Source organism: Rhodamnia argentea, chromosome 5 (genome assembly GCF_020921035.1).
Source record: "Rhodamnia argentea isolate NSW1041297 chromosome 5, ASM2092103v1, whole genome shotgun sequence".
Taxonomy (NCBI): Eukaryota; Viridiplantae; Streptophyta; class Magnoliopsida; order Myrtales; family Myrtaceae; genus Rhodamnia; species Rhodamnia argentea.
The window spans coordinates 9,719,443-9,863,621 of NC_063154.1; the positions used below are offsets into that span (position 1 = coordinate 9,719,443).

Below are 144,179 nucleotides of genomic sequence, written 5' to 3' on the forward strand. Positions count from 1 at the left end.
TCATTTTAGTGCCAATATTTTGTTATCACTTAATGGCTAATTTTTTTAAAAAACGGTTATTTCAACGCCAACTCGGTGAGCATTGATGAAAAGCATACGTGGCATCTATGTGACTCGCTGGAGCATCCTAATTAGCAAAAAAAATTAAAAATCAATAAAAAAAATCCACGTAATATTAAAAAAAGTAAAACTAAACTAAAAATAAGCAAAAAAAAATTTAAAAAAAAAGTTGAAGTTGCAGCGGCGAGGGCTCACACAGCCATTGCCACTGCCGCCCACAATCACCGGCCGACATCAACTGGGGGAGTGCTTGGGGCAAGGTGTTTTGGAGAGGGGGGGGTTGTAGTGCCCCCGACGACCCCTGCCGAGGCCAACCTCGCCCCGATCTGGGCAATTGGTACTCAAGAATGAACCTTGACCATCTCATCCATAGCATTGTTTTTTTGTGAGAATTTCGTCCCGTCCTAGGGACATTATCTTCTTTGATTTATTTATTCATTTTCTATGTGCAAAAAGAAGACCACAGGTTAAACCACCGTGTCTCTTGCCGCGGCTGATTATACCATTGAATTCAAAGGTGAAAAACCATAAATTCCAAATTCTTGAATATGGTTATTAAGGGAAAGTATCATTGGTTTACACCTTGAAAGTGACTTCAACCACACTTTGAAAGCTTCCCTCTGTCATATATGGAGAACAAGAAGCATAAGCTGTGGCAATTGGTACTCAAGAATGAATCCTGGCCATCTCATCTACAGCAATTATTTTGTGAGAATTTCATCCTGTTCTAGTTTCATTATCTTTTTTGACTTGTTTATTGATTTTGTACGTGCAGAAAGAAGATTAAAGGGTAAACTACCGTGTGTCCTACCGCGGCTGATTCTAGCATTGAATTCGAAGGTGAAGTGATTAAACTTGCTCTAACAGAAACTACAAATTTCAATTTATTGTATATAGTTCTCGAGAGGAAGAACCATTGATTTACACTTTGAAAGTAACTTCAACCACACTTTAAAGCTTCTCTCTGTCATTTACGAAGAACACGAAGCTTAAGGTGTGCCAATTGGTACTCAAGAACAAACCATGACCATCCCGTCTACAACATTTTTATTTGTGAGAATTTTGTCCTGTCCTAGTTACATCATTTTCTTTGACTTATTTATTCGTTTTCTACATGTAAAAAGAAGACTATAGGGTAAACCACTGTGTCTCCTGCCGCGGCTGATTCTACCATTGAATTCAAAGGTGAAGTGATTGGATTTGCACTAACATAAACCATAAATTCCATATTCTCGAACATGGTTCTGGAGGGAAAGTACCATCGGTTTATACTTTGAAAGTGACTTCAACCACACTTTGAAAGCTTCTCTCTATCATTTATGGAGAACAAGAAGCATAAGCTATGGCAATTGGTACTCAAGCATGAACCCTGGCCATCTCATCTACATCAATTTTTTTGTGAGAATTTCGTCTTGTATTAGTTACATCAACATTTTAAACTTATTTATTCATTTTTGACTTGCAGAAAGAATACTATTGGGTAAACCACCATGTCTCCGACCACCGACTGATTCTACCATCGAATTCAAAGATGAAGTGATTGGAGTTGCACTCACGGAAACCATAAATTTCAAATTCTCGAATATGGTTCTGAGGGAAAGAATTATTGATTTAAATTTTGAAAGCGACTTCACCCATACGTTGAAAGCTTCTGTATGTCTTTTATGGAGACCAAGTATAAGATGTGACAATTGATACTCAAGAATAAACCATGGCCATCTCATCTACAACATTTTTATTTTTTTGTGAGAATTTCGCCATCTCCTAGTTACATTATCTTTTCTAGCTTAATTATTCATTTTCTACATGCAGAAAGAAGACTATAGGGTAAGCCACTGTATCTCCAGCCGTAGCTGATTCTACTATTGAATGTGAAGGTGAAGTGGTTGGATTTGCACTAACAGAAACCATAAATTTCAAATTATTTAATACCTCGAGGGAAAGTACCATTGATTTACACATTGAAAGTGACTTCAGCCACACTTTGAAAGCTTCTCTCTATCATTTGTGGAGAACATGAAATACAAGCTGGGGCAATTGGTGCTCAAGAATGAATCCTGACTATCTCACCCACTACACTTTTTTTTTTTCTGTGAGAATTTCATCCTATCATAGTTACATTCTCTTTTTTTACTTATTTATTCATTTTCTATATGCGGAAAGAAGACCACACGGTAAACCACCGTGTCTCCGGCCCCTGGCTGATTCTACTATAGAATTTAAAGGTGACATAATTGGATATGCATCAACAAAGTCCATAAATTTCAAATTCTCGAATATGGTTCTCAAGGGAAAGCACTATGGATTTATACTTTGAAAGCGACTTCATCCTCACTTTAATGCTTCTTGTCATGTATGGAGAACAAGAAGTATAAGCTGTAGCAATCGGTACTAAAGAACAAACCCTAGCCATCTCATCTCATCCACTGCGATTTATTTTTCTATGAGAATTTTGTCTTGTCCTACTTAGTAGTTACATTCTCTTTTTTGACTGATTTATTCATTTTCTACGAGCAGAAAGAAGACCACCACGAATGCTACCGTCTCTCCAGCGCCTTGTTGATTCTACCATAGAATTCAAAGGTAAAGTGGCTGGATTTGCACCAACAGAATCCATAAATTTTAAATTCTCGAATATGGTTCACAAGGGAAAGCACTGTGGATTTATACTTTAAAAGCGAGATCCGCATTTTGAAAGCTTCTCTTGTCATTTATGGAGAACAAGAAGTATAAGCTATAGCAATTGGTGGCCGAGAATAAACCCTCGCCATCTCGTCCACTGCACTTTACTTTTCTATGAGAATTTGGTCTTCTCCTAGTTATTCATGTTCGACGTGCAAAAAGAAGATCACAAGGTAAACCACCGTGTCTCCACCGGCCAGCTGATTCTACCATAGAATGCAAAGGTGAAGTGGTTGGATTTGCACTAACAGAAATCATAAATTTCAAATTCTCGAACATGATTCTCGAGAGAAAGTACTATTGATTTACACTTTGCAAGCCACTTCATTCACACTTTGAAAGCTTCTCTCTTCATTTATGAAGAACAAAAAGTACCACGTTATGGCAATTGGTACTCAAGAACGGACCCTGGCCATCTCAGTCACTGCACTCATGTCCTAGTTACATTCTCTTTTTGACTTATTCATTCATTTTCTATGTGCGGAAAGAATATGACAGGGTAAATTACCGTCTCTCCGGTTCGTGGCTGATTCTACCTTCGAATTCGAAAGTGAAGTGATTGGATTTGCACAAACGAAAATCATAAATGTCAAATTCTCGAATACGGTTATCAAGGGAAAGTACTACTGATTTATACTTTGCAAGCTTCTCTCTGGCATTTATGGAGAACAAGAACTATAATCCGTGGCAATTGGTACTCAAGAATTATCCTTGGCCATCTCGTCCAACGCACTCTGTTTTTCTATGAGAATTTCGTCTTGTCCTAGTTATATTCTCTTTTTTAATTTACTTATTCATGTTCAGGCTTGTGGAAAGATGACCACGGGGTAAACCACCGGGTCTCCGGCCCCGGCTGCTTCTAGCATACAATTCAAAGGTGAAGCGATTGGATTTACACTAGCGAAAACCATAAATTTCAAATTCTCGACTATAATTCTGGAGAGAAAATACTATTGATTTACCTATCTCGATAAAAAGCCTAACCACCCTTTGACTTAGAGTGTGCTCCCAAACTGACAGGAGAAGGTTCTTTCTTAAGTGTAAAGTTTAAACAAAGCCAAACATGAGTCCCTCCTGTATTAACATCCAGTTAAGACTGAGCACACTTAGATGGGATTTCATAATACATCTAGCTTTTCTCTTCTACATTTTGTGCAATCTTGTACAAGCCAGGGGCATTGTTAGTATTTTTCCCTTGCACGGTTGGATGAGTTCTGAGCAAGCTTGAGACTACATCAGCCTTCTTATATGACAGGTACCCGATAAGAAATTAAACCACTTTGCAGTGATATCACTCGTTTGGCACAGCTGGGGACTCAGCATGGAATGCCAAAATCAGAACCAAAATGAAGTTGCCAATCTTGCTATTTCCCAAACCAAAACCAAACTAACAAACTGATAAGATCGAGAATTTCAGGGCCGATTCAGTTTGGTTTGTTGATTTACCTCAAACACCATCGCAGTCTAGTCCAAACGCTAACTAAAGGCGGAGTCGGTTTTTCGTACAGTTTCTGCCTTGTTGTATGAAGTATAATCGAACCACCCTCAATTGTACACGTCTTATGTACCACACAAAATGATGTGCCAAACAAAAGCGCTGACAAGTTTTTACCATGGTTTTAGATCCCCAACTGGACCGGCTGTCCAGTTCAAGACCTTTTCGCTGGTCTTCAGGTAAACACTCTTGTGGTGCGGCAACTTCCGAGCTAGTCCGTTGAGTATCTGGTGGAAGGCGTCTCCTGATTGAGCAGGTTGAGGGAACAGCATCGCCCGTTTCATCGAAGGATTTGCGAGAAGCCTCTGCTTTCTTAAGATCACTTCTGGAGAGATAGACGTCAGGATCGTGTCTAAGTCGGGGACGTCTTCCTCGGCCACAAAAACTCCGATTTCCTCCCATGGAATAGCGTCTGCGAAAGGCAGGACGATGTCGTCCGCTATGATCACGGGGATGCAGCCGAACACGACGGCTTCCACGAGCCGAGGGCTCCAGGGGGCCCACCCCAGCGGGCACAAGCAGAATACGGCCCGTTGCATGTCTTCGTAGTATGTAGTTGGATGGTCGGTTGAGATGTCGAAGAGCGGATTGTCCTTGAAGTTCTCCCAAACAGCTGCCCTTGCTCCTCTATTGGGCAAACCAAAGAAAAGGTCAAGGCAGCGCTCACACCCAACCAACACAAAAGACAGCTCATACGAGAGTAACAACACTTTTAACTCTAATCACTTTGTAAAATTTCAAAAAGAGAATTAGATTTGTACCTTGCATAATAGCCACCTTCAGGGTCATTGTTCACGTCATAAAATAAGCCACGGAAGTACACAAAGATGGAACGAGGAGTGTCTTGAGGAATCAGGTGAGCCTGCATTTTCTGAGGAGGGGCATAAGGAGGAATTGTTATCGAACCTTCCTTCAAGCACACATGGTTTCTCTGTCCAAAAGTCTGGACTAAAGTAGCATGCCGGAGTAATGACAGAATTCCACGGTCAATAGCTTTCTCTTCCTGCGAAAAAGATGCCCAGCAACAACCATAGATGTGTCTCAGCAAGACCAACTCACCCACTGATCTTACACATTCACGAAACAAAAATTTGCTCAGAATAAACCAATGTGTAGAGGATTTTCGATTGGATCATATAGAGACAGCTACCAAAAACCACCATAAATGATAAGCCTCCATCAGCCTCATCTGTGTCTCTTTCTTCTTTGTGTCAAAAACAAGGGTAAAGCTGAGGAGAAACTACTCATATCACAATTCCTCTTTGAGTATATATAAATATTAGATCAATTAAATCTCAATCGGACATAAATATCATCAACATTATAAGAGCTGGGACTTCATATCATCTCTTTCTGTCTTCAAACAAAAATTGAAAGGCTTTATTTGTCATGCTACATCTAATCACAGTACTCTAAACCAGGAAAATATAGAGAAAATTTTACCTGATAATGAAAGCACGCTCCAAAATCATGTGGTACAACAAAGAAATGATCTGCCCCTTCTGTCCGATTCCAATATGGCCATTTTGAAGAAATAAGTTGGATTGCACTTCTCGTCATTCTAGGAGATTTGAATGGTAACGGCAAGCCGGTGGGCGTAAGATCACATGTGGTGTATATAGGGGTATAGAACCAGTCTGCTTCCTCAGGATTAAGAGTACGAACAGGGCTAGATAGAAGGAATCTATGCATAAAGATTTCAGCAGCAAACATATGGTTGAGGCATCGAGGGTCCTTCTGGAGGAGTTTTTTGTTGTATTTGCTTGGAAGCTCGTAAACATACACTTTCAACCTTCCCACTGGATTATCCTCAAGGACGTCACCCGCGCTTCCTGTCAATCATTATCCAAACCACAAATAAATTCCCACCTCTCACAGATATCAAGCATCTCACATCCATGTGAGAGTCCAAGGATCTTTACAAGATTTTAGCAACTAAACTAGAGTTTCACGTAAAAGCAGGTTCACAATTGACAGCGCCCAGAAAACGGAAAAAGGTCTCATTTCATATCTGTCAGTTCATGTAGTCAAAGAATCATTCTTCAACAATCTGGATGTGTCAGGGCCTAATACACTGTTAAACTCCATAAAGGAATCCTACGAGATATCTAATGATCTCTACCTCAGGGCACTAAGGCAATCTATAAAAACAAATATCGAGTGTAATAACCTTTATCCAACATGAGTACTGCATCAGACTGCCAAATTGGATAAGATTGCTTCATCTACAAGCTGAAAATTAATCAACATCTCCCACCTCAAGAAAAATCAACATCTCTTATGGGCAATATCCATCCAAGAGATGTACGTGAACTGCTTAAGAGATGACTTCTAGTCCTATACACATTACATACAATGCATCTCATCCACGGAGGAACACAGTCAATCAATCATCCGTTATGTCTCCGGTCACCGGTCTCAACACCCTCGTAAGCTGCATCTAGGACCACCCTTAGCTCAACATTTTCTAGCCCTCTTCCAACATCAAGTACTGATAAATGTTCCACAGAAGTGACCACTTATCAACCGAAGCTCATAGCACAATGACATACATCACGCAGAACAAGACCAGACTCACGCACATTTAAACCATTCGGGGGAAAAAATCCCATCTCTCGACCCGGATCATTACCTGAAATCCGCTCCGTGTGCGCCCTCTGCTCCGCACCAAGACTCTGGGCAAACGACCCAACAAGAGCGACCGCGAAAACCCACAACCAAGCCCTCATCTTTCGACCTCCAACCCAACCCTGAGGGCCAAAATCGGAATGGGTCTCAGAGGTTTAGGTGGGAAGGACGACCATGGGATCAGGGCATTATATGAAGTGAAGGGTCGTCGCCATGTATCGGTGGGACGTCAAAGGAAGGGGGCGGCAGTAGTTGAGGGGTTACCTTAGAGTTTAGTCTTCAGTCCCAACGGGACTCTCGCTGGAATATGAAATGGAGGTTTCCAGGTCAGGGGATTGATGGGGAGAGTTCAAGCGAATTTTGCTTCAAGAAACAGAGAAGGATGCGTTCGGAACGAAGCTTTGTTTTGTTTTCAAACGAACCAACAACGTATAAAAAGAAAAAAATGTGAGCTTGGGTTTTCCATGAAAGCTGTGTTTCTTTCGCCAGTTTGATGGCAAGTCCATCTCATTAGCTCCGACAAACAATTAAGCAAATACGTGTATAATTAATTAATCAAATCAATTAATTAAGTACGTTCTCGCCTCTAACCCTTACTAAAATACAAAGGGAGGGCTTTGCTTTTACCTTTCCTTTCTTTTTTGCTAAAATTTATTAATAAGTAGTCTTAAATTGAATGGATTTTTTTATCTATTTACAACTGATATATGGTCTCCATTTGTTTCACAAAAAATGAATATTGTTAAAAATAGTTACCTAAAAATTTGTGGCTTACATTGCTTGAAATAATCAGCCATTATTATTTTCGTTGCGGACGAACAATTCGTGTATCAATATTCCGTGGAGGATGAAAAATTTTCTATTAATTTATCTTTGTGAGCGATATGAATGATCATTTTTTAGAAAATATTATCCAAATCGTTCTTTTTTTGTGAAACAAACGGAATCTTAATTTGTGTCCGTATTCGTAGATCTGATAGTGTCGTGACTCGTTGAAATTGCTCGTGAATATGCCTCGTGGCATTTGAATAATTTGATGACAGCGATTGTAAGCCGAACATTGAGTTATACAGTGATATGTATGATTTTTTTTTTATTCGAATGTATATGCTATATAGTTTAAGCCCCATATATTAAGTTATTTGTGTGTATGTCAAATGTCAATAGTATTAGGATGAGAGCACGTTCCACGCCTGTGCATAAAATTTTTTAACAAGAAGCGAGATTGTTGGAGGATGGAAGGAATGAGAAGAGACAGCGTTGGAATATATATTCTATTCTATTCTATTATATTCTATTATATTATATTATATTATATCAACTAATAAAAGCCTATTTAAATTAATTATTTGAAAACTATATCGTGAGCCCATGTCATGCGTCAAGTCCCCTCGCCAGGCCCAGCCCATTCATTGTTGGGCCTCAAGAAGATGGTCAGCCTCGCCCAACAGGGCCACCAAGGAGTCCAAGTCACTCCATGTTTCTAGCCGAACTGGTTGGCCGCTCCTTAAACAGGTTGCAAACTTTAGCCACTTTGGATTTTGACTCGCGTTATCTTATTTGCAAGATCGGTAGAGTATTTCATAAGCTTGAAATTTACCTATCTGGGTGTAGGTTTCCCGGGAGTTACCGAAAAGATATCACTCGCATGGACGAAATTAATAAGCGGAGACTACGATCGAAATTTCTAGTTACCTTGTTTTGCAATTGAGGAAAAGATGAGCAGGGTCGCAACCATATACAAGTGGAGTGCATAGTTGTAAATACAAGAAATCCGAGACCTCTAGTAACTGTGACCTTTTAACAACTGGTCACGCTTACTGAAAAAATTGACGAAAGATAGAATTTGGTATTACTGGAGACAACTTTACAATTGAAAAAAAAATGGAGAATTTTTTTCTCAGTTGGTCAGTCAAAGTTGGAATTCACGTGCACCTAGTTAATTTGAGAATCTAAGTATTAAGGGGACATTGTCTCAATTTGACACTCCAAGTTCCACACCTAAGTAATAGGTACATGAAGGTTTCTTTTGTAGGGTTTGGCCAATTTAGATTGGGTAGTCATCCCAGTGCTGTAGCGGGGATCTTGGAAAGCTTGAACTTGAATATACATGTGCGAAAGTCGACCTTGACCCATAAGATGTTAAGTTTCAACCATAGTAACTAACAAAAACCATAGAAGACAGTAGTGCAGGATATGTGGCGCGAAGGAAAAACGAAAAAGAATGAAAAGAAAAGGAAACAAAAGAAAAAATTAATAAAATTGCGAAAAATTATCCACGCCAAAATCGGCCGACGTGGAGTAGATCGCCATGAGGATTAAATTGGCAATTCGTTAAAAAAGTTTATGACTAAATTGACAAATCATCAGAATGTTTATGATTAGCACTACAAAAAAACAAGCCTTTAGCCATGAAATTTGCCACGAAAATTTTGGCAAAATTCGTCGCTAATGGATTTTGCGACGAATTTTGCCACAAAAAAAAATTTGTGGCTAATACGACGTCGCAAATATTAGTGACGAAAAAATTTAATTTCATTGCCAATTTGTGACGAAATTTGCGACGAACACAGTTTGTGGCCAATTTGCGACGAAACATTATCGTCACTAATTTGCGACGACATTTGCGACGACCGTAGTTGATCGCAAATTTGCGACGACATTTGCGACTAGAAGAGTTCGTCGCAATGGTGTTCGTCGCAAAACTAAGGCCAATTATAAAGTTTTAGACCGTATTAGCGACCAAAATTGCCACGAAAAATTTTGGAAAAATTCGTCGCTAAATTATTTTTGCCATGAATTTTACGACGAAAATGTATTTGTGGCTAATACGGCGTCGCAAAATATAGTGACGAAACAATTAAATTTGCGTCACTAATTTGCCACGAATACAATCCGTAGCTAAATTTTGCGACGAAGAGCGTATTTCGTCACAAAATTCCGACAAACACTCTTCGTCGCTAAAACATGTTTTAGTGGCTAAACTTAGCGACAAAAATTATTTCGTCGCTAAATTTAGCAACGAATATTCGTTGTCGTCGCTACATTTAACGATGAAAAATTTTATTTCGTCGCTAAATATTAGCGACAAAAAGTTTTTTCGTTGCTATATTTAGCGATGGAAAAATATTGTTTGTCGCTAAGTGTAGCGACAAGATTTTGTATTCGTCGCTAAATGGAGTGACGAAGAATTTTTTCCGTCGCTAAATTTAGTGAGGAACATTTACGAGGAAAGTGAATTTCGTCGATGAATAGTTGATTTTAGCGATGAATAGTTTATTTCGTCCCTAAATTTAGTGACGAATTATTGAATCCGTCGCTAAATTTTGTCGGACAAAGAGCAGTTGATTTCGTACCCTTATTTGCGACGACTTGTCATGAAAATGTAGCGACGAATTTTTTTTTTTTGCCACAAGCGTTGTTCGACGAAATTTTTTTTTTTGCCACAAGCGTTGTTTGGGAATAAATTTAGCAACGAACTTCACGAGAAATATTGTTCAACGACGAATTTTGCAACGACCGGACATGGAGTGAAGTTTGCAACGAAATTTTATAATTTGTGATCATACAATAAAATAATTTCTTGATGACCCCTCCTATTAGCTCTCTAACCAATCAATTCCTCCCACCCCCAAAAAAAAGGAAAAGAAAATCCACTTTCAACCTACTTTCCTCTTCTTTTTTCCGCACCTCTATGTGTGCCCTCCCGCTAGTCCACGTAGAACAAAATTTTGCATCGGGTGCAAGGTATGATGCTTGGGGCCACTCTGCAGCAACAATTTGACAATCGCCTAAGTCCGTTTTCACCCGAGCCCCATATTGAGAGAACAAATTAGTCTGCAGAAAGACAGCAAAGGGAACATAAAAGGGGAGCTCCCCGGGTACAAAATTTGTATGCCCAATATGCGGAAGTACGTGCCAGGCCATCAACAAGCAAGCTTGAAAAGATTTAATTGCTAGAACATCTTGATCTTCATAACATGCTTGCGATATGGGAATTTAAATTTATTCAAGAAAATGAAGCTATAGGCATGTAAATATGCTCTATTCAAGAGATGCTTTTGTAAATGCAGATACCAGGACATCTTTTGAAGGTCTTGGATGAGAACAAATCATTTGATCTGCAAGCATCAAAAAGGTCTTCAAGGAAAATTTTCTACCACAGAAGTTAAATAGATCTCAAGACCGGGTCCAAACAAATCCATCACAAGTATATTGAATTGTCCCTCGACACCAGACCATCTCACATTCGGAATCCCAGCTGCAAAAGGCAGAGAATAAGTAGTTATGGTAATAGCATTGACGGAACAACATTGAATTTAAAGCCGTGGAGAAGGAACCATTACTTTCTCCTTGCGGGATCCGATACACTTTTGTTTCATATAGCAATTGAGGATGCTTTTTTTTTTAATTGTCTCCTGAAAATCAATCAATCAGAAACATAAATGAATCAATCAAACTATGTTGTAATAAGTCTGTCAAACAAGTTCAAAAATGACAAAGCCCGAAGAAGATTATAGACCACTCACAAGCTTGATGGCGACCTCTTCATTCGTCCGTATATGAGTACCTGCACAACCCATCCACATGTCAACCAATACAGCCAAAAATTTCAACAACAAAAAAAGGGTGGGGGATTGGCAAATCAAGGCAAAAAGCGATTCGAAACCCTAACCTCCAATCAACGACACGCGAAGAAGAAGAACCATGCAAAACTCCCGTGTGCTAATTAGCCCAAATCGGGCTGCATGATACTATCGACAAAATCATCATCAGCAGCGGGAATCTCATCCTCATTGTGTCGCCCATCATCGTGGCCATCACCTATTGCATGAGTGGGAGGTATAGGAGGAAGCCGATGTTGATTTAGGTTGAGGTGTCGCAGGACCAATTGCATTTGAGCCTCTAGAGATTTATGTTCGGTCTCCAGAGATTTATGTCGAGTCTCCAGAGATTTATGTCGCCGATTGACTTGTCTGATTTGCTCATCCTTTTGTGACATTTGTTCTCCGACCGCTTTTATTTCTTCGTCCTTCTCTACAAGTATATGTCTCGGTTGGGTCATTTCCTCCTCGACTCGTTTCGTCCTTGAAATAGCCGTGTTGGATGATGAACTTCTAGCAGCCTTTGCTGTGTATATCCTCGACAAGGATCCCATGCCAAATATTTTCCCTCTTTCATTCCACCTGATGCCTCCACCCATAATGCCATATTGTCAGCCGTTGGCTCGGACGCAGCTCCACCATCACCGCCACTAGCAGTACTCATTAAAAGCTCGTCATATTTTTCCTACATCCACAAAATAGATATGAAAAAAAAATTAACTTCATATATGGAACTCCCATAGATATTGAAAGCATTCATGGTTTTTATTCTAGTTTTCATGAAGTTAAAAGTATAACCTTACATACCTTAACAGATTTTGCTCGATCGCGAATCCATGTCTTATCTTTCTTTTGAAATGTGCGTTCAAATGTAGCTGCATACGTCGGTTCGGTCCCCAATTGATGTGCCTACAAAATTGAAACATAAATGAGTAACTGAATTAATTTACTTACAACATATTTAACAGACTTACCATTCTTTTTCTATGCTCCCCAATGTTGATAGAGCCCCCAGCATATGTCGCAGATGCAGACCCTTCACTAGAACTAGAAGCTCGATTCTTGGCATTTTGTTCACTCCTTTGCTTAATTTTTTCACTTTCCCAAGTCCTCTTTATTTCAGCCCAATCATCACCAGTAATAAAATCTGGCTTCACATCTTTTTTCTTTGCTTTATTCATCGCATTGCGTATGTGATCACCGACTTTCTTCTTAAAAACTCTTCTAATTTCATCCTCTTCCGATTCATCCCAAGTGAACTTTCGCTGTAATCAATAGAAAAACAACTGACTTTATTTACGCCGAACTTAGTTTATGAGAAGATAGAACGACAAAACCGACCTTGAACTCGTTCCACCACGAATCCTTCATTTGTTTTGGAGCGCCACTATAACTAATCAACGGCCCCCTCCAATAGTTATTCACTATTTTATTAAGTTCCCGAACAACATACGTAGCTTTCGTGAATCTACAAACATAGACAATTTAGTACACATCCATATGAAAAACCCAAATGAAAGGACGACCCTAAATATTACATTTACTTAAAAAATGAACTACTTACGAATCTCCATATGGGTATATCATGAACCGGTTATCTTCTTCAGCTGTATTTCCCTCATCATTCGATTGTGCCACTGAAGAAGGTGGAATCGAAGCAGATGGAACTGAAGTACCTTCAATTCGGATGTGTCCAAGTGGTCCCCCGAAATGTGTTTGAGGGTCGGAGGAAGGGCCAATGTGTCCATGTTGTCCATCGACATGTGGGGGTTGAGGGTGAGATGAAAGGGAAGGAGAAGAGGAAAGGGATGCGCACAAGGAAGGGGAAGCAGAAGCGGAAGGGCAAGGGGCTGGTCTTCCTTGTGAAACCGCACCACGGATGTGACCTCCACGAGGCTAACACATAGGAAGGTTAGACAAATATCAGCAAGAATAAGAACATGTATTAGAGACACATAATGACGTATATCATGAAGCTTACCATTTTGTTTCGGAGAGCAAAAAGCTATCTTATAGAAAAATTCGAGATGGTATCTCCAAATGAAAAGCTGCAATCCATGAACAAAATCTCATCTATTAGTGCCCAACATACACATCAAATCATCAGCATCAGCTACATGAAAGTCCTAGGCCATTTGATGATTTCACTACGAAGGACATTCTTAACCATCCTAAACTTGGGCCTATCAAGTGCTTTGCAGAAACAAGAAACCTTTGTTATTGTAGTCATATATGATTTTAGGAGATGAGCGATTCATCTCTGGTATCGGCGAGTGCATGAAAAGGAACACTCAATAACAACTTAAACTGTTGAAGAAGACGATAAATAAACACTCAATTTTAGCAGTGTTCATACAAGAACGTGCTGCATTTCATCCATGTATAATGTGAATTAAGCATTCAACCATGATTTAACTAATGACATGTGAAGGGTGCTTAGATATTTGGTATAGGGTATTCCGCAGATGAAAATAGCTGCTAATTCATTCCTGGTAATGTCCTCCAATGGACATTACCAAGATCAAGGAATATTGAAAGTCAAAGGGATAGGGAAAGGAAGTTGTGCACTATTTAGCAATCCAACTAACAGAAAACAATGGCCAAAAACAAAAAAAAAATAAAATAAAATAAAAAGAAGCATTATAATGAAACTTACTTGCAAAAAATATTGAAGTCATACATAGATGTCCGGATGAGTGAAAATGTCAAAGTTTCGAAGTCATCACAAGTTCATTATTTGTCCAAAATTTGTAATGACGACAGAATCTCTAACTTAAGTCCTCGAAATATCGGAAGCATTGCAAAGGACGGGAACGCACAAATATGAGGGGGGACAAGGGGAAGACAACAACATTGTTGTCTAAAATTCTGTTTGCATTCATTTATATAAGTGAGACAAGTTTCCTATTCCCATTTTTCTGTCTTTTCTTTTATGCGATTATATTTAGGAAAGACAAGGAAAACTGGGAAAGATGGTGAGAGAGCATAGTTTGTATTGGCCACTACTAGGACAACGTATAAACATTGGCTTTCATATTGTTAGCTGGGTGCGTATAGAGTGTGAGTGACTTTTGCCCTAGTATATCATCTTTAAAGAGAGAAATGGGTTGGGTTTTCTCCACTTATTAGAAGATATTCAGTAGGAAAACGTCCGAATGCAATACCGGATGACATGTAGTCTTCTCTTTCCCCCAAATTTTACCCTTCCTAAGCTAAGGTCATTGGTTTGTATTGGTTTTCTAGGAAATCAAACACATTCTCTAATCTAGAACCATCGAAAAGATTAAAACGAAAATACGAGCATGAGCTTGATCGACTCATTCGAAAGTTCCTCTATGATCAATCATGAAGATAGTGACCTCCATTTTTTTTTTAAACACCCTAGACAATGGTTTTTTAAACACCATCGGCAAGAAAAATTGGAGCATTCACTCATAAATTTCCTTAAGTTTGAGGCAACAAGTCAAATCCAGAGAAAAACCATATCTACAAAAACCGCAATGCTGTAAACAAACAAACAAACAAGCACGAAGGACTAACCCGACCAAACGAAGGTCGGATCTAAATCCACAAACGAGAAGAACAACACCATAGCACCAACGCAGCGACCCATAAAAATAACTTGCCTTAAATGTCACCAAGAGCTCGGGCGAGAAAAGGGTACTCGACGCCGGGTTGGAGTTCGTTCCTTAAGTTTGAGCCAACAAGTCAAATCTAGAGAAAAACCAGATCTACAAAAACCGCAATGCTATAAACAAACAAACAAACAAGCACGAAGGACTAACCCATCAAGAATCGAAGTAGAACTACAACCCACTAAAACCACGAAGGTGAGACAATACTCAAAGCAGCCAACACGTGTCCGAGAACGGACGGCCCTGGATGAACGAAGGAATGGTGATGGAGCGGGGGATGTTACCAGGAATCAAGAGCTTGCCCTCGGTGGAGAAGAGGCGTCACAGAGGATGGAGATCTCGTGGGCATTCTTGAGCCAACAAGTCAAATCCAGAGAAAAACCAGATCTACAAAAACCGCAATGCTATAAACAAGCAAACAAACAAGCACGAAGGACTAACCCGACCAAACGAGGGTTGGATCTAAATCCACAAGCAAGAAGAACAACACCACAGCACCAACGCAGTGACCTATAAAAATAACTTGCCTTAAATGTCACCAAGAGCTCGGGTGAGAAAAGGATACTCAACGCCGAGCTGAAGTTCGTTCCTTCTTCTTCCGGGGCGTCGCGGATCCGGGGCGAGGGGGGGCGTCAAATGACTTTCGGGCAAGGAAGTTGAGAAGTGAAATTGGAAGGGCGAGGTTGAAGGTCAGCCGACCATCGCCGTCGCACATCGGTCGCTCGCCCGGATGGAGGATAGAACGGATCGCGATCGAGTCGGGGGAACTCGCGATGAGGAATGGGTGTGTTCTGTTCGTGCGGGGGGTGAATGAGAAGAGGAGAGAGAGGAAGGGTGTTCTGTAGCCAAAAATCAAGAGTGGAGAGATGCCATTATTGGGCTACCCGCGGGACTTAAAAAAATTTGCACAAAAGGAAGTTAGTGACAAAAAATAATAATTCGTCACTAAATCGTACCTATTTTCCGACGACATGTACTTTGTGTCGCTAAATTTGAAGAATAGAATTTGCGACAAAACAAGTAGTTCGTTGCTAATTGCCCAATAGTAGCTTAGCGACAAAACTAACAAATTAGTCGCTGATTAGCCACGAAAAAATATATTCGTCGCTAAATTGAATAGTTTTTCATTTATATTTAAAACACGTAGCGACGACAAATATATATCGTCGCTAACTTAGCGACGCACATAGTTCTTCATAGCTAAATTTAATAATTTTTTAATTACATTTCTCCCATATTAGCGACGAAAACCATAATTTGTCGCTACATCTATACTATTTTCCGACGAAATCAACATTCGTCGTTAATTAGCGACGACATAAACTCTTCGTCACTAAATTTGAAAAAAAAAATTGCGACGAAAAAAGTAGTTCGTTGCTAATTGCTTATTAGTAGGTTAGCCACAAAAATGACAAATTAGTAGCTGAATATTTTTTTAATTTTTATTTATATCATATTAGCCATGAACAGAGTCATTAGTCGCTAAATTAAATAATTTAGTTCTAATTTTGTGACGAAATTACCGCTCGTCGTTAATTGGCGACGAACGAAACCTTTCGTCGCTAAATTTTCAGAATCGAATTTGCCACAAAAAAACTCATTCGTGGCAAATGGATCGAGAGAAGATTAGCGACAACATGGATAAATTCGTCACTAATTATTCTTCATTTTAATTTTTTTAGTATTAGCGACGAATATATTATTCGTCGCTAATTTAGGGACGAATATATTATTCATCGCTAATTTAGGGACGAATAATATATTTTGTCGCTAAATTAGCGACAATTTTACCAACAAACTTTTTCCGTTGCTAATTAGCGACGAATTTAGCGACGAAAATTCTAATTAGCGACGAACTTTTTCCGAAAAATAAAAATGAAATATAAAAACATACCTGGCCATATAATAATCTACAACAACAATAATAACGAAACTTTTCGGACGCCCTATTACATTAATAATAACAACCATAATAATAACAATAATTATGAAAATAACAATAGTAATTATGTCAACAACAATAACATACGTCGCAATAATAATAATAATTACACATAATTAGTAAAAAGTTATAAAATCCTAATCTTCACCTTCCTCATCATCTTCATCTTCCTCATCATCTTCGTCTTCACATTCGTCATTGTCTTGTTCTTCATCTTCATCGTCATCTTCTTCATGAACATCATCTTCATCTTCCGTCTCAAAATCGGATTCTTCAACACCTTCTTCATTTGATTCGCGAATTTCAGTTGGATCCACATTTATCACCGCTCCACATGGATCTCGTAAAGTCGGAATGTTATATTCCTCGGTTTGAACCGTGTTACAAACTTCCTCTTGTTGATAAGCCGTATCCTTCCAGAGTTTCTCGATTTTTCTTCGAGTTTTTGTTTTACATACAGCCCACCAATCAGCTTTGTCACGTTTCAAACTAGGATATGATGCATAATATACTTGAATTGCTTGTTGTGCCAAGACAAATGGTTCATATTTCATATACTTTTTCTTGTGATTTACTTTAACCAAATTAAACTTCGTATGCACCTTCATTCCTTTCACATGGTCGAACCATATGCACTTAAATAACACAACCCGCATTAATGGTCCAGGGTACTCTATCTCTATGATTTCATCCAACAAACCATAAAAATCATCTTTTGCATCGCTTCTATTAGATGACCGAACACACACATCACTATTCATTGTAGCCTTTCCTATTCCGTACTCTCGAGTATGAAAATTATACCCGTTTATGAAATATGATGGCCAAGTTCGTACCCTTGATTGTGGAGCCCATGACAGATGATATAGCAATCCTTGCTCTCCACCTTCGTCATGATTATTGTGAACCTAAAGTCGCACACACAAAGTCAATAATATTTTTTTAATTAATGATTTATAAAATATTAATAACTTTTTTTTCATCCATAAGCAACTTACATGTGTTTCGAATCATGCTGCAAATTCTTCATCGCACAAACGGTCAAACTCATTTGGTGGAAGTTCATATATTGAAGTTTGAAAAATCCTACAAATACCTTTTATATATTAGAAAATGTTTGACACACAATAAATATATTTCTAAAAGTATACTTACTGGAAGTATGGCTCTACTTACGGACGGTTCAGCAGAACATATGTATGGGCTGCTCGCCATTCTTCATCCGTTAAGTAACGAAACTTACATGCGCCGCTTGGTCGACCAACATAATTGAAAATAGAGAATGATTTGCAGTTTAGATCAATGGGGCCCTCATCATTTCTTCCTGCTCTCCGCCTTTTGCACCGCATGTGCGGCTCAAAATAGTATGATGCAAATGTTGTCACTTCTTCCACAATATATGCATTACAAATTGAAGCTTCAACACATGCCTTATTCTTCACTTTTTTCTTCAAGTGATATAAGAACCTAGTTGCAATAGGAAGAAGTTTATCAGAACATTATAAGTAATAAAGTAATTCACATTTATGTAAAAAATATTTTACCTCTCAAATGGATACATCCAAATAAATTGGACAGGACTCGCAACTTTGGCCTCATAAGGCAAGTGAACTAAGAGATGCTCCATTGAATCAAAGAACGATGGAGGAAATATCCTTTCTAAGTTGCAAAGAATAATTGGAATATCTCTCTCTAGTTTCTCAATGTGTGATACTTTTAACATTGTTGAGCAAATATCATGAAGGAAATTACTTAACTCTGTGATGGCGCCCCATACAAAGTTTGGTAGAAGTTCCTTCAAAGCTATTGGAATTAGTTTTTCTATAAATATGTGGCAATCATGGCTCTTCAAACCTGTTAACTTGCATTCATTCAAATCAACACATCTCCTAATGTTCGAAGCATATCCATCGGGAAATCGCACAGATTTCAACCATTGACAAAGAACCCGTCTCTGCTCCCCGTCCAATGTGTAAACCGCTTTTGGTTTTGGTCATCTGCTACTTGCATCTACATCTAGTGATGGTCGATCGCAAATAACTTTCATATCTTTTCTTGCATCCAAGTTGTCTTTTGTTTTTCCAGTGACATCCATCACGGTATTTATGACATTGTCAAAAACATTCTTTTCTATGTGCATGACGTCGAGATTATGATGAATAAGATGGGTCTTCCAATATGGTAGATCCCAAAATATACTGCGTTTAGTCCACTTGTGTGTGCTTCCGTACGCATTAGTCATGCTATGCGGGTTTTCAACAACAGTGGGAAAGTGATGCACTCGCTCCCAAATTTGATCACCGGTCAACCTCCATGGTGGGGGTGTTTTTTCAATCCTATTCTTGATGAACTCTTTTTTATTCCTTCTGAATGTATGATTTATCGGCAAAAATTATCAGTGATGATCAAAATAGCTGGCCTTCTTACCATGTTTTAATCTGAATGACTTTGATCTCTCCATACATATCGGACATCCTAATATCCCAGTTGTATTCCATCCGGATAACATTCCATAAGCTGGAAAGTCGTTTATCGTCCAAAGAAGAGCAGCCTTCATTACAAATGTTTGATTAGGAGAAACATCTTACGTAAGAACATCTTCATCCCATAACTGTCGTAACTCCGCAATCAATGGTTGCATATAAACATCTATCAACTTTTTTGGATTTTGCGGGCCGGGCACGATCAATGTTAAAAATATATAAGGTGTCTTCATGCACATACCAGGTGGAAGATTGTACGGAGTTAAGATAATCGGCCAACATGAATAACTTTTTCCTAATTTCCCAAATGGGGCAAATCCATCAACACAGAGACCTAACCTAATGTTTCGAGGCTCCATCGTAAACTCGGGATATGTTCTATCAAAATGTTTCCATGCTTCTGCATCCGAAGGATGACACATTAGGCCCTCTTCTGTTTCATGATTTGCATGCCAAGTCATGTGTTCTGCAGTAGCTTGAGAAGCATAAAGCCTTTGCAATCTGGGGATTAAGGGCAGATAAAACAATTGCTTGCATGGTCTACGCTTCTGATTATGACCCCGCCTCTTGCTAATCTTGTTTCTGGGTTGGCTGCAAAATTTGCCAAATTCTGCACTTTCATCATCCTTCCAATATAACATACAACCCCTACCACATACATCAATCCTTACAACTGGAAGATCTAAGTTATCCACTAGCTTCTTCATGTCGTAAAAATCACTTGGCATGATGTTATCGCGAGGCATTGCTTCACGCATTACGTCAACAAATAAGTTGAAACAATTCTCGGACACATTATGCTATGTCTTAATATTTAACAGTCTTGTTGTCACCGATAACTTAGTGTGGTTATTACAACCTGCCCATAAAGGTTCATCTGTTGCTTTCAACACTTCCTTAACCGATTAGATATAGAAGTTTCATTATTCACATTCTCATCAAAACCTGTTACTCCTGCCCCTTCCAATTGTGGTGCATAGCTAGTACCCACTTGTTCAAATGTATGAGCAAAATCAATACTCGCATGGTTCGGTTCTGAAATAAAATTCTGACCATTTGCATCAATCACCATCTCCCGATATGGGTTCAATTGGTTATAATAGGTACATTCTTTCCTAACTGAAAATTGGTCACTTCTTCGATATTCTTCATCGGATATAAATGATTCACCATGATAAGTCCAATTATAATAGTTCGGAGTGAACCCAAATCTATAAAGATGTTCTCTAACTCTGTCACCCACATGAAATTTACTATTACTGCACTTTTTACACGGACACCTTAACTTATTTCCATCAATGAACTCAAATTTACTACTAGTAAAGTCCAAAAACTGTTCCAACCCAGATCGAAACTCATCGGTCAATCCTCGACGTCCGGGTAAGTTCTTATTATACATCCAAGCCCTGTCTCTTTGCATTGTGTCCGGATAAATATTAAAAAATCTCATAAAATATTAAAAATACCATATCTACTATTTAATATTGTTAATTAAAACCACGAAATCATAAAAATTAAAATTCTGTTTGTGGCGAAACAATTACTTTGCAATCGAAAAAATGAAAAAAAAAATAACCATGTCAACAAGACTTACTCAAGTATTTGACTGAAATCTTTATAGTAGAAAGCAATCAACCCGATGATAATTGCAATGTTCACTTGGATTGCGAGACCTTCAAATGGACACGTACCTAAATAAAAAAAAAAGAAAAATTACTTAAGATTCATGAAGCTTATGGCAATTGATAGAAGAAAATGGTGAAATAAACAACAATTTATTCTATGACTACCATAAGACAAGAATTTAGCAACGAAATTTTTTGTAACTAATTTAGTGACAATACTATAAAATCACTACTAATTTTGCGACAAACCTTTATTTCGTCGCTAAGTATACAATTAGCGATGGAAAATTAATTGCATCACCATTTAGCGACGGAAACCTTATGTTCGTCGCTAATTAGCGACGAACAATTATTTCCGTTGCTAATTAGCGACAAAAATAAGGTTTCCGTCGCCAATTAGCGACGAACATAAGGTTTCCGTCGCCAATTAGCGACAAACAACATGTTTGTCGCTAATTTCGACAGAATCAATTTCCCCGGCAACTACCTACGAAATTCACTGCGACCTACATGAACAATTTGCCGGAAAAATGTCGCAAACAACGTCGCTAATTTTGCATTACTATACTTTTTATATGGACACCGTAACTTATTTCAATCTATCAGCTCAACTTTACTTTCAAATTGAACAAAAAAAAAAGTTACAACGTCGGGAACACTTACCCAAATATCTGATTGAATTTTTTGTAGGAGAATGTGGTCAATTTGCTAGAAATTGCAAGATTCACTTGGATTCCGAGGCCTTCAAATGGACGAAAACCTAAAAAAGAAAAAGAAAAATTATTTAACATTCATGAAGCTTCTAGCAATTATTAAAAGAAAATGGTGAAATAAACAACAAATTATTCTATCATTACCATGACATATAAATAAGAATAGAAAGGAGAGAAGACAGAAGCACAAGAGAAGAGAGAAGATAGCGGGCGAAAGAGAAGAGTGCGGAGCGAGAAGGTAATGTGGTTTTAAAAGGCCTAGGAATTTAGCGACGAAACATGAAGTTGCTTATGAAAAAGTGTCGGTGGACTTTAGCGACCAATGTTAGCGACGACAAATTTTGTCGCTAAATAGCAACGAAACCTTCGATTCGTCATTAATTAGCGACGAAATCTGCAACAAAACAGTTATTTGTCTACGATTAGCGACGAATATTTTTTTTGGTCGCTAATTAGAGACGAAATTTATATTCATCACTAATTAGCGACAAAAAAATGTTCGTCGCTAATATTTTTTTATTTTTATTTATATCATATTAGCGACGAATAATATATTTCGTCGCTAAATTGAAATATTTTCTTTTTTATTTTTATTTAAGTGCTATATTTGCGACAACCAAAATTGTGCATCGCTAAATTAGCGATGAAAAAGTTGATTCGTCGCTAATATTAATATTTTCTTCCTTATTTTTATGCATAGCGCTACTTTTGCGACGAAACCAATGTTCGTCGCTAATTAGTGACGAAATAATTTTCGTCGCTAAATGATGGAAACAAAATTTGTGACGACATTCTTTTTTCATCGCCAATTAGCGACCAAAAGCATTGCTTGTCGCTAATAATTAAGAAGAGAATTTGCAACAAATTAGTGACAAAAACGAAATTTGTCGCTAATTAGTGACGAAATAAATGTTAGTCGCTAAATGATATCTACAAATTTGTGACGACACTTAGTTTTCATCGCTAATTAGCGACCAAAAAGATTGCTCGTCGCTAATTATTTTTTATTTTTATTGTATTTTTATTTTGTATCGTATTAGCGACGACAAATCTATTTCGTCGCTAAATTGGCCATTTTCTTTTTTTAATTTTTTTCATATTGGCCACGAATAATAAAGTTTATCGCTACTATTAGCGACGAATAATAAATTTTGTCGCTAATATTAGCGACAAAATTAATGATTCGTCGGTAATGTTAATATTTTCTTTGTTATTTTTATTCAAATTGCTAACTTTGCGACGAAAATAAATTTTCGTCGCTAAACGATGACAAACGTTGCTTTTCGTCGCCAAATTTAAGGGAAGAATTTGTGACAAAAAAATATACTCGTCGCTAATTAGCGACGAATCCTATTGTCGTCACAAAGGAGATTGCGGAGAAATGTTTTTCGTTGCTATTTTAGTCGCAAATTAGTGACGAATTATTTTTGGTGGCTATATGCGTCGCTAATTAGCGACTAAATTATTTTTCGTGGCTATATTAGTTGCTAATTAGCGACTAATGATTTCGTCGCTATTTTCGTCGCAGATAGCGACGAATATGTATTTTGTCGCTATTTTCGTCGGAAATTAGCAACGAATTTTTTCCGTCACAATATTTTCGTGGCTAAATCCGTGTTTTTTTGTAGTGTAGCTCGGCGAGATTGAAAGGTTTAAGAGTAAATTAGCGAGTTGTCAAAAAGGGTTATGATAAAAGTAATACGGTTGGAAGGTGTATGGCTGAATCGGTCGTCATACAACATGTTTATGAGTTTTTGGACAATTATTTTCTTGAATATACAAATGCGAAAATCTACCTTAACCCATTAGACAGGTATCTTCAAGAGAGAGCAAGAATGTTGGGTATGTACGTCAGATATAAGAGAAAACTTAAGTAAGAATTCCTATGAGAAAATAGTTTAAAGATTATTACTCTGTCACAGGTTACACATTTACTAGAAAAGAGCATATGAGGTCTAAACCTATTATTAGGGGTGTCAACAGGCCGGGCCTCGCCCTCGCCCGAGTCGGCCCGAAACCGAACAGTGCCGAGCTCGACCTGGCCCAAACCCTCTTCGGGCTGGGTCGGGTTCTTTTTTTTTAAAAAAAATCAAAATCACTTGACATGTCCATTGAATGAAAAAATAAAAAAAAAATGAAAATAAGAAATAAAGAAAAAATAAATAATTAGAAAACTTTTTAAAAAAATTAAGAAACTGAATGGACTCTATTGGCGAAGTATCAAAACATTTATAACTGAATTGGCCAAAGTGCAATAAATTTAGGATTTTTTGATTTTTTTTTTTGAAAAAATGCAGCAAATTTGCCTCGCAATTTTGAACCTTTGGATATAAATATAATATTAAAACAACTACCCATTGTTGACGAGTCATTACTTAAATAGCACAGACACCAGCATGCGACATAATACAATATGACACACAAACACGTCATTCTAAAAAAATAGAGAATTTCGACATGTTGGGATACATTATATATTAGCTGTATATTTTTATATATACATGATAAATTATGAGCGATGAGTTTCTTCTTCTTCTTCAATTATATCACGATGATTTTTTTTTTTTGTTGAATGATTTGAGGTGGCTACGTATATGACTTAAGTATATGTATTTTTGATAAATTTACATTTTGATTCCTAATTATTAAAAATGTTTAAAATTGTCTTGTGCGTGTCAAAGTGGCATGTTGGAATGTAGGACTCGCGTGTCGCTAGCGTGTCCGGAGAGCCGATCACCGGTCGATCACATGTTGGAGAGTGTCCGACACGATACGTAAATTCCTAAAGAGCGTCGATGCTTCATAGGTCATTACATGAGATCACTAATGGAATTAATCAATCAACATTTTTTTTAATGCTATTAACTATAATCGATCGAGGATTACTTTCATGTGACGTGAAAATTTAGGCTGACCAGCTCTCGTAGATTGGGTTTTCTCATTTAATTAGGTTAGATTGTATTAGATTAAGCTATAGACATTAGAAGCTTTTTTTTTTTTTTTGTCCAAAGACATTAGAAGCTTGTTGGCAAGTCTACATCCGTCGTTGTTCAGTACAATTTACGGCTCATAGATGGTCCTGAGTCAACTTTCGAGTAGCTGTCCCAATTAATCAAGTCTCGATTAACCGATACGACCCACCCGAGACCAAAGCCCACTTAATTGGGAAAGAACCTACTTAAGCTTAAGCAAATGTAACGGACAGAAAAATACTCAGGAAAGTACGAGGTGATGACGAAAGTACATGTTATGAGGAGATAGGTCATGGCAAAATGCCGGATGGTTCCTACTTCCTCAGATCATGCAGAAAACACTTCCGATGACGATTTCCAGTAGGGCCGTCAAGAAAGCCCCACCCGATTCGAGAACACATGCTTCCTTCATGTTCCCGATTCGATCCGGATCACTTTGATAGCTCTAGTGATAGTGTTAGGATTCGGTACACAATAGTAGCGAAGTAAAGCGCAATTCGGCGAGAAAGAAAAATCGAGACACGTGATTTTATCCTAATTCACCCTCAAACTAGAGTTACGTCTAGTAGATGATTCTACTATAATTAGCACTTCACGCATCTTGTTACATTCATCAATTATAAGAGAAAAAATTTATACATAATAATAACTATTCATAAGCGCAAGCCCAAACTATTAATAAAAAATATGGACTTAAATCATAAAAGCCCTTTGGTATTCACGTACTTTTTAATCATTGGGAAGTATGAATCACACTCCAACAATTGATTCAAACAGTGGCATAAAATCTCCTCATGTGCGCAACACATCCCGTTTCGAATAGCAAGAGCATTTCGTCTTTGTCGTTCACTATCAACGACTAGCAACGTACCATAGGTCGCACGGGCATGAATATCTTCATCTATATAGGATCAGGACGTGTGGCTTACTGTGAAGTATTCGTCGAGCTGCGTCACGTTTCACATGAATCTACCATTTTCGAACGACGTAAAATCGGGATTTTGAGCTCATATCGTATACAATTATATCATATAGAAACTCGACAACAGCAAGAAAGTCCCTTGACACAACAGAAAGGAGAATTTTTTTATGTGTAACTACCAAAATTACTATGGTGACGAGAGGGAAAAAAAAAAGCTTATAAAGAAGTAGTTAAGGGACGGAATTCTCGGTAATGGCTAATTTTGCGGCATTGATGGTTTGTCTCTCGTTGGACAAAATTCATGTCTAATGAACGAATTCTAGTTGCCGGCAAAATGGGTAGAGGGTATAGTGATAATTTCCCTTACAACGAATGACCAATCCCGTTACGAATCAAGTCCGAAGGTTTAAGAAATCGTAAAATCAATGTTCAGGATCTCAATGGCGTCGTAGCGATTTGCCGGACCCTTTCCATCTCCAAAAAAAAAACAAAAAAAGATTATCAATGCCATTTTTGCATTTTTACAATGTTTCGTTCGACAAAAAAAAAAAAAAAAACCAGTCGACAAAGAAATTTCAACGAGGAGGCAAAGAAGCTGTCGACTTTTCTCCCCGCCCAAACAAGACAGTCGACAAAGAAATTTCTTTCCTTTCCTTTTCCCGGTCAACAAAAGACTACTGTAGCCGGCAATTGCGTTGACCAAAAAATCTTCAACCTCGCAGACACGATAACTTCATTAACCAACACAAAGAAGCAAGGGGAAAAGTCTAAATCGCTATTCAAATTCTAGAGAACTACAAATAAAAAAGTTGAATTTGAAAAAACAAAAAAAAAAAAAAAGACCAAAGCACGCAAGACGCAAGATAATTAAATCTAGACCGGAGATGAATACAACACATACATTTTTCGCAAAATGTTACTTCTGCAAGGAACCATTTCGTAGAGACAATAGAATAAGAGAAGTCTGTTGTGTATCGTGTCGTTTCTTATCTACCTGTTTTTAATTTTTGCATATCTAATCGAGCGTGTTTGAAGAGTGTACACAAATACTCATCAATAAAAAAAATTAATGCTTATTACGGATATACTTAGTAAGCGTTACGACAACACTATTTAGGGGTGCTTTGTTGTTTTTCCTAAAAAGTGATCGCTTATAATTACACAACGATATCTTTTTACGAATAATATTTTTTTTAAAATTATTAATTTTTCGCAGCCTAAATATTGAATTAAGTCTTTTTCCTAAAAACCGAGTGCATTACGGTCCGTCAACGGAATTCACGAATTCCGTTAGAATCGGCAAGCCGCGGGGTCGGTCCACCGGCTCAACTGCACTGCATTTAAAGGTCTTCGTTCAGTCACTTGTAGTTGTAATATCTCCTCCTCCTACTTCTCTCTCTCTCTCTCTCTAGCGGACGCTGAATCTCGAGCGATTCCACCGACGCGAGCGTCGAGAAATGGAGTTCAACGAAGCGAGCGTGGGCGGCGGAGCAGAGGAGGAGGAGGCGCCTCAGGTGATCAGCGAGGTCGAGAAAAGCAAAATCGGCATCATGCGAGCCGTCGTGGAGCGGGAAGATCCTTCTGCCAAGGTTCTCTTTTCTTTTTTCTTTTTTTGCCGGATTCTTTCGTCCATTTTCGTCGCCGCGTTCTCTTTGTAAATCGTGCGGCTCTGCTGTTTCCCGTGTTGCGCTTGTGGAGCTGCATTTGGTTTTTTTTTCTCCCTTAGCTTGAATTTAAAGGTTCGGATTGGCTTTTAGTGGCTCAGTGACTATGATTTTAGAGATGTTCTGGATTTGAAAAGTGAAATGTGTGTCCCGATAACTACGAGCGAGGAAAGTGAACTGATGCTGCTCTCTGTGTCCTTAACCGTGTGATTCCTCATGCCGGAACGAAGCTAGAAAGCGACATTGACTGTGATTCAAGTTGAGCTGTGGTTCTCGTCAGTAATTCATTGCTCGATTTTGTCGGAATCGGAACTGTATTGTCCAGTGCTCCTCTATAACTAGCTTCCACCTTAAATGGCTACAATTTCTCTAAGGTAGCAAAATTAAGAGTTTAGGTGATTCGCGTCGATCACTTGCACGTGGGCCATGTTGTTATTTCTAACCTCTGGATGGACACGGCTTGTGCTTCAGTCTATACTCAATTTAGCATTAGTTGGTAAGTCATTAATATTACTCACACGTGTGCCCATCAAAAAGAAAGAGAGGAAAAGATTCGCTCTTGCGTGAGATTTCTAAACCCTTGTCTTCCAACGTAAGAAACGCCAGTGGATCATCCAAAATTGGATGCATATGTTTGTAAGCTGAGATAGTTAACATTGTGTTTGGCGGTTTCCTTTTCATGTGGTCTTGCAGTAGAGAACTCAACTAATTTAAACTGGGAGACTACTTTTAGGATTTGGTGTCTTAGATCATGCCTGTTTTTAGATTGCAAAGAGTCAGGTCCATGAATTTAATTTACGTCGTCACTGCAATATGATTTTTAGTTGCAGGATGTCGATGATTTTATGATCCGGAGGTTTCTGCGAGCTCGCGATCTAGATGTAGAGAAGGCTTCTAAGCTATTTCTGAAGTGCCTGAGCTGGAGACGGTCTTTCGTTCCAAATGGGGCTATATCGGCTTCAGAAATTCCCAATGAGCTTGCTCAGCAGAAGTTGTTTATGCAAGGTCTTGATAAAATGGGACGGCCTATAGTAGTTGGATACGGGGGTAGGCATATCCCTTCCAAAGGAAGTCTTGAGGAGTTCAAGCGTATGTTACTTCTTTTACTCTTCCAGATTTTCTTCTAACCAATATGAATTCATCGCTTCATGCAAGACTTACCATCATCTAATTAAAAAATAAATTCAGGCAGAAAAGCATTGAATTTTGGCTAAGTTGAGTTGTTTTACCATGTGCAGGTTTCATGGTCTACAGTCTTGACAAAATATGTTCCAGGTATCTCTTCTCCTTAATGTGACTCTGGACATCATGGAGATCTGAAAATATTGGAAACTGAGGATTCTTTCTGTTTTGGGTGCCAACATTTTCAAAAATGAATTCCTTCAGAAGCATTCTGGTTAAGTTGTCTACCCTGTGAGGCACAAAAATTGCGCCGCGTCACCCTATCGAATGATTGAAAAGAACGAACCTATTGCTTGCAACCTTAAAGACTTTAAGAGCCACCTTCCTCAACGGGAATATTGTTGGAAAGTTTCTATCGTAGACCGGCCCCTTATTGGTTTCTCAGTTCTCAGTTTCCTAAGAACTGTGATCGACCCAGGTCTTTCTTCTGCATTCACTTACCAGTGTTGGTCAAATTTTAGCCATTAACTTAAAGCTGATTGTTGGGTGTTGATCTTTCAGAATCCCTGGAGGGCAGGAGAAGTTTGTGTGCATAGTAGATCTCGAAGGATGGGGATACAAAAATAGCGATGTACGTGGGTACTTAGCAGCACTGTCAATCTTGCAGGTTCAATCTTCTGTCTACTGCTTTTCTTTTGTATCAAGTTGATGATGATGAAAACATCAACTTGAATCCAGTCCCTCCTTCAACTGTGAAAATGTGAAATTTTGTCTTTAAGGATCGCTTGCACCTTACATGAAACTAAAGTTTAACAGAATACAGGGTGTGCAAACTGCAGATCATAACTATATTGGTTGGTTGATGCCAGGACTGCTATCCAGAGAGGCTGGGCAAGCTCTTTCTTATTCATGTGCCTTACATATTTATGACTGCATGGAAGATGTTTTACCCATTCATCGACCCTAAGACGAAAAAGAAGGTATTGTTGGATTTATCACTTCTTGCTCGCCATTCTAGTCCTCCATGTTGACTTACTTTCGGAGTTCTTAAATGGGATTAGCAAAAGAAGATTGGAACTTTTGGAATTCTCCTTGGTATTTAATTGGAAGAACACATAAACAGAACGTAATGAACTCCTCTGCTCGAAATCAACTGATGATAGGTATACATGTATGAGTCTAATAGTTAATTAACTGATTCTGATCTTATTTCTCAGTTTGTTTTCGTCGAGAACAAAAAACTGAGAACGACTCTGCTTGGGGACATCGATGAAAGCCAGCTCCCAGATGCCTATGGAGGCAGGTTGCCACTTGTTCCCATTGAAGACTGCTAAATTCTACTCATACAAGAATTTTCTCCTCCTTTCTTTTCTGGCCGTGGGCCTGTACTATGGAATATAAAGAAGATATCGTACGGCAAAAATGTGGAACAACGACCAAAATTCATGGCTGAACTGTCTTGATGATAGGTATATCTCACCGTACTTATAGTGTGGTCGCTTCAAAGACTTGTGGGGTTAATATACCAGTCCAATGTGCTAAAAAATGATTGGTTATGCCCACTAGGAGCATACAATGAGGGCGTTTGAGCTAGAAACCGGCCAGAACCGGCTTTTTCCATTGATTCCAAGTCAGTTTCTAGGAAAATCGATCTGATTCAGGATCATCAAGGACCTAGAATCGACTTAGGACCAGTTGACTTCTAGATTTCAAGGTCGGAATCGTCGGGTCCGCCTAGGAACCTCCGATCCTGCTTAAACAATTCTCCCTTCATTGAAGAAATAAATTTTGCACTTCTCGATATTCAAGTCATGGACTACAAATCACTTAACTAAGGCAAGTCCTTTGTTAGGCAAACTTTTCTAATTATAAATGTGGTAATCAACTTTTAGTTCTACAAATGAAAAAGAAATTCGACTAGCTTCGGTACCTAAGACTCGACTTGGAGCTATGGTGTATGCAATGTCCGGCGAATTGGGCCTGGCCGAGAAAGACAATTGTGTATTATAAGCAACACTTACAAATTAGGTTGAATTTACTCATTCCAACTAAAACTGCACATCCCAACTACGAATCTTTCTGCCTGCCTCTTGACTCTCTTGTTTCACCTTTATACCATGTTGAGATGCTTTATACCATGTTGAGCTGAGCATCTCGTTCGAGCTCTATTGCGTGTTCGATCACCTGAAAGGCTCTCTTCATAGATTACTCGCTATATGCTCTGTCTAAGCTCAATCTTGCTGTCAATGAGTTATATCCATCACTAGAAGTCTCTGCACGAGCACGTCCCTTTACTAAAATGGTGGAAACAGTTCTGATCTCGCACAACAATCTCTCTTTGAGATACATCCGACATGTGCTTCATAAAAGAATGGCAATCATGACAAATTCGGTTGTTCTTCATGACCCGTATTGTCCTACCATCTTTGAAATGCAGAAGGGGGAAAGCAATTGCCAACTTCTTGCTATGATAACTCAGATTGCTCTCCTTCTCCTCCTCTTCAATATCGTGCAGCACATTCGACGTCTGCGGTGTATAACCTCGAGGCTTCAATCTTTCGATAATCGAAGTTAGCACGTCCTTGACATTTTCCCACTCGGGGATGAGAATTTTCCCCCCGAAACAAACTCATGGATCTCCTGGTCAGCAGTGATCAAACTATACCCTGGACTTTTGCTTATTCTCCTACCTTTCATTAAAATTCTCATCTGAGCTTTGCAGTTCCATTTACCAACTCCCCCATAGGCATTGGATAAGAGGACATAATCGCCGTCGTGATGAGGATCCAGCTCATGAAGTCTTCCTCTCACTTTATCAGCTAAGGCTGCTAAGCCAAGACGGTTACGATTCACATAGGCTCCAAGCAGAGTTCTCCAGACAGCTAAATTTGGCATGATTGGCATCTTTTCGACAAATTCACACGCTTGCTCAACCAACCCGCCTCCACCAGAAATGTCAACCATACACACAAAGTGCCCAAGCGTTGGTTCCATGCCATATTCTTTGTTAATGCTTTCGAATAGTCCTCTCGGACAAATCCTGCGTGGCTGCAAGCAACTAAAACCGCAGAGAACGTTATATAATCCGGCTGCATTCGCGATTTCTTCATGTTATCGAACAATTTGAGGGCCTTATCACCCCGGCCATGCACTGCAAGCCCGTCGATCGCCACAGTCCAAGTCAACACGTTTCTATCGGGCATTTCATAGAACACCCTCATCGATTCATCGACCGAACCGCAACTGGAGTACATGTCTATCAAAGCGGACCCAACAGAAATCTTCCAACTCAAGCCACTTCTGCGAATGTAACAATCCACCCACCTGCCCAATTCCGGGCTTTTTTCCAAAACAGGTGGAAAAAACAAAATAATTACCAAATCAGGTGTTGACTTTTTTATTTACCAAATCAGGTGTCGCTCGGCAGTCATAATGCCGAGCGACACCTTGCTCGGCGATCAAACCGCCGGTCGGCGGGGGAAGTGGTGGCCCGCCCCCTGCTCGGCACTATTGGTGCCGAGCGGCAGTGGGCTGCCACACCAACCCATTGGCCACTTGATCCGCAATTTTTAATTAATTTTATTTTTCATTTAAAATATGAAATAATTTTCATTGATTAACTTTCCATCTAAATTTTCCCAAAAAAAATTTTCCATCTAAATTTGATTCTGCACATTTAATTGTTTATCACATAATTACATGAAGATATAGAATAAAAAAAATAAAGAAATGTTTCAAATTTCAAATTTCGGGTTTCAAGTTTCATGTCATGAAACCTACATGTCAAAATCCATTTTTTTTTTAATCCGAAACCTCCCCTATGTACTCTGAATTCTGAAATCTACTATGTTTTGACCGGTTGGAGGCTATGATGAAAGGTAAATGTGTTGTGCGGATAGAAATTTCGAGCTTTTGGTGGTACAAAAAAAAAAAGATAAATAGGTTATAGTTGGCATGATTTGAAAAAAATTTATGGCTTTTTTGAAAAAGTTAACTAGCAGAAACTATTGAGATAAAAGAAGTGAAAATTAAGTGAACGACAACGCAAAAGCCGAGCAAAGGTCACGGCGTAACGTGAAACGTGATTCTGATGGTGGTCATAGGCTATGGGGTGTCCCATGCTGTAAATGTATCTCGTACGAAACTTGAATTATGTCTAATTAATGGTTACAAGTATACGGAATAGAATGTATACGTAATCATGGTGGTTATGGGCTATGGGGTGTCTCATGGTGGTTGCATGTTTTATTATATCTCTTATTCCGGATTTGTTCTTGTTGACACCTAAATTTTGATTTTTTATTAAATTATTCATTTCAAGCATAAAATGAGAATTAGTTGTAGTTCTCACCAAAAATTAATTCCCCATGCATTGCATATTTATCAGTCATGTAGAGCTTAATTGAACATAGCAACTGGACCAAACTTAGTCTGAAATTTTCGACTAAGGCTAGAGAGTGTGCCGAAAATTCTAAGAGGGCTTGAGCCTATTTTCAAGTTTAATTCACCTCACTTTGCTCGCCTAATTGTTAAAGGCTTTTAATTAATTATTCATTTAATTAATTAAAGCCCAATTTGAGTCCGAGAATGCATAAGCAAGCCCACAAGAGCATGAAATTGGGCTAGCCCATGACAACCCCTCTTGTGGGCAAAATTATTGAGGAGTTTTAATGAGATCGGACTCTCGAAAATCAGAATTTTTAATCCGACGGTCGATGATGAGTCCTACTTCAACTAGGACTAGAAAACCCTTAGTCTATAAATAGAGTGCTAAGCCTAGGGTTTAAAAGGAGGCCAATCAATTGTAACATACGGCCAAAGAGAGAAGTCTTCTCTTCACGTTTTTAGGTTCAGGGGGGACTTCATTCAAAGCGCGGCCATTGTTGGAGGAGGCCAACTGAATTGAAAATACGGCAGAATTGTGAGAGGAGACAGATGTGAGGGAGAAAGTGGTGGAGTATGGAGGTGGATCCTTGAAGTGTTCTTCCTCCTTGTACCATTGGTGACACGTCTGACAATCCCAGGAGTTCAAGAAGCAACACGGAGTCCAATCTTCGTTGAAGCTTGCCCTGCGTTGTTACTACCTTCATCAAGAACGGGTCTCGGACTAGCAATCCTTCATAGCGGACCACCATGGGAACCAGCTCATCCCCGAAGGTTTTTTTTTAATTTTTTTTTTCTCTCCTCTGGTCAAATTAAGTGCTCCCTGTTATGCCTAGTCGAGTACAGGAATCGTTTAAAATTAAGAGTCCATCGAAGCCAATCCGCCATTGTTCAAGCTCGTTTGGTGCTCCTGATTCGCGCTGTCTCGAGCTGCTGTTCAAGAACAATTCTTTTGCTGTTTGGCCTCTGATCATGCAAGGTTTGGTGTTAATTTTTCTACTTTTCAGTCCCGATCTTGGCAGTTGTTTAGTCCGCTGTTCAGTGCTGATTTTTACCGCTGTTTTGCATCCGTTCGGCCCTTATTCTAGCCGCAATTTGGTATTGGAATCCCCTGTCGATTAGTGCTGGAATTTGCTACTGGTCTAGTCTTATTTTGTCACTGTTCTTAGTCCAAAAAGTGCTATTTTTTGGACGATTTCATTAGCTCAGCAGTGCAGATTTTTGCTAGCCGTTCGGGATCAAGTACCACACTTTTGAGCGCAATCTCTCCACTGATTAGGTGCTGTTCGAGCCTTGTCAAAGCCACAAAATCGCCTTTGCCAAAGTCCTTAACGCGTGCGGAATTCTCTAGATCAAGCCAATCATCCGAGCTTGGTGCGCAATTTTCGAGCAAGGTTTGAATTAGGAAATTCCAATTCGCAAGATAAGGTAAAATTCTACTCTTAGATATCAAAGTTATCTTGTTTGAATTTGTCCGGATTACTTGACATTATCCATAAGGATTTTTGCTTAAATTGGAAAATTAGAATCTTGAGCAAATCTTGTGGATATTATGCCTATCTCTAGAATATTTGACATCTTTGGTTGCTCTATTTAAAATTTCCGAATCCTAAGCATATTGGATAACATCTGTATCTCGGTTGGGAATTCTGAATATATATTTAAAATTCGAGGAATTATCTAAAAAATTTCAGATCTCGAGAGATAACTTTTCTTGAATTAAAAGATATCAATCTTTTGTGGATAGGAGCTTATCTCCTTGAAAATTCCGGAATCCTCTAAGGATTTCCGAAAATTCAATAAATATTTGAACATTTTTAAACAAAATTGCCTATAATATATGCTCCATTGTGCCTGCCCCTTCGGAATATTAAATTGCAAGCCTTAACCATGATCTTATGGGGTGGGACGGCAATTTAGTATAAGATTTCGTATTCCGCCCTTTGGCGAGAAGGGACGTTGATATCTTATACCACTATCCGCATACTAGCTCGAATCCTCGAGAATGTAGCAAACAAAATCTTGCTCTAGCCCGGATCTTCGGGAATGGGAAGATTTATCGAAAAATCAAATTTAAAGGTATATTATGGGCATTTTTGTTTAATTTTGTTCAAATCCATCCGGTTCAATTCAAAAATTCAAAAAAATAAAAAAAATGGAAAATCCAAAAAAATAAAAAAATGAAAAAATCCGAAAATAAAAAAAATGGAAATCAAAATCACAAATCATCAATCGGGAAAATGCATTTTCATGAAATTTGGTACCGAAAGGGTGTTAATTAAAAATTAACATAATCAAGTCCCCGAACCCTAAATCTCTGGTTGGCGGAAAATAAAGTATTCTCCCGTACTTTATTTAGGTATCTAATCTACCTACCAAAAAAGATTAGTGGCGGCTCCTAAATTAAAAATTAAACCTAAGTTGCGAATTGGTAGGGCTTGGGAGAGTCCGTATTAGGTTAGTTAATTCATCTAATTAACCTAATAATCCATTAACCTAAAAATTTATTTTTGGCTCGCGACAATTCTTAATGTTGATTACGGGTCGAGATTGAAGGCCATTAACAAGGGTCAGAGAAACTGGTTTGGGAAATCTAATGCACACCAGGGCCTCGACGAAATGTCCAAACCAATATTCAATCTTGAAAAGGTTGATTCAAGGTTTACTAATTTGATATTCATGTTTTTGCTTTTGAGTTGGTTCATGTTGATGTAAATAAACAATAGTTTGGTTTAATGAATTAAAATCGGGCTTCGGGTTTCATCTCATGAAAACGACATGTCGAAACCTTTTTTTTTTTTTTATAAATCCGAGGAAACCTCCCATGTGTGCTCTACATTCTGAGATCCGCTAATCGTTCGATCGATCCAATTTTTTGGATTTTACTCTGAAATAATTATCCCAGCTTATCTCATCCATGCAAATGCTTTTTGTCTATCTCTTCCATGTCTTTTCATGTTGAGACACCCAAGAGGGGCTGAAGGGCCATTCCGGGATGATGAGAATCTGAACTCTTGAGCGGACTTCAATTCGAATTCAGATGTTTTGAGTTCCTTTCCTTGGATCTTTCTCTGTAGTCTATGGTCTCCTCGACCCAAAATAAATGGCATCTTCCGCTCCCCGAGCGTTGTCTCTCGAGCATCAGGGAAAGAAGAAAGTGACCCCGTTTTTTTCCTACTTGTGCGGCCAGCCTGGGCAAAAGAAGAGGTTATTTCTTCTATAGGGTATTGCGTGATCATGTCGAGTGATGCGATGTCGAGGAGTGATGGCCCTATCAATGCTCTTTGGCACACTATAGAGCACTAATATACTAAAGCAACATCCATTATTCGTGCTCAATCACGTGAATTTCTTCAAATTCCTAAGGAGGGAACTTTTTTTTTAGGCTATATAGATGGAAGATCCTAGCGGTGGTAGGTGCCGGAGGCATGGTGGTGATCTTGACTGCGATTTAGTGCGAACTATCACATCAATCGGTCGAACTCGAGTGTCGTGTTGCAATGGCTTAGGCAACTTTTATGGTGGAAAGATTGAGACATTCAAGGACAAAACTAGAGATTGAAACCGGACAGAGAATCCTCGGTTATATTGCTTGTTTGTTGGCTGTATTTGACATTGGAAGAACATTAGGTATTTGGAATCCTAAGAACCTCCGTTTCCCTTGTGATTTTCAAAGTTGGAGCCCACTTGCCATGTTGCCCCTTGGACGTGTCTTCTTCACATGACAATGTCCAATTAATCATTGTAATCTTCCTAGTTATAAATAAAGGCGCTTTGTATACAAGTTGATTGACTAAAATAGGATTGCGCTTTGTTCACTTCTTCTTTCACTAATAAATTCCCTTTCATAGTTTTTAACCACTTCCTCCTTTGTCCGTCAACCGCGGACCTCGGCAATGGCTGGTCGTGCAGCGATCGGCCATTACGCTGGCCGGTGAGCTCGATGCTCGGGGAATTTTCGCAAGACCCCTTGGGCTTAATTTCCCCAAGAAGGAAGAAGGAGACCGTAGCTGCGATTAGTTTATCCCCGTGGGAGTAAGACCGTCCAATAGAGGAAGAGGGTGAAAAACTAAGAAAAGGCTCAAGACATGAGTGTCGATGGTAGAGAAAGAAGAAAAGGAAGTGGGCACGGGCACAAAGAGCGAGTGGACCCACGTAGGTGTGCTTTGCTAGCTAGGAGGGGCCGAAGGGCCATTCCGAGCTCCGTTGGTCGGGGCCCATTTCTTTTTGTAAGTTAATCTTAATTTTTTTTCTAATTTTTCTCGATTTGTAAAAATGATTAAGAGTTGAGTAAGAGAAATATAATAAAAAAAAACATTCACTCAATTAAACCAAATTTAAATACAACTATATCTTCTAGTAATTTGTAAAAAGAAAATTACACGTTATAGTGCCCTAATAACAAGTATGCACAAAAGTACATCAAGGCGAATGTGTAACAAATTTGATATCTCCGGTGGTGTAGTTTTCCTCACCATAATTCGGATGATACGGTGTCATTGTTGTCCTCTTGGTCATATTTATAATGTCGTTGCTAATTTGGCCAGTGTCCCACATTGGATTCCCTCTAGGTCACAACAGGATAATGGTTGTTGGAATTTATTATTATTATTATTATTATTATCATCTTCAAAGGTTGTTGGATTGATAATGCTAACAATGCACCGACGCTTTGCTTTCCACGCATCACATGCATTCTTGACTTATGATGTTGACAAATGTTTTTTTTTTTTTTTGGAATCTATTGACTGCAATTGGTGTTCACATTGTATTCTCGACTTGGGCTGAAAGATGCATTACTACTCCCATATTATACTACTTTAATTGTTTGTGATGACAGTACAAGTTTCCACTCGCTCACTTATACTTTTCTAATAATCATATGATCTTCTTGAATGGAGATTAGTGTTTTAAAATTGCTCCATCTAATGCTTTTCTTCCACCATCCTCTTTTGATGCATAGGGTTTACGGTTTTTGGTGGTACAACAATTTTTAAGGTTTTACTGATGAACAAAAAAATTACGTATTTGTGTTATCATGGGCACCGTTTCCGTGGTTTTTTATTTTTTGGTGTTTTCTTCAAATAAATAAAAATGGATACGTGTGGAAACACGACATATAATTGCATAAGATATACAAAAACACGAAATCTTCATAATAGATAACAAGTTAATTGCAATTACATGTACTAACGATGTCGTCTTCCTACATGACCTCCTGTTCCGCAATGAGGTTGCCTCCATTGATCGGGCGGCCTAGTGTCATACCGACGAGAACGAGGGTCCGACCAAGTAGGATGTCTCGATGACGAAGGCATATTTTGTGAAAATATGCTATACCCTTCTGTAGGAGGGATCGGATAAGAATGAGAGAAATCGGGTCCATATTCTGAAGGAGAACTAGCCGGAGTTTGCGGATGTTGATCATCAAATGTTCCGGCGAACCGGGTGAACCCCGTATCGAAATGCTGGCTGAACCCCGGAGTGAACTCGGGAGCGAAATCCGTTGTATGATATTCCATGGAATGCGGGACGACATCATCATATGTATGAGCTCGAGGATTTCTCCGGGTCGGGTGAACGGTCTCGGGGGGGTCATCCTCCTCGCCCGGCATAACGGGTGTTGCTGTAGTTGCTGGTTGAGGTGCTGGCATCATTGTTAGCCGCCGCTCCTCATTCTAGGCATATAATATTGCCCTAGCTATCGTCCTCACTTCTTCCCAAGCCTCAAGAGATTGACCGACCGAATCCATGATATGTACGATCCGTTCGACGCCGTCACCTAGTAATGATATCAAAATTAACAAAAGTTATCAATATATCAATAATTTATGTTACTTAAAATAAGTAGTGAAATAAATTGAAATTAAAATGCACGAACCGTTGAACCCATTGTAGCTCCCGCAACTGAAATCCACTTTCTTGTATGTCGACGGAACCACTCCATATATCCGGAATGAAAGTGGAGTGTTTCCATGGAGTGGTTCCGTTGAATGTCTACCCCGCACTATACGTTCGACACGTCTGTTCCACAAATCGATCCACCGTCTGTGCTTATTCTCCCAATCGGTCTTGGGTGGCATGTTATCAAGACCATGCAAGCCACTATGATCGTGAGGATTCTTAGGTATTGGCTGCTGCAACCGAAACTGCCGAGGTACACGGTGCGGATAGTGCCACTCAACTATCCAATGACGGATGAGTGGGACTTTCGCCCTCCAATAGTTTTGTCCGTGAAAGCAGTAATCTGGTACATCTTCTTCAATTTCGTCATACGGCTCACAAATAATCTGTTATCGTAATGAAATATATCAAATTACACCAAAGCTAAATTTAAAGATTAACATGATATTGAACCCACTCGTTGCTATCATTACTTGCATCATCGGTCCCCATTCGATCAAATTGGTAGCACGGATGTGTCACAGTATGCGTGGGGACGTCGGTTGTAGTTCGGCCTCGACTCCAGCTTGTGAAACATAAAACATTAGATTTCATGTACTATACGCACCGCAAAAAAATTAATGACGCACGAAATGAAAAAGACAATACATGACATACCGACCACCGAAAGGTGCATCCGGGAAAGGAGCGGCGGAAGTTAGACCAGGGGAGACACATTTGAAACGCTCCCACACCCAAATCTGGAGTACATGTAGGGTACCGCCCATTTGCCTCGCATTTGGATCGGTTGCACGGCATAGCTCCCGATACAACCATGCTAGTGCTGCTGAACCCCAATTGTACTGTGTAGGGGCCTCGATGTTCGCCAATAGTGGGAGAAATAGCAAACTAACTCGAGCACCCGATTTGTCCGCGAAAATATATCCTCCAATCAGGCGGAGAACGAATGCCCTAGCATGATATAGTACAGTGACCTCATCGGCATCTTCCGGAAGATGATGAAAGTTTTCACTCAACCATCTTAAATTTATTTGTGTGCCGTACGGTTGAGCTGGCCGAGCACCAAGCGATTGATCACAGAGAGCGCCCCAATTCCAATCGGTAGGGCCAGTAATCGCAAGTCCCTCGATAGGAAGCCCCGTAATTATCGTAATGTCCCGCAACGTGATCGTAACTTCACCTTCCAGCATATGAAATGTATGGGTTTCAGGCCTCCATCGCTCGACCAATGCTGTAATCAAATGCCAATCAAACCGGACAAACCCCATTTTATAAACACCGTAAAATCCCGAATCTTGCAGATAAGGGACTATTCGCGGATCAAGTTCACCTACGTGTTGCGCCGCTCGCTGATATCTAAGAACTGCGGTTGCGAGTATCTGCAAAATTGTCACATGAACTATCGGTGACAATTTTCATAATGAGCCGAATTAATGACGGTTAACATGCTAAATTTTGCAATTACCTCGGCGTCCCATAAAGCTTGTGATATGTGTCCGGCTTGCCCCCTAAGTAGTGAATCAACCTCGGGCCCTGGCTAAATGTGACTCCTCCGTGCCATATCAACAAAATTGAGAAGAATAACAAAATTTCGTAATTTTAGTGAGTGATCGAGGAAGAGCGCGAGGGTTGAGTAAACAATCCAAGGAAGATAACCGATGATGAGGAATGAGAGCGCCTTCGATTCTACTTAAAAAGTAGAGCTGAAGGCTACTCTACATCGCCCGTGAAGGCGCCGCAGAGGCCTCCCACGGGTGCAGTACCATTATTGGTACTACGGCTCATGTGAAGGGATAGCCCCCTCCCCCCTACGGCCTGCAGCGCCAATAATGGCCATGCAAGATTAGGGGGTGGGGGGCAACCCCTTATTACGGCTGCAGCTAGGGGAGGCCTCCCCTCCCCCGACGCCGGAGCGCCGAAGGGCACCCCCCCTGACGCTGCTGCGCCCGTGGTACTGCGGCTGAAGAGGGGGCCCCCTCCCCCCTCCCCCGCAACGCCATTATGGCGCTGCAGTCTAGTCTCGGGGAGGCCCCCCCTCGGCGCCATAATGGCACTGCAGGGGGGGGGCCCTCCCCCTAGGGCGCAGCGTCATCCGTAGGAAGGGGTGCCCCCACCCCCTATTATTGCCGCGCCATTATTCGCGCTCAAGCACATCCACGGGTGTTCTGACCTCTCTTTGATCGTGTTTAAAGCACAACCGAAGCCCCCCTCTCTCTCACTCTCGCACTCTCCCTCTCTCGTGTTCCAACTCTCGCATTCCCTCTATTTCACACAAAAACCTTCTCGGTTGCCTTAGGCTCAGAAATTGTTGCACTCTCCGTTGCTTCGGTAAGTGCATATTACAGTGTGTGTTTTTTATATTTGTTATTAATATATGCGTTATATTGAAATTAATTTTTGAAATTTTTTTTTCCGGAAGTTGTGATTTGGTGCAAAGCCAACCTTATTGCTCGGTGCATTCTCTTGGCGGTTAAGAAATATTCATTCGGCACGTGCTCTCCATCGATAGTTTGAGGTTAATTTCGTTGTACCCTTTTTTTTACGAGTTTCGTAAGTATCGATTTATTTTTTGGGTTGTTATTTATATGTGAAATAATTGCAACATTTAAAATTTATTGAATTTTATTTTTGGAAACATTTCTTTAGCGGAATGTTTTTTTCATTTGATAAATTGCTTGTTCTAATGTTTCGTAAAATGTAGCCGCCAAATAATTTATAATTTGTTTAACGGAATGGCGTCTACATCTATTGCGATTGTGCATTGGGGAGGTAGAATAGTGCAAAAAGATTATGGAAATGATTACGAAGACGGAGAATCTACCTGGTTCGAGTTTGCAAACATATGGACATTAGATGTATTACGTGCTACGATTGAGAGCGCGTTGAATATTACCGGAAACCAGTACATTCATAGCATCATCTATAGATACCCAAATGTCACACAAGGGTTTGTCGTGTATGATATAATGGACGTGCGTGATGATAATATCGTTCGGATGATCCAGCGGTTTGCCAATCAGACTCTTGGAATGGGGTTTGTAGTGTTTTATGTCATTGTAGATGAACACCAGGTGATACATGATTACCATACGGGGGAAGGGTCCAATGTTTGTTAAGAAGAAGAAGAACAAGAAGGAGCAGAAGAAACAGAAGAAGAAGAAGAAGATGCTGTGCGTAATCGATTGGGTGAGCCGATGATAATAACGATAATAATGATGATGATGGTGATAATGATGATAATGACCATGATGAGGTTAGCGATGAAGACGATGATAGTTGGATGGACAGTGATGCCGAAGCTGTTGAATCTAACAATATGGAGAGTTACTATAACACGCAGTATAGTAATCCCATTCAGCTATTGGTACATTCACCGCCCTATTCGGAGATCGACTTTGATATGATGCAAGACGATACAAGAGCAAAGCCGGGCGGTACGGTATTTGATCCGTCGAAAGAATTTGCTGTTGGGCATATTTTTCCATCACGGGATGCGGTACAACTAAGCGCCAAAGAGTACTCAATGAGAAGAAATCATAGGTTTTGCTATGATACCACGAAGAAGAGAGAATATGTCATCAAGCGTGGTAATCCGAATGGACCATGCGGTTGGAGGCTCCGCGCTATCACAAAAGTGGGTGGCATGTTTTGGAAAATAAGTAAGTATAATGGCCCACATACATGCAGTAATATACATGCATCCGCAAATCATCCACACCTCGATCAAATGTACATATGCAGCTTCATCCAACAAATGGTCTCCGCCCAACCGGATATCAAAATCAAGGCGATCATGGCGGAGATTCAAGACAAGCTGAACTTCCAACCTACTTACCGTAAAATCTGGAAGGCCAAACAAATGACGATTGCCAAAGAATTTGGAGGATGGGATGAGTCATATGGTAGGTTGAGGAGGTACATGAACGCAATGATGGAAGAGAATCCAGGTTCTCATTTCGTGATCGAGGATCGCATGGCCGAGGATGAGAGCCGCACGGTTTTCGACCGCATGTTTTGGACTTTCGGGCAAACAATTGAAGGATTCAAAAGTTGTCGGCCTGTTATATTTGTCGACGGTACTTTCTTGTATGGAAAATATCGAGGAACGCTCCTTTGTGCGGCCTCACTTGATGGGAATAATCATAATTTCCTATTGGCATTTGCTGTTGTTGATAGGGAAAATGTTGACAAGCGGCGGTGGTTTATGAATATGCTGCGGAGATATGTCACCAGAAGGGATGATATTTGTGTGATATCAGACAGATATATCGGGATTCAACAAGCAATGCAGACAACACGGTGGCGTCCTCCACATGCCCACCATAGATATTGCATTCTTCATATTGTCAGCAACTACAAAAAATATTTAAAAAATCCCGACGGGATAAAACATGTTCAAATGGCGGGTAAACGTTGAATTTCGTGAATTCCCAACTCAAAACTTTTTTAAAAATTTTTACTATAATGTACCGATTATTGTTGTAATGTGCAGCTTACGCGAATCAATGACGGAAGTTCGATTTCATCACGAGCCGAATTAGGGAGGTTGATCAACCCACAACTGAATGGTGTGATTAGATTCCAAGGGAAAAATGGACAAAGGCTTATGATGGAGGGAAGAGATATAGGTCGATGACCACAAATTTGGTTGAATCGGTTAACGGGATGCTGAAACCCGTTCGTCGTTTGCCAATAACAGCCATGGTGGAAAAGATATTCAACCGGTTGTCCCATTATTTTGACACGAGGAGAACGATGTACACGATGCCGAAGGCCAACCAATGGCAATTTACGCAAATTGCGGGTAAAACGCTCCACAAAAATAGCGAAAAGGCAAAGAAGCATAAGGTAAGATGTTTCGACTACGAAAGAGGGATTTACGAAGTGAAAACCGCACGTGATAGAACTAGAGGATCCGGGGTCAACAAATACAAAGTGCATCTACACGAGCGAACATACACATGTGAGAAATTTGAACAGTTGAAAATTCCTTGTTCCCACTTAATTGCAGTATGCCAACTACATGCAATTGACTACACTGGGTTCGTAGATGAATGCTATACGTTGGACAAAACCCTTTAGTGCTATCGGTACATGTTTCATCCGTTAGGGCATCATGACTATTGGGATAAAGCTAATGAGTTGCCATTAGTTCCGGATCCAAGGCGTATTAGGAAGAAAGGAAGGCCTCGTGCATCTCGGATACGTAATGAGATGGAGTGGAGAACCCCGAGCGTGAGCGATTCGCGTAACTATTGCACGAACTGCGGGAAATCGGGGGACAACAGGCAAACATGTGCGCACAGATCGGCCCGGGATTAGATGACAGTTGTGTCAATTATGTAGAATAGTTTGATGACACTTTTGTAATGTTATAATACCGTTCAACAATCATATTTATTACGTTCATTTTTTTAGTTGATTTTTATATTACATGTGTAATTTTTTTCTAACATTACAATATCTCAATTGCGCGATACTTCATCATTTATGTGTACATATAATTACTTAATTAATCTACGGCCAATAGTTTCCTACTTTGTGCACATATAATTACTACATGTAATTGCACACATATACGTTGTCGGAGTATCCCTTCCCACCTCGTATGGAGCCAAAAATCTTGGGCATCATAGACTTTTCAAATGCAAAAAGAGAATAATTCAAACTGAATTAATCAAACCCGTGAATGGCGCTGCAATGCCCCCCGCGTGCAGACGCAACTAAAGCTACGTCTGCACACAATAAGGTGTAGGGGAGGCCTCCCATAGATGCTGCAGTGCCATTATTGGCACCGCAACGTACTTGGTTTCTTTCTTTATTTTTGTCCCTGCAGTGCCATTATTGGCCTTGCAACGTACTTGGTTGGGAGAGGCCCCCCAACCAAGTACTCGGTTCCGTGCTTTGGGAAGTAACATGACCTCTCTCTCTCTCTCTCTCTCTCTCTCTCTCTCTCTCTCTCTCTCTCTCTCTTTAGGGGAGGCCCCCCTACCGCGGCTCTGCAGCACCCGTGGGCGGTGTTGCCGAGCAGGCCCCGCCGCGCAGCAACACCACCCACGGGTGCTGCAGAGTCGCTGGGGGGCCCTCTCCCAAATTTCGCAAAATAAATTGGACGAGAAGGAAGTCGGTTTCGGAGCCCAAAAACAAAGTTACTCTCCGTCATTTTCTCTCGTTCTTAAGAGCTTCGTGAAAAAAAGGAAGGAGAGGATGGTTTCGCTCGTCCAACAAGACCGAGCCGCCGAGTGCGGCGACTACCCCCCTGCTACGGCCAAGACGGGGATTTTGCGTTCGTGGCAGCTAATCCGGTGAAGGAAGTGGTACGCATACTCCGGCCGTCCTAGACATTTCGTCGCTAATTTCTCGTAAAGGTTCACTTGTTATCGCTGTTTTTCACAACCATCACAATTTTGGTTTCCATTTTGTGAGAATTAGCTTGATCGGTTTTAAAGGCCGTACATTTTTAAATGCCTAAAATCCAAATAAGGTTTGAGGTCTACCCCGATTTTATGTTCGTGCAGGCGATTGTCCGCCTCCAATGCGGAGATATTGGTTTTAAGGAGACTTTGATATATTGTAACGACCGTAAGGAATACGCTGTCCACCGGTAAGTTCGCCCCTTACACCCTCTACAATTACATCACATAATGATACATGTGCGCGCTCGTGTGCATGCATGCAAGAGAATGCTCGCCGTTAAAAATTTTGACTGTCGGCCTCATTTTTTTTTTTAAATCTGTTTTTCAACTATTGCCTAGAGACCGTAGTTTTCCATGGGGACGTTCTTTGGTTACGTGAGGATTGTCAATCCGAGATTGGAAAGCCTGACACGAATGGGGAAGGTTTTACTCCCACGGGGCGGAAGAAGAAGAAGAAGAGGAGGACTAAGAACCGGAAGTGGACGAGGGTGAAGAATGGAAGAAAGAAAAAAATGCTCAAGCCATGAGCATAAAAGGTATGAGGAAAGAGATGACCTCAATAGCCCCAAATCATTATTGTCTATCCACCTCGGGACTTTTCTTATCCCCGCTTTCATACATTCCAACCATCAACCGAAAGCATTTATCTAACAACATCTATTTTGCTCTACCCACCCTACGCTTTCTAATCAATTTTAGGTGGGAAGAAGAGTGGTTCTAGTCGTTCCGCGGTCGCTAATCTCCTCAAGATTCTTCCTAAAACGTAGCAAACATCGTATTCGGAATCCATCTTATATCGCTCCACACCCCGATCTGTTGTTTAATACGAGATTACTCCAATACACGTAAGCTAGACAATGACTTGAACCCTAATGAGCCTTAGGGTCTAGTCAAAAAGTCAACATCGGCTCGTGAAATTTGCCTCTTTCCAAGTACTAAAATGAACTTCGACCAACCCCCCCAAAAAAAAAAAAAGACGGCCTTAATGTCCTTTCAATGTTAATTAATCTCTTCAATATCATGTACATTGAACTTTTCAATTTGTTCGCCAGCCATGTTTTTTTTGCTCCACTTACACAAGAAAGCAACTTGGGTAACTATTGATTGACAAAACATGATTAAAATAAAATAAAAAATTGCAAATTGCATGTTCTGAAGAAGCCATTCTTTGAATAGCCGAAGAAGCATCTTAGTTTCTGGGCCATCTTTGATTTTCAGGCATAGTCAAAAGCCAATCTTCTTGATGACCTTTTTTTTTCTTTTTCCTTTTTTTCTCCGGCTAATCCTTTGCTTGGTTTCTCGGAGGCCGGTGCAAGTGATGACAGTCTCATTCGACAAGAGAATACCTTTTTATTTTTTTTATTTTTTGTGGCCCTCCTCATTCAAACATGAGGCACGAATATCATATGCTTTGGCGTGATATCGGTTGCTACATATACATACATAATTATAAGAATTCTCGCGATGCGCCGAAATCGCTATGCCCTTAATCCACGGGTTGTTAAATCAACCGATTGCATGTGAGAGTTCTTAGTTTGTCGTGTGATTTTTTTTTTGTTCGGATGAATTCAAGCTTCAGCCCTAGCTAAGAGTTTGGTTTCCTAAGATTAGTCAATTGTACGTGAATTTTCATAAGCACCTAGCCCTTTGGAGTGCGAGGATACCCCCGACCAAGTCCAAATGCATGCACATATGAAAATTACCTTTTTGCCCCTTTAGCTTCCATCATTTACATATCAACCTAAGCTCACTTGTCGGGAATGACCCCCTTTTCGTCTTTTTACTCTCGAATCAGTCCCTTCTCGGCAAATTTACTCTATATCTTCATGTAATTATGTGATAAACAATTAAATGGGCAGAACCAAATTTAGATGGAAAATTTTTTTTGGGCAAATTTACATGGAAAGTTAATCAATGCAAATTATCTCATATTTTAAATGAAAAATAAAATTAATTAAATTTGGCGGATCGGGGCGGCCGCCCGCTCGGCACTGGCGGTGCCGAACGGCCTCCGCTCGACATCGATGGTGCCGAGCGGGGGGCGGGCCAGCACTTCCCCCGCCGACCGACAAGTGTGTCTGCAGAGCCGGGTGTCGCTCGGCATTATGATCGCCGAGCGACACCTGATTTAGTAAATAAAAAAAGTCAATACCTGGTTTGGTAATTAGTTTGTTTTTTCCACCTGGTTTGGAAAAATGCCCCCCAATTCCAAAGCCCATAAGCTGGAAACCGCCGAGATCACGCTGAGCAGAGTGATCTTATCCGGTACAAAACTTTCCACAAGCTGCATTTTCTGAAAACAAGCTAAGGCATCGTACCCAGATCCATTATTCGCGTAGCACCCAATCAAGGACGACCAAACTCGCTCAGGCATTCCGTCAAACTCCTTTCTCGCGGACTCCACCGCACCAATACACCCGTACGCACCGATCAGCGCATTCTGGACATAAACGCCGGAGTCCACCCCGAGCTTCACGACTTGGGCGTGAAGCCCGCGGCCCATCTCCCGGAGGCGAGAGCAGGCCCTGAGGACGAAAGGGAAGGTGAAGTTATCGAGCGACACGCCGCGGCGGAGCATCTTGGCGAAGAAGGAGAGGGAGTGAGGAGGAGAAGAGTGGGAGTGGCATCTGACGATGGTGTTGTAAGCGACTGTATCGGGAGAGGAGACACGGGCGAAGAGAGAGCGGGCCTGGGGCAAGCTCTCGGGGGCCGATGCGGCGCATGATAGCAGGAGGTGGCGGAGGGAGTCGGCTTTCGCCTTGGAGGCCGGTCTTGATGATGAGGGAGTGGGAGCTTGTTGATATTGTTCATGGACGTTCTCGCAATTGGATTACCGAGTCCAATCGACCTTATGTTGAGACACATATGTTCATTACACATGGAGCTATAAAATTAACAGTACATTTATAGAGCACATATGTGATTTTAATCTGAATGGATAGATTCAATTTGACTTTGAAGCCTTCAACATCACCGATGGCCAACAAAGCATCGCCATCGTCTCGGAGTCGGACTTCAACAGCTGCAACACCGCCTCTCCAATCACTCCCTTCACTTATTCGCCGGAGGACTACGCCATCAACACCACTAGGATCGTCCACTTCATATGCACCCACAACTCTCATTGCTCACAGGGCTAAAAGGAGGCCGTCCCGGTTGGCACGGCTTCTGGCCCCTCCACCGCCATGGCTAGCATTTGGCAGAGCAACAGCTTGATTCACGGGCGGCAGTATGCAGATTGGAAATCAAGAGAGGAGACCACCGCAAATCTGCAACTTCCTGTTTGTTTTATCTCCGTGTTACGACACCAATAGAGCATCCAACGGTGACATATTTAGCCAGCATAATACATACGAAAAGTATACCGTTTGTTTCCTACCTTGGGTACCCCTTACAAATGTGACAAATTACATTGTACGTTTGATCCTAAACTGATGTAAAGTTAACAATGATATCAGTAACTCAACTTTTCATCTTCTTCAGCAGATGTAGGTGTATGAAGTGGGAAACTCGGCCATATGTCGGACCAGGTTCTGTGCCCCTCAATCAGCTCCTTCACAACTGAGGCAGCTTCCCCCACACTTGCTCGAACTTGATCTTTGCTGTCCCTCTCTTGAATGGTCTCCCCTCAACTTGAGAATCGACAGTGATTGCAGAGGGCACACCAAGCTCATCGGTTCGGTTCTCGCATATCTCTTCCCTATGGTGTTGCCTGTAAACATAGCCAGGGCACAGTAGCAGATGATCATCCAATGTAACTTTGGTGCTTTCATCAAGGTATCTTCAGTAGAGAACAGTAATGTTCGGTATGTACTCAGATATAAGAGAAAAATTAAGTAAGAATTCCTTTGAGAAAATAGTTTAAAGATTATTACTTTATCACAGGTTACGCATTTACTAGAAAATAGCATAGGAGGTCTAAACCTATTATTGCACTTTGAACGAGCATCGTTATACGAGGAAAATTGTCCAAAAAGTCCTAAACATATTAGTGCACTTTTGCCAATTCAGTTCTAAATCTTTTAATTTTGACAATTGAGTCCTAAATTTTTTGACAATTTATCAATTGAGTCAATCCGATCAACTTTAACCGAAAATCGATGACTTAGATGATCGTGGTGCCACCTATGGAGGCTGGCGGTGACTTGAATAATTTTTTAAAATATCTTTAAATTGAGTTCTTTATGTTTCTCTTTTTTTTTTCTTTTGTCTTTTCCTTTTCTTTCTTTCTTTCTTTTTCTACCAAGTTCGGCGTGGGCCAGGCTTGGAGAAAAAAAGGAAAAGAAATAAAGAAAAAAAATAAAAACCTTTTTTAAAAAATTAAGAAACTGGATGGACTCTAGAACTGAATTGGCCAAAGTGCAATAGATAGGGGTGTGCATGGTTCGGGCCGGTCCGGTCTTGATATAGAACCGGGAATCGGACCGGTAGTCCCGGTTCCCAAATTTTCTGGATAGGAGACCAGATCGGAACCAAAATGGCTCAAGACCGGCAGTCCGGTTCGGTCCCTATCCGGTTCCAATGGACCATCCATGCGATAAACATAAAGTACATTGCCTTGAGGCACACCTGTACATGTAATGTTAGTAGTTTGAAACTGTTTTTTTTTTGTAAGGAAGTAGTTTGAAATTGTTCGGAATGAATAAAATGAAAAAAGCCTAATAGGTTCTTGTTTACGTAGCAAAACCCGAAAACTGATACCCGTAAATTATATGATATATGAACACATCATTTATTCAATCAACGAACAAAAATTCTTGCAAAGTTCATAGTTGTGTAGATACCCCCTCCGTTCATCTTCAATTAGAAACCCCAAAGGAAGATGATGCAACGTAGTAAGAGATAGTCACATGATAGTTCCATTACAAAATCTTGACATCTGCAAATGAATTTGGATACAAATACGAATGACCCAGGAACTGAATTTCCAAAAGAGATGTTATATAAGTATGACAATACCGTGATTTTATGTGCGTGTGTGTATTATGTATTTTGGGCGGTCCGGTCCGATCCCATCCGCATGGAACCGAGGACCGAACCATCCAGTCACCGGTCCTATTTATTGGAAACGGGGACCGGGACCGCCCCCTCAAGAACCGAACCAACCCGGCCGGTCTCGGTCCGGTCTAGTTTGCTCACTCCTAACAATAGATTTAGTATTTTCTGAGTTTTTTTTTTTTAAAAACATGCAGCAAATTTGCCCTATAAGTTTGAACCTTTGGATATAAATATAATATTAAAACAACTACCCAATGTTGACGAGTCATTACTTAAATAGCACCGATACCGGCACGGGACACGATACAATATGGCAAGCCGACACGACATTCTAAAAAAATAGAGAATTTTGACATGTTGGGACACATTATATATTAGCTGTATATAATTATATGAGCGATGAATTTCTTCTTCTTCTTCAATTATATCACAATTAATTTTTTTTTGCTAACTGAGTATATTAATTTTGGGGTTGCTAGGTATATGACTTAATTATATATATTTTTGATAAATTTACCTTTTGATCCCTAATTTATTAAAAATGCTTAGAATTGACTTGTGCGTGTCAAAATGGCATGTTGGAATGCTGGACTCGCATGTCGCGGGCGTGTCGGGAGTGCCGATCACCGGTAGATCGCATGTTAGAGAGTGTTTGGAGAGTGTTGGAGAGTATCTAACACGACACATAAATCCCCAAAGAGTGTCGATGCTTCATATATCATTACATGAGATCACTAATGGAATTAATCAAGCAGCATTTTTTTAATGCTATTAACGATAATCGGTCAAGGATTACTTTTATCTGAAGTGAAAATTTAGGTTGACCACCTCTCGTAGCTTGGGTTTTCTCATTAAATGAGGTTAGATTATATAAGATAAAGCTATAGACATTAAGCTTGTTGGAAAGTCTACATCCGTCGTTGTTCAGTACAATTTACAGCTCGATAGATTGTCCTGAGTCAACTTTCGAGTAGCTGTCCCAATTAATCAAGTCTCGATTAACCAATACGACCCGAGACCAAAGCCCACTTAATTGGGAAAAAACCTACTTAAGCTTAAGCAAACGTAACGGACAGAAAATTTTCAGGAAAGTTCAAGGTGACGACGAAAGTGTATGTTTTGGGCATATAGGTCATGGCAAAATCCTACTCCCTCAGATCATGCAGAAAACACTTCCGATGACGATTGCCAGTAGGGCCGTCAAGAAAGCCCCACCAGATTCGAGGACACATGCTTCCTTCTTATTCCCGATTCGACCCGGATCTCTTTGATAACTCTAGGAATAGTGTTATGATTCGGCGCACAATCATAGGGAAGTAAAGCGTAAATCAGCGGAGAGAGAAATCGATATACGAAATTTTATCCTGGTTCATTATCAAATTAGGATTACATATAGATTCTACTATAATTATCATATCGCATCTTTCGTTACATCTCTCATTTATAACAGAAAAAAAAATATATATATAAAAGGTAGCTTGCCACATTCATTGTCATTCACTAGTGACGTACCATGGGCTGCATGGGCATGAATATCTTCATCCATAAAACTTATAAGGAAGTAGTTGAGGGGCGTAATTTTTTCATCCAAAAAAAAAAGGGAAAAATTCAAAAAAGGGCCCGAAGTCCTCATGTTTTCTCAAATAAGGGCCCTAAGTGAACATTGTTTCAAAAAAGGGCCCGAAGTCCTCATATTTTCTCAAATAGGGGCCCCAAGTGAACACTGTTTCAAATAAGGGCTTGAAATGACCTTAAAATCTCAAAAAAGGGCCCGATTCAAGGGTATTTTAGTCTTTTTACTTATTTAATTTTTTCTTTTTTATTATAAATTTTGTTATCTGTTTCCAAAAAAAAAAAAAAAAAAAAGAAAAACAGAGGAAGAAGTTTACGTTCACGGGCGGGAGGGCTGCCCCTCCGCTTGTGGCCATCGCCCGCCCGCCGCCGGTGGGGGGTCGGCGGGCTCGGCGAAGGCCGGCGGGGTCGCCGGCGACCCCGGCGGCCCCGCCGGTCGGGCGAGGCTCTCGGCCCTCGCAAAACCGGGAGAGGGTCGAGCCCTCTCCGGATCTGGGCGAGGCCGGCGGTCCCCGCCCGGATCGGGGGTCGCCGGCCGTCGCCCGGATCGGGCGGGGTCGCCTTGACCGGGCGACCCCCCACGCCGACGGCAACGGCCGGCGACCCCCGATCCGGGCGGGGACCGCCGGCCTCGCCCAGATCCGGAGAGGGCCCGACCCTCTCCCGGTTTTGGCGAGGGCCGAGGCCCTCGCCTCGACCGGCGAGGCCGCCGGGGTCGCCGGGGTCGCCGGCGACCCCGCCGGCCTTGCCGCCGCGCCCCCCGACCCCCCACCGGCGGCGGGCCGGGCCACAAGCGGGAGGGGCGACCCTCCCTTGTGCATATATTTTTTTAAATCAAGAAAAAGAAAAAAAAATAATAAAAAAAATTAAAATGTGAAATAACGAAAATACCCTTAAAGCCAGACCCTTTTTTGAAACATTATAACCACTTCGGGCCCTCAATTGAAACGTACTATATTACTTCGAGCCCTTATTTGAAATATAATTCACTTTGGGTCCTTATTTGAAAAATCAAGAGGACTTCAGGCCCTTTTTTGAATTTTTCCCAAAAAAAAATTCATGTTTAACGTGCGAATTCTGGTTGCCGGCAAAATGGATGGAGGGTATAGTGATAATTTCCCTTACAACGAAGGACTAATCCCGTTACGAATTAAGTCCGAAGATTTAAGAAATTGAAAAATCAATGCTCAGGATCTCAACGGCGTCGTAGCGATTTGCCGGACCCTTTACATCTAAAAAAAGAAAAAAGATTATCAATGCCATTTTTGCATTTTGACAATGTTTCGTTCGACCAAAAAAAAAAAAAAAACCAGCCGACAAAGAAATTTCTTTCCTTTCCTTTTTCCCGGTCAACAAAAAACTACTGTAGCCGGCATTTGCGTTGACCAAAAAATCATCAACTTCGCAGTCACGATAATTTCATAAACCAACGCAAAAAAGCAAGGGGAAAAGTCTAAATCGCTATTCAAATTCTAGAGAACTACACATAAAAAAGTTGAATTTGAAAAAACAACAAGAAAAAAAAAAGACCAAAGCACGCAAGTCACAAGATAATTAAATCTAGACCGGCGATGAATACACCACATATATTTTCGCAAAACGTTCGTTCTGCAAGGAACCATTTCGTAGGGACAATCGAATAAGAGAAGTCTGTTGTGTATCGTGTCGTATCTTATCTATCTTTTTTAATTTTTACATATCTAATCGAGCATGTATGAAGAGTGTACACAAATACTCATCAATAAAAAAAATTAATGCTTATTACGGATATACTTAATAAGTGTTTTGGCAGCACTATTTAGGGATGCTTTTTTTTTTTTTCTAAAAAGTGATCGCTTATAATTACACAACGATATCTTTTTACGAATAATATTTTTTTTAAAATTATTAATTTTTCGCAGCCTAAATATTGAATTAAGTCTTTTTCCTAAAAACCGAGTGCATTACGGTCCGTCAACGGAATCCACGAATTCCGTTAGAATCTGCAAGCCGCGGGGTCGGTCCACCGGCTCAACTGCACTGCATTTAAAGGTCTTCGTTCAGTCAATTATAATATCTGCTCCCCCCTACTTCTCTCTCTCTCTCTCTCTCTCTGTCTCTCTAGCGGACGCTGAAGCTCGAGCGATTCCTCCGACGCGAGCGTCTAGAAATGGAGTTCGCCGAAGAGAGCGTGGGCGGCGGAGCAGAGGAGGAGGAGGCGCCTCAGGTGATCAGCGAGGTCGAGAAGAGCAGAATCGGCATCATGCGAGCCGTCGTGGAGCGGGAAGATCCTTCTGCCAAGGTTCTCTTTTCTTTTTCTTTTTTTCCGGATTCTTCGTCCATTTTCGTTGCCGCGTTCTCTTTGTAAATCTTGCGGCTCTGCTGTTTCCCATGTTGCGCTTGTGGAGCTACATTTGGTTTTTTATTTTCTTAGCTTGAATTTGAAGCTTCGGATTGGCTTTTAGTCGCTCAGTGACTATGATTTTAGAGATGTTCTGGATTTGAAAAGTGAAATGTGTGTCCCGATAATCACGAGCGAGGAAAGTGAACCGATGCTGCTCTCTGTGTCCTTAATTGTGTGATTCTTCATGCCGGAACGAAGCTAGAAAGCGACATCGACTGTGATTCAAGTTGAGCTGTGGTTCTCGTCAGTAATTCATTGCTCGATTTTGTCGGAATCGGAGCTGTATTATCCAGTGGTCCTCTATAACTAGCTTCCACCCTAAATTGTTACAATTTCTCTAAAGTAGCAAAATTAAGAGTTTAGGTGATTCTCGTCGATCACTTGCACGTGGGCCATGTTGTTATTTCTAACCTCTGGATCGACACGGCTTGTGCTTCAGTCTATACTCAATTTAGCATTAGTTGGTAAGTCATTAATATTACTCACACGTGTGTCCATCAAAAAGAAAGAGAGGAAAAGATTCGCTCTTACGTGAGATTTCTAAACCCTTGTCTTCCAATGTAAGAAACGCCAGTGGATCATCCAAAATTGGATGCATATGTTTGTAAGCAGATAGTTAACAATGTGTTTGGCGGTTTCCTTTTCATGTGGTCTTACAATAGAGAACTCAGCTAATTTAAACTGGGAGACTACTTTTAGGATTTGGTGTCTTAGATCATGCCTGTTTTTAGATTGCAAAATGTCAGGTCCATGAATTTAATTTACGTCGTCACTGCAATATGATTTTTAGTTGCAGGATGTCGATGATTTTATGATCCGGAGGTTTCTGCGAGCTCGCAATCTAGATGTAGAGAAGGCTTCTAAGCTATTTCTGAAGTACCTGAGCTGGAGACGGTCTTTCATTCCAAATGGGGCTATATCGGCTTCAGAAATTCCCAATGACCTTGCTCAGCAGAAGTTGTTTATGCAAGGTCTTGATAAAATGGGACGGCCTATAGTAGTTGGATACGGGGCTAGGCATAACCCTTCCAAAGGAAGTCTTGAGGAGTTCAAGCGTATGTTACTTCTTTTACTCTTCCAGATTAATATGAATTCATCGCTTCATGCAAGACTTACCATCATCTAATTAAAAATAAATTCAGGCAGAAAAGCATTGAATTTTGGCTAAGTTGAGTTGTTTTACCATGTGCAGGTTTCGTGGTCTACAGTCTTGACAAAATATGTTCCAGGTATCTCTTCTCCTTAATGTGACTCTGGACATCATGGAGATCTGAAAATATTGGAAACTGAGGATTCTTTCTGTTTTGGGTGCCAACACTTTCAAAAATGAATTCCTTCAGAAGCATTCTGGTTAAGTTGTCTATCCTGCGAGGCACAAAAATTGCACCACGTCACCTTATCGAATGATTGAAAAGAATGGACCTATTGCTTGCAACCTTAAAGACTTTATCTAGAGCCACCTTCCTCAACGGGAATAGTGTTGGAAAGTTTCTATCGTAGACCGGGCCCTTATTGGTTTCTCAGTTCTCAGTTTCCTAAGAACTGTGATTGACCCAGGTCTTTCTTTTGCATTCACTTACTAGTGTTGGTCAAATTTTAGCCAATAACTTAAAGCTGATTGTTGGGTGTTGATCTTTCAGAATGCCTGGAGGGCAGGAGAAGTTTGTGTGCATAGCAGATCTTGAAGGATGGGGATACAAAAGTAGCGATGTGCGTGGGTACTTAGCAGCACTGTCAATCTTGCAGGTTCAATCTTCTGTCTCCTGCTTTTCTTTTGTATCAAGTTGATGATGATGAAAACATCAACTTGAATCCAGTCCCTCCTTGAACTGTGAAAATGTGAAATTTTGTCTTTAAGGATCGCTTGCACCTTACATGAAACTAAAGTTTAACAGAATACAGGATGTGCAAACTGCAGATCATAACTATATTGGTTGGTTGATGCCAGGACTGCTATCCAGAGAGGCTGGGCAAGCTCTTTCTTATTCATGTGCCTTACATATTTATGACTGCATGGAAGATGGTTTACCCATTCATCGACCCTAAGACGAAAAAGAAGGTATTGTTGGATTTATCACTTCTTGCTCACCATTCTAGTCCTCCATGTTGACTTACTTTCGGAGTTCTTAAATGGGATTAGCAAAAGAAGATTGGAACTTTTGGAATTCTCCTTGGTATTTAATTGGAAGAACACATAAACAGAACGTAATGAACTCCTCTACTCGGAATCAACTGATGATAGGTATATCTACATGTATGAGTCTAATAGTTAATTAACTGATTCTGATCTTATTTCTCAGATTGTTTTCGTCGAGAACAAAAAACTGAGAACTACTCTGCTTGAGGACATCGATGAAAGCCAGCTCCCAGATGCCTATGGAGGCAGGTTGCCACTTGTTCCCATTGAAGACTGCTAAATTCTACTCATGCAAGAATTTTCTCCTCCTTTCTTTCCTGGCCGTGGGCCTGTACTATAGAATATAAAGAAGATATAATATGGCAAAAATGTGGAACAACGGCCAAAATTCATGGCTGAACTGTCCTGATGATAGGTATATCTCACCGTACTCATAGTGTGGTTGCTTCAAAGACTTGTGGGGTTAATATACCAGTCCAATGTGCTAAAAAATGATTGGTTATGCCCACTAGGAACATACAATGAGGGCGTTTGAGCTAGAAACCGGCCATAACCGGCTTTTTCCATTGATTCCAAGTCAGTTCCTAGGAAAATCGATCTGATTCAGGATCATCAATAACCTAGAATCGACTTAGGACCAGTTGACTTCTAGATTTCAAGGTCCGAATCGTCGGGTCTGCCTAGGAACCTCCGATCCTGCTTAAACAATTCTCCCGTCGTTGAAGAAATAAATTTTGCACTTCTCGATATTCAAGTCATGGACTACAAATCACTTAACTAAGGCAAGTCCTTTATTAGGTAAACTTTTTTAATTATAAATGTGGTAATCAACTTTTAGCTCTACAAATGAAAAAGAAATTCGACTAGCTTCGGTACCTAAGACTCGACTTGGAGATATGGTGTATGCATACGCATACTCCATATGCGTATGTATGTCCGGCGAATTGGGCCTGGCTGAGAAAGACAATTGTGTATTATAAGCAACCCTTACAAATTAGGTTGAATTTACTCATTCCAACTAAAACTACACATCATTCGACCAAAAAAAAACTAAAACTACACATCCCAACTATGAATCTTTCTGACTACCTCTTGACTCTCTTGTTTCATCTTTATACCATGTTGAGCTGAGCATCTTGTTCGAGCTCTATTGCGTTTTCGACCACCTGAAAGGCTCTCTTCATAGATTACTTGCTATATGCTCTGTCTAAGCTCAATCTTGCTGTCGGTGAGTTATATTCATCACCAGAAGTCTCTGCATCAGCACGTCCCTTTACTAAAATGGTGGAAACGGTTCTGATCTCGCACAACAATCTCTCTTTGAGATACATCCGACACGTGCTTCATAAAAGAATGGCAATCATGACAAATTCGGATGTTCTTCATGACCCGTATTGTCCTACCATCTTCGAAATGCAGAAGGGCGAAAGCAATTGCCAACTTCTTGCTATGATAACTCAGATTGCTCTCCTTCTCCTCCTCTTCAATATCATGCAGCACATTCGACGTCTGCGGTGTATAACCTCGAAGCTTCAATCTTTCGATAATCGAAGTTAGCACGTCCTTGACAAACTCATGGATCTCCTGGTCAGCAGTGATCAAACTATACCCTGGACTTTTGCTTATTCTCCTACCTTTCATTAAAATTCTCATCTGAGCTTTGCGGTTCCATTTACCAACTCCTCCATAGGCATTGGATAAAAGGACATAATCGCCGTCGTGATGAGGATCCAGCTCATGAAGTCTTCCTCTCGCTTTTTCAGCTAAGCCCAGATGGTTATGATTCACACAGGCTCCAAGCAGAGTTCTCCAGACAACTGAATTTGGCATGATTGGCATCTTTTCGACAAATTCATACGCTTGCTCAACCAACCCGCCTCGACCAAAAATGTCAACCATACACCCATAATGCTCAAGCGTTGGTTCCATGCCGTATTCTTTGTTAATGCTTTCGAATATTCCTCTTCGACAAATCCTGCCTGGCTGCAAGCAACTAAAACCGCAGAAAACGTTATAGAATCCGGCTGCATTCGCGATTTCTTCATGTTATCGAACAATTTGAGGGCCTTATCACCCTGGCATGCACTGCAAGCCCGTTGATTGCCACCGTCCAAGTCAACACATTTCTATCGTGCATTTCAAGAACACCCTCATCGATTCATCGACCGAACCGCACCTGGAGTACATGACTATCAAAGCGGTCCCAACAGAAATCTTCCAACTCAAGCCACTTCTGCGAACGTAACAATCCACCCAGCTACCCAATTCCGAAGCCCATAAGCTGGAAACCGCCGAGATCACGCTGAGCAGAGTGACCTTATCCGGTACAAAACTCTGTACCAGCTGCATTTTCTGAAAACAAGGCAAGGCATCGTACCCAGATCCATTATTCGCGTAGCACCCAATCAAGGACGACCAAGCTCGCTCAGGCATTCCGTCAAACTCCTTTCTCGCGGACTCCACCGCACCAACACACCCGTACGCAGTGATCAGCGCGTTCTGGACATAAACGTCGGAGTCCACCCCGAGCTTTGCGACCAGGGCGGGAAGCCCGCGGCCCATCTCCCTGAGGCGAGAGCAGGCCTTGAGGACGAAAGGGAAGGTGAAGTTATCGGGCCACACGCCGCGGCGGAGCATCTGGGCGAAGAAGGAGAGGGAGTGAGGAGGAGAAGAGTGGGCGTGGCATCTGGCGATGGTGTTGTAAGCGACTGTGTTGGGGGAGAAGACACGGGCGAAGAGAGAGCGGGCCTGGGGCAAGCTATCGGGCGCCGAGGCGGCGCATGATAGCAGGCGGCGGCGGAGGGAGTCGCCTTGGAGGGTCTTGATGACGAGGGAGTGGGAGCTTGTAGACATTGTTCATGGACGTTCTCGCAATTGCATTACCGAGTCCAATCGACCTTATGTTGTGACACATATGTTCATTACACATGGAGCTATAAAATTAACAGTACATGTATAGAGCACATATGTGATTTTAATATGAATGGATAGATTCAATTTGACTTTGAAGTCTTCAACATCACCGATGGCCAACACAGCATCGCCATCGTCTCGGAGTCGGACTTCAACAGCTGTAACACCGCCTCTCCAATCGCTCTCTTCACTTATTTGCCGGAGGACTACGCCATCAACACCACTGGGACCGTCTGCTTCATATGCACCCACAACTCTCATTGCTCACAGGGCTAAAAGGTGGCCGTCCCGGTCGGCATGGCTTCTGGCCCCACCACCGCCATGGCTAGCATTTGGCAGAGCAACAGCTTGATTCACGGGCGGCGGTATGCAGATTGGAAATCAAGAGAGGAGACCACCGCAGATCTGCAACTTTTATCTCCGTGTTACGACACCAATAGAGCATCCAACGGTGACATATTTAGCCAGCAGAATACATACAAAAAGTATACCGTTTGTTTCCTACCTTGGATACCCCTAAAAAATGTGACAAATTACATTGGACGTTTGATCCTAAACTGATGTGAAGTTAACAATGATATCAGTAACTCAACTATTCAACTTCTTCAGCAGATGTAGGTGTATGATGTGGGAAACTCGACCATATGTCGGACCAGGTCCTGTGCCCGTCAATCAGCTCCTTCACAACTGAGGCAGCTTCCCCCACATTTGCTCGAACTCGATCTTTGCTGTCCCTCTCTTGAATGGTCTCACATCAACTTGAGAATCGACAGTGATTGCAGAGGGCACACCAAGCTCATCGGTTCAGTTCTCACATGTCTCTTCCCTATGGCGTTGCCTGTAAATATAACCAGGGCACAGTAGCGGATGATCATCCAATGTAATTTTGGTGCTTTCATCAAGGACAAGGGTAAATCTCAATCCAAAATATACAGCTCAATAACAAAACAAGGTCTCATCCAAGTTACTTGTGTATCATTCAGATCTGCGGAACTGACACCAACCTTAGCAGTTTCCACAAATCATAGCTCAGATTTTAACAAGATTAAAAAGGGTAAGAGGAAAGAGAAGATGCCAAGTAATGGAGCTGATCCTAGCATTAGGAAAAAAGAACACAATCTTAGAAAAACAGGCATTTTAAGAATTGTGAATAGGATGAAGATGTCCGTCAAACTTTGTGAATAGGACAGAAAAAGAGTGATCAACATACGAAAGGGAAAACGCAGCGAAGAGGATGAAGATGTCCGTCAAACTTTGGAGGTGATCCTTGCAAGAAGATAAATGAATACAGTTTCAAGGAAACAGGCATTCACACCCCTCCATAAAATCCTGCTCTATGGCGAGTAAAGAAAAGTGGAGTTGCTCTTGCTGCATATGAAAATTTACTGCCCTATGTCTGTGAATGCTTGAGTTTTGTCATCATGATATGGTGGTTGAATCTGTTTACTGCCCTTCATCTGCAAAGCTTTCCTCTTTCATGATGACGAACCTGCTCCATGTGCTCCAAGAATTATTAACTAGCAAAATTAACTAGTCTGAAGAATCACCACTTATCTTGGTTCAGTAAAAATTTTCATGAGCAACAAGAGCAACTCAACTTTTTCTCCCGTCAAATGAAAACAATCATCAATTCAAAGTGAAAAGGTTAGGCGGAAAAAAACACCTCAAATCCAAAAGACAATTCAAGCTAAACTTCGAAGCTGCTTCACCGAGCCGACTTCTAATAGCAGATTGGCCAGCCATTTGTTGTACCCTGGGAACACACAAAAAATTCCAGATCTACAACTTCAGCAAACTTGGGATGAATTAGCTGATTCTATTTGGTTATTGCCGAGATCGATTCGGTTCCAGATTAGTTCTCGATTTCATAAATCTGGAACCGGAGTTTGATTTCTGGTTCCTTGTGCGGTCTACATAATGGGGTTTCTGGTTGGACAAGGTGGATTCTCGGCTGCGCACATGGGGAAGTCCATCATGTCCGGTATGGTTCCAGATTCTAGGGAAGGACCGACCCATCCTGAAATCGATCACTCCCTAATCTTAATCTAATAAAAAATAAAAAAACTATTGTTCACCGTTAGTTTAAAAAAAAAATTACACTTTCCCTATTAGAGTAGTGTCACGTGTGCTTGAACTCAACTATCTAGTCGAATGCTCTCATATATGAATAATTCACAGAAAATTGCGTAAATTTTTTGATTAATTGTCCAAAAAGTCATAAACATATCGTACGGCAACTAATTTGAGCAAGGCAAAGACGCCGCTGCCCCCTCCTATGGCCAGCGGACTAAGACCCCAATGATGTGTAGAGGAAAATAGATAAGAAAATGAAAGAAAGAAAAGGGAAAAGAGCTTTAAAATAAATTAAAAATTACAAAAGTCATCCACATCGATAGCCGGCCGTGCTACGTAAGGCAGGCAACGTTGATTGAATTGCCGCATCGGCGATTTAATGAAAATCGTCACATTGTTCGTGACTAAATGGCAAAATTACAAAAATTTAAGATTGAATTGGTCACTTTACAATAGATTTAAGACTTTTTTTTTTCTGAGATTTTCCCCGTAAATTATTTTGTTACTCTAGCTTTGGATTTGGTTTCATTAGATTTTCTTCTTACTGACATAAATTCTTGCTTCATGCAAGACTTACCACCATCATATTACTGAAAGTAACTTTAGGCAGAAAAATACAGAAATTTTCGGCTGAAGTTGAGTCGTTTTACCGTGCACAGGCTTTGTGGTCTGCAATCTCGACAAACTATGCTCCAGGTATCTCTTCTCCTCATTGAGACTCTGGATGTCAGGGAAATCTAAGAACAACTATGTTCCAGGTATCTCTAGGATCGATCCAGGTCTTTCTTTTGCATTCGCTTACTAGTGTTGGTCAAATTTTAGCCAGTAACTCGAGCTGATTCTGGAGTGCTGATCTTTCAGAATGCCTGGAGGGCAGGAAAAGTCTTTGGGCGCAGCAGATCTCGAAGGATGCGGACACCAAAGCAGCGATGTTTATGGGTACTGAGCAGCGTTGTCAATCTTGGAGGTTCGGTCTTCTGTCTCCTGCTTTTCATTTGTGCCAAACTGATGCGGATGAATACATTAAGCTGGAATCAAATCCTCCTTGAACTGTAAAAATGTGAAATTTTGTCGATAAGGATTGCTTGCGCCTTACCTAGAACTAGGCGTTGAACAGAATACAGAATGTGCAAAATCCAGATTCTAACTATTTGGTTGTCGATGCCAGGACTGCTACCCGGAGAGGCTGGGCAAGCTCTTTCTTATTCATGTGCATTACATGTTTATGACTGCATGGAAGATGGTTTACCCGTTCATCGACCCTAAGACAAAAAAGAAGGTAGTATTATTGGATTTTATCACTTCTTGCTCGCCACTGTAATCCTGTATGCCGACTTACTTTCAGAGTTCTTAAAATTCGATTAGCAAAAGAACACGTAAACAGAACGTAATGAACTCCACTGCCCTGATGATAGCTATATCTCACCGCATTTATATTCTTTGTTTGAGGGATTTGTAGTGTGGTCGCTTCAGGAAATTGTCGGGTTAATATACCAGATAGTGTCGTCCGATCCAACGTACTCTACTCTTCTTGAAAAAAAATACCAAACCGGTTCTTAGGAAAGTCAATTTGATTCAGGATCTTCAAGAACCTAGAATCGACTTAGGACCCGTTGACTTCTCGCTTTCAAGGTCGGAACCGTCAGGTCCATCTAGGAACCTAATCCTGCATAAACCGACTCTCCCTTTCTTGAAGAAATAAATTTTGCACTTCTTCTCGATATCCAAGTCATGGACTACAAATGACTTAACTAAGACTCGACTTGGAGCTAAGGTGTATACGTACGCGTATGTATGTCCAGCGAGTTGTGACTGGCCAAGAAAGACAAATGTCCATCATAAGCAAAACTTATAAATTAGGTTGAATTTACTTATTCCAACTAAAACTACATATCGCAACTATGAATCTTGTACTCGTTATGACTACTTCTTGACTTTCTTTTTTCACCTTTGTACCATCTTGAGCTGAGCATCTCGTTCGAGCTCCCTTGGGTGTTCGATCACCTGAGAGGCTCCTCGTAGCTCACACGCTGTATGCTCTGTCTAAGCTCAATCTTGCTGCCAGCGAGTTATATCCATCACCAGAAGTCTCTGCACGAGCACGTCCCTTTACTAAAATGGTGGAAACGGTTTTGATCTCGGACAACGATCTCTCTTTGGAATACATCCGACACGTGCTTCATAAAAGAGTGGCAATCATGACAAATTCGAATGTTCTTCATGACCCGAATCGTCCTCCCATTTTCAAAATGCAGAAGGCCGAAAGCAATTGCCAACTTCTCACTGTGATAACTTAGATTACTCTCCTTCTCCTCCTCTTCAATATCGTGCAACACGTTCAACGTCTGCGGCGTATAACCTCGAAGCTTCAATCTGTCGATTATTGAAGTTAGCATGTCCCTGATATTTTCCCACTCGGGATGAGAATTTTCCCCTGAAACAAACTCATGGATCTCCTGGTCTGCATTGATCAAACTGTACCCTGGTCTTTTGCTAATTCTCCTATCTTTCATTAAAATTCTCATATGAGCTTTGCGGTTCCACTTACCAACTCCCCCGTAGGCATTGGATAAAAGGACATAATCGCCATCGTGATGAGGATCCAGCTTATGAAGTCTTCGTCTCGCTTTTTCAGCTAAGCCAAGATGGTTATGATTCACACAGGCTCCAAGCAGAGTTCTCCAGACAACTGAATTTGGCCCGATCGGCATCTTTTCGACAAATTCATACGCTTGCTCAACCAACCCGACTCGACCAAAAATGTCGACCATACACCCATAATGCTCGAGGGTTGGTTCCATGCCATATTCTTTCCTCATGCTTTCGAATATTCCTCGGCCTTCCTCGACAAGTCCTGCGTGGCTACAAGCCACTAAAACTGCAGAGAAAGTTATAGGATCCGGCTGCATTCCCGATTTCTTCATGTCATCAAACAATTTGAGGGCCTTGTCACCGCGGCCATGCACTGCGAGCCCGTTGATCGCCACAGTCCAAGTCAACACGTTTCTCTCGGGCATTTCGTGAAACACCCTCATCGATTCGTCGACCGAACCGCACCTGGAGTACATGTCTATCAAAGCGGTCCCAACAGAAATCTTCCAACTCAAGCCACTTCTGCGAACGTAACAATCGACCCACCTACCCAATTCCAAAGCCCCTAAGCTGGAAACCGCCGAGATCACGCTGAGCAAAGTGACCTTATCCGGTTCAAAAGGCTCCACCAGCTGCATTTCCCGAAAACAAGCCAAGGCATCGCACCCAGATCCATTATTCGCGTAACACCCAATCAAGGACGACCAAGACACCAAGTCTCGCTCAGGCATTTCGTCAAACACCTTCCGCGCCGACTCCACCACACCAACACACCCGTACGTACTGACCAGCGCGTTCTGGACATAAACGTCGGAGTCGAGCCCGAGCTTCGCGATCAGGGCGTGAAGGCCGTGACCCATCTCCCGGAGGCGAGAGCAGGCCTTGAGGACGAAAGGGAAGGTGAAGTTATCCGGCGACACGCCGCGGCGGAGCATCTGGACGAAGAAGGAGAGGGAGTGAGGAGGGGAAGAGTGGGCGTGGCATCTGATGACGGTGTTGTAAGCGACGGTGTCGGGAGAGGAGATACGGGCGAAGAGAGAGCGGGCGTGGGGCAAGCTCTCGGGGGCCGAGGCGGCGCAGGACAGCAGGAGGCGGCGGAGGGAGTCGGCGTCGCCTTCGAGGCCGGTCTTGATGGCGAGGGTGTGGAGCTTGTACACATTGTTCATGGATGTTCTCGCATTGCATCACCGAGTCATGGAAATGCGTTCGAGTCTTGTCATCTTAACCCACTTTGGTTTATACATCGAGTCTGTTAACTTCTTTTATTTTTGCAATTGGATCCTTCTTCTGTCAATTGTAGTGTGGTTGGCGGATCCTTCTAATTTGCTGACAACATGTTAAAAGAAATCTTCATTTAATGGGTGCAAAAAAAAAAACAAAAAAAAAAAGAGCAGACGGGCCGTAGCATTGACGAGCATCAACTGCCCTCCCGGGATTAGTCAGCCCTGTCTCCAGAGGGCCGCAGCATTGGCAAGCACCAACGCCCTCCCGAGATTAGCCGGCCCTATCTATGAAGAGGGCGAGCTGGCTCACTCCAGCATAGGACATGCGGCGATAAAAGTCTTCCAATATTGCCGCCACATTCGGTGATGCTGCCTTTAACCTTCATCAACGGCACCGCGGGCACAAATAGATGGGCCACCTCTCTCTACCTATCCGGCATGCAAAAGAGTGAAATGTTATGGATCCGTGGTCAGATGACCCCTATGGACCTTAAATGCAAGGTCCATGTGAGATCGATGACCCTATTCCATCGCGCATGCAAGAGAGAAGGGGCTGAGGTTTGGCAACTGACAGGCCAGCAATTGGCAGTGCAACAGCCATGGTGGCAGCGGCGGTGTGCAGATTGGAGTAAGGGGAAACGAGGGTTTATGGTGTGGCGGATCTTGATGACATGTAACTTGACGCAGAGAAGCTCATAGAAAAATATTCTCCCCTTCTCAAGAAGCAGAATTTCCATGAAAACTGAGGCATCGGAAATCAAGAGAAGAGACGCAGATCTGTAACTTCCTGTTTGTTTTATCTCCGTGTTACGACTCCAACAGAACATCAACAGCAACATATTTAGCCAGCAGAATACATATGAAAAGTATACCGTTTGTTTCCCACCATGAGACCCCTAAAATATGAGACAACTCACATTGTATTTTTGATCCTAACTGGTTTAAATCAACAATGATATCAGTAACTCAACTATTCATCTTCTTCAGCAGATGCAGATGCATGATGTGGGAAACTCGACCATATATCCGACCAGGTCCTGTGCCCGTCAATCAGCTCCTTCACAACTGAGGCTGCTTCCCCCACGCTTACTCGAACTTGATCTTTGCTGTCCCTCTCTCGGATGGTCACATCAACTTGAGAATCGACAGTAATTGCAAAGGGCACACCAAGCTCATCGGTTCTTGCATATCTCTTCCCTATGGTGTTGCCTGTAAACATAGCCAGGGCGCAGTAGCAGATGATCATCCAATGTAATTTTGGTGCTTTCACCAAGGGCAAGAAAGTAAAATCTCGATTAAAAATATACAGCTCAATAACAAAACAAGTTCTCGTCTAAGTTATTTGTGTATCATTCAGATCTGAAACCTGTAGGCAACATTAGCAGTTTCCACAAATCACAGCTCAGATTTTAACAGAAAAAAGAGAAAGAGGAACAAGAAGATGCCAATTAATGGAGCTGATCCTATCATCAGGAAAAAAAGGACACGATCTATTAAAAAAAAAAAAGGCATTTAAACCCCTCTAGAAAATCCCCTTATATTGTGAATAGGACAAAGAGTGATCAATAGACAGTATTCATGTCACACATATAAAAAGGAAACGCTTCAAAAATCAAAGCTCTGTTTAAGAAAGAAAAAGCAACGAGGATAAAGATGTCCGTCAAACTTTGGTGCTGATCCCAGCATGAGGATAAATGAAAACAGTTTCAAGGAAACAGGCATTCACACCCCTCCATAAAATCCCGTTTTATGGTGAGGGAAGAAAAGAGAGTGACCAAGATATAAGCTTCATGTGAATATGTACAAAAGAAACTCATTTTACGCAAGAAATTGAGAACCTAAATACTTTATTGGATAAGTACCTGTAATGTCAATCTTGTTTGAAACACCAGCCAGAGTCAGTGATCTGCTAATAAGTTGAGCAACTGACTCATACTCTTGTTTCTGTATCAATGGGAAAACTGTACATTTGATAGGTGCTACAAGTGGAGGGAAGCGGAACACGTTTAGTTGTTCATCCCCTGCTTTGCTGGGCCTTGTATAGAAAGAATGCTCAAAAAGGCAGTATATTATGCGTCCAATGCCAAAAGATGGTTCAATAACGGACGGTGTAAAAACCCTCTGATGTTCTTTTATCTTCTGCTTAGAAATCTTCACCATGTTATCCTTCATTATTACACTCTTCCCCATTGTACATACAAGAAACTCAGCCTCTCCTTTGGATTCTAAAGCAGCCTTCAACTGCAAAGCTTCCTCTTCACCCATCACCTGGTATTGACAAGACGAATGCAAGCATTAAGTAAAGGAAGAGATTCCTGATACACTTAGCAAAAGAGGAAAAACCAAGGAACCTCCAACATATACCTCCAGAGATTCAATCACCATCTTTTGATTTCCCTTAAAGGCAAGACCTAGTTCCTTTTTGTTTGGAGCAATTACCAGTTTCTGCATTGATACTTCAATCAGTCAAGTCATGATCACAAACTCAAGCATATACAAATAAAGGGCAGAAACCTGCTCCATGTACTCCAAGAATAGCTACAAAATTAACTAGTCTGAAGAATTACCTCCACTTCTCTGGGTTCAGCAAATTTTTCATGGGCAACAAGAGCAACTCCACTTTTCTCCTGTCAAATAACAACAATCATCACTTCAACTAGAAGCCTCTACAATTAGCGGAACATATACATCTCTAAACTTTCTCTTATCCAGTTTTCAACCCCCTCTAAATATGCCGCATAATTTTTGCTTCAAACATTATACATAATTGTCCAACGATGGATGACATATGCCATCCATCAGATGGTTGCCACACAAGACAGCAAAAAAGAGAACCTATATAATAACAAGCCACACCATACTATACCGAGATCATCGAAGAAAGAAGTAAAATGATAAAATGAAATAGTGTTAATTTCTTAGGCATGTCGGCAGTTCATGATTCACATTCCATAACTTTGCCTCTGCTACCTAGCTGTTTCTTTCAGAATTCCTGAACATGCGCCTTCTCCAAAAAACAAGTACTCGAAATAAGGCAACATAACTCTTACCGTATGTGCTCGTAAATCATATGCTGACCTATCTGCAATACCAACACACTCAATCCAACCATACGAACACTCAATTTCAGCATCCCAACAATCTGCTGCATAGTGAGCCATTTCGTTTGCAAGATGCTGCCTAAACCGCAAGCGGTCCTTGTCTATCCCAAGGCAAGTTAAAAAAAGATATACTCTCCCAATGAAGAAGCCAAGAGTCTCATTGTTAACAGTTCCCTAAAAATAAACATCAGAATTTGTGAGACTCAAAGTGAACAAATTAGGGGAAGAAACATCAAGTCCAAAAGATGATTCAAGCTGACCTTTGAAACTGCTTCACCAAGCCGAGTTTTAGTAGCTGCTTGGCCAGACATTTGTTGTTCCCTTGGGAACATAAAAAATTCCAGATCAGCAACTTGAGAAAACTTCGCATGGGATTTATCTTCTGGATCGACGAAATGCTCAATTTCAGCGAGAGTGAACTCACGGACTCTCAAAAGACCTTGGCGAGGAGAAATCTACACGTGTGGAAAGGAATAGAATTCATTGTAGATTTTATGAGGACTCCATGAAGATAATGACAATATCTCTACTACAGCATTGAAGACCACATTGAAAGCCCATTGACTAACAAGACAATCAAATATGACGATCTTAAGACAAGTTATGCAATATAATAGTTTCAAAGCAGAGATGATGCATACAACCCAAGCACATGAACATGCACCATTTAGGATGATCAGAAAGAAAGAAGGATGCACAACCTCATTTCTGAATGCCAGACCAATCTGAGCTGCAGCAAAGGGGAGTTTATTGCCGTTATAATAATACAGGTCTTTGAAATTTACAAAAATGCCTTGTGCAGTTTCAGGTCGCATGTACCTGCAGTAGATTGGGAAGAAAAAAAAAACACTACCGTAAATCTCAAAGACATAAAACAACAAAAATTACAAAACCAAAAGCCACAATAACATTCTTGAAACAGGAACTTAATGTCTGCACAATTGGCATGACAGGTTGACATCAATCGTTGGTACTCACCCAGGGAGCAAACCAGATGGGCCTATAGACGTTTGGAACATCAAGTTGAACGGATAGGGATCGGAGAGAGGATTTTTGGTTTCAGGAGCAGTGATGCCATATTCTTTTATCTTGGCACCCAATTCATCAGCAGAGAGATCATCCAAAGTTGCAAGTACATGCTTTAGTTCTGCAGCCTTCTCTGCACTGATACTTAAATCCTTTTGGAGCTTCTCATTACAAAAATCTTTGAGCAGATGGTCGGCTCGATAGCAAGTCCCAGTTTTCTCATCCTTCACCATAAGGTCAGTAAACTTGTCCACGTGACCCGACGCCTTAAGGACAGTTTCCAGAGTGACGCAAGAGCAGTCAACCTCCAACATCTCCTCCTCGCGAACAAAATGCTAATAATAGGAATGAAAAATAACACATCAGACTAATCTTTGCGCTGTTATGCATCCAGGCATTTTCTATGAGCGCTTTACAAGGACATGTAAAAATTGAATTTCCACTTTGAAGTCTCAGGGAAATGATCTATATCGAACACATTAGACTCATAAATTCAAATTCGGCCGAGAAGAGAAAGCAAAAAACCTCAACACCAATTCACGAGAACAAACTATTCCGGCTAAAGCATCTCCAATTCAACTCGTATCCATGACCAACCTGACGCCAGAAGGCCAACACGTTCGACTTGACCTCGCAGCCGGGCGGGCCGTAGTCGTAGAGCCCGGCGACGCCCCCGTAAATCTTGAACGAGGGAATGTAGAACAGGCGGCGCTCGAGCGTGTTGGCGACGAGCCGGCGGAACGCCTCCCTGGTGAGGGCTCCCTCGCCGGCAGCGGCGCCGGAGACGGCGGCCTGGAGCTGCTTCTCGACGCCGGCCTTGTCGATCTTGAGGCGGTTGAGCTCCGCGATGGCGGCCTCGATCTCCGGCTTCGGCGCCTTGCCGGCCTTGAGGGCGCGGACGGCGTTGCCCTGGGCGTCGACGGCGGCCTGCCTCTCGGCGAGGGCCTTGCGGAGGGAGTCGTCGGCGGCGGCGCGGTCCATCGCGGGGGAGGAGGTCGGGGAAGGAGGAGGGGAAGAGAAGAGGCGAGAGGTGGAGAAAAGAGAGGCGAGGGGAGTTGATGAGGCGATCCTGGTGAGGAGCGAAGACGAAGAAAATGGTGGTGGTGGTGGTGGCATGCGAGTCCCGGCGATGGTGAGGGGAAAAATAAATATCTGATGTTAGGGTTTTGGAAAGATGAGTGGGGGAGATAATTCTTTGGATTCTCGCGATTTTTATTGGAAATTATGACGATTTCCATATTAGGACCGTTAGACAAATTAAGGAAAAATTATACGTCCCCCATGTTGTTGGATGAGCGACGGGTATGCTTGAAATCAGTTGTATAATCGAATGCTCCCACATATTAATAATTCATTGATAATTGTGTAATTTACGAGAATAATTATTTAAAAAGTTGTAAACTTATTGTATAGCCAGCGGCTAATTCATCTCTAAATTTTATAATTTGATCAATTTAATTATAAATAACTTGATAATTTATTAAGATGTAGTCTTAAATTCTCAGTTGATGACCAAATCTTTAAGCCTGTTTCCGCAATTGAAGAATAATCAAATAGGAATCCGCAAAATTCATTTTACATTTACAAAAATGCAAATGTGAAAATGGACGATGGTTCCACCATTGTAAACTTGGAGAGTGGTTAGTAAAACTTCAAATTGATTTGTTAAGAAGAATGGATCGGCAAATTATTTCGACCGGTTAATCATAAGTAAGTCGGCAACGAAATAATGAGTTTTTCCATGTCAACTTCAATTAGACATTAATGCAATGGTGATACAATAATTTGGAAATAATAATCTTACCTCCATTTAACCTACCAACACAATAGATTAATATTAACTTCACCAAATGAAATGGAAATTAATTTTAGAGATAAATGTGTCAAGAATACCATTTCGGGATTTTTTGCGAGACAAATATTAATTTCGGATAAATATATCCCTCAGGGGGCAAAAAAAAAAAAAACTCACGTAACATGTTTACAACAAAAAAGATTTATACTTCCAAGTTGACTGTTCAACGTAAATCATGGGCCTAATCATGTTATTGTCTCGCTCGCGCATTTCGTCAAACACCTTCCTCGCCAGCTCCACCGCACCAACACACGTAGCATGTTTCGATGAAATCGAGAGTACACGACAATAACAGTCTTCCAATGTTGCCGCCGCATTCAGTGCTACTACCTTAAACCTTCATCCACAGCACCGCGGGCACAAATAGTTCAGCCATCAGTCCAAGGTCCGTCATCCCAATCGACTTTGTCACGGGCAATTGGGCATGGTCAAGTGGGAGAGAGAGACAGAGAAGGGGGACTGAGGTTTCGCAACCGATGACCGACGCAAAATCTACAACTTCTTGTTTGTTTCATCTCCGTGTTACAACACGAAAGAAGACATCAACAGCATGTTTAGCCAGCAAAATACGTATCAAAAGTATACAATTGGTTAGCTACCTCGGACATCCCTGCAAAGATGTGACTAATTATAGGATTTGTTCGATTCTAACTAATGTAAAGTTAAGTAAACAATGATTTCAGTAACTCAACTCCTCTAATACCGTCCACAAAAACAAGAAGTAAATTTCTTTCCATCGTGAATGGTAGATGCAGATGTGAGATCGGACCAGGTCTTGTGCCCATCGATCAACTCCTTTGCAACCGAGGCCGCTTCCCACGCACTTACTCGAACTTGATCTCTGCTGTCCCTCTCTCGGATGGTCACATCAACTTGTGAATCAACGGTGATCGCAAAGGGCACGCCAAGCTCGTCGGTTCTCGCATACTTCTTCCCTATGCTGTTGCCTGTAAACATGGATCATGCAAATTATTTGACCGTATAATTCTTAGTTGGCGTGATGGTTGTCATCAATTATCATCTGACAGGAGAAAAGTGGAGCTGCTCTCGTGGCTCATGAAAAATTTGCTGAATCCAGAGAAGTGGAGGTAATTCTTCAGACTAGTCAATTTTGCCGCCTATTCTTGGAGCACATGGAGCAGGTGTCTGCCCTTTATTTGTGGACGCTTGAATGTGTTATTACGACTTCGACTAATTGAATCATCAACGCAGAAATTGGTGATTGCTCCAAACTAGAGGGAACTAGGTTTTGCCTTCAAGGGGAATCAAAAGCATGGTGGTCGAATCTCTGGAACATTGAAGCTGTGAGACTCAAAGCGAACAAGTTAGGCGAAGAAAAAATCAAGTCCAAAAGACGATTCTAGCTAACCTTTGAAACTGCGTCACCAAGCCGAGTTTTATTAGCAGATTGGCCAGACATTTGTTGTTCGCTTGGGAACATAAAAAAAAATTCCAGATCTGCGACTTCAGGAAAACTTTGGATGGTACTTATTGTCTGGATCGAGAAAAATGCTCGATCTCAGCGAAGGCGAGCACTCACGGACTCTTAGGGTCTGTAAGGTAACATTCCAGAAAAAATATTTCTGCTCCCAAAGTGTTCCTGGAACACTTTGGGAACAGAAATAGGTGTGGTAAAAAAGTATTCCGTGAACACTTTTAAGAAACGGAAACACTTTTAAAGCAGAAATAAGAAATAATAAAAACTTGTTTCTGTGTTCCTGGAACACTTTTTAGAAACACATTTGGAACATTTTTTAGAAATAATTGGGAATAATTTTATTTTTTATCACACTTTTTTCTCTTTTGTTCTTGCATGATGTTGACACTTGATTTTTGATCATTTTATTTTAAAAAATTAATTAAAAATATGAAAAAATTCATAAAATTACAAAATCAACCTTGGAAGCTTTGGCCTAGCCTTAGCAACCAATTTTGAACAAAAAATATTTTTTTGTAATATTTGACATTTTGCAGATTTATTTTAATTATAAAAATAGCCGAAAATAAGGAAAAATAGTATTTGTGGTCAGACAAATGTGCAAAAATAGTCCATATTCTTATTTTAATTCCTTTTTCATTTTGGTCTCTTAAATTTAAAAAAATTCAGTTTGGGACCACATGCCTCTTCATTGAATATAATCCTAAATTGACTAAAAAATTTAATTTTAAATCATTTTAGCCAAAATTTTTACTTTTAGAGTCATGACATGAGATTTTGATACCTTGCATCTCATTTCAATCCTCATGTTTGGAAAAAATGCACAATTGGACTAAAAGGACCTAAATGCACAAATATTTTTCATTTTAGTCCTTGATTTCACTCAAAGTATAATTAATATTTTTCTAGGGTCCCCGTTTAAAGGTAATCATATTTTTAACTACTTGGGAACATTTACGTGTAACTCATAATTGTAATTTTTCCTATCTATAGAAAACATATTTGATGTTCTCGTTGTCTAATTCCAATTCGTCTTCTCTTTTTTTTTTTTTTTTTTTTTTATAGTTGATCTCGTCCATATCATCATTTGATAAATCGTACATAAATTACTTATACATATATTGGTCCAATTTGATTTAGTAAATTGAACAAATGCGATTTAATTTGATTTAGTAAGTTAAAAAGATAAAGACATTTTAATTTTAATATATATAGTCCCCTTAATTAAATGAAAAAATTAGGAACAATTTTTTTGTAGTTACCAAACACATTTCTTTTCTTCTTCTTTTTCGTTCCCGAACATAAATTTTATACGATTACCAAACGTGTTTCTGTTCTTTTTTTATTCAGAGAACAGATTTTTTTTTTTGCAGTTACCAAACGCGTTTTTATTTCCAAAAATCATTGCCGGGAACAGAAACGAAAAAAAATGTTTCTATTCTAAAAGTTGTTTCGAGAACAGAAACGATACCATACGCAGCCTTAAGAAGACCTCGACGAGGAGAAATCTACGCTTCTGAAAAAGCATTAGAATCAATCGTCGATGACAACATAAGGACACAATGAAGATAATGGCAATATCTCTACTATAGTCTTAAGACAAGTTATGTTATGCAATAGTATAAAAGTAGAGATCATGCATGCAACCCCAAGCACGTGAACACGCACGGTTTCGGATAATTAGAAAGAATGTGCACAACCTCACTCCTGAAAGCCCGACCAATCTGAGCAGCAGCAAAGGGGAGTTTATTGTCTTTCTCATCGCACAGGCCTTTGAAATTCACAAAAATGCCTTGGGCCGTTTCAGGTCGCATGTACCTACAAAAAAAAAAATTACAGTAAATCTCAAAGACAAACCAAAAGCAAGTCAATTCGCTTGAAGTCTGCACCATAGGCATGACAGTACTCACGCCGGGAGCAACCCAGATGGGCCAATGGACGTTTGAAAGATCAAGTTGAACGGATATATACTATTTTATTAAATACTAAAATATACTAATATTCCTAAAATGCGTAAAATATGTAATAAATATAAACACTATATATATATATATATTGAACTTATACCATAAGATAAAAAAGAAATTCGAATAGATAAATAAAAATAGAATTAAATAATTATGAATTTATTTTTTATTTTCAATTTTTTATATTAGAAATAATATATTTTTTACATTATAATACTATTTTAATTTTATTAATTTAAGAAAATTGTTATTTGAAAAAAAAATAACTTATACATAAGATAGTTAGAAATCTTATCCACCTTTATCTCATCTCCCCCCACGAGATGATTTTATCCTGGCTATATCACTTTTATATCCCACTTTATCCAATCCTGGGCACGCATCATACATAGGATAGGATAAATAAATCTTATCCTATCCTGAATTTTATCCCGACTATCAAACACAGCCTAAATATATAGTAAAGAGGGTTTATCCGAAGGGTTTTGGGTTTTCGATAGTTAACGCACAAGCAAGCAAATATAAAATAAATTAATATTGTTCACAAGTCACTGATAAATGTGTAAATTATTTGTGACACAAAAAGTGGATCCAATAGAAGTCCGAAATCTGACAAAAAAAGTCTGAAAAATAGAATGACCTTTATCTATATGAATATATAGCAACAATATTGTCCAAATATTGTCTTTGAGATTGTCGCCTAAAATTGTCGATTGACCATTGGTCAAATCCTTAAGTTTGTTTCCCCCACTTGTCCAAAGAAAATTAGAATCATCGGTCGCAATTTTCAAATTAAGAATATCGTGAAAAAGTAATCAAATAGATATTTGAAATCTTTGTTTTGTCAAATGTACTCTAGAGTTCCGTATTATTACGGAAGATTTGCTAAAGATTTATATTTTGTTTCGACAATATTTAGTATATCTTTTATTATTAATTAGAATTTACTTTTTGTTTTAGCAAATAATATTTGTACCGTCCACAAGCAAATCATAAATTGTCCATCTCCACGACTGTAAATGTGAACAATGGTCAATAACTTTCAAATTGTATTAAGAAAAATGGATCAGCAAATTAGTTGACCTTTTAATCATTAGTAAGTTAATAACGAAATAACAGAGTTCATATATGTCAGGTCCAATAACAGATTATTACATGCATTCATAGTAAAATAATATGCAAATAATAATTGTACCTCTATACAATTTACCAATTTTTAATTCTTTGTGAGATTGGATATATCAATGGAGAAAATAAGGATTTTGAAATAAGACAGGAATTCTATAAAATGACACTGTAGACCAAAAGCGTGGTCTGCTTGTACCCCAAGAAGACCGCAAGAAAAGGAAAAACATAGGCATTGACTAGATAAGTCCATGCTAAAGTTATTTAGCAATTGAGGATGTAAGGTTCAAAAGTCATCTTCAAGAGTCAAAGCTAACACGGCCCAAACTCCTACGGGAGGCAGTAGTGGGGAATCTTTCGCACCGGGCGAAAGCTTGACGGAGCAATGCCACGTGGAGGTAGAAAGCCCACGGGTCGTGAACTTCTTTCCCCAAAGGAGAAGCAATGACGGTATCCGGGGAATTGTTCACCATAGGAGGACTCATTGAAATAGTCCCAGCAAATTCTGAACTAGACATTGCTCTATATGATACTTATTATGCCGTTGCACATTTCCATTATGTACTTTCCACGGGAGCCGTTAAAATTAGTTTGGGATAAATGTGTTTTGGAATACGAGTTTGGAGTTTTTAGTGAGATGAAAATTGATTTTCGATAAATGTAGCTTGAGTTACCAGTTTATACCAATACAATAGAAGTTTCATATCCGCGCAATCCTTATTATAATTCAAAATGAAGACGCATATAAAAAGCTAAGGAAGTTACTATCGCGGTAAACTCGCCCTCAAGTTGTTGTGTGAAAAATTGATGATGCCTTTTACTTCTTAAGATTCGCGAGTGGCTCGAGGAAATTATTGAAGACACTTATTGCTCTCTTTCCTTTTTGCTACTAACAAAGTGTTATTATATGTGACTCCCAAACCTCACACCATGTGTATTTCAAATGGAGTTCATCAAACAGAAGGAGAACGCATCTTACATAGAAGTTTTCAACATAATCATCCTTCCACACACTAAACAAAGACTAGAGGAAAAAAGATAAGTTGAATACTAAATACGCATTCTCTTTATCCATCCGATAACACAAAGCACTTCTTCAAAGTCGGGCAAGTTTCTCCAGCTCTCCACTGTTCTGTTACACGTGCCAAATACAATCAATAATGGCTGCAATCAAGATAAGATGCAAGAAATTGGTTAGCAGGAAAGGGGCTAGTTTTACCTGCTGCATAAGCTGCTATTCGCTTTGTCGAAATGTTCTCTTGAACCAAAGCATGGCAATCATCGTTGTCATTGAGAATTTCTCGATGGCCCCATCCATCGCTCGAAAGTAAGAGACCCTCCAAGATCGCTTGAAGTGCAAGATGCTACAGAACCCCAGAAATCCCACCGTAAAACCAGGTCCCAATCCTGCATAGAACCAATTGTGGATATTCACATCGCCTTCGCTAGGCTTATCTCCACTTGAAGCATCACTGCCAGTACCGGCTGGTTGGTCTCCGGGACAAATCTTCGAAAGAGGAGCTCCACAAAGTCCGTCGTTGCTGCGATAAACAGATTCGTCATCCACGGTACGCAAATGATTGCTAGACGGTATACGGCCGGAGAGTCTATTGAAGGACAGATTCAGATGACTAAGGAAGTCCATGCTGGATATGCCCGACGGGATGGCACCTGACAGTTCGTTTCTGGAAAGATCAAGAGATTCCAAATTTTTCAAGTCCCCAATATTTGACGGGATGTGTCCACTCAAGTTATTCTGAGAGAGGTTCAAATTTTGAAGTAGGCGAAGCCTAGTGAACTTTTCTGATATCTGCCCATCCAACATGTTTGCAGAAAGGTCGATTGAGAAGAAGTATTCAAGCCCACTTCCATATATTTGGTTCGTTCCCTTTGTGTGAACCATGACATTGAGACCGTCAATATACGGCCAAAACACACTATGAGACCCATCATCAACCATATAAAAGAAGCCGTCAAAACAGTTAGGAATGGGTCCAGTAATGTTATTTTGCGCTAGGCTCAAGACATGGATATAGCTAAGCTGGCAAAGTTGTGGAGGAATGCCTCCAACTAATTGATTTTTCTCTAAATTGAGCACTAGCAATGACTGAGAATGTTTCCCGAATGGAGGTAACCTACCAGTGAATTGATTGTCACTGAGATCAAGGATCATCATGCTCTGTCGACTTGACAAACAGTTCGGGATTACTCCACTGAAGCCATTCCTACGAAGGCTAAGAACATCTAATTGCTGAAGATGGCACAAAGATTTCGGAATCTGACCATTTAACTTGTTATCCTCCAGAAAAATCCATTCCAAATTTTGGAATGCTTTCCAACATCGAGGAAGTCTCCCAGATAGTTGATTCTTTGAGAGATTAATTTGCTTCAACTGCTTCAACTTACACAGAGAACTCGGAATGCCACCGGTGAGATTATTACCCAAAAGTCTCAATATTATTAACCGCGGCATCTTGTCTCCGATATCTTGGCAAATTTGGCCTCTAAGCATGTTGACTGAGATATCCAAAAAGTCAATGTTAGAGGAAATATCGTAGAGCCAATCAGGAATATCGTCTGACATGCTTGCGTTTGACATTATCAAACTGGTAAGGTTCCTCTGCGTTTGAAGCCATCTTGGAAATTCAGGTCCCACTTTGCAATCTGACAAGTATATCTCCCGAGCTTGGAATGGTGGAACCCAGGTAGAGCTCACATTTAATATAAGCTCATTGAAGGAATGTCTAACTTGGTCAAGCTTTTGAGATTTTCAAAGTGAAGTTCGCTTACAGTTCCATGCAATAAATTTTCCTCAAAGTGGAGCTCCTTCAAATTCGACAGTCGCCCGATACTCTCTGGAATTGTCCCGTTCACTTTGTTATTGCTTAAATACAACTCTCTTAGAGATGATAGCTCCCCCAAATTGGAAGGAATAGAACCAGAAATCAAGTTATCTGAAAGATCAAGGTACTCTAGTTCCTTGAAATATCCAAATTGATTTGGTAGGCCACCACTAAAATTATTGTAGGAAACATCAAAGATCTTCCAATTACTTTGTACGCAACCAAGAGGACCATCGAAAATACTGAAGATATTCCCATTGAATTGGTTATACCCTAATCGAAGAACTTGCAATTTGCAAAAACTGCTCAAGTTTTTTGGAACAGTACCTTGTAGTGAATTTTCAGACACGTCAAAGAAGGCAAGCCTTTGATTATTCTCGATGATTGGTGTGGGAAAAGGGCCACTGATATGATCGTTGGCAGACAAATCAATATGTTCTAGCTTGCTCAAGTTGTAGATCCATGGTGGGATGGAAGAATTTATAAAATTGGAACTGATATCAAGAAATCTAAGAGAGGTGAAATTGGCCTGCAAAGAGCTAGAAATATCTTGCAATTCACAGCCGCTCAATCCTAAAGATTGCAAAGATGAAAGCATGTTAATGGAACTGAACCAACCTACGGCCATATAAAGGTCAACATTGGACATGTGCAAAAATTTCAAGGAAGATAATTTTGACACCCAATCAAGATCGTTCGAGGTCAAACAACCCAAACAGAAGTCACTACTAAGATCCAAGTACTCTAATCTGGAAAGATTATTGAGCTGCCTGGGAATATCTCCCTCGAAGCCTGTATGTGAGAGGTTAAGATACTCCAATTTCTGAAGAGAAGCAAAGAACGTTGGAATTTTCTGGGTTGAAAAGTTGTTGAGACTGAGGTCGAGATACTTCAAATCCTTCAATTTAGTTAAAGAAGGAACTATGTTACCTCCCAACCTGCACTTATGAGAAGGTGGGAACGCGTTGATCTCTTCAATACATGGATTGTGAAGATCGAGCTTCAGGATATAGCTAGTCTTCTTATCGCATTCGACTCCTTCCCAATTGCAACATTCCTCTCCGGTCCACGACGATAGGCGTCTCGAAGGATCGGTGAGACCATGCTTGAACTTCAGGAGAGCTTCTCTCTCTGCACCAATACAGCTTACATTGGTCGAAGCATTGGAATGACCGAGTTCGATTACTTGAACGACAAAGATTGCCCATAAGAAGGTAAACACAAGGCCATCGTAAGACGCCATCGGTTCTTCAGGACCTGAGAACAAGTGTTGGGATAATGTGCCTTTGATTCGGCAAGAGAAGAGTCGCCATAATATATTGTTGAGGTCGTGAGGCGGAGATCACTGTCCATCACGACTTCCTAAAGGACGACTGCAACTTTCCAAGTCAATGCCGTCCAAGACCCGCCACACACACCCATCAACATCAACCCAAAACGCGTGTCAAAGGGGAGTGACAAACAAAAACGAAGAAAGAGGGATGATGCAGCTGGTTCTCTGCATTTGTTTTTGAAGGTTTTTTTTTTTTTAAGAAAAAGAAAATCTCTCCATTCGAATGATGCAAAATTAATTCAATTTAGGAAATTTATTCAAATGGTCATTGCATGACACGACAATTTGAAACTTGCTGTTTCTTTTTTTTTTTTTTTTCATTATTGTTTACGTAAAAACCGTTCGGGATGCCAATGAACGATATTTTTGTTCCTAAATGTATCCTAATCTTTTTTTTCTTTGGCCATGTTTCGTTGGAATTAGATCTTTCATGTACTTGATCTCATAGATGCCTTTTGGACCTAGATAACTAATCTCATATCTACGTTCTCAATCATCCGCTATTAAATTGGCAAGAAGAGGCTTTTCGACATTGTAAGCGTCCCAAAATTATTGGTGCCACGTAAAATGCTGGTAATTTATCCATTGTAAATAGAACACGTATGCAACATGATTTTGATTGGTAAATATGTGAAAAGTTGGTGAGTTGCTCTAGTTAAAATTGATAACTTTTAAGGAGAGTTGGTAAATTTAGCGATTTCCTAAGAAAGATAAAAGTTTATAAACAATATAAAAAAGTTGGTAAATTAAGGGAAAAAAAAAGGTCGACGTGTACTTCAAATGAAGATTGATAATCCAAAAACTAAATGCCAATAGAATGACTTAGTAATCTTTAAACTATAAATGAGAGTTTGATAACAAAAAAACTAGTTCTCTGCATTTATTTTCGGGTTTTTTTCTTATAAAAGAAAAGAAAAGAAAAGAAAATCTCTCCATTCGAATGTTGCAAAATTAATCTGGCGGAAAGCTGCTGGAGTCAATGGAAGACTTTGAAGGTTTTATTAGGAATAAAACTGATGAATGTATTGAGGCAGAAGGATCTTCAAGTAATGGCCATTCGATACGAGTGTATGAATGCTATATGGGGGAAATGCGCCACGAAAGTAAACATCAGCCGGCATCAAAGCTATCCCAGTTTCATTTTGATCGAAAAATTTACTACGGTTTAGCATTAAAGCTGTCGCAGTTAATTAACTCCATCCAATCCTTTTCTCGTGCTGTAAGGTCCAGAGTGGAGCTGCAAAGCGATCTCAATTGCTCTTCAATCATATGAAGTTCGGATTGTCTTGGACCTCGTCGATTCTCGTCAACATCGTTGTGGCAGGCTTAGGCAAATCTAGTCGCATCAACCTCGCCCAGGTGATGGGGCCTCACCAGATCTTGCTGATGTTCGCCTTCGCCCCGGCGAGGGCCACCCTTGTCGGCCACAGCCGGCCACCGAAGGATCTAGAAAAAAGAAAGGAAAAAAAGAAATAAATAATAAATAAACAAAATAAAAATGGAAAATTTATTAAAATGTGTCCACATGCTGGTTGTGCCATGTAGGCCGTCCCGCTTCCACGTGAATAATATCCTGCCAAAATTAATCGGAATGACTGAATTTGCTCTAGATCAAAAGGTTTATGATTAAATTGACACAAATGTTTGGGAATAAATTAACACCAATACAATAGGTTTAAAGGTTTTCTGATACTTTTCCCGTAGAACGGGCATTGTCGCTTAAATAAGCTCGAGAACTTTGGTGTATAAATTGACCATAAAAGCCCTTCCCCTAAGGAAGATATTATTATCTTGCTTTTAGTTATATAGATCTTGATCATGATTAAAATACAAGCAACGAAAAATAGGACATTAACGGGCTTATTTCCAAAATAGGTCAAATTCTTTTTACCAAATTAGGTTATTTTTTTAATTTACTGATTTGGGCCCCCATGCGACGCTTAGACCGCTGCACGAGACCCGTACGGCACTTGGGCCCCCTCACGAGGCTCGTGCGGCAGTCCACTTGCCGCACGGGCGCATCTTTTTTTTTTTTAAATTTCATATTTTTTTACTTTTTTAATTGTTTTATATTTATAACATATATATTTATATAAATTTGTAAATATAATTTTTTTTCTTTTGAAACTTATTTTTATAACATAATTATCAATAATTAATTGAAAATTTTATTAAGATATACAATTAGTAAATAATTTAGTATTTATATAATTAATTTATTTAGTATGTAAATAATTAATAAAAAAATATTCATTAAATAAAATTGGTAAGATATATGAAGATGACATATTAAGATTAAAGGAATGTGGATAAGAATTCATGAGCTAAAAAAATCCAGCAAATCAAAATTGTAATAATAGATAACAATCCTCAACCCAATTACATTCACTAAGATGTCGTCCTCCTACGTGACCTCCCGTTCCGCAATCAGGTCGTCACCATTGTTCGGCGGGTCTAATATTGTACCGAGAATGAGAACGAGGTTTTAGATGAGTAGAACGTGTAGATGACAAAGCATATCTTGTGATGGCCAGCGTGGCTATAATGTGGATGCATCATCAAAGTGAGGAAATATTCCACGCTCGGACAGTATATATCCTACTATATGAGGGCATGGGAAAAAATGAGAGCAATCGAATCCATATGAACTAGGAGAACTAGCTGGAGTCTGGGGCTGTCAATTGTCACGAAATGCAAAAGCGAATCCCTCGTAAAATGGGCCGGTAAACTGGGTGAACCCGCAATGAAATCTACCTGGTTGAACCCTGGAGTAAAATCTATCGTATGAAAGGCCAAGGGATAGAGGATGACATCATTAACTGGATGAGCTCAAGTGATCCTCTGAGTCGATTGAATAGTCTCGGGTGGGTCATCCTCGTGCGGTCCAATAGATGCTGCTATAGGTATTGGTTGGGGAGGTCGCATCATAGTCATCCGTCTCTCCTCATTGTAGGCGTATAACATTACCCTAGCTATCCTTGCTATAGCCCTCACATTCTCCCGAGATCCCGTGGAACTTAATAATATGATTTGTTCGATGCCATCACCATGTTCATGAAATCAAAATCAATAGAAGTTATCAAATGCCAATAACTTATGTTACTAAAAATAATTAATGAAGTAAATTAAAAGTGTTTGCATGAACCGTTGCATCCATTGCGCCTCTCTTGTAAGAAATCCACCTCTGTGTGTATCTACGATACTACTTCATATATTCCGAGTGATAGTGAAGTGGCTCTGTTATAGGAGCACCATGGACTATATATTGAAGACGAGTGTCCCATATATCAATCTACCGTCTATGCAAATCGAACCAATCATTTACAATTGGCCTTAATTCTATATCATGAAAGGCTATATGATTACGAGGAGGAGTAGGTATTGTCTATTATTGTATTAAAACATAGTACTCGGTCCGGATAATGCCACTCAATAATGTGGAAACAGATGAGTGGGACACGAGCCCTTCAAATGTGTTATCCCCGCAAGCAGCAATCTGGTAGGGTCTGCAGAATGTCATCGGTGTAGGGCTCTCAAGTAATCTATTATTATATTAAAACATATCAAATTAAACGAAAAATTAATTTAAAATCTACCATTAAATTGAACTCGTTAGTTGCTATCATTACTTACATCTGCATATGTCATTCTATCAAGTTGGTCGCACAAAGTATGCGTGGGGACCACTATTGTTTGTCGAGCTTGACTCTAGCTGCATAAATAAAAAACAAGAATAGTTACATATATTATACACACCGAAAAGAATTTATAACTCACAAACCGAAAAAGCAATAGATCACATACCAACTATCAAGAGATGAATCTGGTGAAGGATCACGATTTTTGATGGATAGGGAGACGCAACTAAAGCGATCACACACCCAAATCTGCAATACATGTAGAGCACCACCGATATGGTGCATTAATGGATCGGTCGCATTGCATAACTCGTGATATAACCATACAAGTGCTGCTAAACCTCAACCGTACTGCACAACATGCTCGAGGTGCTCTAATAGTGGAAGAAAATCAAACTAACCCCGACATCTAATTTGTCCGAAAAGATAGATCCTCCAAGCAACCGGCGAACGAATGCCCTAGCATGCTGCAATATAATAACCTCATCGGCATCGTCAGGAATTACACCAAAGCATTCTCTCAGCCAGCCTAACTTTACCATCGATCCAAGCAACCGGGGTGGACGCTCACCAAGTAGATTCTCACAAAGAGTGCCCCAATTCATATTAGTCGGGCCAGTAATTACATCTTTATCTATGGGAAGCCCGATGAGAGTTGCAATGTCCTGCAGTGTGATCATGCATTCACCTTACGACATATAAAAGGTGTGAGTCTTGGGCCACCACCGCTTGACCAAAGCCGTAATCAAATACCAGTCAAGTTGCCAAAATCCCATTGCATAAACTCCGTAAAATCTCGAAGCTCAAAAATATGGTACTATGCAATCATCAAGTTCAGGTACATGTAGCATCGATCCACCTCGCCGACATCTAAGAACTTGATTCTCATCTATCCGTAAAAAGTTACATTAACCGTTTGTAGCATTTTTATTACAATACAGCTGTTACAAATGACAGATCAACTGTTAAATTTCTTAAAAAGGTCTAGAAATGCTATTATGTACGAGGCTCAACAAATGGAGAAAGCTTTGCCGGCAAAGTTGTGGAGGAATGCCTCCAAGTAAGTGATTTTTCTCTAAATTGAGCACTGCCAATGAATGAGAATGTTTTCCCAAAGGAGGTAACCTACGAGTGAATTGATTGTCGCTGAGATCAAGGATCATCACGTGTTGTAGATTTGACAAACAGTTCGGGATTACTCCACTAAGGCCATTCCCATGTAGGCTAAGAGCGTGTAATTGCTAAAGATGGCTCAAAGATTTCGGAATCTAACCATTTAACTTGTTATCCTCCAAGAAAAATCATCCCAACGATTGCAGTGCATTCCAACATCGAGGAAGCCTCCCAGATAGTTGATTCTTTGGGGGATTAATTCCAACCAGCATATTCAACTTACATGGAGAATAAGGGATGCCACTAGTGAGGTTATTATCCAGAAGTCTCATTGTTCTTAACTGCAGCGTCTTGTCTCCGATATCTCGGGGAACTTGGCTACTAAGCATGTTGCTTGAGATATCCAAAAATTTAATGCTAGAGGAAATGTCGGGGAACCAATCAGGAATGTTATCTGAGATGCTCGCATTTGACATCATCAAACTGGTAATATTCCTCGGTGTTTGAAGCCATTTTGGAAATTCAGGCCCCACTTTGCAATTTTACAAATATATCTCACGAGCTTGGAATAAAGGAACCCAGGTAGAGCTCACATTTAATATAATTTGATTAGAGGAAATATCTAACGTGGTGAAGCTTTTGACATTTTCAAAGTGAAGTTCACTTACAATTCCATACAAAAAATTCTGATCAAAAGAGAGCTCCTTTAGATTGGATAGTCGCCCACTACTCTCTGGAATTGTCCTGCTCAATTTGTTGTGGGTTACATCCAACTCTCCTAAAGATGACAGCTCCCCCAAATTTATAGGAATAGAACCAGAAATTGAGTTCAATGAAAGATCAAGGTACTCTAGTTCCTTAAAATCTCCAAATTGATTTGGTAGGCCACCGCTAAAATTATTGAAGGGAACATCAAAGATCTTCAACTTACTTTGTACCCAACCAAGAGGACCACCTAAAATACCGGAGATATTCCCATTGAAGTTGTTATAGCCTAAGTGTACCACTTGCAATTTGCAAAGATTGCTCAAGTTTTTTGGAAATTCACCTTGTGGCGAATTAAAAGACAAGCCTTTGATTATTCTCGATGATTGCCGTGGGGAAAGGGCCTTTTTTTGGGGGGGGTCGAAGTGAAAAGGGCCTTTGATACACAAGTTTTCAGATAAATCAATATGTTCTAGCTTGCTCAAGTTGTACATCTAGGGCGGGATAGAAGAATTTAAAAAATTGGAACTGATATCAAGAAATTTAAGAGGGGTAAAATTAGCCTGCAAAGAGCTAGAAAGATCTTGCAATCCACATGAGAGGATTGCAAAGATGGTAGCATGTTAATGGAACCAAACCAATCATTGGCCTACCGAAGGGGTACACCAGTCACGTACAAGAATTGCAAGAAAGATAATTTGGACACCCAATCGAGGTCGTTCGAGGTTAAATAACCCAAATCAAAGTCAATACTAAGATCCAAGTATAGTAGTTTTGAAAGATTATTGAGCTGCCTAGGAATATCTCCCTCAAAACCTGCATTTGAGAGGTCAAGATATTCCAACTCCTTAAGAGAAGCAAAGGACGTTTGGATTTTTCGATTTAAAAGCTGTTGACACTGAGATCCAGATACTTCAAATACTTCACCTCAGTTAAACAAGGAACTACGTTGTCTCCCAGCCTGCATCTATCTGAAGGTGAGAAGACGTCAATATAGGTCTCTTCAGTACATGGATTGTGAAGATCGAGCTTTAGGACATCATCGGTCTTCTCGTAGCATTCGACTCCTTCTCATTTGCGACATTCCTCTCCAATCCATGACTACAGGCGTTTCGAAGGATCAGTGAAACCATGCTCGAACTTCAAGAGAGCTTCTTTCTCCGCACCAATACAACTTACATTGGTCAAAGCATCACCGAATCCGATTACTTGAACGAAGAAGATTGCGCGTAAGAAGGCAGACACAAAGCCATCGTAAGACGCCAACGGTTCTTTAGGACCTGAGAACAAGTGTTGGGGTAATGGTCTATGATTCGCCCAGAAAAGAGTCACCATAATATATGGTGGAGGTCATTTTCTGGTCACAGTCCACCACGACTTCCCAATGGACGACTCCAACTTTCCAAGTCAAAGCCTTCCAAGACCCGCCAAACGGTCGACGCAGCAAAATCAACCCAAAGCGCGTGTCAAAGGAGGACGACAAACAAAAATGAAGAAAGAGGGATGATGCAGCTCGGTCTCTGCATTTATTTTTGGAAAAAAGAAAACAGAAAATCTCTCCATTCGAATGGCGAAAAATTAATTCTTTTTAGGAAATTTATTCAAATGAAAGTTGCTTTTTTTTTTTCATTATTGTTTATGTAAAAACTGTTCCGCATGCCAATGAACGATTTTATTGTTCCAGAATGTATCCTAATTTTTTTTTTTTTGGCAAAGTTACGTTGGAATTAGATATTTCATGACCTTGATCTCACACATGCCTTTTGGACCTATATAACTATTCTCATATCCACATTCGATCTTCCGTGATTAAAATGGCAAGAAAGTCTTTTTAACATTGGTAAGTGTCAATAGTAAAAGAAAAGACTTGCGACTTTTTTCTTTTCCATGTAAAATGTTGGTGATTTACCAAGATTTTTATGAAATTATCCATTCTTTTACAGTTTGCAAATTACTGATTTTGAGACTAACTTACCAACTTTTATTTGCATGGTTTACTGACTTTCAAATTTACTGAGTCTTACATGAAATTTTCAATCTAAATTAGAGTAATTTACCAACATCTGTCAGATTTTTTTTGGTCAAAAACTTTTGTCAGATTAACTTACCAACTTTCATTGAGTTGCCAACATTTAATGGTTCTTTTTTAATTTGCCAACATTTAATGGTACTTTTTTAATTTACTTAATTTTCTAGTAAGTTACTGACTTGTATAAATTTACTAACTCCTTTCAAAGATCGCCTGTCTAAGTTAGCATGACTCTCTATTTTTTTATTATCAACTCTCATTTCTAGTTTAGAAATTACTTAGTCATTTTATTACCATTTAGTTTTGGATTATCAATTTTCATTTGAAGTACGTAATGATTTTTTTTTTTGTTTTATCAATTTACCAATTTTTCATATTAGTTATAAACTTCTATCTTTCTTAGCAACGCGTTAAATTTATCTGACTGTGCTTAAAATTATCAACTTTAACTAGAGCGACTCACCAACTTTTCACATATTTACCAATCAAAATCCTGTTCTTTTTATATGTTATCGGCGCGAAACAATGTTCCATTAATTTACCCACTTTAATCATGTGGATATGGGTCCTTGACTGACGCAGAAAAGAGTCGCTATAAAATATTGCTGAGGTCATTTTCTGATAACTATCCATCATGACTTCCTGAATGGACAGACCTCAACTTTTCAAGTCATGCCTTCCGAGAACCGCCAAATGGTCATGCATCAAAACCAACCCAAAACATGTATCATCTGTTGTACCATCAAATACGTGCATTGGATCGAATTTGAGTCAAGTCAGACTTATTTAACCCATTTATTACAATATAAATCTAGTAGCTCATATTCACATATTCTTAAATCGCTTCCATATTTAATTCAATTTAGAAAAACTCATACCCAAGCTGATGTGAGTATAAAGAGTGAGAGAGCGCGAGGTCAAGTTAGGGCGAGAAAGAACGAAGAGAGAGTCATAAAAGTGAATTGGGTCTAAGTAAGTTATAAACCCATTTATGACGACTTAAGTACATTACAAGTGCTAAAACTTGTATATGTCGTTCACTTTAATGCCAAAACTTTCAAAACGATCATTTAAATGCTAATTTTTTTAAAAACGATCAATTAAGTGTCAATTTTTTTAAAAAAATACTTATTTCAGTGCCATCTCTAGCAAGCCATGTCAGCTCAAATCAAAGTTGGCACTGAAGTAAGCATTTTTAGAAAAATTTGACACTTAAGTGATTATCTTAAAAGTATTAACACTAAAGTGAGCGTCGTACATAAGTTTTGGCATTTTAGTGTACGTTAGCCCATTCACGACCCATTTAACTCTAATATTATGTTTAAATTCATTTTAAATATAATCAATCCATATGACAATTTAGCTCATCAAATATGAATTACGAAATGATTTATTATTCATTTTAACTGGTCTAGTCTTTAATCCTTAATCTTTGTAATAACAATGGAGGACGATAAACAAAAGCGAAGATAGAGGGATGCTGCCTGCCCTGAGACTGGCTATTGTCACTGCATGATCTCCATAAATTTGCTATTGCCGGTGTCCACCAACCACCCCACCCTAATTTATCACAAAATGACTAGTATTGTGAAAATTAAAGTGGGTGTACTAATCGTCATATTGTTATAGAAAAATGGTAACGCTACTTTTATTTAAGCAACATCAAGATTAGTAATAAATTGTACGATATAAAGGCAAAGGAGAAATCCTATGACGACATTATTCAGAATATATTATGACGTGCATGTTTATTCAGGATATTATTCATTTTGTCTATAGCTTTATTTTTTACTATCAGTTAGACTATTCGATATTGCCTTGAGCTATATTTAAAAAAATGGCATTTAGGCTTCAAGAGTGAGCATTGGTTTTTGGCCATCGGGGACTGGCCTCGTGAATGCATTCGCTAAAGACACTACTGGGCAGTGCTTTCTCAATCAAGAATCTAACAAAATAAGCCCACGAGACTAGATTCACGCAATTCTTCGGATCATATCATGGGTCAATCATTTACTTCATTGGTTCAAATGGAATCAATTGCAGAATCTGCTATTTGGTTAGTCACCAAGCAACAATGTAATACAGTTGATGTAAGCAGTATTCGGAATGCTTTAATATTAATATGAAATTTTCTTACTCAACAAGTTTCTTAAAAAGATAAATCTTGAAACATATGTATCTTTTTCACATTTTATCGTTCATTCCTTTCGTGAATTGTGTACCGATTTCTTTTCATTTTTTAAAAATTCAAATGTTTTGTAATAAGATATTTAACATTTTGTATTTGTTGTCACCACCGAGGTTTTTATCATAACGCGAGGCTTGCATCAACGGTGGCATAATCTTTCCAATAATTCTGGATATGTTGCCTTTGAGCATATTGCTAAAGAGATCCAACTCCATAATGTTAGCTAAAACATTGGGTAGCCAATTGGAAACTTCATCTTAGATGCTAGCATTTTGCATGTACAATACCACAATGTACCTTGGTCTTTCAAGCCAGTCTAGGAATTTCGGTCCTACTTTACTACTTGACATGACAATCTCTTGAATTTGGAAAGGAGGAACCCAAGATGTGCTGATATTTATTAACAAGCCCATTTAAAGAAAGTATAGTACAATCAAGCTGGTGAGATTTGTACAGTGAAGTTCACCGACAACTCCATCCAATTGATTGTTATCAATGTGCATCACCTCTAGATTGGATAATCACCCAATAGTTTCTAGAACGTTCCCCCTCAACTTTTTAGAATAGAGGCACAACTTTATCGAAGATGATAGCTGGCTCACACTAGAATGAATATGACCTGAAATCCAGTTCCACGAAAGATCAAGAAATTCGAGATCTTTGAAATTTCCAAATTGATTGGATAGGTGACCACTGGAATTCTTGAAGGCAACATCCATATTTTTCAGGTTACTCCATCCACGAATCAAAGCACCGTCAATGGTGTCGAAAATCGTCCCCCTAAATTGGTCATCAAGCAAGCTTAATACTTGCAAATTGCAGAAAATGCTCAAGCTTCCAGGAGTTCACCTTCTAGTCTATTTCAAGGATGATAGTGGAGAATATGCCTTGGAGATCATTATAACTTAGATCAGGATGTTCGAGGTTTGCTGAAGTTTTGAAACTGAGGAGGGATAAATGTAATTATGGAGTTTTCACGCAAATCAAGGAATCTAAGAGAAGTGAACTTGACATGCAGAGAGGCTGAAGCATCTTCGAAATATCATCCCCTCGATCTTTTTTCTGTTTCCACTAATTGAAATACATATGCAACTATTTTGTAGACTAAAACAAGAACGAAGTGTTATCGATCTTTTGTCTGTTTCCGCTACAATTTGGAACCACTAACTGCTGCTGTTTTTGTTTGATTGCTCGAGTGATCAATCAGTTCTTCCAGCTCTGATATCATTTGAAATTTTGTGGGATCACTGACGACTGTTTTAAAAGCTTAATCTTTTAGATGAAGGCACGATGTGTAGTATTTAATTACTCTAATAGTAAGATTTTCATTAATGCAGATGTTGTGACCGTTGGGAATCCACCTCATTATACTTGTTTCTTCTCAAATAGTTAGCTGAATTCATTCCCCATTAGCAGGTTTTAACTACGAAAGCTCAGAAGACCGAGTTGTATAATGAGGGTAGTTTGCCTATTGGAATCTATTCATGCCTGAGGCAATGGCGGAAAGTAATAAAGCCACGTCAAATCCAAATGACGATTTCGTTCGTGACCATTGTTCTTACAAATTCCTTTCAAGTCCTTGATTTGCGAAGAATCAAAGTACATACATAGCACTTCTTTTCTATAATAATTTTGCGTTGCATCTTCAGAAGAGTAGTCGAAAAAACATGATTCATCTGGCAAGAATGGAGCTTCAATCAAAGGGTCGGGTAGCCAACCGAGAATTTCATCTGAGATATTTGCATGACACGTCTAATGTTGAAACAATTCCGTGTTTGAAACCAGTTTGGAAATTCTGGTCCCACTTTGCGACTGTACATGAGACTCTCTTGAATGTGGAAAGCAAGAGCCCAAGACGCACTAACATTTATAACAACTTCATTAAGTAAAACTGATACCACGGTGAAGCTCTTGAGAATTGTAAAATGGAGTTTCATCAAACAAAAGAAGAATGGATCTTCAATAGAAGTTCCTTCCAAGTTGACCGGTCAACGCAACTCAACATAATCAACCTTCCACATACTAAACAAATACGAGAGAAGAAAAAGATAAGCTGAATACTAAACACACATTCTGTTTCTCCATATGATAACGCACAGCACTTCCTCAAAGTTGGGCAAGTTTCTCCAGCTCTTCACTTTTCTGTTACACAAGCCAAAAACAATTAATAATGGCTTCAACACAGATAAAATGCAAGAGATTGGTTAGCAGGAAAGAGGCCAGTTTTACCTGCCGAACAAGCTCCTATTCGCGTTGTACAAATGTTCTCTTGAACCAAAGCATGGCGATCATCGCTGTCATTGAGAATTTCTCGATGGTCCTATCCATCGCTCGAACGTAAGAGACCCTCCAAGATCGCTTGAAGTGCAAGATGCTACAGAATCCCAGAAATCCCACTGTAAAACCCGGTCCCAATCCTGCGTAGAACCAATTGGGGGTATCCAAATTGCCTTCACTAGGCTTATCTTCACTCGAATTACCGCCGTCAATACTGGGGGGCTCGTCTCCGGGACAAATCTTGGAAAGAGGAACTCCACAAAGTCCGTCGTTGCCACGATAAACAGATTCATCATCCACAGTTCGCAGATGATTACCAGATGGAATAGGGCCAGAGAGTCTGTTGAAAGACAGATTGAGATGACTAAGGAAGTCTATGTTGGTCATATCAGGAGGAATTGTACCTGACAGTTTGTTTCTGGAAAGATCAAGAGATTCCAAGTTTTTCAAGTCACCAATGTTTGAGGGGATGTGTCCACTCAAACTATTCTGAGAGAGGTTCAGATTTTGAAGTGCAACGACCCTACTGAACTCTTCTGGTATCTGCCCATCCAACATGTTTGCTGAGAGATCAATTGAGAAGAAGTACAAAAGCGAATTTCCATAAATTTGGCTGGTTCCCTTTGTGTTAACCATGAAATAGAGACCGTTAATAAACTGCCAATTTCCGAAATGACCCTTGTAATGAAACATAGACAAGAAGCCAACAAAACAATTAGGAATGGGTCCAGAAATGTGTATTCTGTGCTAGGCTCGAGAAATGGAGATAGCTAAGCTGGCAAAGTTGTGGAGGAATGCCTCCAACAAAGTGATTTTTCTCTAAATTAATTACTTGCAACGAGTGAGAATGTTTCCCAAATGGAGGTAACCAACCTGTAAATTCATTATTGCTGAGATCAAGGATCATCATCAGCGGTAGATTTGACAAACAATTTGGGATTGCTCCACTGAAGCCATTCCTCTGTAGGCTAAGAACGAATAATTGATGAAGATGGCACAAAGATTTCGGAATCTGACCATTTAACTTGTTATCTCCAAATGAAAAAACTCCCAACGATTGTGATGCTCCCCGACATCGAGGAAGTCTCCCAGACAATTGGTTCTTTGAGAGATTAATTTCATCCCAATTATTCAACTTACACAGAGAACTCGGAATGCTACCAGTGAGATTATTGCCCCAAAGCCTCAGTTGTTTTAACCGAGGCATCTTTTCTCCGATATCTTGATGAACCTGGCCTCTAAGCATGTTGCTTGAGATATCCAAATGTTCAATGTTAGAGGAAACATGGTAGAGCCAATCAGGAATATCATAAGAGATGCTAGCATTTGACATCATCAAAATGGTAAGGTTCTTCTGTGTTTGAAGCCACCTTGGAAATTCAGGTCCCACTTTACAATATGATAAATCTATCTCTCGAGCTTGGAATGGTAGGACCCAGGTAGAGCCCACATTTAATATGAGCTTGTTGGAGGAAATGTCTAACATTTGCAAGGTTTTGAGATTTTTAAAGTGAAGTTCGCCAACAACTCCAGACAATAAATTATGCTCAAAATAAAGCTCTTTTAGATTCGATAGCCGCCCAATGCTCTTTGGAATGGCCCCCCTCACTTTGTTATTGCTTATACCCAACCTCCTTAGAGATGATAGGTCCCCCAAATTGGCCGGAATAGAACCAGAAATTGAATTCCATGAAAGATCAAGGTATTCTAGTTCTTTGAAATCTGCGAATTGATTTGGTAAGTCACCACCAAAATCATTGTCAGAAGCATCAAAGATCTTCAACTTATTTTGCACGCAACCGAGACAACCATCTAAAATTCTGGAGATATTCCCACCGAAGTAGTTACGGCTTAGTTGTAGCACTTGCAATTTGCAAAGACTACTCGTGTTTTCTGGAAGTTCTCCTTGTATCCAATTTTGAGACACGTCAAAGAAGGCAAGCCTTTGATTATTCTCGATGATTGCCATGGGAAAAGGGCCTTTGATACCCAAGTTTGCTGACAAATCAATATTTTCTAGCTTGCTCAAGTTGTGCATCCAGGGCGGGATGGAAGAATTTAACAAATTGGAACTGATATCAAGAAATCTAAGAGAGGTGAAATTGGCCCGCAAAGAGCTAGAAATATCTCGCAATCCACAAAAGCTCAATACTAAAGATTGCAAAGATGATAGCATGCTAATGGAACCGAACCAATCTTTGGCTTGCTTAAGGGGAACACCGGACATGTGCAAGAATTGCAAGGAAGATAATTTCGACACCCACTCATGGTCGTTTGAGGTTAAAAAACCCAAACCAAAGTCACTACTAAGATCCAAATACTGCAATTTTGAAAGGTTATTGAGCTGCCTAGGAATATCTCCCTCAAAACCTGCATATGAGAGGTTAAGATACTCCAGTTTTTGAAGAGACGCAAAGAACATTGGGATTCTCTGTGTTGCAAAGTTGTTCACACTGAGGTCCAGATACTTCAGATATTTTAATTCAGTCAAAGAAGGAACTATGTTACCTCCCAGCCTGCACTTATCTGAAGGTACGAAAATGTCAAAATAGATCTCTTCAGTACATGGATTATGAAGATCGAGCTTCAGGACATGACCGGTCTTCTTGTCGCATTCCACTCCTTCCCACTTGCAACATTCCTCTCCGGTCCACGATGACAAGCGACTCGAAGGATCAATGAGACCATGTTTGAACTTCAAAAGAGCTTCTCTCTCTGCACCAATGCATCTTACATTGGTCGAAGCACTGGAATGACCGAATTCGGTTACTTGAATAACAAAGATTGCCAATAAGAAAGAAGACACAAGGCCATTATGAGAAGCCATAGGTTCTTTAGGACCTGAGGACAAGTATTTGCTTTGATCATGTGGATAATGGTCTTTGATTCACCAAGAAAAGGGTCACTAATAAATATCGTTGAGGTCTGTGTCTGATCACTGTCCATCATGACTTCCTAAAGGACGACTCCAAACTTTCCAAGTCATGCCTTCCAAGACCAGCCAAATGGTCGACCCATCAAAGTCAACCGAAAACGAGTATCATCTTTAATCGTTGCCAAAAGGGTGGTAAAAGGAGGACGACAAACAAAACTGAAGAAAGAGAGATGCTGACAGTACTGCAAACTTCTAAGACTAGCTATTGTCAGCGTATGACCTCCAGAAATACGTTATCACGAAATGACTAGTATTATGATGGGTTAATACCATGAAAAATTTCAAATTAGTAAATTTACCTCAAATTAATATTTTGATTACAAAAAACTCCAAAATGATATACTTATGCCAAATTTACCTCAACAAATGTTTTGACCGGGAAAAATCCCAAGCTGGTCACTTATGCTAAAATTATCCTACGTTAATTTTCATTAAATTTGGTTAATACTACGAAAAATCCCAAACTGGTGTTTCTACGATAAAGGTAGGGTAAAAATTCCAAAACAGTACACCCGTCAACTACCACATATCATCTAACTCGGTGATTTAACGATTAAATTTAACAAAAAACTAACAAGAGTAAATTCGTCACGGGTATATCAATTTGAAATTTTTTGTGGTCAAAATATTAGTTTGGGATAAATTTATCACGGGCTATTAGCTTGGGATTTTTCGTGGTATTAACTCTTGTTGTAAAAACTAAAAGTAACCTTCATTGTCTATCAACAAAAAAGTAATCCTCCTTTTATTTATAAGTTCTACAATATAAACTCAAAGAAGAAAGTCGGTGAGAAATTTTAGGTAATTGGGTCCCTGGGCTTATTGTTCGAAGGTTTTTCATTTTAACATTGATGCCTCCATCGGCAACGACACAGCGAACGGAGCTATCGCCGGTGTTCTTCGGGACTCGAAAGGTGCTCCGCTTGATGGATTCGTAGAGATAATCCCTCCTTTCTCGCCGATTGTTGCAGAAGTACAAGCCTTAGTACACGGTCTGAATTTTCTGAAGTCGAGGAGAGAGAAGAAAATGCAGATATTAGTGGAGTCCGACCGCTATACTTTGGTGAGTGCGGTCAATGCAGTAGGGGAGTTAAGCTGGGAAGCAGAAAGTCAGATAGGTGAAGCCCAACACTTATTGGCCTAGATGAATAATGTATCGGTGGCGCATTGTGATGGAAGAGCCAACGAAGTAGCCAACTGGTTAGCCAAAACCCACTGTTCTAATAATGTGCCTTTATCTTGGTTATCTAGACCTCCTCAAAGTTTATTGAATTTGCTTTGTTTTGATGCCCCCTCGTTGGGCTTTTCATGTAATGACTCTTGAGTTTTCGCTATGAAGTTATTTCCTTCCGACAAAAAAAAAAAAATGACCAGCGATATAACACCCTCATGTTACCAAAAAAAAAAAAAAACAAACAAACGTTTCTTTACAGGAAAAGGAAGGAAAAACTTTGCAAAATTAATTCGTTTTAGGAAATCGATTCAAATGTGGAAAGCTACGCTTTGTTTCATTATTGTTTCTGTAAAAATTGTTTCGGACGCCAAATATGAACGATTTTATCGTTTCAGCATGTGTCTTAATTTTTTTGGCCGAGTTACGTTGGAAGAACCTTTTAGATCTTTCGTGTACTGGGATCTCATATATGCCTTCTGGACTAGATAACTAATCTCGTATCTAAATTCAATTTTCCCCAATTAAAATGGCAACGAGAGGCTTTTTGACATTGGTAAGAGGAAAAGAAACCGTCATTAAAAAAGAATGGCATGCGACTAGTTTCTCCACAAAACGTGCTGGTAACTTTTCGACCAAAAAAGGAAAAAAAAAAAACATGCTGGTAACTTATCAAGATTTTTATGCAATTATCAATTGTTTTACATTTTGTAAATTATTGATTTTTGTACCAACTTACCAAATTTTATTTGCATAGTTTACTAATGTTTCGATTTTACTATCTATTACATGAAATTTTCTACCCAAATTAGAGTAATTTGCTAAATTTTGTCTATTGAATTACCAATTTGTTTTGCATTACCAAGTTTCATGGGAATTGCCAAAGTTTAATCGCTCTTTCTTAATTTGCTTAATTTTCTGTTTAGTTATTAACATTTATTTGCCTTGATTAGCTATCCCTTAATTTACTGACTCTTTTCAAAGATCACCGGCCTATGTTAGCATGGCTAATTAACAGTTCTAATTTGCTCTTATCAAATCTCATTTCTACTTTGGATATTATTAGATTATTCTCTTACCATCTAGTTTTGGTTTATCGATCCTCATTCGAAGAACTTATGGACGTTTTTCGTTTTTCATATTTTAATTTATCAACTCCTCATACAAACTTTTATCTATCTTTCTTAGCAACGATTTAAATTTGTTAGCTCTTTTTAAAACTTATCTACTTTAAATAGAGCGATTCACCAACTTTACACTTGTTTACCAGTCAAAATTCTATTGCAGACGCGTTTTGATAACATGTTACTAGTGCGAAACAATGTTCCAATTTTTACCATACAAGCGAGTAGGCTCGTCCGAACGCAGATCAATTGGTCGGTTCAATTTGCATTAGACATACATGTCTCATTTTGTAGGACAAAAGCAAGAGTCCTCATTTTTGGGATTTTATAATCAAATCGAAAGAAAGAGAGCAGCCTTGAAGAAAGAGGGCCACAACAACATTGTATCATTTGAATCCTGCGGGGGACACAACGCCAAAGACACTGAATTTATCAAGCAATCTCTGTGGATGTAATTTGTGTGTAATTGTTATAAGGACGCCATTAAGTGAAACTTTTCTGTTTTAAATTATGTGAAAGGGCTACTTGTATTCTAATCTGTTTAATTGAATGAGTGTCTTCATTAATTTTCTTCAACTATGTTTCTTAATATATGGAAGAAATTAGTTTCATTTTTTTTAATCATTTTCATTTGGAAAAGTATAATCAATTTCTTAGAAAACCTTGCCACGGGTCCGACACATGGGCTAGCACAACCACCACACTACGACGGTTTCAAGTGCGGATGTTCATATATCATATGGGCAAATCTAGCCATATGAGGTTTTCGATCCCGAGCCCGAATCAAATCTAATTACCCTGAATTTTTAGTTTGTAAGCAGATTATGAGTGATACATTCTACGTAGATACGCTATTAGTATTCTATGTTCAGTAAAGGGGAGCCCTGAACATTACGATGGAAATGCCATACGCGTCATGGGCTCGACTTAAAAACACATGATAATTCTGCCAAGCGTCTCTTACAAGCAAGAAAGCCCTCGAAAGTGGATGGGCGGTGGTAGGGTCCGCCTCTTTACGAGGCCAGCTAGCATAAATAAAAGTATTGGACAAAAAAAAAAACAAACATAAATAAAAGTAAAGGAAGTCAAAAAGTCAAAAAGTAAAAGAAGAAAGAGAGAGAGCGCACGCAAAGCAGAAGAGCCAAAAAGACCGCGGCTTCAGGGAAGATCCGGCGTTCGCCGCGAAATCGTCAAAAACGTAGTAAACCTTTCACACCTACGTAAATTTAATTCTAATTTTTTTTAATTTATCAATTCGGTTCTAAATTTTTTCATAATTTACCAATTCAGTCTTATTAATTGAAATTCACTTACGTGGACATTGACCGTCTTACATGACACGCGCATTCTAACAAGAATAATTTTTACTTTTTCCTTTCTTTTTTCCCTCCGGCCCAACCTCAACCTCCGCCGGCGTCAACCGAGGGTCGCCTAGGGCTGCCGAGGGAGAGGGACGCCCTTTCGTGGGCTGGCGAGGGCTGCCTTGGCCCAATCCGTAGAGGGCGGCCCAATCCTTAGGCCGGAGAAGGTTTAGGCCGCGTGCTAGTCGGGCGATATGAAACATAAAAGGAAAAAGAAAGAACAAAAACTAAATAAAAAACTAAATAAAAATATTCAAAAAAATATTATTAAAAATTATCTACATCACCACCGGCAGAATCACATAGGATGGCTAGTGTTCAAGTGAGCAATTTTTGGCCAATAGGACTAATTTAGCAAAGATGAAAAGGTTTATGGCTGAATCGAAAAACTTAAAAAATTTAGGACTAAATTGATAAAAGTGCAAAAGATTTAAAACTTTTTTGACAATTTTCTCGTTCATGAGATCGAGACCTAAGAGTCGATCGGTTTTGTTCGTTGAAAACCTTCTCCAAATTAACTCTCGTAATCGTAATTAGATTTTCTTGCTTCATTTGTGCTAATCCACCTTCAAGGTGATGAAGTGTTGTTATATCGTTGATTTTGAGCCTCTAATGTATGACTAAGAAGAACTTTTGTGTATCCCACTATTTTCGGTTATTATTGAAAGTTTTTTTAGCATTCTATGATTTTTCCCCCATTGAGTTTCCCACGTAAAAATCTTGGTGTTATTGTTTCCTTCTCGCCTTAACATTTTAGCATTATATTTACTTATCTCGAGATGTATTGCTGAAGTATACCGTTGGTTGTTGCCGGGGTTGAATCGATTTTGATCGGTTTAATTTTGAGGAAGAAATAGATCCTAGACAGGTGACGTTCTTAGCAAATCGTTGCCCAGTTCTCCCCAGAAATAGGCCTCAGAAACCTCCCCATATCAACGTACTAAATCTAAAATCATTTTCACTATAACAAACGCCCAAGCACTCTCCTTACTCCTTCGACATTAGTTCTACTCACCATAGACCATTTAAATAGTACAATTCACGCCATAATCTATGGTTTCATCTCTTAACGACGGTGTATTTTTCATACGTAAACGTTTAACTCCATAAAAATCATAATTTATGCATTTATTTCCATAAGTCCTGTCTATAACAATCGCAATGTAAAATCTATCATGTTGGGTTGGCTCATTTATTCAGTTCGTTGCGGAGGAAAATGACTCCAACTGCTCTATTTTCAGTTTACATAGCAGCTCAAAGCCTCCGTTAGTACATAACACTCGTACTTTTGTTTAAACTACACATGCGTACGTAATTTCAATACAACCACGGTCTCCAGCTCATTTGTCAAGTCTTTTCGAATTAAGACTAATTATACAGGTGTAAAAGCACATTGTGAGTTACACTTTTTGTTGAAATTAATTACTTCAATTCTTAACTAGTTTGATATCCTTTATTTAGCCAATCAATGATATAACATGTCAACTGCCCTTTATATATAGAAAATATGATTATACAATATCATATTCAGATTATAAATGTATTAATTTTATAATTTCCCATCAAGTATTACAAAGTTTTGGAAATTTTGGTCTCACCGAAATTGATTGGATGTGTGACCATTGAAATTGTCGTTAGAAACATCAATAGTCTTCATCTACTTCGTGCACAAACCAAAGCATAGTCCTTTGGTCCGCAAATCCTCCCACTAAATCGGCTAAGCTCCTGTTTTCCATAATCTTACATTAATTGAAGCTTTTTGGTATGACTGAATTCCTATTCTGCATGACAAAAGCACGATTATAAATTGACATAGTTCGTCACAATTTCCAACATGGGTTCAGATGAACATAATAAAATGGATCTCTTGGTCTTGATTGACAACGGGAAGGCACTCAATCTTTTCTAAGTCATGCCGTCAAGACCCGTCCGGTCAAGCCATCAAAGAGACAAAGACAACGAGACTACAAAGTCTTTATTATTATATAAATTATTTCTACTTTAAAGCTTTCAACAATTTAACCGCAACTTATTGTATCCGCCAATGTACAAAGTTTCCATTTACATTATTGTATGTTGTCCTTCTCATTGCGCAAATCATGTTTTTGTGCGTGCTGGTTGGGGAAGCAATCCTGGAGTCACACTAGGACTAATGCCATCCGGGGCATATGTTAGTGAGCCAAGTTAACTTTATTTTCCTCTCACGTATCACTCGATTCATAGAGCTTGTGTAAGAAAACACTAGAGACCCCATAAATAGGTCAAGCGATCTTTGTTTATGAAAAATGACAAAAAAGATCCATGAATTTTGATTCAATGTTCACTTTTGTACTTGAAATTTTTAATGTATATAATATGGTCCTTGAACTATTATTAAATGTTCAGTCTAGTCCTTAAACTATATAAAATTATCCAATGTCGTCCTTTTGTTAATTCAAGTTAACGAAATTTGCTTATGTGATTCCCAATCTATTAAGCTTGAACAGTAAACAACAACAAAATGTTACACATAAATTACCAAATAAGCGAGTGGTGGCAGGCTTGACCGGGACCGGCCACATCGAAGGAAGTCTCAGCTGAGAGGCTCACTCTTTCGTGTTTCTCACGTGTATTTTCTGAGTAATAGTGGCCGACCTTTAATAATGAGGCATCAACATGCTTAAATACGCAAATCCAGGGTTTCACGACTTTCGTATATGACGAAATAGCCCCCGACTTTTGGGTTTTTGCGATTTGATCCCTGGGACGAAATTCTGCTCAATTAAGCCCCTGTGGGATTTGGCAGGCCTTATGGTGGGGGTTTGACCGAAAGCGTGATTCTTCAACCTGATAAATAAAGCTTATTCGAAATTTGGGATTGCCCACCATTACGAGAGTTTCGAATGAGGATGTTAATATGGGTAATTTTAGCCATATGAGGTTTACTATCTTGAACCTGAATCAAATCATAATTGTCATGAATTTTAAGTTTATAAGTAGACTATTAGATATTAATATACTATTCCGGCTAAAGCATCTCCAATTCACAAGGACAAACTATTCCGGCTAAAGCATCTCCAATTCAACTCGTATCCATGACCAACCTGACGCCAGAAGGCCAACACGTTCGACTTGACCTCGCAGCCGGGCGGGCCGCAGTCGTAGAGCCCGGCGACTCCCCCGTAAATCTTGAACGACGGAATGTAGAACAGGCGGCGCTCGAGCGTGTTGGCGCCGAGCCGACGGAACGCCTCCCTGGTGAGGGCTCCCTCGCCGGCGGCGGCTCTAGAGACGGTGGCCTGGAGCTGCTTCTCGACGCCGGCCTTATCGATCTTGAGGCGGTTGAGCTCCGTGATGGTGGCGTCGATCTCCGGCTTCGGCGCCTTGCCGGCCTTGAGGGCGCGGACGGCGTTGCCCTGGGCGTCGACGGCGGCCTGCCTGTCGGCGAGGGCCTTGCAGAGGGAGTCGGTGGCGGCGGCGTGGTCCATCGGGGGGGAGGAGGTCGGGGAAGGAGGAAGGGGAGAGAAGAGGCGAGAGGTGGAGAAAAGAGAGGCGAGGGGAGTTGATGAGGCGATCCTGGTGAGGAGCGAAGACGAAGAAAATGGTGGTGGTGGTGGTGGCATGCGATGCTGAGGGGAAAAATAAATATCTGATGTTAGGGTTTTGGAAAGATGAGTGGGGGAGACAATTCTTTGGATTCTCGCGATTTTTATTGGAAATTATGATGATTTCCATATCGACGGATAGGACCGTTAGTCAAATTAAGGAAAAATTATACGTCCCCCATGTTGTTGGATGAGTGACGGTTATGCTTGAAATCAGTTGTATAATCGAATGCTCCCACATATTAATAATTCATTGATAATTGTGTAATTTACAAGAATAATTATTTAAAAAGTCGTAAACTTACCGTACGGCCGGCGGCTAATTCTTCTCTAAATTTTACTATTTGATCAATTTAATTATAAATATCTTGATAATTTCCTAGTATAGTCCTTGGTTAAAATTGATTGGAAATTATGACTTGTATGCCAATCACTAGTGGTTGATTTTTGCAATTTTTAAATATTTTCTTTTTTTTTCCCTATTTTCCCCCTATTTTCCTCCTTCGAGCACTGACGCCCTCCAAGGCCGATCTAGGCCGGGCAATGGTCAACAAGGGCATCACGGCCCTTGCTTACAACTGGCAGGTTGAGGTCTTGGCGACCAACAAAGGGAAATAAGAAAAAAAAAAGAAAATAAACAATTCATATAATTAAAAAGAATCATGAAAATCGTCTACTTCAGACCTGGTTGTGCATCGTAAGCCACCCATTGTTAATTGAATCGCTAAATCAGTGATTTTTTTTTTATCAAAATTAACGAGAATGACTTTATTGGAAGATAGTGAAAAGTTTAGAACTAAACTAATCAAACTAAAAACTTTAAAGACAAAATTGGTCACTACACATCAGGTTTAAGATTTTTTGGATAAATGTTTCGTAAATTATTTGTTACACTAACAACTGACCTGACAAAAATTTAAAAATAACATAAGCTTAATTTATACACGTATACTATAACAATCTTCTCCAAATATGGCTTTTGAGTATGTCATTTAAGATTGTCGTTCCTTAAATAGAGGCAAGAATATGTTTGAATGCCACGAAGAGAAAATATGGTATAATCGACATTGTCCCCATTAACATGAAGTTTCCTCATTGCTTTGTTTTCGTGTTTAAATAGGAGAAACTTAGGGACAAAAATGTGGAAAATGGATTATTTTGGTCAATGGCTAAATTGAGTACTCAAGTTTCATTTTGGTCGATTGAGGATTTTAAGATTTTAAAAAAGTCACGATAAGGTTTTGAGCTAACCGGTTCGTGAAATCAAGGCTTCGTAAATAAAGGGTGGCAAATGGCTAAATATAAGACGTGAGAATCACGCAAGGTTTTCAATTCTTGAATTCTATCAATTGCGAGCTCGAGACCTGTTTGGACCAAATCCTTAAGCCTGTTTCCGCAATTGAAATCTCCAACTATTAATTTACTAAGACGCAATCTTAAATCCTCGGTTGATGACCAAATTCTTAAGCCTGTTTCCGCAATTGAAGAATAATCAAATAGGTATCCGCAAAATTCATTTTACATTTACAGAAATACAAATGTGAAAATGAACATTGATTCCACCATTGTAAACTTGGACAGTGGTTAGTAAAACTTCAAATTGATTTGTCAAGAAGAATGGATCGGCAAATTATTTCGACCGGTTAATTATAAGTAAGTCGGCAACGAAATAATGAGTTTTTCCATGTCAACTTCAACTATACATTAATGCAATAGTGGTACGATAATTTGGAAATAATAATCTTACATCCATTTAACCTACCAAGACAATAGATTAATATTAACTTTACCAAGTGAAATGGAAATTAATTTTAGAGATAAATGTGTCAAGAATACCATTTCGGGATATTTTGAGAGACAAATATTAATTTCAGATAAATATATCCCTGAGGGGCAAAAAAAAAAAAAAAACTCGCGTAACATGTTTACAACAATAAAGATTTATACTTCCAAGTTGACTGTTCAACGCAAATCATGGGCCTAAACATGTTATTGTCTCGCTCGCGCATTTCGTCAAACACCTTCCTCGCCGGCTCCGCCGCACCAAAACACGTAACATGTTTCGATGAAATCGAGAGTTCACGACAATAACGGTCTTCCAATGTTGCCGCCGCATTCAGTGCTACTACCTTAAACCTTCATCCACAGCACGGCGAGCACAAATAGTTCAGCCATCAGCCCAAGGTCCGTCATCCCAATCGACTTTGTCACGGGCAATTGGGCATGGTCAAGTGGGAGAGAGAGACAGAGAAGGGGGACTGAGGTTTCGCGACCGATGACCGACGCAAAATCTACAACTTCTTGTTTGTTTCATCTCCATGTACCAACGCGAAAGAAGACATCAACAGCATGTTTAGCCAGCAAAATACGTATAAAAAGTAGACGATTGATTAGCTACCTCGGATATCCCCCCGCAAAGATGTGACTAATTATATCATTTGTTCGATTCTAACTAGTGTAAAGTTAAGTAAACAATGATTTCAGCTACTCAACTCCTCTAATACCGTCCACAAAAGCAAGAAGTAAATTTCTTTCCATCGTGTATGGTAGATGCAGATGTAAGATCGGACCAGGTCCTGTGCCCATCGATCAACTCCTTCGCAACCGAGCCCGCTTCCCACGCACTTACTCGAACTTGATCTCTGCTGTTCCTCTCTCAGATGGTCACCTCAACTTGTGAATCGACGGTGATCGCAAAGGGCACGCCAAGCTCATCGGTTTTCGCATACTTCTTCCCTATGATGTTGCCTGTAAACATAGCCAGGGCGCAGTAGCAGATGATCATCCAATGTAACTTTGGTGCTTTCACCAAGGACGAGAAAGTAGATCTCAACCCAAATATACAGCAGCTCCATAACAAAACAAGTTCTCGTATATGATATTTTTGAATTATTCAAAATCTGCAAACCTGACATGCACACCTTAGCAAATTCCACAAATCATAGCTGTGATGTCAGCATTTACCTTAGCAAATTGCCAAAGATATAAGGCTTTATGTAAATGTGTACAAAAGTCAGCATTTACATCTATGAACCTAAATTCTTTATTGAACAAGTACCTGTGATGTCAATCTTGTGCGAAACGCCAGCAGCAGTCAGCGACTTGCTAATTCGTCGGGCAACGGACTCGTATTATGGCTTCTGTATCAACGGGAAAACTGTACACTTGATAGGTGCTACGAGTGGATGGAAGCGGAACACCTTCAGTTGTTCATCCCCTGCTTTGCTGGGCCTTGTATAGAAAGAATGCTCGTAAAGGCAATACATTATGCGTCCGATGCCAAAAGACGGTTCGATAACAGACGGTGCAAACACCCTGTGATGTTCCCTTATCTTCTACTTAGAAATCTTGACCATGTTATCCTTAATTATCACGCTCTTCCCCAATGTGCATTTTAGAAATTCAGCCTCTCCTTTGGATTCTAAAGCAACCATCAACTTCAAAGCTTCCTCTTCATCCATTGCCTGGTATTAAGGAGACGAATGCAAGCATTAAGAAAAGGAAGAGATTCTTGATATACTTAGCAAAAGAGCAAAAACCAAGTAACCCTCCAGCTTGTACCTCCAGAGATTCAACCACCATCCTTTGATTTCCCTTGAAGGCAAGACCTAGTTCCTTCTTATTTGGAGCAATCGTTAATTTCTGCGTCGATACTTCAATTAGTCAAGCCATAATATCAAGCATCCACAAATAAAGGGCAGAAACCTGCTCCATGTACTTCAAGAATAGCCAGCAAAACTTAACTAGTCTGGAGAATTACCTCCACTTCTCTGGGTTCAGTAAATTTTTCATGTGCAACAAGAGCAACTCCACTTTTCTCCTGTCAAATGATACGATCATCACTCCAACTAGATGCCTCTGTAATTAGCGGAACATATCTCTAAACTTCCTCTTATCCAGTTTCCAACCCCTTCTAAATGTGCCGGATAATGTTTTGCTTCAAACAGTAAATTAGACAAGAGAATATAATTGTGCAACAACAGGTAACATATGTCATCCGTCATACACCATACTATACACGGACACTGAAGAAAGAAGTAATACGGAAGAAGAAAAAAAGTAAATTTTATTCGTTTCTTAGGCATGTTGGCAGCTTATAATGCACATTCCATAACTTTGCTCCTGCTACCTAAAAATTAGAAACAGGAATTCTGCAAGGATTTCAAAAGGACTCAAGAGGACCTTATCATAAAATCATTTCACTTGTTGAGATAACAAAAGAAGCAGCTATTTCGTCCAGTATTCCTAAATGTGCACCTTGATAAAAAAATGCAAAAAAAAAAAAAAAAAAAGAACTTGAAAGAGGGCAACATGACTCTTACCGTATGTGCTCGTAAATCATATGCTGACCTATCCGCAATACCAATGCACTCGATCCAACCATAGGAACACTCAATTTCAGCATCCCAACAATCTACTGCGTAGTGAGCCATTTCGTTTGCAAGATGCTGCCTAAACCGCAAGCGATCCTTGTCTATGCCAAGGCGACTTAAAAATAGATATACTCTCCCAATGAAGTGGCCGAGGGTCTCATTGTTAGCAGTTCCCTAAAAATGAACGCTGCAACTATGAGAGTCAAAGTGAACAAGTTAGGGAAAGAAAAATCAAGTCCAAAAGACAGATTCAAGCTAACCATTGAAACTGCTTCACCAAGCCGAGTCTTAATAGCAGATTGGCCAGACATTTGTCGTTTCCTTGGGAACATGAGAACTTCCAAATCTGCAACTTCAGTAAATTTTTCATGGGATTTTTTTTCTGGATCAACAAAATGCTTGATCTGAACGAGAGTGAACTCACGAGCTCTCAAAAGACCTTGGCGAGGAGAAATCTACACGTGTGAAAAGCATTAGAATCAATTCTAGATTAAAACATGAGGACACATTGGAGATAATGAAAACATCTCTACTACAGCATTGGAGACCAGGTTTTAAGCCATTGACTAGCAAGACAAACACAAGTAAATGCAGTCTTTGTAGATTCGTAAGCAATAGAAACAGAGAGATAAAAAAAATATCTTCAAGGGAGGAGAGATAAGGCTTTTTCTTATTCAAATCTTTGAAGCCTTTTAAATAGGCAAGCGCATAACAAAAAACAGCACCAAAATAGGATCCATAACAACCATGATCTCCAACTACTCCACTAACTCCTAAAAACAAGGACAACTAAGAAACAAATCAACGTGCAGAAAAAGAAAGACAACTTCAACAATCCCTCCCTTAAACTGATGTTTGCTAACATTCAGTTTAAAGTCTTGACTGTTTTCAACGTGCATACACCTAGTAACCTTCTGAACTTTACGAATGACTCCATCTTGAGGGCTTTGGTAAATACATCAGCAACCTGATCTTCGCTCCTGCAGTAGATTAAATCAATTGTTCCATCATTGCTAAGATCTCTCAAGAAATAAAACTTCACGTCAATGTGCTTGCTTCTTCCATGTAGCACGGGATTTTTCGAGAGTTTGATTGCTGAGTTGTTGTCACAAAAAATTCTAGTAGCTCTTGGTTGCTTGAATTGCAGCTCCTCAAGAATTCTCCTTAGCCAAGTAGCTTGACAAGCACAAGTTGTTGCAGCGACAAATTCAGCTTCTGTACTTGACAAGGTGACAATTGGTTGCTTTTTAGATGACCACGAGATAGCACCCGTCCCAAACATAAAAGCATAACCAGAAGTGCTTCTCCTATCATCTTGATCTCCTGCATAATCACTGTCGGTGATCCCTAGCAAATTGGACTTTTCACCCTTCTTGTAAAACAGCCCAAAGTCTCTAGTTCCCCGCAAGTAACGAAGGATTCTCTTGGCAGCTAACAAATGCATTTCTGTGGGATTCTCCATATATCTACCGATTAAACTCACAGAATACATTATGTCTGGTCTTGTTGTAGTTAGATACATCAAGCTGCCCACAATTTGTTTATAAAGTGTGTTGTCCACCTTCTTCCCTTCATCATCTTTGTGTAGCTTTAAGCCAAATGCAACCGGAGTGTTCACGGGATTACAATCTTTCATCCGAAACCTTTCCAGAATTTCTCCCACATATTTCTTTTGAGAAATAAAAATCCCATCACTCCATTGTATTACTTCTATGCCAAGAAAGTAATGCATCATACCAAGATCAGACATTTCAAACTCATCCATCATAGACTTCTTGAATTCTTCAAACATGGCATCACAATTTCCCGTAAATATCGGATCATCAACATACAAGCAGACAATGAGCATTTTTCCTTTATCTCCAATCTTAACAAAAAGTGTATGCTCATAAGGACATTTCGAAAAACCAACTTTAAGAAAGTAAGTCTCGATGCGACTATACCAAGCTCGTGGGGCTTGTTTTAGCCCATAAAGGGCTTTCTTCAATTTGTAAACTTTATGCTCATTTTCAATCTTAACATAACCAGGAGGTTGTTCGACAAATACCTGCTCCTCCAAGTACCCATGCAAGAATGCCGATTTGACATCTAGCTGGAAAATAGGCCAAGAATTTTGCGCCGCCAATGCAACCACCAATCTGATTGTGTCATGTCTTGCAACCGGAGAAAAAACTTCTGTATAGTCGATCCCGTATTGCTGCTTGTATCCCTTGGCTACCAAGCGTGCCTTGTATTTGTCCACTTCACCATTTTCTTTCAGCTTTGTTTTGAAGACCCACTTTACACCAATGGTTTTGTGACCATTAGGAAGATCGGATAGCTCCCAAGTTTCATTTCTTTCAATGGCATCGATTTCATCATCCATCGCTTTTCGCCATTTTTCTTCTTTGAAAGCACTCTCAAAAGTTGTAGGGTCACAGTACGAAAACAAAGCGAAGTGAGTAATTGGATCTTCAATTCCAGTTACCTCATAGTCTTCCATCCAAGCAGGCCTTTTTCTAACACGTCGAAGAGATTGACCTTCTTCTTCATTGACTTCAACAATTGGTGGTGAGGTTTCAGCTGTAGAAGTTGTATTTGATGGAATTTCGGGCATATGGGGTGCTAAAATTTGCTCCTGTTCAGCATCATTGTCATAAAGAACTTGGGTAGGCTGCTGCCTATTCCAATCCCAAATGTTCTCTTCATCAAAAACAACATCCCTGCTGGTCACAATCTTCTTTGTCGATGGATTGAATAATTTATATGCTTTGGATGCATCACTTACACCAAGAAAGACGCATTTTTCAGCCTTGTCATCAAGTTTCTTCCTTTTCTCATCCGGGACATGGGCATATGCGATGCATCCGAAGATTTTGAAGTGATCTACAGCTGGTCTTCTGCCACTCCAAGCTTCTTCCGGTGTCATGTTTTGAACAGCAAAAGTTGGACTTCTGTTCAAAACATGAATACTCCAATTTACGGCTTCCGGCCAAGAAGTCTTTGGAACTTTTCCTCTTGCCAACAAGCTTCTCACCATGTTGAGAATGGTTCTATTTTTCCTTTCGGATACACCATTTTGTTGTGGTGTATATGCGACCGTAAGCTCTCTTCGAATGCCATGCTCTACACAAAAAACTTCAAATTCTTTTGAGTAATATTCGCCACCACGATTTGTTCGAAGAGTCTTAATGGCCTTTCCTGCTTCATTTTCAACACGAGCTTTGAAGCTTTTAAATGTGGAGAATGCTTCTGATTTTTCCTGTAAAAAATAAACCCAAGTTTTTCTGGAAAAATCATCAATGAAGGTAATTAAGTATCTTTTACCTCCATTAGAAGATGGGTTTATTGGACCACAAATGTCTGAATGCACTAGCTGCAAAACATCCTTTGCTCTCCGTGACTTTCCTTTGGGAAATTGAGAACGATGTTGTTTGCTAACAACACAATCTTCGCACACTTGGGAAGGAGTAGTAATTTGAGGAAGACCCGTTACCATGTTTTTCTGTTGGAGGGTCTTCAATCCACCAAAACTCAAGTGGCCATAACGAAAATGCCATAACCATGAGGGATCTTTCATTTCAGCCACCAGACAAGATTGAATACTTTCAATCTTTAATGGAAACAATCTATTTGAACTCATCTGAACAACCGCAATAGCACCTCTAATAGAATCATAAATTTCACAAGCATCCTTCTTAATAGTGATAACATAACCCTTTTCTTGTAACTGACCAACACTCGGTAAGTTACTTTTCAGGTCAGGAACATATAACACATCGGAGATCGTTTCCACAAAACCATTCTTGGTTCTTATCTTAATATCACCTTTTCCCATCACTTTCACAAGAGAGTGATCACCAAAACTCACAGTAGAATGAAAATCTTCATTTAGATAAGAAAAAGAAGACTTACTTCCACTCATGTGATTACCGCAGCCTGTATCCACATACCAAATATCCGACTCGAGATTCTTTTTATCTTGAACAGCCATCAACGATGTTTTTGTTTCTTTCTTTTCAACAAAATTTGAACTCTCTCCCTTTTCTTTATCATGAGGCAGTCTAGTATAACATTCAGATGCATAATGGCCAAATTTATGACATCTAAAGCACTCTACCTTGGATTTGTCAAGATCTCGTCCTCTCCCTTTGCTTTGATATTGGTCATTATTGGCTTTGAAATTCTTGCTGACATCTCTGTTTCCTCGATCTCCCCTTCCTCTACCTCTACCTCTACCCCTTCCTCTTAAATTGAAGGAATGAGTATTAGTAGAAGCCTTCAACGCTTGCTCCTCCATTGTTGAACTTCGGTTCATCTTCTACTCATGGACCAATAAGGAGCTTTGCAATTCATCAAGAGAGAGTGCATCTATGTCTTTCGACTCTTCAATTGAGCAGACAACATAATTAAACTTTGGAGTCGGGGAACGCAAAATCTTCTCCACAATGGTGACGTCGTCCATCTTCTCGCCATGGAATCGCATCTTGTTGCTGATCTCCATTGTTCTGGCACAATAGCTACTGACAGATTCTCCATCCTTCATTGCTAACGTCTCAAAATCCCGTCTCAAGGCTTGAAGCTGTGCACGCTTCACCCCGACAGAACCTTGATACTTCTTCTTCATAGAATCCCAAATATCCTTGGAACTTTCTTTGCAAAGAATAGTTTCCAAGATGGGACGATCGATAGCCTGAAAGAGATAATTTTTTGCCTTCGGATCCTTCAGCTTTCTAGCTTCCAGTTCCGCTTTCCGGGGATCTGTCAAAGATGTGCCTGCTGGTGGCTCTTGAATTCCAGATTCAACGACTGGCCAATACTCCTTTGACCGTGAAAAATTCTCCATTAGCATGCTCCAATGATCATAGTGACCATCAAAGCGTGGGATGGCTGCTTGCACAAAATTGGAATCTATCGCCATTGGGTAAATGAAGAAAATAGACGAAAGAACTTATTTGCTGCCTCACGCGTTTTTTTTTTTCTCAGGGTCTCACGGCTCTGATACCACTGTAGATTCGTAAGCAATAGAAACAGAGAGATAAAAAAAATATCTTCAAGGGAGGAGAGATAAGGCTTTTTCTTATTCAAATCTTTGAAGCCTTTTAAATAGGCAAGCGCATAACAAAAAACAGTACCAAAATAGGATCCATAACAACCATGATCTCCAACTACTCCACTAACTCCTAAAAACAAGGACAACTAAGAAACAAATCAACGTGCAGAAAAAGAAAGACAACTTCAACAGTCTTAAGTCAAGCCAAGCATGCGAACAAGCATGATTTTGAATAATTAGAAAGAATGTTCACAACCTCATTTCTGAAAGCCTGACCAATCTGAGCAGCAGCAAAGGGGAGTTTATTGCTGCTCACATAATACAGCTTTTTGAAATTCACAAAGATGCCTTGTGCAGTTTCAGGTCGCATGTACCTACAGTAGATTGAAGGTAAACAAAAAAACTACAGCAAATCACAAAGACAGTAAAACCAGAAGCTAAAATAACATTCTTGAAAAAGGAAGTTCATTCGCTTGAAGTCTACACCATGCCAAGTGTGACATCCATTGTTGCTAATTACCCAGAGAGCAAACCAGATGGGCCTATGGACGTTTGAAACATCAAGTTGAATGGATATGGATCGGAAAGAGGATTTTTGGTGTCCGGAGCTGTGATGCCGTACTCTTTTATCTTGGCACCCAATTCATCAGCAGAGAGATCTTCCAGAGTTGCAAGTACATGCTTTAGCTCCACGGCCTTCTCTGCACTAATGCTCAAATCCTTCTGCAGCTTCTCCTTACAGAAATCTTTGAGCAGATGGTCAGCTCCATAGCAAGCCCAGTTTCCTCATCCTTCACCATAAGGTCAGTAAACTTGTCCACGTGACCCGACGCCTTAAGGACATTCTCCGGTGTGATACAGGAGCAGCGAACCTCGGTCATGTGCTCCTCGAGAACAAAATGCTAATGATAGAAACAAACAAAAGTAACATAGTTAGAACTAGAGAAAACTGATAGCCAAGAAAATCGATTTTTTTTAAGGATGATAGTAAAACAAGTACTTAAAGATTATCATCTAATCTTTGACATGTAAAAAGCCAGGATAACAAAAGAATGAGTGGACAAGCTATTACCGGCTCAAGCATCTAATGCCATTCACGCCAAGTCAACACAAATCTATGACTAACCTGACGCCAGAGCGCCAAGACATTCAACTCGACGTTAATGCCGGGCTGGCCATAGTCGTAGAGCCCGGCAACGCCCCGTAAATCTCGAACGAGGGAATGTAGAACAGGTGGCGCTCGAGGGTGTTGGCTAAGCACCGACAGAACACCTCCCCGGTGAGGGCGCTGGATACGGCGGCCTGGGGCTGCTCCTTGGTGCTGGCCTCATCGATCTTGAGGTCTTTGAGCTCCGCGATCGCGGCGATGCCATCTGACCCATGGAGGCCAGCAATGCGCCAGAGCCGGAGATCGACACCCTGCGCATCAACGACGGCCTTCGCGTCAGCGGTGAGGGATTTGCGGAGGGAGTCCTCGGTGCGGTCCATCACGGGAGAGGTCGTGGGCGAGTTTGGTCAAGAGGAGGAAGGCGGGGATGTCTGCCATTCAAATTGGGTCCTCCAGGCGATGGCTGGGGGAGAACTAAATAATAAGATACGGGTGTAAGGGTTTATCCGAAGGGTTTTGGGTTTGGACAGTTACGCACAAGCAAGGAAATATAAAATAAAATACTATTGTTAAAATAAAATAATATCTTTCATAATATCACATGGGCTTGAACTTAATTGTGTTTCCACAACAACAAAAAAACCTTAATTATTTGTTAAAAAACCGGCGGGTTTAACGAAAGTCCAAAAAATAAAACGACTTTAATATACATGAAAATATGTTACAATAATATTCTCCGAATATTTTCTTTAAGATTGTCGATTGCTGAAACGAGGCAAGGAAAATGTTCGGTGCCGCGTCTAGCGATATGGTATGTCCAATCATTAGAATGGTAGCCAAAAGCGTGAAAGTTCCCTAATTGCATTGATTTGTGTGGGTAGGATAGGAGAAAATTAGGGATTAAGTGTAGAAATATGACTTACTTGGTTGGTGGCTACTAATTGAGGATTTAGGTTTTAATTTTGGTTGATCGAGGACGTAAGATTTTAAAAGGCCGGAAATCAGGTTTCGAGGTCTTTATTCGTGAAATTCAAGCATCGGAAATAATACGTGGCAAATCATCGAAAGTTTCACGCGGAAGCATGTGGGGATTTCAGCTCTTCAATTCCATGCATGGTTGAGTTTGAAATCTGCATTATTACGGGATATTTGCTAAAGATTTACATTTCAGTTTTTCTAATATTTACTTTTGTTTTGAGTTAGCATAATATTTGATATAATGAGTTAGAGATGTTTGACATATCTTTTCTTTGCCTTTTCGTAAAGCAATATGTTCTATAAATATTTGTGTTGTATGTTGAACAATACCAACAGATCACGAGTTATCTCACGTATAGTGAAAAGTGGACATTCTGTCCACCATTGTAAATTTGAACGATGGTCAATAAGTTTCAAATTGTGTTAAGGAAAATGGATCATGCAAATTATTTGACCGTCTAATTCTTAGGAAGTTAATAACATATTTTGCGCCGCATCACCTTTGACCCTCTAGGATAATTTCTTGTGGCCTAATTGGGTCAAGGTTTTTGTGTTCGGCCTCCTTTTGTTACCTAGTGCTTTGAAAAGTTTATAGATACTTAATTTACCCAAAAAAAAAAAAATAACAGAGTTCATCCATGTCAAGTCCACTAACAGATTATTACTTGCATTGGTAGTAAAATAATCTGGAAATAATAATTTTATATTTGTATAATTTGCCAAAATAATAGATTATCAATAACTTGAGGGTTAATACCACGAAAAATCTCAAACTGGTACACCCCCGACAAATTTATCTTCTATTAATTTTTTTGGAGAAGGTGCATGTTCAGGAAAACCAAACGAATGACGCAATGGAAGAGACAACATGAAAAGTTTTCTAAAGAAATATACTGAAATTGATAGAATAATTCTCTTGATTACATAGAATGGATGTACTTTATATAGATAGGGCTCCTAGGATATCATAAAACGAGATAATACTAAACAAATCTAATCAAATCAAAATAGAATTCAAATTGAATATTGCGATTATCTATATCGCAAGGAAACGAGATAATACTAAACCAATTTAATCAAATCAAAACAGAATTCAAATCGAATATTGCGATTATCTATATCGCAAGGTTTCCTAAAATAGAAAAATCACCCGAAAACATATCTAAACGATCCCAAGAAATCACATGCCGGATGTTCCACATCATTCTTCTCCTCTTCTGAAGAACTCGACCTCGAGTTATGATCGGGATAAAGGGGAGTATCGGGAGAATGATACTCAAATAGATCCGCCACATTGAATGTCGGAGAAATGCCAAGATCACTAGGAAGATCAATAATATAGACATTGTCGTTGATCTTTTTGATAATTCGGCAAGGACCACTTTTCTTGTTCTTCGGTTTGTTATATGTACCGATAGGAAATCGCTCCTTGCGTAGAAAGACCATTACCTCATCACCCACTTCAAAAAATTTCGAATGACGCCGTTTGTCAGCATCTTCTTTATACTTCAAATTGGAAGCAGCAAGTTGGCATTCTACTTCAGCCTGAACCTCCATAATTTTAGTTGCCAGATTTTCTGCCGCCACACTATAACCAGGAATTTTATGCAGAGGAATTAGATCAAGAGTATGCTGAGGTATGCGACCATAAATAACTTCGAATAGAGACTTGCCCGTTGAGCGATTGACCGTGTTATTGAAAGCAAATTCTGCTGGGGCGAGATATTTGTCCCACTATTTAGGCGAGTCGCTGCAAAGACAACAGATGATATCCGCCATAATTCGGTTAACCACTTCGATCTGTCCATCGGTCCGAGGATGGAAAGAGCTACTGTATTGTAAATCTGTGCCAAACAACTTCCACGGGGTCCTCCTGAAGTGGCTGAGGAATTTGGTATTCCGATTAGAAGTAATCATCTTAGGAACACCATGTAGATGAATCACTTCGCGAAAGAAAAGGCCAGCAATATGAGAAGCATCGGATGTCTTCTTACATGGAATAAAATGGGACATCTTCGTGAATCTATCCACCACAACAAAGACAGAATCCATACCTCGTTGGGTCCGCGGGAGTCCCAAGACAAAATCCATGGAAATATCCACCCATGGTCCGGACGGAATCGGGAGTGGCATATAAAGACCAAGATTGCGGGAATGCCCCTTCGCGATTTGGCAGATATGACACTTTTGAACAAAACGCCTAACGTCCTGCTTCAATTGAGGCCAATAATAACGCTCCTCCACCAAGGTAATGGTTTTATCGCGCCCCAAATGTCCCCAAAGGCTTCCACCATTGAGTTCTTGAATCAATTTCTCTCTAAGGGAACCTCGCGGAATACACAACCTATTGCCATAAAACAAGAAGTTGTCATGGATAACCATATCACTAGCAGAACCAATAGCCTTACACTTCTCCCAAGTATCTTGAAAATCCTCATCCTCGGGATAGAGGTCGCGCAAAGACTCAAAGCCCACTACTTCATTCTGCATAGTAACAAGTAACGCAGCTCATCGGCTTAGAGCATCGGCAACTTTGTTCATATGACTTGCTTTATGACGAAGAACAAAATTAAATTGTTCCAAGAAAGAAACCTAGCGCTCGTGCATCCTGTTCAAATGCTTTTTGCCTTTGATGTATTTAAGCGCTTGGTGATCGGTGTTGAGTATAAATTCACGCTGATAGAGATAACATTGCCAATGTTTAATAGCTTGTACCACATCATAGAATTCCTGTTCATAAGTAGACCATCGGCGTCGAGCTTCATTCAATTTTTCACTAAAATAAGCAATTGTCCTACCCTCTTGGGATAGAACAGCGTTGATCCCTACTCCGGAAGCATCACAGTCTAATTCAAATACCTTATCAAAATTTGACAAGACAAGAACTGGAGCAATAGATAATTTATCCTTGATTAAGGCGAAACTCGCCTCCGCCGCATCGCGCCACTTGAATTGGCCCTTCTTTAAGCATTCTGTAATAGGAGCCAAGATGGTACTGAAGTTACGGATGAATTGACGGTAGAATGTTGCTAGACCGTGAAAACTCCGTGCTTCCCCAATAGTTTTGGGTGTCGGCCACTATCAAATAGTAGCAACCTTTGTTTCATCAACTTGAAGGCCATCTACACTAACAACATACCCTAGAAATAGTAGTTGATTGGTCATAAAGCTGCATTTGGGTAAGTTGATATAGAGTTGATTAACCTCTAAAACCTGCAAAACATCTCGTAGGTGGTCTACATGTTGCTGCTCATCGGGGTTATATACAAGAATGTCGTCGAAGTAAACCAACACAAATTTTCCCAAGAAAGGTTTGAGAACTTGCATCATCAAGCGCATAAAAGTGCTAGGAGCATTGGCAAGCCCAAAGGGCATGACTAACTATTCATAAAGTGCTTTGCTTGTTTTGAACGCCGTCTTCCACTCATCTCCTGGTCTTATGGGAATTTGGTGGTATCCACTCCGCAAATCGATCTTCGAAAAGACCTTTGATCCCGCCAACCTGTCAAGCACATCATCCAAACGAGGAATAGGAAAGTGCTATCTCACAGTAATGTTGTTAATTGCTCGATTGTCGACACACATTCGCATGCCCCCGTCTTTCTTCGGTGTGAAGAGGCCGGGAACAACACATGGGCTCATGCTCTCTCGTATAAACCCTTTTCGAAGAAGTTCTTCCACCTTCTCCCGTGGTATTAAATTCTCCTTCGGAGTCATGCGATAATGCGACAGGTTTGGAAGGCTAGCATCGGGTAGAAAATCAATCTGATGTTGGATGTCTCGCATCGGTGGTAGCCCATCGGGTAAATCCTCAAGAATAAGACCGGAGAAAGCCTTCAGCAAGGGTTGAAACGCTTCTAGAATTATGATAGTTTCCTGCTTGGATCCATTATCTACAATCATGTACATACCATTCCTCTTGCGAACATTAAGTAGAACACCAGCTTTGTTCTGTTTCTGAGTAGCTCGCGGAACACGAGCAGCTTCATCTAAAGGACGAAGAGTGATTTTCGTCTTCTCCCACACAAAGGAGTAAACATTCTTACGCACTCGATGGGTAACATCTACATCATATTGCCATGGTCGTTCTAGCAAAACGTGGCATGCATCCATCTCAACAACATCACAAAGTATTATATCCTTGTATGATTTTTCAATAGAAATAGGCAAACGACAAGTCTGAATTACCTTAAGTTACGGCCCCTTACGAATCCAACCAATCATATAAGGTGAGGAATGAGCTTCTGTCTTCAGTTGGAGATGATCGACAAGTGCCTTCGATACAATATTCTCATAACTTCCGCTATCAATAATGATGTCGCAGACCTTCCCGCTGATGGTGCAATGGTTGCGGAAAAGGTTATTCCATTGCGAGTCATCCTTTCGTGGAGATAATAGTAGCCGTCTGACCACGCAATTGACACGTTCCCCCTCTTCTTCAGCCACTTCTTCTTCATCCTCCCAATCATTCTCATAAAGCTCATCTTCTTGCTCGACCAAATTCACCATCTTCTGATGCGGACAGTCACTCGAACGGTGCCCATGCTCATTGCATTTAAAGCACTTCCCGGGATAGGGCTTCGCGTAGGGATTCAGAGCAACATCACGGGCCTTTGATGCGGGGGTTTCGGAAGAGTTGGGTGCCTCAACATTACTCTCCGAATTTCAGGGAGTATTGTTGAATTGCCGACTAGAGGATTCAGCCGCCTCTTGCGATTTTCCTCATGCGAATGCCCCTCGAGGAGTATAATTGCCCCCTCGATTTGAGAAGTTGATTCGCTCCAATTGCAATTCTACCTTCCTAGCCATCTCTTGAGCGTCTTCTACAGAATATAGACGATGCAGCGAAATACGATCTTGGATATTTAAACGTAGACCATTAATATACCTGGTGGTTTGTTGCGCTTCTGATTACGCAAGATTATTGCGGGCCGAGAGCCGGAGGAATTCCTGCGTGTAAGCTTGAACCGTCCGACTTCCTTGTCTGCAATCCTGGAATTGTTGGAACAAAACTTGTTCATAGTCGGGTGGAAGGAACCGCATCTTGAGCATCCGCTTCATCGACTCCCGGGTTTGGATTGGCGCCTTGCCTTGAGGGCGACGGGATAATTGTGTTTGTTCCCACCATCCCGAGGCACCACCCTTCATTTTGTAAGCCACTAGCTTCACTTGGCGGTCATCTTCAATATCCATGGCATCGAAGAATTTCTCGACTTCCCAAAGCCAATCAAGGAAGTCTTCGATATTGAGATTACCATTAAAGGTAGGAAGATCAACCTTCAAGCGATATTGTTCGGGGTCTTGTCGGTATCCCCTTTGTCGGCGGCCTCCACGAACAGGCTCATCCTGGAATTCTTCATCATCTTCTTCTTTAGAATCCTCGACATAGTATTGTCGCCTTTGTCGAGGATTTGCCCCACGTCCCATAATTGCTTCCGGAACGCGATCGATCGGGACATGTTCAGCCGGAAGAACGCCGGGGTTTGGGTTAGGGTTCGTAGACAACCGCTGGATTGCGGCAAGCAATTCTTGCATCGTCCGTTGGCTATCTTGCTAAGATCGTCGAGTTTCCTCAACAAACTGGGTAAACTCCTCTCGTATAACAGGCTCGTTGGCACGGCCCTCAGCTACGGAGGTATTTCAATTCACGTTATGAGACATCATCGTAGGGAGAACCTCACTCTGATACCAAATGACGCAGTGGAAGAGACAACAGGAAAAGTTTTCCAAAGAAATATACTGAAATTGATAGAATAATTCTTTTGATTACATAGAATGGACGTCCTTTATATAGATAGGACTCCTAGGATATCATAAAACGAGATAATACTAAACAAATCTAATTAAATCAAAACAGAATTCAAATTGAATATTGCGATTATCTATATTGCAAGGAAACGAGATAATACTAAACGAATCTAATCAAATCAAAACAGAATTCAAATAGAATATTGCGATTATTTATATCGCAAGGTTTCCTAAAATAGAAAAATCATCCGAAAACCTATCTAAACGATCCCAAGAAAAGTTAACCAGAAGCAAAGTTATGGAATGTGCATAATAAGCTGCCAACATGCCTGAGAAGCTAATGAAATTTACTTTTCTTTGCCCATATTACTTCTTTCTTCAATGATCTGTGTATAATATGGTGTGATATGGATGCCATATGTTATCCGTTGTTGCACAATTATAATTTGTTTTTTGTCTAATATACTGTTTGAAGCAAAAATTATCCGGCATGATTTGAGGGGGTTGGAAACTGGATAAGAGAAAGTTTAGAGATGTATGTGTTCATCTAATTATAGAGGCATCTAGTTGGAGTGATGATTGTTATCATCTGACGGGAGAAAAGTGGAGTTGCTCTTGTTGCACATGAAAAATATGCTGAGCCCAGAGAAGTGGAGGAAATTCTTCAGACTAGTTAATTTTGCCCAGCTATTCTCGGAGCACATGGAGCAGGTTTGTGCCCTTTATTTGTGGACGCTTGAGTGTGTTATTATGACTTCGACTGATTGAATCATCAACGCAGAAATTGGTGATTGCTCCAAACGAGAGGGAACTAGGTTTTGCCTTCAAGGGGAATCAAAGGATGGTGGTTGAATCTCTGGAACATTGAAGCTGTGAGACTCAAAGCGAACAAGTTAGGCGAAGATAAAATCAAGTCCAAAAGACGATTCAAGCTAACCTTTGAAACTGCCTCACCAAGCCGAGTTTTATTAGCAGATTGGCCAGACATTTGTCGTTCCCTTGGGAACATAAAAAAAAATTCCAGATCTGCAACTTCAGGAAAACTTTGGATGGTGCTCATTGTCTGGATCAACAAAAATGATCGATCTCAGCGAGGGTGAGCACTCACGGACTCTTAGAAGACCTTGACGAGGAGAAATCTACGCTTGTGAAAAAGCATTAGAATCAATCATCGATGACGACATAAGGACACAATGAAGATAATGGCAATATCTCTACTACAGTCTTAAGACAAGTTATGTTATGCAAAAGTATAAAAGTAGAGATCATGCATGCAACCCCAAGCACGTGAACATGCACGGTTTCGGATAATTAGAAAGAATGTGCACAACCACATTCCTGGAAGCCCGACCAATCTGAGCAGCAGTAAAGGTGAGTTTATTGTCGTTCTCATCATACAGGTCTTTGAAATTCACAAAAATGCCTCTGGCAGTTTCAGGTCGCATGTACCTACAAAAAAAGGAAAAAAAAATTACAGTAAATCTCAAAGACAAACCAAAAGCAAGTCAATTCGCTTGAAGTCTGCACCATTGGCATCACAGTACTCACGCCGGGAGCAACCCAGATGGGCCAATGGACGTTTGAAAGATCGAGTTGAACGGATATATAATATTTTATTAAATACTAAAATATACTAATATTCCTAAAATACTAAAACGTGTAAAATATGTAATAAATATAAACACTATATATATATATTGAATTAATACCATAAGATAAAAAGAAATTCGAATACATAAATAAAAACAGAATTAAATAATTATGAATTTATTTTTTTATTTTCAATTTTTTATATTAGAAACCATATATTTTTTACATTATAATACTATTTTAATTTCATTAATTTAAGAAAATTGTTATTTGAAAAAAAAATAACTTATACATAAGATAGTTAGAAATCTTATCCACCTCTATCCTGCCTCTCCCCACGAAATGATTTTATCCTGGCTATATCCCTCTTATATCCCACTTTATCCAATCCTGGGTAGGCACCAAACATAGGATAGGATAAATAAATCTTATCCTATCCTGAATTTTATCCCGACTACCAAACACAGTCTAAATATACAGTAAAGAGGGTTTATCCGAGGGGTTTTGGGTTTTCGATAGTTAACGCACAAGCAAGCAAATATAAAATAAATTACTATTGTTCATAAGATCACATTTCGATAAGTCACTGGTAAATGTGTAAATTATTTGTGACACAAAAAGTGGATCCAATAGAAGTCCGAAATCTGACAAAAAAAAAGTCCGAAAAATAGAATGACCTTTATCTATATGAATATATAGCAACAATATTGTCTAAATATTGTCTTTAAGATTGTCGCTTAAAATTGTCGATTGACCATTGGCCAAATCCTTAAGTTTGCTTCCCCCACTTGTCCAAAGAAAATTAGAATCATCGGTGGCAATTTTCAAATTAAGAATACTGTGAAAAAGTAATCAGATAGATATTTGAAATCTTTGTTTTCTCAAATGTACTCTAGAGTTCCGTATTATTACGGAAGATTTGCTATAGATTTATATTTTGTTTCGAAAATATTTAGTATATCTTTTGTTATTAATTAGAATTTACTTTTTGTTTTAGCAAATAATATTTGTACCGTCCACAAGCAAATCACAAATTGTCCATCTCCATGACTGTAAATGTGAACAATGGTCAATAACTTTCAAATTGTATTAAGAAAAATGGATCAGCAAATTAGTTGACCTTTTAATCATTAGTAAGTTAATAACGAAATAACAGAGTTCATATATGCCAGGTCCAATAACAGATTATTACTTGCATTCATAGTAAAATAATCTGCAAATAATAATTGTACCTCTCTATAATTTACCAATTTTTAATTCTTTGTGAGATTGGATATATCAAGGAAGAAAATAAGGAATTTGAAATAAGATAGGAATTCTATAATATGACATTGTAGACCAAAAGCGTGGTTTGTCTTGTGCCCCAAGAAGACCACGGGAAAAGGAACAGCACAGGCATTGACTAGATAAGTCCATGCTAAATGTATTCAGCAACTGAGGATGTAAGGTTCAAAAGTCATCTTCAAGAGTCAAGGTTGACGTGGCCCTAACTCCTACGGGAGGTAGTAGTGGGGAATCTTTCGCAATGGGCAAAAGCTTGACGGAGCAATACCACGTGGAGGTAGAAGGCCCACGGGTCGTGAATTTCTTTTCCCGAGGGAGAAGCAATGACGGTATCTGGAGAATTGTTCACCATAGGAAGACTCATTGTAATAGTCCCGGCAAATTCTGAGCTAGACATTGCTCTACATGATAGTTATTATGCGGTTGCACATTTCCATTATGTACTTTCCACGGGAGCCGTTAAAACTAGTTTGGGATAAATGTGCCTTGGGATACGGGTTTGGAGTTTTTAGTGAGATGAAAATTGATTTTCGATAAATGTAGCTTGAGTTACCAGTTTGGCATTTTAACGGTATTAAAATGAGAAAGATTCGGATCGCATATTTAGCACCATGTTTATACCAATACAATAGAGGTTTCATATCCGCGCAATCCTTATTATAATTCAAAATGAAGACGCATATAAAAAAGCTAAGGAAGTTACTATCGTAGCAAACTCGCCCTCAAGTTGTGCGAAAAAAGTGTTATTATATGTGACTCCCAAACCTCACACCATGTGTATTTCAAATGGAGTTGATCAAACAAAAGGAGAACGTATCTTACATAGAAGTTTTCAACATAATCATCCTTCCACACACTAAACAAAGACTAGAGGAAAAAATATAAGTTGAATACTAAATACGCATTCTCTTTATCCATCCGATAACACAAAGCACTTCTTCAAAGTCGGGCAAGTTTCTCCAGCTCTCCACTGTTCTGTTACACGTGCCAAATACTATCAATAATGGCTGCAATCAAGATAAGATGCAAGAAATTGGTTAGCAGGAAAGGGGCTAGTTTTACCTGCTGCATAAGCTGCTATTCGCTTTGTCGAAATGTTCTCTTGAACCAAAGCATGGCAATCATCGTTGTCATTGAGAATTTCTCGATGGCCCCATCCATCGCTCGAAAGTAAGAGACCCTCCAAGATCGCTTGAAGTGCAAGATGCTACAGAACCCCAGAAATCCCACCGTAAAACCTGGTCCCAATCCTGCATAGAACCAATTGTGGATATCCACATCGCCTTCGCTAGGCTTATCTCCACTCGAAGCATCGCCGCCAGTACCGGCTGGTTGGTCTCCGGGACAAATCTTCGAAAGAGGAGCTCCACAGAGTCCGTCGTTGCCACGATAAACAGATTCGTCATCCACGGTACGCAGATGGTTGCCGGACGGTATACGGCCGGAGAGTCTATTGAAGGACAGATTCAGATGACTAAGGAAGTCCATGCTGGATATGCCCGAAGGGATGGCACTTGATAGTTCGTTTTTGGAAAGATCAAGAGATTCCAAATTTTTCAAGTCACCAATATTTGACGGGATGTGTCCACTCAAATTATTCTGAGAGAGGTTCAGATTTTCAAGTTGGAGAAGCCTAGTGAACTCTTCTGGGATCTGCCCATCCAACATGTTTGCAGAAAGGTCGATTGAGAAGAAGTATGCAAGCCCATTTCCATATATTTGGCTCGTTCCCTTTGTGTTAACCATGACATCGAGACCGGTAATCAGCGGCCAAGCCCGACCAATACCCCCAGAAAAGATAAAACAATTAGGAATGGGTCCAGTAATGTTATTTTGCGCTAGGCTCAAGACTTGGATATCTCTAAGCTGGCAAAGTTGTGGAGGAATGCCTCCAACTAAGTGATTTTTCTCTAAATTGAGCACTACCAATGACTGAGAATGTTTCCCGAATGGAGGTAACCTACCAGTGAATTGATTGTCGCTGAGATCAAGGATCATCATGAACTGTAGACTTGACAAACAGTTCGGGATTACTCCACTGAAGCCATTCCTTTGTAGGCTAAGACCCATTAATAGTTGAAGATGGCACAAAGATTTCGGAATCTGACCATTTAACTTGTTATCCTCCAGAAAAAACCATTCCAAATTTTGCGATGCTTTCCAACATCGAGGAAGTCTCCCAGATAGTTGATTCTTTGAGAGATTAATTTCATCCAACTGCTTCAACTTGCACAGAGAACTCGGAATGCCACCAGTGAGATTATTACCCCAAAGTCTCAATGTTGTCAACCGCGGCATCTTGTCTCCGATATCTTGGGGAATTTGGCCTCTAAGCATGTTGACTGAGATATCCAAAAAGTCAATGTTAGAGGAAATATCGTAGAGCCAATCACGAATATCGCCCGACATGCTTGCGTTTGACATTATCAAATTGGTGAGGTTCCTCTGCGTTTGAAGCCATCTTGGAAATTCAGGTCCCACTTTGCAATCTGACAAGTCTATCTCAAGAGCTTGGAATGGTGGAACCCAGGTAGAGCTCACATTTAATATAAGCTCATTGGAGGAAATGTCTAACATGATCAAGTTTTTGAGATTTTCAAAGTGAAGTTCGCTTACAGTTCCATACAATAAATTTTTCTCAAAGTGGAGCTCCCTCAAATTCGACAGTCGCCCGATACTCTCTGGAATTGTCCCGCTCACTTTGTTATAGCTTAAATCCAACCCTCTTAGAGATGATAGCTCCCCCAAACTAGAAGGAATAGAACCAGAAATCAAGTTACCTGAAAGATAAAGGTACTCTAGTTTCTGAAGAGAAGCAAAGAATGTTGGAAATTTTCGGGTTGAAAAGTTGTTGATACTAAGGTCCAGGAACTCTAGATACTTCAATTCACCTAAAGAAGGTACTATGTTACCTCCCAGCTTGCACTTATCTGAAGGTGCGGAAATATCAACGTTGGCATCTTCAGCGTTGGCATCTTCAGCGCATGGATTACGAAGATCGAGCTGTAGGATATGGCCAATCTTCTTATCGCATTTGACTCCTCCCCAATTGCAACATTCCTCTCCGGTCCACGACGATAGGCGTTTCAAAGGATCAGTGAGACCATGCTTGAACTTCAGGAGAGCTTCTCTCTCTGCACCAATACAGCTTACATTGGTCGAAGCATTGGAATGACCGAATTCGATTGCTTGAACGACAAAGATTGCCCATAAGAAGGTAGACACAAGGCCATCGTAAGACGCCATCGGTTCTTCAGGACCTGAGAACAAGTGTTGGGATAATGTGCCTTTGATTCAGCAAAGAGAAGAGTCGCCATAATATATTGTCGAGGTCGTGTGGTGGAGATCACTGTCCATCACGACTTCCTAAAGGACGACTCCAACTTTCCAAGTCAATGCCTTCCAAGACCCGCCAGACACACCCATCAACATCAACCCACAACGCGTGTCAAAGGAGAGTGACAAACAAAAACGGAGAAAGAGGGATGATGCAGCTGGTTCTCTGCATTTGTTTTTGAAGGTTTTTTTTTGTTTAGAAAAAGAAAATCTCTCCATTCGAATGTTACAAAATTAATTCAATTTAGGAAATTTATTCAAATGGTCATTGCATGACACGACAATTTGAAACTTGCTGTTTCTTTTTTTTTTTTCCATCATTGTTTACGTAAAAACCGTTCGGGATGCCAATGAACGATATTTTTGTTCCTAAATGTATCCTAATTTTTTTTTTCTTTGGCCATGTTTGGTCGGAATTAGATCTTTCATGTACTTGATCTCACACATGCCTTTTGGACCTAGATAACTAATCTCATATCAACGTTCTCAATCATCCGCTATTAAATTGGCAAGAAAGGCTTTTCGACATTGTAAGCGTCCCAAAATTATTGGTGCCACGTAAAATGCTGGTAATTTATCCATTGTAAATAGAACACGTATGCAATATGATTTTGATTGGTAAATATGTGAAAAGTTGGTGAGTTGCTCTAGTTAAAATCGATAACTTTTAAGGAGAGTTGGTAAATTTAGCGATTTCCTAAGAAAGATAAAAGTTTATAAACAATATAAAAAAGTTGGTAAATTAAGGGAAAAAAAAAAAGAAAGGTCGATGTGTACTTCAAATGAAGATTGATAATCCAAAAACTAAACACCAATAGAATGACTTTGTAATCTTTAAACTATAAATGAGAGTTTGATAACAAAAAAAACTAGTTCTCTGCATTTATTTTCGGGTTTTTTTCTTATAAAAGAAAAGAAAAGAAAATCTCTCCATTCGAATGTTGCAAAATTAATCTGGCGGAAAGCTGCTGGAGTCAATGGAAGACTTTGAAGGTTTTATTAGGAATAAAACTGATGAATGCATTGAGGCAGAAGGATCTTCAAGTAGTGGCCGCTCGATACGAGTGTACGAATGCTATATGGGGGAAATGCGCCACGAAAGTAAACATCGGCCGGCACCAAAGCTATCCCAGTTTCATTTTGATCGAAAAATTTACTAGGTTTAGCATTAAAGCTGTCGCAGTTAATTAACTCCATCCAATCCTTTTCTCGCGCTGTAAGGTCCAGAGTGGAGAGCAGCAAAGCGACCTCAATTGCTCTTCAATCATATGAAGTTCGGATTGTCTTGGACCTCGTCGATTCTCGTAAACATCGTTGTGGCAGGCTTAGGCAAATCTAGTCGCATCAACCTCGCCCAGGCGATGGGGCCTCGCCAGATCTTGCTGATGTTCGCCTTCGCCCCGGCGAGGGCCACCCTTGTCGGCCGCAGCCGGCCACCAAAGGATCTAGAAAAAAGACAGGAAAAAAAGAACTAAAAAAATAAATAAACAAAATAAAAAAGGAAATTTTATTAAAATATTATTAAAATGTGTCCACATGCTGGCCGTGCCACGTAGGCCGTCCCGCTTCCACGTGAATAATATCCTGCCAAAATTAATCGGAAGACTGAATTTGCTCTATATCAAAAGGTGTCGCGACCTAAAAAAAAACTAGTTAAATTCCAGGCTAATGGATTATCAGGTTAATTAATTAACTAACCTAACTTGGACTCTCCCAAGTCCATACCAAATCGCAACTTAAGGTTCAAATAATTAACATGCAATGTGTTTTGAATTTGGAGTGGCCACTAATCATTTTCGGTAGGTTGATTAGAAACCTAAATAAAATAGCGGGAGAAAACTATCTTATTTCCGCGAACCGGAGATTTTGAATTCGGGGATTTGGTTACGCTAGATTACTCTAACGCCCTTTCGGTACCATTTTCATGAAAAATATTTGATTTGGCAATTTTGATGGATTTTACTTGAAATTCAAAGATGCAATTTTTTTGGTTTTTTTTCTTTTTTTTATGAGAATGTAAAATATTGAACTTTGTGCGATATACACAATGGATGATTTAGAAAGAAAGAAAACGCAGCCAATCACGAGTATTTACAAAAATAAATTAACATGTAATAATGCTAAATTTTGGAACACGTGGCATGTCTAAAATAAACAAACAAATGTTCAAACCAAACGATTACATTTTTGTAGATCGAGATGGAAAGGATTACCTTCTATTACACAAAATCTTACTCACATACACATTATAGTTCCCTTCAAGATCTCGGAGCTGGAAGAACGCGGTTGTCGTCGAAAATGGCAAGTAATGGCGTTGTTGGGTTGCGAGGGGCGAAATATGTGTCGGGACTCGTCGAAGATGATGCTCGACTAAAACTCTTTTCTTCACTCTCGAATTTTCTCTTCTGATTTTTCTCAAGAACTCTCTTTTTCCTCTCTAAAAATTCCTCTCAAAAACTCTTTCAAAACTCTCTCAATTCTCTTCCACTCCCCCCAAACTCTCTCAATTCTCCTCCTCTTTTATAGGCAAAGTTCTCCATCCTTCATTCTTCATCTTCACTTCTTCACCTTCCATTTTCATCTTCTCTTCTTCATCTTCATTTCTTCACCTTCCATTTTCATCTTCCCTTCTTCATATTCATCTTCTCTTCTTCATCTTCCCTTCACCATCTTCCTTTCATTATCTTCTCTTCTTTATCTTCTCTTCACCATCTTCCTTTCTCCATCTTCTTTTGGTATTTGCAATGCAGTCCCCGAAGTTTCAAGTATTTGCAATACGGTCCCTGAAGTTTTAAGTATTTGCAATACAGTCCCCGAAGTTTCAAATCTTCTCGGTGTGACGCATGCTAAATTAAGTATTCTGCTTGCCCAATTATATGCCAATGCAATGTACGCTAAAAATAAATATGTGAGATGATTTTTTATGCAAAAGATAGATTAGTCAAAATTTAGGCGTCAGCAGCTGCCCCTCTTTGAGTGGAGACTCGTAGAGGTTCCGCTCAAAGACAAAATTGAATCCTAAATTTTGACAGTGCAAATTATGGATGAATTTTTGGCGGGAGTTTTAATCCCATTTTTTATGTAATGAAGTGATGCATGATATGCAAGACTATAAACATGTGTCATAATTTCCCTTTTTTATGTTAGAGAAACCTGTACATGGATCGCATACGAGAATACATGTTTTATCAAATACCTCGTAAGTTGACGATTCCCTTAATTTCCAAGTTTCTTGCAAACATGAGGACCTTAAGGTATTTGGCCTATCTGTTATCGGAGACTTCTCCCTAATGCGAAACAGCGCAAGATATGTGAGTCCTTTAAGATCACAAGAGCTACGTCATTGTGAGTCGAAAGAAGTGGAATCAAGTTCACAAGAGCTACGTCGTTGTGAGTTGATTAAATGTTAAAATCGCCAGTGCATATGTCTTCACGATTCGTCAAAGGGGAAACAAAATCATAAGAGCTACGTCATTATGAATTGGTTTGGATCAAAACCATGGATGCTTATGTCTTCATGATTTGATAAAGGAGCCGAAAATCATAAGAGCTATGTCATTATGAGCCGACTAAAGGTCAAGATCACCGGTGCATACGTCTTCGTGATTCGAGACCAAAATCATAAGAGCTACGTCGTTATGATTTGATAAGATGTCAAGATCGCCGGTGCATATGTCTTCACGTCCCGATAGAAGAGGCATATTGCCCGAATTGAACAATATTTGATAAGAGCACCATCGAATGGAATCGATAAGTACAAAAGGGGCATATTGCCTGAATTGAATCATAACAACTATCATCGGAAGAGTTGTTAATTTGAAAAGGGGTTCAGAAAACTTACCTGGGTTCTCCAAACGATTAATCAAGGAACGAAACAGATTGCTCGTATCGTGCCTGGTAGGCATTTGCCAGCAAAACTTGCTTATTCAATAATCCTTGGATGAATTTCGAGACCTTGGGAGGGAACTCGAACATCGGGAATGTATTACCTATCATAGAATGTCAAAGGTAACACACACAAACATATTCAACAATGAGTATAATGCAATCACTCATACTATGGTTCATGCATAACCATTCTATCAAGTTTACATTACCAATTCTGTCCGGGGAGGTTCTCACATTACGAATACCTCGAATGTGAGCTGAATGGGGGGACTTCAGTCCGAAAGGGCTTTCTCTCACTCTTGAGAAAAGCTATTTATCCTGTCTGCAGGATTCAAGAGAAATCACTCAATCTTTCCATCATCGCATTCGATAAGGATCCAAGTAATCTCGCAATTGATACGACCGAGCCGATCTGGAGGTCTTGATTAGGACCGTAATGAGAGCTAGGTCAAAGGTTTACAAAGGGGACTCTAGTTGAGTCAAGGCTGCTGAAATGAATTTCTTCATCATCTGCTCCGGATTTACAAGTCAAGAGCCCCGCAAAAATGAGAGAGAAATAATCTTGCTCGAACTTCTTCGAGTGATGCTTAAAATCATTTAACTTTACGTTAACTCAAGTGCCCTAATCGGAAGAGACTTTGGAGGGTTATAACGTAGGCTAGGATTGGGGAGCGAGGAACGAAAAGGCTCATTTTGGCTCGGAAATTAAATGAGAAGGGGCTTGACGTTGGTGATCATCGTTGACTAGTCACCGATCTTGGTCTTCCGGAAATGTCTTCGGAAAGAATTGAATGAGGGATGGTAGTTTTCTACTGAAAATTGCACTTTGCAAACCGACTTCTTAGGGAGTCTTCTTCACAATAAGTGTCTGTCGAGGATTTGCAAGAGACACAATGCAAACATGTACATGGAATTTACAACTTAACATGCAAAAATGTACATTCAAAATTCAGAAGTACTTTACAAATGAATGTGCATTAGCCTTACTTTTGGTAGGCACTTTGCTTTTCCTATGCTTGAAATTTTCATATGAGATCGGTCTTTGCTTTTCTTACTCCCGACCTCATTTTTCTTTTTTTCTTCTTTTTTTTCGAGAAGAGATTTCTTTTCCTTTTTCTTTGAGAGCTCTTCGACATCTCTTTATTTTGTTTTTTTTTTTTTTTTTTTTTTCGAGAGCGGGCCCTTCTCCTTTAAGCTGAGTTTGCCTCTCCTTTTTTTTACAATCCTATGATGTTGAACCAGGAATTACAACAAACATAAACATTTACAAAGAAAAATTATGTAAACATAAAAAATCTAGCATACAAGAAATGAGTCCATTCGGGAATTCTCTGTTGACCCGACCATCTCCAATTCTAATCCTTGGGAAAATACTATCTTCGTCTTTGGAATGAGCAAATGATCACCAACAGGGGTTTAAGAAATGAATTTGCAGGCTCAAGTGGGCTATGCAAAGAATGAAGTGTATAGGATAGAGAAATGAATGCTCTTCATCATCCTAAGGCACTTGAATTAAAATTCTAGTATAAATGCAAAGAAACACCCGAAGATTAATGTTAGTCCGAGCAAGAAAATTTCTAACCATTTACCTCGTATTGCTGCTGGAATTAACTCGTCTGGACCCCGATGTGGGGTGGTTCTTAACAGGGGTAAAGAAATGAAACCACCGCTCAAAAGGGGTAATCAATGGATCACCTGTAGTGTTTGGGATAGAGAACTGAATGCCTCTGTCATTTCGGCTATCGTACCTTTTGCGAGAAAACCTTTTACCTTGTGAAATGCGGAACTTAGCCACCGTTCAACTCTCCTGAAAAAATGGGACGTGTTTGGGAAAGGATTGCCTTTCATCATCCTGCCATGCCCCATTCCATACATTCGATGTATCTTATGTAGTTCATGTTCCTTATTCAGAGTTGGTAAATTAAACATGAGGAACAGTTATGTGCAAACTATGCAATGTATGAGTGTTTTTGAGCATATAAAATGCAGCAACTTTTTATCTTGGTGGACAGAATTCGCAAGCACATAAGAAACTTCTTAGGGGCGTGGATTGGGAGTTGCCCCTGCTCATGCAAATGAGTTGCAAAACTTCATTATCTGGTTCGAGACATGAGATTGTCAAAGGCTCCGGGAATTTCTTATTTCATTAATTTTTCGGGGAGAATGGATACTTCCCTATCCGGAAAAGCAGTGACCCCTGTAAAAATCAAAAGGGAAAGCGTCAATGTACGTTCTCATGTTCTAAACGAGTTGAAACGATACCGCTTTACCCTTGTACGAATTTCTTGTGAACTTTGAATTGAAAAGATCAACTCATCTGGATCGAATTGTATGTCCGGGATGTTATCTCTCCGGTTTTGTAACCATCCGGGCTGAGCTTCAATCGGCATTGAACTGTGAAGCAAAAATGTTTTTATTAATCTTTATACATTGATGTCAAATCCCGGGATCGAACCTGGGATGCCTCGGACCATTGTCATTCCCCCAACCACTAGGCTGTGGTGATGTCGGCGTCCACGGTTGATTCGCTTTTTGCTATATTGTTCTCAAAACAGTTGGCAATCCCTCGTCGAGAATAAAAAAAAGCATAATTTAGAGTTTGAAATGACCGAGAGCCAATTGGGACGATACGGAGTTACCCATCTTTGAGTCCGCTTGGTCTTTTACTCGTATTCTCCCAAGTAAGGCTATTCGGAATCTCTCTTTACGGGCGTTCAGGGGCGTCGTCCACAAATTGATTTGCTACAGGCCTAGCTTAATAAAGAACTTACGCATTTGATAAGAGAGGAGAAACTTCGCCCTTCAACTCTAGGCGAATTCTAGACAGCTAGAAAGTAAAAAATATCCCACACAGGGGAACTATACATGAAATTAAAGGAGTATTCGCGCAAGACTGGTTCCACCTCTTTTGCTGGCCATTCCAATGATCGATCGATTTTATCTTGGATCATACACCAACGATCGTTGTTTGAGGATCCATAATCACTTGCTTCGGATCACAACTCTGGAGGTCCTTCAGCTCCGAACCGGTCGATCAAGGTGGTGAGCTCATCATCAAAGTAATCTTCTGATTTTTCGAGCAATTGATACTCGAATTGGGCATTGTTACTTGCTAACACCGACGACAGATTTTCCACTTTGTTTTCGCCGTGAGCGATCTGACTCCTTGAGCTTGAGCTTCCGCCGTTGTTCGGGAACTTGTAGGGATGATCAACTGGTCTGCTGCTAGAACCACCAGCGGAAGGTTGGTATGGCCTGTATTCTTGATTGGGAAGTGGCCGGGTACCTTTTGCTCGGTAGGTTTTCCCGGTATTGATCTTCCAATCAACTTTGGTCCGGTCGCCTTGATTCCAAGCCGCCTCGTGCTTCCTCGACTTACCTCTAAACCTTTGAAGGTGATTCGTGACACTTTGCATGGTGAGTCCGTCTATATTCATTATTTTGAGTACATCCATTGGTCGTGCTGAATTGATTCCTAAGCGTCGAACCGCCTCAATGAATATAGAATGAAGCTCGGTGGACCAAAGGGGCCTTTTCTTTTCGACAAAATCGTCGTCGTTAGCTTGGCCATAGTTTTTTTGTTCGAGTAATTGCTTCCTTACAGCATGCTGCCAAATGTTTTGGAGTACTCGAACGCAGACCGGCTTCTCTAGGATGTATCGAGCACCATGCAATATGGCCCTCGTTATGAATTGTTGATCATCACTTGCTGATGTTACGATGACCTGTATATTCAACTCGGAATCAATGATCTTTAAGAGATCGAGACCGTCCATGTCGATCCCTACCATTGCTGTGACGACGATGTCAAAATCATATTTGTACCGCCTCGGCACTTGTAAGGCTTCCGTTGCTTTTGTATAAGCTGAAACCTTGTACATGCACTTTTTCAGCATAGCAATGAGGACCGAGAGGGAAACGGGGTTGCCATCAATGGCCATGACTTGCAGATCCTCGGGATAGGAAGCTTCCCATACTTCCGCTTGGAATGAACGTGTACTTCTTTTAAAACCTTCCATATGTAGACCGAAATGGGTATCTCAACCAGAGATTGGGCTTTAGATGTTTTTGGACTTGCAAAAACAAATTGCCCGAAAATCACAAAAGCGACGATGGCCTTTCGTGACGAGTTCTGGAGGTCATTAGGTGCATGGAGACTTCAAGTTCTTTATAAACTTTTTTTCGATCCGTTAGTCTCGCATATAGGTTCTCGCTTTCTCTACGAAAGAGGACAGCTTTTTCTCTCCGTTTCGGTCTTAGTGCCTTGGATCCATTTCGTAATAACTCTTATCTCTCACTCAATCTGTCATCTTTTTTCTTTTCTGATATGGAGGAGCTCTCAAATCTTTTCGCTTTCTCTACGAACGAGGCAGTTATTTCTCTCCTCAAATCTTTTGCTCCCTCCTACGAATGAGACAATTATTTCCCTCTTCAAATCTTTTCGCTCCCTCCTACGAACGAGGTAGTTATTTCCCTCTTCAAATCTTTTCGCTTTCTCCAATGAACGAGGCGGTTATTTCCCTCCTCAAATCTTTTCGCATTTACCTATGTGAAGGCTTTCAATGCTTTTCTTTTCGGCGTTCAATCAAATCTGACAAGGAATTCACGCATTTAAGCATGATGATATTCGTAGATAGTACTTGTTCTTTGCCCCGGATTAACTCTAGGCGTAAAAAGAAGAATGTCTCACATGGGGACTTTGTAACAAACAGTACATTCATTCATGCATGTCCCTACTTTTCTTGAGGATTCGTAAGGGCTGGCTAGTAATGCTCGAAAGAGCGATATTTTGAGAGCCCATAATAAAAAAAACTCAAGCTTCATGTAGGCTACTGATTCAGAGTTTCATCATCGTTGAATTGGCCGATTGTGACATCAGGGAAACTCCAATTGTAGTGATGCATGTCTCTTCCCTCGAAGGGCGCCGGTTACGGCTCCGCAAGACCGACTTTGCGGGATGTATCCCCAACGAAATCCGATTGTGCGAGAACTTGCTCTGGGGATGAATCTGGTAAATGAGCATTTTCAATGCTCGGATATGGCTCATTGAGGTACATGTCACCAAAGGTGATTGGGCTACTACAGACATGGCAAACAAGCGTGTTAAGAGCATCCCTATACCTCTTGTTCTCTGCTCGAAGCTTTTCATTTTCTTCCTTCAGAAACACGAGTTCATGACTTTCATTTTGAACCTTCAATCGGGTACGCTTGTTTTGAAACCAAAACTTGACCTTCAAGGGCTCATTCCTAGCTTCCGGCTCAATTCATTTTTTCGTTTCTTGTTTATGTATGGGCACTCCTTGAAGGCAGCTTCGAGCTCTACGATTTGATGTTTTCTTTCCGGGAGGGTTATTGCAGCTGCTGCTGCTATTGTTGTTGCGGTCGAGATCTTGAATTTCACCGCCAAGGGAGTTGGGTTTTACGGCTTCGGTGCCGGATTCGGCCTCGGAATCCAGCAGTTCGCTCTCGGGGATGTCTAGGTTGGTTGCCCCCGGTAAGTGCTGGTAGTCTCTAAACATGTTGGATTGAAATACCTCTTTACGCCTTTTGTTCACTCTACTCTCCGCTGTAAGCTTACTCTCTCCAAATTCTTTTGAGTAAACATGTATGTTCCAGAGCCTCCCTTTTAACGTGGATGAAAACCACCAAGCCGGTGCTTCTCCCAAGATTTCGTGTTTCCCGCTTTGTCTTCTTCATTTCCTTCTGACATGGTGGGACCCTCAAATCTTTTTCGCAGTATGCTTGTCCCTCTTTTAATATGGCGGAACCTTTAAGTCATTTGGCAACTTTTTCGAATTCGTGATCCTCAAGATGGTAGATCCGTGATTCACGGACGAAACGTCCGTAGTTTTACCCGGATAATTAACTCGGCCCCCACAATAATTATTGCTATGACTTTTCCTGCCCTTTAAATTAGGATTTAACGCCGAGACGATCATCGCTTTCATATCTTCATCTCCAACCTTCTAAGCACTCTTTCGCATCCATTCTTTTTCGGTTGCTTCAACAACAATGGCCTCCCTCCCCGCACACGTCTTCTCGGCCGAAGTTTTGGCCAAATGGGAGAAACTTTACAATCTCCTAGGCCAGGGCTACTCTTATATAGCCAACCACCCGGAGACCGAAGCTGAAATCCGTCTTATGTTTACGGATATGAACACTGCTTCTATTGAAGGCACCAAGTTAGAAGAGGAATACATGATCTTTCCTACTCTCTTCACTAACTTCCCGGAGGCTTACCATCTTGCTCATCAAGATGTTACCTTGGCTCATCTTGTGAGAGCTCGCTATCGGGATCGGTCGGACAGCTTGGTGTTGGCCGGTCTTGTAGCCGACAATCATAAGAAGGCCCTTGACTATGGTAATGAACAAGTCTCGCTGTTGATTCGTGAGAGGGGGAACTTGGTGGAACGTTTGGCCATGTTTCGGACTATCTTCGAGCGCGATCCGCTCAATATCGTTTTGAAATTCTAATGCACATGGCTGGAAGAAAGGCTGGACGATCCGACCCTGGATATAGCCCGCGGGAGAATGCTGATCCATGACTTGGAATCTGCTGCCGAGTATCACGAGGACAAGGTGGCCAAGCTTAAAGAGAAATGTGAGCTCCTCCTCTTTAAGCTAACGGATCTCGATTTTCGAAGCGATCGGTGTAGGCGGAGCATCAATCGTATGGAGAGTCGGTTAAATTCCTTTGTGATGCTTATTAGGGCTCGGTTTGGCTTTACGTTCCCACCCCGATGATCTGTTTGTAAGGCTCTCCGATGGATGAAATAAATGCAAGTTTTTACTCATTTGCATTTCGCTTTCGCATTATTCGATCTTCCATATGTTGACAGATTGAAGGGGCTCTTCATTTTACTCATTTCATCTTGGTCGCCATATCTTTTTTTGCAAGATAACCCCTTTACTCTGTGAATATGTAAATCTCACACTACCGATGGTCAATTCAATTGGGCCGGAGAGACTCCCCCATTTGAAACAATCTCTCGGCAAAGATTAGTAGCGAGGAAACAAACGAATGCCCAAATGTGAACAACTCGTGAATCTGTATTAATATTATAACTCGATTATGAAAACATCAGAGTGAATCAAGTATAATATTTCTTTACTGAGTCAGAATCGACTGGGTTGGTAAGGACATGACCATCCATCTCGGCCATAATCAAAGCACCACCAGGGAGCACCTTCTTTACTATATATGGACCACCATAGTTTGGAGCGAATTTTCCTTCCGGGAGTGAGACTATTGGCAATAATTTTCTCAAGACCAGGTCATTGATCCGAAAATATCGAGGCCGAACTTTTTTGTTGAATGAATTAGCAACCCTCTGCTGATAACACCGGCCATGACATATCACCTTAAGTCTCTTTTCATCGATCGGATTCAATTGGCTCGCCCTCTGCTGGATCCATTCAGCTTCCGTCAAGATAGCTTGAGACGATATACGTAAGGAAGGAATTTTCACTTCAACTGGTAGAACAGCCTCTATTCCATATACAAGAGAATACGGGGTTGCCCCGGTAGATGTCCGGATCGAGGTCCGATACGCCATAAGTGCAAATGGCAACCTCTCATGCTAATCGCGATAATTTTCAGCCGTCTTCGCTAAGATTTTCTTGATGTTCTTATTGGCGGCTTCTCTTGCTCCATTCATCCGAGGACGATATGGGGAAGAGTTCATATGTTTGATCTTGAATTCCTTGAACAATTCGTCCATTAGCTTGTTGTTCAAGTTTGAGCCATTGTCGGTGATTATGGCTTCAAGTGAACCGTATCAAGAAATAATATCCTGGCGGATAAAATTCACGATATTTCGTGCCGTGACCGCTAAATAGGATGCGACTTCGATCCATTTGGAAAAATAGTCAATCGCCACCAAGATGAATCGATGGCCATTGGATGCTTTAGGGTTGATAGGGCCGATAACATCAATGCCCCACATAGAAAACGGCCATGGTTCGGATAATCGATGCAACTCATTTGGAGGGACATTAATCTTGTCACCATGAATCTGACATTTGTGACAGCTTCGGACATGCTGAATACAATCTCTTTCGAGCGTGAGCCAACAATAACCCAATCTCATAATCTTCTTAGCTAACAAGTGGCCATTCATGTGTGGACCACGGATCCCTTCATGTACTTCCATCATCGGACGAACCGCTTCGGTTGAATCAATGCATCTTAGCGGGACGGAATCGAATGACCGCTTGTACAAATTCTCTCCGTTCAAGAAGAACTTCGAGGCCATCTTCCTTATGTACTTTTGGTCGGATACGGTACTTTTTGAGGAACTCCCGCTTCTGAATATAAGTCTTGATGTCATGGTACCACGGCTTACCATCGGGTTCATCGATTACGGCCATACAATATGCCGTCTTTTTTAATACCTCGATCTTCGGTGGGTCAACCTCAAGTTCATTGGCGACTTGTAACATTGAAGACAAGGTAGCCAATGCATCGCCGAATCGATTATGAGTCCTGGACAGATACTCAAATGAGATATCCTCAAATTCCTCTACCAGTTCATCCAGATACTCATGGTAGGACAGCAATTTAGCATCTCTCGTCTTCCACTTTCCTTACCGCAAACCTCTTAGTCGTCGTGGCGATATTACCGTACCAACCTTTCTTCATGCCATTCTCGATTTCTTCAGCCATTGCGATGAGATGGCTGAATGACGTAGCGGCGGATCCCAAAATTCGAGTTCTCATAGCTGGTGGCGGGGTGGAAATAAACAATTTCATGAGTTCCCTTTCGGGAGGGACTATTTCATTTGAGATGCCACGTTCCTCCACCTGGTAGCATCTTGCTTGATTGTTTCTCCTCTCTTCATCTCAAGCTGTTCAAGATCTTCTTTGGTGGTGAGCGCGTCCAAGTTTAAGCTAAAATGTTTGATGAAAGCATTAGCTGCCTTCTCCCAATCATCCATCCGGTAGATCTCGTAGTCCGTATACCATCTCATGGCAGCTTCTTTTAAACTAGCCTGGAATGTCCGAACCATTAGAGGGCCATTGGTCGCATACTTGTTCATTCTTGCTTGGTACATCCGGACGTCTTGAACCGGGTTGGAAGTCTCATCATGCTTCTCGAAGTCGGGCATCTTGAACTTCTCCCGCACTGTGACCTTTGAAAAGATAGACGGGTCAATCTGGGGCATGTTGTGAGTCCCCTCAACCTCTCGGATCCTCTGTTCCATTTGGATCAACAGCTTGGCCGCATCACCATTCAATCCGGGGGCCACGGGACTGGCTTGAGGGATTGGGACTACGGGCGGCGTGCTCGAGCTCACGCCCGTGATGATCACATCATCTAGTGGCATTGTCGAATAGGGAGTAGCTTCCAGGGCTTTACCGAAGTTGTCCGTAGGGGAAACTAGAGCAGGAAGCGGCGGGCTGGCGACGGATGATTGAAGTTTGGCGGTGAAGGCGGCCATCATTTCTTCCATCTTTCGGGACATCATCCCTTCAAAGTGCTCAGTCAAGGAGCCAAGTTTCTCGTCTAGGGCAGCACTAACGGCAACGTTAATGTCGGCCATCCTCTTTGCGACCGATCGAGTAATATGTGGAGGATCCGTGATAAATTACATGTACGCAGTAACAAGCGCAAAATGAGTACTGGGAGCAAGAATAGCGAGCCGGTCCATGGTATCCCTCTAGACTCAAACGAACAAAGTGATTATAACCAAAGGATTGAAACATGTAATTTTCAGTTTGTCCACTTTTACGAAAAAATCCGTATCAATTTGCACGTTGATCAAAACATGTCCAAATTTTACGAGCTTATAATTGAGAAGATGATGAACAACTTTTATGTTGGCCAATCGGACTAGAAATGCACGGATCAAAGCAGTTTAATGTGTCTTTCCAAAAAATCACGTTCAGAAAACTATTATAACCGTATGTTGTTGAAAAAACGAAGGGCCATCTTAAATTATGAATTTAATTCTGAAATTTTGTAAGACATTAGTTGAAACATAGGTCTACAACTTTCGTGTTTGGCGCTTACTCAAAGCTCGATCGTAGAATTTAGCAAAAATCGTACAACAGGAATAAGCCAAATCAGAATTGAGGACAACTGATGAAATTGTAAAAGCTACGGAAGCAAAGTGCGAAATTGGAAATAAGACAATGAAACTTCTAAACAATCAACCTAAACCATGGACCGGCCCAAAATAAAAATGAGATAACAGGGTACAAGAGACAAGAAATTACCTCTCATACGAAGAAAATGCCAATCACAAAGACATGCGCATGAATTGTGAGTTTAAATCTTATTATATCTATCCAAAAGGCTTTTGCAAAGTGAAATGATGAACGAAACGACATGTCGCAGCCTCGCGCACAGTCATCATGACTAGTCGCAACCTCGCGTACAATAGTCATGACTAGTCGGGTCCAATCATTTCGGCTTGGTTCGGTCGACAAGGGCAATTATCATGCATCGTAGCCTCACGTGCATGAGAACAACCCTTGAGCCATTTTTTGAAAAAAATTTCGGGATCCGGATGGGATAACCTTTAGCGAAACCTTACCGCCAAGGTTAAAGAACCATCTAAATACCATCTTAAAACTATTAGTGTGACCCAGGTCCGGTCACGGGTTGTGTGCGATGTAGTGCAAATACTATAAATCATGCACAACAATTAAAGGCAAACATCGCTTCAATGATTCAAAAGTTAAATCACAATTCCAATTCACCAAGCCCGCAAAACAAAGGGTTAGCCGATCACTCCTCCCCTTATAACTCCCAATCTGCAAAAACATTTAACACCTAAGAATGAGAATTCAACCAAAGTTTACCAAATCAAGTGATTTCTTTTTCATGAAATTATCTGGCCTAAGTCCTCTTTGGGTCCCCAGCGGAGTCGCCAAGCTGTCGCGACCTAAAAAAATAGACAAGTTAATTTTCGGGCTAATGGATTATCAGGTTAATTAATTAACTAACCTAACTCGGACTCTCCCAAGTCCATACCAAATCGCAACTTAAGGTTCAAATAATTAACATGCAATGTGTTTTGAATTTGGAGTCGCCACTAATAATTTTCAGTAGGTTGATTAGAAACCTAAATAAAATAGCGAGAGAAAACTATCTTCTTTCCGCGAACCGGAGATCTTGAATTCGGGGATTTGGTTACGCTAGATTACTCTAACGCCCTTTCGGTACCATTTTCATGAAAAATTTTGATTTGGCAATTTTGATGGATTTTACTTGAAATTCAAAGATGCAATTTTTTTGGTTTTTTCTTATTTTTTTATGAGAATGCAAAATATTGAACTTTGTGCGATATACACAATGGATGATTTAGAAAGAAAGAAAACGCAGCCAATCACGAGTATTTACAAAAATAAATTAACATGTAATAATGCTAAATTTTGGAACACGTGGCATGTCTAAAATAAACAAACAAATGTTCAAACCAAACGATTACATTTTTGTAGATCGAGATGGAAAGGATTACTTTCTATTACACAAAATCTTACTCACATACACGTTATAGTTCCCTTCAAGATCTCGGAGCTGGAAGAACGCGGCTGTCGTCGAAAATGGCAAGCAATGGTGTTGTTGGGTTGCGAGGGGCGAAATATGTGTCGGGACTCGTCGAAGATGATGCTCGACTAAAACTCTTTTCTTCACTCTCGAATTTTCTCTTCTGATTTTTCTCAAGAACTCTCTTTTTCCTCTCTAAAAATTCCTCTCAAAAACTCTCTCAAAACTCTCTCAATTCTCTTCCACTCCCCCCCAAACTCTCTCAATTCTCATCCTCTTTTATAGGCAAAGTTCTCCATCCTTCATTCTTCATCTTCACTTCTTCACCTTCCATTTTCATCTTCTCTTCTTCATCTTCATTTCTTCACCATCCATTTTCATCTTCCCTTCTTCATATTCATCTTCTCTTCTTCATCTTCCCTTCACCATCTTCCTTTCATTATCTTCTCTTCTTTATCTTCTCTTCACCATCTTCCTTTCATTATCTTCTCTTCACCATCTTCCTTTCTCCATCTTCTTTTGGTATTTGCAATGCAATCCCTGAAGTTTCAAGTATTTGCAATACAGTCCCTGAAGTTTTAAGTATTTGCAATACAGTCTCCGAAGTTTCAAATCTTCTCGGTGTATTTTTCCATCCCGTGCCTAGTCTAGACGCATGCTAAATTAAGTGTTCTGCTTGTCCAATTATATGCCAATGCAATGTACGCTAAAAATAAATATGTGAGATGATTTTTTATGCAAAAAATATATTAGTCAAAATTTAGGCGTCAACAAAAGGTTTATGACTAAATTGACACAAAGGTTTGGGAATAAATTAACACCGATACAATAGGTTTAAAGGTTTTTTGATACTTTTCCCGTAGAACGGGCATTGTTGCTTAAATAAGCCCGAGAACTTTGGTGTACAAATTGGCCATAAAAGCCCTTCCCCTAAGGAAGATATTATTGTCTTGCTTTCAGTTATACGGATCTTGGTCATGATTAAAAAACAAGCAACGAAAAATAGGACATTAACGGGCTTATTTCCAAAATAGGTCAAATTTTTTTTACCAAATTAGGTTATTTTTTTATTTACTAATTTGGGCCCCCATGCGATAGTTAGGCTGCCGCACGGGACTTGCGCGGCACTTGGGCTCCATCACGAGGCTCGTGCGGCGATCCACTTGCCACACAGGCGCGACTTTTTTTTTTAATTTCATATTTTTTTACTTTTTTAATTGTTTTATATTTATAACATATTTATTTATATAAATTTGTAAATATAATTTTTTTTCTTTTGAAACTTATTTTTATAACATAATTATCAATAATTAATTGAAAATTTCATTAAGATATACGATTAATGAATAATTTAGTATTTATATAATTAATTTATTTAGTATGTAAATAATTAATAAAAAAATATTCATAAAATAAAATTGGTAAGATATATGAAGATGACATATTCAGATTAAAGGAATGTGGATAAGAATTCATGAGCTAAAAAAATCCAGCAAATCAAAATTGTAATAATAGATAACAATCCTCAACCCAATTACATTCACTAAAGATGTCGTCCTCCTACGTGACCTCCCATTCCGCAATCGAGTCGTCACCATTGTTCGGCGGGTCTAATATTGTACCGAGAACGAGAACGAGAACGAGGTTCTAGATGAGTAGAACGTGTAGATGACAAAGCATATCTTGTGATGGCCAGCGTGGCTATGATGTGGATGCATCATCAAAGTGAGGAAATATTCCACGCTCGGACAATATATATCCTCTTGTATGAGGGCATGGGAAAAGATGAGAGCAATCGAATCCATATGAATTAGGAGACCTAGCTAGAGTCCGGGCCTGTCAATTGTCACGAAATGCAAAAGCAAATCCCTCATAAAATGGGCCGGTAAACCGAGTGAACCCGCAATGAAATCTACCTGGTTGAACCCTGGAGTGAAATTTGTCGTATGAAAGGCCAAGGGATAGAGGACGACATCATTAACAGGATGAGCTCAAGTGATCCTCTAGGTCTATTGAATAGTCTCGGGTGGGTCATCCTCGTGCGGTCCAATAGATGCTGTTATAGGTGTTGGTTGGGGAGGTGGCATCATGGTCATCCATCTCTCCTCATTGTAGGCGTATAACATTACCTTAGCTATCCTCGCTATAGCCCGTACATTCTCCCGAGATCTCGTGGAACTTAATTGTATGATTTGGTCGATGCCATCACCATGTTCATGAAATCAAAATCAATAGAAGTTATCAAATGCCAATAACTCATGTTACTAAAAAAATAATTAATGAAGTAAATTAAAAGTGTTTGCATGAACCGTTGCATCCATTGCGCCTCTCTTGTAAGAAATCCACCTCCGTGTGTATCTACGGTACTACTTCATATATTCCTAATGATAGTGAAGTGGCTCTATTGCGGGAGCACCATGGACTATATATTGAAGACAAGTGTCCCATATATCAATCTACCGTCTATGCAAATCGAACGAACCCTTTACAATTGGCCTTAATTCTGTATCATGAAAGGCTATATGATTACGAGGAGGAGTAGGTATTGTCTGCTGCATGCCAAACTAACGAAGTACTCGGTGCGGATAATGCCACTCAACGATGTGGAAACAGATGAGTGGGACACGAGCCCTTCAAATGTGTTATCTCTGCAAGCAGTAATCTGGTAGGGTCCGGAGAATGTCATTGGTGTAGGGCTCTCAAGTAATCTATTATTGTATTAAAACATATCAAATTAAATGAAAAATTAATTTAAAATCTACCATTACATTGAACTCGTTAGTTGCTATCATTACTTACATCTGCATGTGTCATTCTATCAAGTTAGTCGCGCAAATGTGGCAAAGTATGTGTGGGGACCCCTGTTATCTGTCGAGCTTGACTCCAGCTGCATAAATAAAAAACAAGAATAGTTACATATATCATACGCACTGAAAAGAATTTATAACTCACAAACTGAAAAAGCAATAGATCACATACCAACTATCAAGAGATGCATCCGGTGAAGGATCACGATTTTTGATGGATGGGGAGACACAACTAAAGCGATCACACACCCAAATCTGCAATACATGTAGAACACCACCGATATGGTGCATTAATGGATCGGTCGCATTGCATAACTCCCGATACAACCATACAAGTGCTGCTAAACTTCAACTATACTGCACAGCATGCTCGAGGTGCTCTAATAGTGGAAGAAAAATCAAACTAACCCCGACTTCTAATTTGTCTGAAAAGATAGATCCTCCAAGCAACCGGCGAATGAATGCCCTAGCATGCTGCAATATAATAATCTCATCGGCATCGTCAAGAATTACACCAAAGCATTCTCTCAGCCAGCCTAACTTTACCATCGATCCAAGCAACTGGGGTGGACACTCACCAAGTAGA

The 144,179-nt window shown here is 40.1% G+C and overlaps 9 protein-coding genes, 1 long non-coding RNA gene and 3 pseudogenes across 12 annotated transcripts; 2 read left to right on the plus strand and 11 right to left on the minus strand.

Annotated features, from left to right (window-relative positions):
- Positions 1-4,077: 4,077 nt before the first annotated feature.
- Positions 4,078-7,258, minus strand: LOC115730163 (probable beta-1,4-xylosyltransferase IRX10). Its single transcript, XM_030660759.2, has 4 exons — positions 6,870-7,258; positions 5,681-6,069; positions 4,999-5,240; positions 4,078-4,864 (listed from the first exon to the last, which is right to left on the minus strand). Exons 1-4 carry the CDS (start codon positions 6,964-6,966, stop codon positions 4,351-4,353), a joined length of 1,242 nt encoding a protein of 413 aa, XP_030516619.1. The 5' UTR covers positions 6,967-7,258; the 3' UTR covers positions 4,078-4,350.
- Positions 7,259-11,926: 4,668 nt separating this feature from the next.
- LOC125314951 lies at positions 11,927-12,510 on the minus strand. The gene is made up of 3 exons (XM_048278469.1): positions 12,444-12,510; positions 12,277-12,378; positions 11,927-12,154 (listed from the first exon to the last, which is right to left on the minus strand). The coding sequence occupies exons 1-3, from the start codon at positions 12,444-12,446 to the stop codon at positions 11,927-11,929; spliced, it is 333 nt and encodes a 110-aa protein (XP_048134426.1). The 5' UTR covers positions 12,447-12,510.
- A 14,631-nt stretch (positions 12,511-27,141) lies between these two features.
- Positions 27,142-30,035, plus strand: LOC115730275 (SEC14 cytosolic factor-like). 2 transcript variants are annotated; one of them, XM_030660901.2, is made up of 6 exons: positions 27,142-27,350; positions 28,250-28,514; positions 28,664-28,700; positions 29,109-29,214; positions 29,417-29,527; positions 29,765-30,035. In XM_030660901.2, the coding sequence occupies exons 1-6, from the start codon at positions 27,219-27,221 to the stop codon at positions 29,879-29,881; spliced, it is 768 nt and encodes a 255-aa protein (XP_030516761.1). In that variant the 5' UTR covers positions 27,142-27,218; the 3' UTR covers positions 29,882-30,035. The 2 variants fall into 2 exon arrangements, with proteins under 2 accessions (XP_030516761.1, XP_030516763.1); XM_030660903.2 differs by having other exon boundaries at positions 28,256-28,514.
- Positions 30,036-30,677: 642 nt separating this feature from the next.
- On the minus strand, positions 30,678-48,061 carry LOC115730276 (annotated as a pseudogene).
- A 5,823-nt stretch (positions 48,062-53,884) lies between these two features.
- LOC115730921 (phosphatidylinositol transfer protein 3-like) lies at positions 53,885-56,770 on the plus strand. Of its 2 annotated transcripts, none has more exons than XM_030661535.2 (6): positions 53,885-54,101; positions 54,994-55,258; positions 55,396-55,432; positions 55,844-55,949; positions 56,152-56,262; positions 56,504-56,770. In XM_030661535.2, exons 1-6 carry the CDS (start codon positions 53,970-53,972, stop codon positions 56,618-56,620), a joined length of 768 nt encoding a protein of 255 aa, XP_030517395.1. In that variant the 5' UTR covers positions 53,885-53,969; the 3' UTR covers positions 56,621-56,770. The 2 variants fall into 2 exon arrangements, with proteins under 2 accessions (XP_030517395.1, XP_030517396.1); XM_030661536.2 differs by having other exon boundaries at positions 55,000-55,258.
- Positions 56,771-57,403: 633 nt separating this feature from the next.
- Positions 57,404-59,200, minus strand: LOC115730919 (annotated as a pseudogene).
- Positions 59,201-63,154: 3,954 nt separating this feature from the next.
- On the minus strand, positions 63,155-65,245 carry LOC115730918 (pentatricopeptide repeat-containing protein At2g02980, chloroplastic-like). The gene has a single exon (XM_030661534.2). It carries the CDS (start codon positions 65,082-65,084, stop codon positions 63,405-63,407), a length of 1,680 nt encoding a protein of 559 aa, XP_030517394.1. The 5' UTR covers positions 65,085-65,245; the 3' UTR covers positions 63,155-63,404.
- A 670-nt stretch (positions 65,246-65,915) lies between these two features.
- LOC115730917 (glycine--tRNA ligase, mitochondrial 1) lies at positions 65,916-70,446 on the minus strand. The gene is made up of 9 exons (XM_048279467.1): positions 69,866-70,446; positions 69,221-69,603; positions 68,944-69,061; positions 68,503-68,697; positions 68,192-68,416; positions 67,709-67,768; positions 67,506-67,586; positions 67,004-67,409; positions 65,916-66,350 (listed from the first exon to the last, which is right to left on the minus strand). The coding sequence occupies exons 1-9, from the start codon at positions 70,382-70,384 to the stop codon at positions 66,112-66,114; spliced, it is 2,226 nt and encodes a 741-aa protein (XP_048135424.1). The 5' UTR covers positions 70,385-70,446; the 3' UTR covers positions 65,916-66,111.
- A 6,441-nt stretch (positions 70,447-76,887) lies between these two features.
- On the minus strand, positions 76,888-78,237 carry LOC115730733 (receptor-like protein EIX2). Its single transcript, XM_030661343.1, has one exon. The coding sequence runs from the start codon at positions 78,235-78,237 to the stop codon at positions 76,888-76,890; it is 1,350 nt and encodes a 449-aa protein (XP_030517203.1).
- Positions 78,238-78,239: 2 nt separating this feature from the next.
- Positions 78,240-94,606, minus strand: LOC115730732 (receptor-like protein EIX1). The gene is made up of 2 exons (XM_030661342.2): positions 94,288-94,606; positions 78,240-79,426 (listed from the first exon to the last, which is right to left on the minus strand). Exons 1-2 carry the CDS (start codon positions 94,604-94,606, stop codon positions 78,372-78,374), a joined length of 1,374 nt encoding a protein of 457 aa, XP_030517202.2. The 3' UTR covers positions 78,240-78,371.
- A 10,202-nt stretch (positions 94,607-104,808) lies between these two features.
- On the minus strand, positions 104,809-112,847 carry LOC115729657 (annotated as a pseudogene).
- Positions 112,848-120,062: 7,215 nt separating this feature from the next.
- LOC125314955 lies at positions 120,063-120,794 on the minus strand. Its single transcript, XR_007198293.1, has 3 exons — positions 120,742-120,794; positions 120,302-120,332; positions 120,063-120,219 (listed from the first exon to the last, which is right to left on the minus strand). It is a non-coding gene; the product is annotated as an uncharacterized LOC125314955 (long non-coding RNA).
- A 2,338-nt stretch (positions 120,795-123,132) lies between these two features.
- Positions 123,133-125,313, minus strand: LOC115729656 (receptor-like protein EIX2). The gene has a single exon (XM_048279066.1). The coding sequence runs from the start codon at positions 125,311-125,313 to the stop codon at positions 123,145-123,147; it is 2,169 nt and encodes a 722-aa protein (XP_048135023.1). The 3' UTR covers positions 123,133-123,144.
- Between the last annotated feature and the right edge of the window lie 18,866 nt (positions 125,314-144,179).

Bases quoted from the DNA above. Each gene is read 5' to 3' on its own strand.
- LOC115729656 (XM_048279066.1), bottom strand. From the start codon at position 125,313: ATGGCGTCTTACGATGGCCTTGTGTCTACCTTCTTATGGGCAATCTTT.
- LOC115730918 (XM_030661534.2), bottom strand. From the start codon at position 65,084: ATGAACAATGTGTACAAGCTCCACACCCTCGCCATCAAGACCGGCCTC.
- LOC115730732 (XM_030661342.2), bottom strand. From the start codon at position 94,606: ATGGCTTCTCATAATGGCCTTGTGTCTTCTTTCTTATTGGCAATCTTT. The intron at 79,427-94,287 runs GTAACATAGTTC...GCAGGTTGGGAG, and splicing joins AGATAAGTGCAGGCTGGGAG to GTAACATAGTTCCTTCTTTA.
- LOC115730921 (XM_030661535.2), top strand. From the start codon at position 53,970: ATGGAGTTCGCCGAAGAGAGCGTGGGCGGCGGAGCAGAGGAGGAGGAG. The intron at 55,950-56,151 runs GTTCAATCTTCT...GGTTGATGCCAG, and splicing joins CAGCACTGTCAATCTTGCAG to GACTGCTATCCAGAGAGGCT. The intron at 56,263-56,503 runs GTATTGTTGGAT...CTTATTTCTCAG, and splicing joins ACCCTAAGACGAAAAAGAAG to ATTGTTTTCGTCGAGAACAA.
- LOC115730917 (XM_048279467.1), bottom strand. From the start codon at position 70,384: ATGCCACCACCACCACCACCATTTTCTTCGTCTTCGCTCCTCACCAGG. The intron at 69,604-69,865 runs GTTGGTCATGGA...TCCTATTATTAG, and splicing joins TGTTGGCCTTCTGGCGTCAG to CATTTTGTTCGCGAGGAGGA. The intron at 66,351-67,003 runs GTACTTATCCAA...CTATGTTTACAG, and splicing joins AAACAAGATTGACATTACAG to GCAACACCATAGGGAAGAGA.
- LOC125314951 (XM_048278469.1), bottom strand. The intron at 12,155-12,276 runs GTATGTAAGGTT...TTGTGGATGTAG, and splicing joins ATCGAGCAAAATCTGTTAAG to GAAAAATATGACGAGCTTTT.
- LOC115730275 (XM_030660901.2), top strand. From the start codon at position 27,219: ATGGAGTTCAACGAAGCGAGCGTGGGCGGCGGAGCAGAGGAGGAGGAG. The intron at 27,351-28,249 runs GTTCTCTTTTCT...TATGATTTTTAG, and splicing joins GGGAAGATCCTTCTGCCAAG to TTGCAGGATGTCGATGATTT. The intron at 28,515-28,663 runs GTATGTTACTTC...TACCATGTGCAG, and splicing joins AAGTCTTGAGGAGTTCAAGC to GTTTCATGGTCTACAGTCTT.
- LOC115730163 (XM_030660759.2), bottom strand. From the start codon at position 6,966: ATGAGGGCTTGGTTGTGGGTTTTCGCGGTCGCTCTTGTTGGGTCGTTT. The intron at 6,070-6,869 runs GTAATGATCCGG...AATGATTGACAG, and splicing joins GCACACGGAGCGGATTTCAG to GAAGCGCGGGTGACGTCCTT. The intron at 5,241-5,680 runs GTAAAATTTTCT...TCTTTTTCGCAG, and splicing joins GAGCGTGCTTTCATTATCAG to GAAGAGAAAGCTATTGACCG.
- LOC115730733 (XM_030661343.1), bottom strand. From the start codon at position 78,237: ATGTCAGACGATATTCCTGATTGGCTCTACGATATTTCCTCTAACATT.